The 115,473-nt window shown below is 37.7% G+C and overlaps 2 protein-coding genes across 21 annotated transcripts; one reads left to right on the top strand and one right to left on the bottom strand.

Annotated features, from left to right (window-relative positions):
- Positions 1–23,571: 23,571 nt before the first annotated feature.
- MKKS (MKKS centrosomal shuttling protein) lies at positions 23,572–31,259 on the bottom strand. 7 transcript variants are annotated; one of them, XM_080585552.1, is made up of 6 exons: positions 31,121–31,259; positions 29,943–30,168; positions 27,567–29,020; positions 26,868–27,043; positions 26,052–26,162; positions 23,572–25,611 (listed from the first exon to the last, which is right to left on the bottom strand). In XM_080585552.1, the coding sequence occupies exons 3-6, from the start codon at positions 28,555–28,557 to the stop codon at positions 25,174–25,176; spliced, it is 1,716 nt and encodes a 571-aa protein (XP_080441678.1). In that variant the 5' UTR covers positions 28,558–29,020; positions 29,943–30,168; positions 31,121–31,259; the 3' UTR covers positions 23,572–25,173. The 7 variants fall into 7 exon arrangements, with proteins under 7 accessions (XP_080441678.1, XP_080441682.1, XP_080441680.1 ...); XM_080585556.1 differs by having other exon boundaries at positions 29,943–30,172; positions 31,121–31,257; XM_080585554.1 differs by lacking the exon at positions 31,121–31,259 and adding an exon at positions 30,657–30,791.
- Positions 31,003–110,292, top strand: SLX4IP (SLX4 interacting protein). 14 transcript variants are annotated; one of them, XM_080585557.1, is made up of 10 exons: positions 31,003–31,140; positions 32,059–32,239; positions 36,610–36,667; positions 70,327–70,416; positions 71,064–71,153; positions 73,902–74,025; positions 91,016–91,093; positions 93,717–93,805; positions 106,864–106,973; positions 108,495–110,292. In XM_080585557.1, the coding sequence occupies exons 3-10, from the start codon at positions 36,641–36,643 to the stop codon at positions 109,309–109,311; spliced, it is 1,425 nt and encodes a 474-aa protein (XP_080441683.1). In that variant the 5' UTR covers positions 31,003–31,140; positions 32,059–32,239; positions 36,610–36,640; the 3' UTR covers positions 109,312–110,292. The 14 variants fall into 14 exon arrangements, with proteins under 14 accessions (XP_080441683.1, XP_080441693.1, XP_080441696.1 ...); XM_080585564.1 differs by lacking the exon at positions 31,003–31,140 and adding an exon at positions 31,158–31,296; XM_080585563.1 differs by lacking the exon at positions 31,003–31,140 and adding an exon at positions 31,628–31,969.
- Positions 110,293–115,473: the final 5,181 nt, after the last annotated feature.

Raw genomic sequence — 115,473 nt, 5'->3', positions numbered from 1 at the left:
AGTTTTAAAAGTGAAAATGGCTGCTGAGAATTAACTTTTTTTTTTGATGTATTACTCCTTTAACCATTCCCATGCACTGACTTTGATTTTCACCCCTTATTTGACTGTACAAAACAACTAAGCACATTAGTAGTAATTGTCATTTTGATTTCCAGTCTGACAAAATACTAAGGAGAACTTGTGAAATGATGAGAGGAGTTGCAGCCACCACTGATATCTTTAAGCTTCATCTTTAGCCTTTGTATTTTACATCTTGCCAGACCCTGTTCAGTCCTCCCTGGAAATGCTCAGTTCAATAATTCTTGCTTAATACAAACTTCTGAAGCTCTGAATACCATGAGAGGTAGAAAATACTTTAACAATTTCAAAACAATTTCTGGAAAGCCTTTGAAATGCAGAAAAATCTTTTGAATGGAGAGAAATTGTAAGATGAGGGCGACAGGGCTAGAGATTTTACGGTTTCTATGAAAACCTGACAGATAACTAAGCAGAACATTTGTTCTGCTTTATTTCCCGTCTTCTGACAGCAACTGCTAGCTACATGCTCAGTCCTGAGCCAATGCAGCAAACTGGCCAGTTTCAGTGTTGAGTCTGAAATTGGATTCCTCAATCCTATTTTATTTAAATGGGAACTAATTAGGACACGTGACTTCAGTCAATGAAGTGACACTGGCAACTAAAATTAGCCTGGAAAATAAAAAGGTGCAGGCCCATAACAGCTCTGTAACGCATGCATCATCTCCTCAAACAAAGGTACTCAGAACTATTGTCACTATTCCATGAATACTCTCCAGGATTAAAAATCAATTTTAAGTGTTACACAACGCTATGGTACAATCAGCTTTTTATGAAGTTAGTGATTCACAAACCACTCAAATCAACGAATCATAGAAGTTGGAAGAATTAAATCTGATGGAAATACACAAGTCAATGGCTGCATGATACACGTGGACACTGACTTACTGCCAGTGAGTCACAGGAACAAAAAAAGTTAACAACTGAGGCAATAAAAAAAGCAGAAAGCAAGCTGAGGAAGGGAAGGCTCTCAGCAGCCCTGGCCACCCTTTCACAAAGCTGTCAGAACTTCAGAGAATACAACAGCCCCAAATGCCTTGGGTCTGGTACAGTCCTTGGGTTTTGCCCATCTCTTACAGAATGCCCCTACAGATATTTCCTGCCCCTCATCAGTGGTACTTTCTAACATCTCATGCTATTTACTTAAGTGACCTGCCACATTAAACCTATTTTTACACTAAAGAAATTAAGTTTCTTGAGTATTTTTTCCTCCTAAACAGTGTTTTCCAAGGAATAATTTCCATTTTTCTATTAGAAACCACCATGTTGTTTAGGCAAGTTAAAACAAAGTCTAGCGGTTTTAAAACTTGACCGTACTACCTCTGGTTCTTGTCTTGTCTGAGCTGGGTTTCAGTACTGATGTGGGACATAACACAGTGTTAATGCAATCATGTGTTAATAGGGAGTACTGTCAGACAAAGAGGGTTATCCTGGGAGGAAGTGGGGAGTAAAAAACAAAATTAGAAAGTGCACAAAAGACCTGGACAGCAACTTCCATGGAACAAAATAGCAGAATTTCTGGACCAAGTATTTTTTTTTTCCCCCTTCAAATTTTATCTTTGTTTCTAGGTGATCTGTGAAAAATCTGGTGATTTTTCCCTTTTAAATTAAAATATTTGTATTTTTGGCATAGAACAGTCACTTTTGTCAAAGTGCCCCTACATTTTTCAACCACCTCTGCCCCTTCCAAGAAATGCCTGACACCTGTAAAGGTATATACCATGGCACCTGATTTTCACAGCTGAAAGTAACTTTGGCAGAAAGGTTATTTTGCAGCTCCAAGGGTAAAGAAAATATGCTGTCAAGACAAACTACAGCTGTTTAAATCATTCCTCTGTGAAGCAATGGTTTCCCACAGGGAGAACTCCCAGAAGTGTATTTTTACATCTGCAAATGCCTTAGCTGCTCTTCTGCCCAGCACAGCATGGAGAAAACTGAGAAGATGAAGTCATGCTTCCTCTGCTTGGGGTTTGGTTGTCTGTTGTTGCTGGGTTTTGAGCAAATACTTGAGAAAAGGACAGAGCATTTCCCCTAAATCAGCATGGCTGTACAACTGACAGAGCTTGAAACACAGCACACATACTGTGGCTGTCATAGGATCTCTGATGTTGACATCCACATGCTACAGCACGTCACAACCATGTGAATGCAAAGAGAAAAACTGAGAAAACACTAATATTCCATCTAGTTTTGCTCTGAGGGACTTGGATGCCTAGATAGGGGACACCTTCAGGAGATCACTGGTGCTCTGGGCCAAATATTAGTCAAAAATGCACCAAATTTAACCTGGAGTTACTCCCTAAAGCGGATGGTGTACGGTGATGATTGTCTTTGTTTCAGAAATAGATTTACCTGGGAAAGTTAGGCAGTGGATGTGTTTTCTTGCCAGCAGGCATGCTCTGGAAATGCAGTCTGTATGATGGGTGAATCGCCACCTCGCCATCCCTCCCAGGGTGCACACCCAGAGCTGTGGCACTGCTTTGTACCAGGCTCTCTGGCCTCTGGAGACAAAGTTGTGCCATCATCTCCATCAGAGCAGTCACAGAATAAAATGAGGTCTAAACATCTATATTAGCCAAAATGAGAAAGTCAAAAGCTTATTTTTTTTTCAGATAGGGCCAAGATATACAGAGCCTTTACCAGTAAAGTAGGGCCATATGAATAGGTAGGTAGGAAAAAAAAATCACTGAGAAATGAGTTAAGGTTAAATGAAAAGAAAAACCAGCTTTGAGTCTGCCGTTATTTTCAATGATCCTCAGCTCACTCATGGAAACAAACCAGGTCTCTGGATAGGCGATGGATTTGGTCATGCAGGATGCAAGGACACACCGCAGACCACAACCTGCACTCCCCCAGGGGTGTGCTTGTCAGTATTGCTTTTAAAAGTCACTGATGCAGACTGGAGGCCATGCCAGTCCTGGCACATCAGCTCTTTGTTTTCAGCACTGGCTCTCCCAGACACTGCATCTCCTTGTGTTGCTGTAGCTTCCGAGGACGGAGGGCTGAGGAGCAAGAACAGCAACACAGCCCACGGCTTTGTGCTGCAGCTTTGATGTGGAGGGCTGTGGTCATCGGGGATGATTGGAAACTGGTGGCCTTGCACACCCTGGCTGACCTCCTCTGAGCACCACACGCCATACGAAGGACTGCTAGCCATCAAGGGCTGAGCTGCAAAGGCTGAAGCAAGATTTGTTAATGCAGCTCTTCAGGGAAGTGCTGGATTAGCCCGGATTAGCAGCTGACATCGTAGTTGCACATAATGAATTATGTAAAAATGGTCCTGTTCATGTAAAGCAGATGTACTACCACATGACTACAGCACATGAGCTGCAGGCAGTCAGGAATAAAATAGAGTGGATTCAGCTAGGGGGAGGGGAAAAAGGGATTTTGTATACCTCCCAGCATGCACTGTTTCATATTGCTTATTGCAGTGACGTCTGAAAGCAACACAGTACAGCGATTTCAGCATGGGAGGTAAGACAGTTCATGACTTACGTTCAGGGGAAATCATTTTCCTTTGCCTCTCTGTTCAGAATTACATGACTCAGGAAGCAGCATACAAGCCTCCAGGAACAGCAATCACCTGTAGCCACTCTTGAAAAGATACTGAGGATGCAGTCTCATCATTTCTCATTTAAACAAAAATGCTTCCACCTAATAAGATTAGTCTATACATTTTGATAACATGCTTTCCTTCAGAGTTAGGTCTTCTATTAACTTAAGGGTACTCAACTGCCAATTAAACAACCAGCACAGAGACATTCATTGGCCAGCAAGAATAAATGTGGGACAGTTAACTATTGGGAAGAAGGAAAGACAGGACAGTTAATGTTTTCAAAACAAACATGTATATGTATGAGATTAATTTAGATTGAAATGTGGTCAATAACCCCACATTACACATGGAAACACAACTCCTCGAGTCCAATGATACCAGACATTTCTTACCACAGGCAATCTTCACACAAGCAAGTGCTAACCGATGTAAAAATACACGAGGAATAATTTCTCCACAGTGACTAAGTAAAATAGCAAAGGCAGCTAGAAAGAACTGTCAGTGGAGGTAAAATCACGTGATTGAAGTATTCCCTGAGAGAACAGCCCTTCCCTTCTGTTTTGCTAGGCTGATGAGTCAGAGCTCCCCAGTTACTGACCACTATCAGAGTTTCCTTTTCTGCACAGCCTCACAAGGATTTCTCCAACCCACAGCCATCAGTTTCTCTAAAGCTTATACTGTGGGTCTGCCACTGGATGGGCTTAAGCTGAGATGCAGAACTGAAAATACCTTAGCATCACTGATGTACAATATGATGTCACAGAATCATCTAGGTTGGAAGAGACCCCCAAGATCACCGAGTCCAACCTCTGACCTAACAATAACAAGTCCTCCACTAAACCATATCACTAAGCTCTACATCTAAACGTCTTTTAAAGACCTCCAGGGATGGTGACTGAACTACTTCCCTGAGCAGCCCATTCCAATGCCTAACAACCCTTTCAGTAAAGAAGTTCTTCCTAACATCCAACCTAAACCTCCCCTGGCACAACATTAGCCCATTCCCCCTTGTCCTGTCACCAGGCATGTGGGAGAATAGACCAACCCCCACCTCGCTACAGCCTCCTTTAAGGTACCTGTAGAGAGTGATAAGGTTGCCCCTGACCCTCCTCTTCTCTAGGCTGAACAACCCCAGCTCCCTCAGCCGCTCCTCATAAGACTTGTGCTCCAGACCCCTCACCAGCTTCGTTGCCCTTAAGGGATGAATGTCAAAGGAGAGGAGACAGACACTCGCCTTCTTCTGCACCACTGCTGCACCGACCAGCAGCAGGAAAGGTGTAGTCACAGATGGGGTTGGGTTGAAAGGGACCTTAAAGCCCACCCAATTCCAGCACCCTGCCATGGGCAGGGACCCCTCCCACCAGCCCAGGCTGCCCAAAGCCCTATCCAGCCTGGCCTTGGGCACCCCCAGGGATAGGGCATCTGGGGATGGAGACCCTGCTCTGCATTTCCCAGACGTGAGTGGCAGGGCTTTAGGGGATTGCACTAAATGGTTCTGGCCCTTCAGGAGACAGATGTCCCTGTGAAAAGGGATGCACGCCCTCCACTGGGAAATTAATCTCCTGATCATACAAGAATCATTTATTTCTCTTCCTGCTTCCAGCACTTACACTCAGCCGCTGGGTGAGATATTCAGACTACGACTCCACTGCCAGCCATACACACTCATCGTTCTTCTGCTCCCTCATATACAATTTGCTGCTAATGCTAGCCATTTAGACAAGATCAGTTTGCCAAAACAGCTGAGGCTGGTGGGAGGAATACAAGAATAAAAAGACTTCAGTGCTTGCTTTGTCAGTCTGCTCTTCATGCCAGTGAGATATCAGTGGAGAATCCAAGAGAGGCTTTAGAGATTTCATCCCAGCCCGGCTGACTTAGACTTGATCATGCGTAGTTTGCAATATGTTTGTACACATTATTTAGCACAGTTCTACAACTGCAGCATAACGTGAAAGAAAGGAGCCAATGGCTAAGTGGCATCAACGTGGCAGTATTTTACACGGTCAGGAGCCTGGTTGAACGGCAACAATCCCGTATCACTATGTCATATCTGTGATGGTTTTGGCATGCGTGAAACACTACGAAAAACAGAAATGAATCAAACAGGAAAGAGAACACTCAGCAGTTTGAGCAGGACAAAGCCTTTTTATCTGTCTCTTAGAACAAACTCTTACAATAAACTTCTCTAAGGGTTCTTTCCCCTCCTTCAAAACCACAGGTTTTCGTTGTTTATTTTTGCCTTTTAAATTGACCGTTTTCACAAGAACGTATTTTATCTTTTCAAAGTAACAGTAATCCTCTGCATGTGCATGGAAGAGGAAATAGAGAGTATTATAAACGCTGCTCAATTCAGAATCTAGATATTAGTCTGAAAAAAATAATGGTACTTTGATTGAGAAAAGATTTATGAACAAGCAAATGTAATGGCACGGAAGTTGCCCAGAAGTGTGTGCTGCAGCATTTTATATTGCAGCACTCTGAGCTGCCTGGGAGATCTGTACATTTGGGGGATTTTCATTGAAATTCAGCACAGTACATTGCAGGAAGGGAAGCCTGCCAACGATTTTATTTTTAAGATGCAGCAGCTACATGACCCATTTATGCCTTCAATAACAAGAAACTTCTCCCTCAACAGAAAAAGAGAAAAAGCAGTGCAGGTTTCAGTACCTGCCCTGTGTTTTGATTTCTACCATTGCCACACAGATGATGTGGAAAAGCAGCAACGATTGACAGCAGGCAGCTACAGAGATCTTCCTGTTTTCCTGCTTCATTTTTCAATTTTTAATCTCCTCATGTCCAGAAAAAAAAAGTGAAAGACTGAGTCAACCCACTTCTTAAATTGCCAAATAAATTAGCACGTGGCTATCACTTGATGAGGCCCTGACAAAAATGAAGATCTTGGCCGACAGCATCAGCAAAACGAGAATTTATCATCCTCTCCGAAATGGCAGCATCCTCTGCCACCCCGTACCTCTCAGCTAATGCTTTGGCTGCGCATCAGTCAGCTGGTCCTCTCACTGCCGAGATGGCAGAGGTCTCCGGAGTCCATTATTTATGTAACACTACAGTGGAAGAAAACAGACTGTTCCTTAGGTTTCCTATGGCTCACTCTTCCAGGAAAAGCTGTACTCCCTGCCCACTGGAAAGAATAAAGGTTGCTTGTCCAGTTCCTCAAGATGGGTTGGACGTTGCAAAGTCAGAAAACGAGACCTGTGGAAAGAGAGAGGGGTGGCAAGAAGGAAAAGCACACAGACAGCAGCTATGGAGCTAACAAATGACCAGCTGTGCCATGGGCAAGTATGTCTCACTGTGCACGTCAGTGGGAAAGGAAGTGTGCTCCTTACACATCTCTGGGACAAAATACCTGTATGGAGCAGGCTGACTCATCGTGACACCCCGCTGGAGTCCTCCACCATGTACACTAACCTAACCCACAGTTTTACAGCCAGTGTTAGCCACATCAAACCTTGCAGCCCCCTCCATCCCCACCCACCCTTTATAAGGTAAATCAAAAGACTGTCTTTATAGTTGTGGTCTCTACCTGCTTGGAAACTCTCTGATTCAGATTTTCAAGCCTCTCTGCAGACAGTATAGTTTTCATTTTATTAAAAAAAAAAAAGAAGGGAGACTCCAAGTGCTTGTACTTGCAAGAAGAAGCCAAGCTCACAAGAGTTTCTGCGTAAACTGCAGGCATGCCTACAACTACTGCCTCAATACAGACTCCTCAAGAGTTAAGTTTTGTTCTGCCAACATAAATCACTATAACTGATTATTTAACACTGCAGTAGAGAAGTATTCTGGTATTCCTAGACAGAGTGGACATTTGCACCATGATTTACAAGGAATTAACCAGACAGTAAGGCTCCTACAGCCTTAGGGTGGAACTGTTGTGGCTGTTTATGCATGCTCTAAAACCCCAGGGGACACTCGAGATCAGTAAACGGTCATGAATGCAAGAGTACCATGGCAGAAATTACGGTTACAGATTATCCCAAACTAGCAATTTGGGACAGATTTCTTGTTGTATGCCGCCTGCCTTTGTCTTGTTGCACACACAAGAACCTCACAAGATTTTTATTAGCTGCAGAAACACGTGTGAAGGAAGAGCTGGGCCTTATTTACAGTCCAAATTGTCAAAAATATCACAGTTTTGAGTAAATGAAAGGAGTACTTATTTGATTTTCCCCTGTACTTCTGCAAAGCTGACTTAGACTCATTTGAGATTAACACTTCATGATGGCCTCTCTCTAAAGCTCTAAGCAAAAACCCCACTAATTTACATACATGCATATATACAAAACATTAAAGCAAAAATTAGTCATCCGTTGCAGTGGATGACTTCCCAGGAATGCATCTTACTGACACTGTGAACAACTGACAGAACTGCTGTAAAATGAAATAAGGCTGAAGTGAAGCAGTGACCTGAAATGAAGGGAACCCTTTTTATTACTGAGAGAATCTGAATCAATTCCTGTTATTCCTTTGACATTAATTTGGCTCTTTACCATTAGTTCCTATCATCTAAGCAACCAGTCTTCTTTGACCTCAGAATATGGCAACTACAGTTTTTTTGTTTTGACTCCAAAAAGGAATTTTCTTAAAGAATTTCACTTGGTTTCCCAGCACATGTACAATATCTCAACCAAACTCCCAAATCTCTCAAATTTCCTGATACAGATTTCAGTGACTCAGTGCCCACCCTCTATCCCAGCTCTCAGGACAGTGTGATGTCCAGAGGCCTTCTGGTGGTCCACTGTCTACAGTCACCAGTATGAGAAGTTGTTTACAGCCCAAAATGTCGCTGTGTATAAAATGAAAGCCATCTGCATGCTACTTCCCTTTCTATCGGACCTTCTACTGTGTTTGCTACTGCGACAGTTGATCAGAGACCTTCCCGGGAGCAACAATATACACATACAATGGGCATCTGAGAATCCACGGAGACTGAACATCACTTGAAGCAATTCCCCAAAAAGATCAAGGGACATAAAGATCAGTGCAACAAGGCTGGGACTAATAATAGCCAATCCACTACTGGGATGAAGTGAATCAGATCTTCACAGAGCTCTATTTTTTTTTTAATCTTTCTCTACTGCTGAGCGTCTTTCACAAAGTCAGAACAACTCATGGAGGAAAAAGAGGACACAGTCTTTGGATTTGACATAGGAACTACCAAAGTCACAAAATATAGAAAAAGCAGCTTTGTTGCTTTAGAGAAGTAATTGTAGGATTTAAAAATATGTGCCTAAATTCACAAGGTCACTGACAAAGAGGAGTATTTTGGAAATTTTAATCATGCTTGTGTTTATTGTACTGGTGGAGCAGGCATGATGCCACCAAAGGACTGCAACCCAGACACAGTTAAGAAAATTTTGGGATTGGTCTCTAGCATCTGTTGTGGCTACCAACAAATCTCATACAACCTTTGCGTAAAGGCTCTTTGCTTTTCAGTAAAGATAGCAGTCATCAGTTCTGCATATTATCTGATAATAAACCATGGAGCTATATATAATCTACAGTTCAAAGTTTTTACAATTTTTGAAGTGCTATCTTAAACACTCGCATCCACTGCACAAAAATATTTTCTTAGATACACTGGAAAAAAATATCTTATTATTTGAAAAGCTTAATCTGGATAGAAAGCAGAAGCAGCATAGATAACCAGTTTTAAGAAACAAAGACTCAAGAATACTCAACAGCCATTTCCCCAGTAAATCATCAGTCAGAAATAGTAGAAATTTATTCCATGATTGTCTGCGAGTTTGTATTCCTGGGGATGCAAGCCAAGAAATTTTAGGGTCTCTGTGCACAGCAGTCAGAACAGAGAATCCCTGGACCAAGCACACCAAGAAGTCGCAAAACAAAGACAAATCTATGTCCTGAAATCTCTGGCTATTCCTTTTATTCCTGCACAAATCTGTTTCCCACAAATTTCTTCTTTGACTTTTAAACAGAATTATGCCAGGATTTTTCATTAATTTTGAATGTACCTATGAAACCTTTTTTTTTCCCCCTCAAAAAAACCTTCTAATTTCTGTACGTTAACATAAGGCAGACAATATTCACCCTTACTGAGTAACCTTTAATTTAATGAGGCCCTTTCAAACGTGTCTAAATACTCAAATTACAGAGCACCAGCTCTTTTCCTCCAAAAAACTGCAGTAATCCTTTTTTCATCATATCCTTGGGTGATCAAGACATGTTTCATTGCATTTCAGCCTAAAACACCAACTGAAAAGGGAAGATATCAGAAAGCACTAGTCTCAAATGGATTCAATCAAGTTCCTGCAGTGAAACAAGTTTAGTTAATGATTACTTTACTTGTATCTTTATTTCCCCTCACATTAAACATCAATTTGCGCTATTATAACAGAAAAAAGGGTTTCTGGTATTTTATTTTACTTTGTCTTCTCCATGTGCAAAACCAATATTTTCATGACAAGACCTCTTCAGTAACAAAACTGCATTTCATTACTGAGGATGCTTTCCTTTATCAAGCAGATTATACACCATAGCATCAAATTCTGAAAGCTGGCTGAATAGTTCACCTCTATCAATTCTGCCTTAAAGATTCCCATATTCAATTAACCAAGCAGGTGGAATGAGATATTTAGGTAAAAGGTGAAAACTCCCCCCCCCCCCCCCCCCCCCTTTTTTTTTGGTAAAGAAATCCTGCTGATGCAATACCCTGATACTGACGACACCAAAGTGCTGAATCAGCTACAAAGATGAGACACCTTGGAACCACTGGAAAACTAAAAGTCCACACAGAAAACATGCATGAAAGTGGAGAGTAAGAGTGCTTATTTTTTTTTTTCCAGGGGAAATTATCTGCTGTCTGGGCCAGCCAGCTGTAAGAGAACTGAGAAAAAGCAGACAGGGGAGAGTCTGTCAGCAAGCACAGAGGCTGGGAATGCAGAGGGATTCTTCTGCATGGAGACCAAGTGGTGCAGAAAGCAGAGCCAAATGTAAGCTCCCAAGTCGGCATCAAGATAGCCCCATCTCGCTTGAAGGCTGTGTAAGCGACCCACTTAGCAGCCTCCACCTCCCAGCGTGCGGTCAGCTCAGGCCAAGCCTGTGCAGTGCTTCCCCAGCTCGCCCAACTCAGAGCTCACACCGAGCAGCCAAAATATATGCAGGCCAAGAGGACTGCCTAGCTGTGAATTGACAAAAATACAATGACCAGCGTAGCCCTAGGCCAGCCATAGGAGTGCAGAAACACTCCTGCTGTTGAGTCATGGCAGCACGGAGTAGGTGTGAAGGAGTTCAAGAACTGCAGACCTATCACAGGATGACAATTTTCAGTGATGACTGGTGATTTGCCCCATGAACAGTCTGTACGCAATTAGTGCAAAAACCTGAATGCTGTCTTTTCTTTGTGAAGAAAACGCCTGGCACCCTTTGGGGCTGCAGTCCCTAGGGCACGTCTGGTGACTATGAAGTCACAGGGTCACTCTGCCTACGAAGTGCAGGAGGTGAGGACGACCAACAGATGTTAACAGGGCTCACAGCTCAGGACCAGCTACTGGCCTTGTACTAAGTATGCAAACTTATGTATCGAGCCACAGCAACAAGCACCCACCAAAGTCACCCTGGACATTTTCAAATAGGCAATGAGCCATTTAAGAATAGAGAACAAATCATGGGTTACGTGAGGAGGATTTGCCCGAGCCATGACAATGCCATGTACTAAGATGCTCCTCAATGCATGCTATATGGCAACACCCCAAAACTATATGTTTATCCTTCGTGTGATAGAAGTATTGAACACCCATGTGTCTCGGTCTTCTGAATGTTACGACATTCCTGGCTGTGCAATTAAAATAAGTAACAACAGGCAAGTGTGCAAAAAAAAAGTAGTTTCTCATTTTTTCCAAGTGCACAGGCTGCACCCTTTGCTGCTGGAAATTATTCCCATCAGCCAAAATTAGGACAGACCAACAGGTGAATCCAGCAAATATATTAGATAATGAAGTAACCGGGTCAGGACATTTTCAGACACAATTCACTATCTCTTTGCTTGGATAAAGAAAGGAAAGTTAAAACTTTGTCTTAAAAATAGAAATCCTGAGACACAGCCAGACAGAGGGAAAACTGATGTTTTGGAAGATGCTTCATTCAGATTAGCTCCTAAAATGCTCCTTTTATAGCACAGCATTGCTTTACTGCCAGTCACCACTGATCTGCATTAAGAAGCAGAGGGTTAAATGCTGCAGTGCAGCAACGCAAGCAGATGGGCAGGCCAGACCGCTGCGGGTTTTGACCTCTGTGCTCCTACTGCTCCCGCTCACCAGCTAGAACCAAAACATTTAGGGAATCCAAGTTCAAGTTTTGCCACGGATGCCAGCTATTTCACTTCCCAGTTTTGTGAACCAGCTTAAGCAACGCTGCAGTGTTTCACTGGTGTACAGGAGGTGGAAGAAGAATTCTGCTAAGGCCTGAGCTGCTCTGACAATGCTGTGTCCAACACCAAGACAAGTGTAAACTGTACATTTACAACCCAACTCGATCACCATCCCAAATTTCACATGCATTTAGTGTAAACTAAACCAAAGGATTAGCAATAAGGTTTGTCTGCCTCACCGCAGCAGCTTGAGAGCAGTCCCATGACAGTGCTGCAGCAAGCCAGAGTAACTGATGACTTTGCCTTATCATAGCAACCCATTTATTTTATTTTTTTTGCTAAAATGGTCTTGGAAGGATTGGACACGTGCCATTTTCTGTCCTTCACTTATTGCAGCTGACAAAAGTGTTAAAGTATACAAACAGCAGACGGAAGAAAAGATGCAGAAGCAGAGAAGCAGAGTCTTGCCTTTGATTTGCATAGTTATGCCAAACAAATTCAGCAAAAGACACAGATTTTATCTGTGGTTGTTTCTCTAGTCTAACAATTTGCCAAAAATCTACTAGAAGAACAGACTCTCTAGTCCATGGTATTAAGGGCATCTCAAAGGTTTCAGCCTTTAATGCAACATGAACTTCAGTATTAGCTTGATATGCAGGTGTAGGAGAACTGTGGTATTGAGCAGCAAAATCCCAAATGTCCACATCAAACAATCCCCTACTTTTTAATTTATTAGAATGTAAAACAGAAAACCTCAGGCCCTCTGTAGACAAGACATGAGTTTAGGACTCATGAGACAAAAGATCAAATACCGTCTCTTCCCACCTAAGGAGTGACCTACAGCATCTTAACCTGGGCTTCCTCTTTGCATCTGTAGGAAGCTGCATCTCACTACGCTTGCTCTGTCACACTGCTTGTCTAACAAAGTGCACGTGACTCTGCCCTTATTTTATATACATATATATATATATTTTTTTTTTTAAATAAAAACAGGAAATGCATGTTCCCCCCTCACCCCTCAAAAAAAAGTTTCAGCCTAGTAGATGGAGCACTCTCATGAACCACAGATACTGCCACAGCACGCTGCTTCTAACTGGATTCCCAGGTGAACACCCTAATCAGCAGAATATTGACCACACTCGGATAGGTCTCTCCTAAGCTCCCTCATCTCTATAAAAAAACAAATATGGCTTATTTTACTGTAATTATTATAGCATCAAGGAACAAATCCAAAGCTAAGATCCCAATATGCATTAAAAATGTTAATTTCACCTTGTGGACTCTCACTAATAGCACGTACCTGATGAGTAAGTCAAGGCTGCTCCTACCACGTAGGACAGTACTCCATCTCTGCAGTTGGATTTTTGAATCAGTTTTGCTGGTTTGCATGTTTTTAACCACTTAGCACATTGGTTTACTCAGAGCAACGCAACCACGTAGGCATCAGGAGCCAAAATGGTCCCAACTACTTGCTTTTACAGGACAACTAACCAGTCTAGAGTACATTTATTATGACATAAGTTTCCCAGGCAACTTCGTATGTAAATCTGCATTCAGCATTATGATGACTTATCACTTGAGTCTGAGCTATTGAAGGCACAGCATTCAGCACTGGTGGGAAGAAAAACAGGGACACCACGGGAATTCACCAGTAAGACATGCATGTTTTTTGGATTTGTTTCCCTGCTGTTAAACATTAAGCCTGTTTGGATCTTAAACTGAGCCCGGCAGGTCTGTTGCCAAAGCAGGTAAGTGACCTCCACCATCTTGTGATTCTTTGGACCAAAGCAGAGCCTGAAAATTTCTCTCTAAAGCATTACCCATGGTTTTAGAGACAGTTCATATGGAAACTTCTATATCTCATCCTGCTGTTTAAGTATTTTCACCATGACTTTTAGGTACTGGTGTTAGTCAGAACCAGCACAAACAAGGTCCAGTTCTTTACATCCTCCTCTGAGATGTGAAATCTCAGCTGAGTACCCGCTTTTGTCCTCTTATTTTCTTTTTAGACAGGTCTTTAAAAAGTGATTCTGAATAAGGACATACCTAAAGAAACGCACATTTAGGCATAACTGAGAAACAGTTCTAACAGTGCCTATTAGAAGTGCAATCAATGCAGCCCAGCCCTAAAGTCCTCAAATTGCTGATTGCCGAAAGCTAAGAGAACAGTCCAGGTGACTTCTTGCTACCCCAAGCACCTATAGGCCACCATAAAGAATAAAGATAATTGTCAACATTGGCTTGTATCTCATCTCAGACTGTGCTTACTCTATCTCATCTTCAGTTCCTTTTGAGGACAAGGACCATCTCTCTTTTGTCTGGTCCTTGCTTTCTGCCTTCTTTACTCAAATAGCATCAAGGAACTGACCAAAATCTCAACGTACTGGTGGGGAAGTGATAGACCTTTCCACACTGCCAGGACAACCAACAGACAAAAAGCCTCCTTTACAATCATGAAACGACCCAAATTTTGAATGTTTACCTTTAAAAAGAAAAAGGAATAAAATCAGTTTTACAGATTTTCTTACCATACAAGTCACTCTAATTACCCTCATTAAATAAAAGCAACACCCTTTTTGACTATAAGAACATCAGACAATCAAAAGTAAACATGCCAGTGTTTTTGAGTTCAGAAGGCCTCCTGGATCTCAGCAACTCCAGCTGCTGTAAGCTAGCCTGGCTCCACAGCATGACAACATCCTCCCCAGCATGATGTCTACGGCCAAAAGAAACCAGTAAGAGCACACAAGAGCCCTCGGAACAGTTCCTGCACCTACCTTCAGGCTGAAGCTGACAGTCCCCTTGGAAGAAAACCCCCTCTTCACATAAAATCTCCGAGTTCCCCCATCAAGGTCTACGCACAGAGCACAGCCTGCCCTACTGACAATAGCCAGAACCACGCAGAAATATGACTGTCTTCAAATTCATCACATGAAAAAAATTCCGTTAAGATAATTTCTTAAACTCAATTTATTATCAGCCTGCTCCTGAGGAGTCTGCCGGGAAGAGGCTGAAGCACAGAGTTTTGCCTTCTGAATGACCCCTTATCGCTAAAAGTTCTTATCTAAGTGACTTATCTGCAACAAAGATAAATATCATTTTCAGCTCAGCTTCTACTGACAGATTCCTGGGTAGTTCAAATTCCTTTTTCTTATTACAGCTATAAAAAAAATACGTCTTTGAAAGGAATTTAGACTAATTCTTGATGAAACGTTACTGAGTGCAAGTGACAAGCACAGCGTATGCAGTTTGACGATCTCTACCAAATACAGTTGAAGCTTACTGTATTAGATAAGCAACGTAGTGATTTTCTGTTAAGGTTTTTTCTCCACTAAATGCACAGGGAAAGACCATCACGTACTTGCTATACAAGCTATTTTATGTTTTTATTACCTGGAAATATCAATCCAATTCCCTATTCAGGGAGCCCTTCTACACAATTATGATAAAATTGAGTGCTTTTTCTCCTCCATGTACAGAAATAATCTTTTGGCCTGTGGCTCCAAATCCACTCACTCCTCTGCATTTCTTGGCTGTTTCTAAAATTGTATTTATTACAGCTATGGAATTGATTTTGTGCCTTACAATTACTGCTGGGTTTGCCACTCACCATGCCTAGCCATCACTTACGCAAATATTCTCCATCTGGAGACAGAAATATAAATACAGGGAAGTAAGAAAGACTTGCAGTTCTAGCGACAGTAAGCCAGTGATGAAATGAAGGCAAAACTCAGCAAGCCAGGCAGCCTTGCCACAAGGTCTCACAGCAGAACAAAGAAGTATCTGACTTCCAGAGCAGGTTTGCCCATTATTTTTGAATCCTTTAATACCATCTGCTTGGCATCTTGCAACAACTACATACGACCAAATCATCACAGCAAATAAAGAGGCAAATATTGCTATTTCCTAATAATACAAGCATTCCTTCTAAAGTTGGTAGGCACGTTCAAGAGAGGTTAGTATTAACCTGCTTTAAGAGTTAGCTATCTGCAACATCCTTCCCCATGCAAAGCTTCAGGCAAAATGTCTGTCAGCAAAATGTAAACTCATCTCTGCTTCATCTCAGAGTTGGAACTACTCCTAGCAAAGCCTGATGAAATGTTAAGCCTTGGTTTTTGTTCAGTTCACAGGGGCGCTTCGCTCAGAATATGCAATTCAGAGTCAATTATGTCCCTCAAATTTTCAGGTTCTGCTCACAGCTCTTTAAGGAACAGTAAAGAACCACTCAATGAATTTTCCTCCCAAAAGTGTCAATTGCCCCAAAGTAATTTATTTACAATCACTTTTTTTTTTTAAATGGGAAGTACATCTCTTGAATCACTTAATGTTGCTGGGGATTTAAAAAAGAAAACAGAAAAGGGAAAAGTATAAGTTCTTTCCTCCTCCTCCCTCCCAAAATAATCACAAGATTCAAAAAAATGTGGGTTTATGGGTGGGTAGGAAAAATTAATTATGTAAAATATCAAAAGCCAGTAGCAGAATTCAGATTCTGCATTTACTGAAGCTGAGGACATGCATGCTTGCAAAGCTTTTAAAACAGCAGAATTTTTACTAATATCTAAAAAAATAACAATTGAAAACTGAACTTTTTTTTTTTACAAAAAAGTGTAAAATTTTGTAAATGTAAATAAGTGTAAAAATATAAGATGTGAAAAAATGTGAAAATTGTAAAATGTATTTTTTTTGTGATGCCAAAGCTTTTGCCTCTAACAACATACGATCATTAAGTGCAATTTTCTTAAAACAAAATAATGTGGAGCTATATTGTTATTTTTACTTTTAAAAATCCCACTTATTTTTATAAAAAGTACATTTTAATACTGTAAAACTTATTTTTTTCCCCCCCTCAAATGTAAGAACAACTCAGGAACTATATTCAATAGGTGTAGTCCTGGGTGACTTTTTCCCCAAAAGTGAGAGTTTTAAGCAATGAAAATTCACCTATAAAACAAATATCGTGCTTTCTACTCCAGTGTCTTTATAACCCATAGCAAAGTAGGCTTTAGATCCCTACCAGTGTGCATAACCAAATCAAAACAAAGAAGTCACGCACTGAAAACCATACTCCCAAGATTACATTCAGAACTTGCAGTAACCGCTCTGGAGTTTGTGGATGCTTATGATTCTCTGTGAGGCAGGAATTTAGTTTTGGCCACCTTGCCATGACAATTTTAGCCCATCTTTTATAGCACAAGCTACATATAAAGTCATACAAGATGTGTATGACTTTAAATCAGCACCATTCCAAGAAACGTAAGACTTTGATTCTGGGCTCCCATACAAAGGAATTTATGATAAAGTTAGCTGAACTAAAACCATACAGGAACAGGTGCATAAATAGCTCAAACTATTTGCCATAGTTTGCTTAAAATGTTAACTTCATCATGAACATAAGAAACCTAATGACAGTCCTAAAAAACGGTTTAGAACAATTCAGCCATACAACTGCATGTTTTTCCTCAGTTAATAACACCGTTGTCTTAAAACATAAGCCATACATTAGAGAAAGGTATGTGTTACTACTCAGTGCCCAGATCTCTTTATAAATTGGTTCCACACCATGCCAATATACACAGATCCAAATGGAGACAGTCCAGACACTGTTTCTCTAGTACGTAAAACAGCAATTTATGGTTAACCTCAGAAATTCTGTAATGTATTGTACCTATTTCTTAACATACTCTTTATTAAATGTAAACAGTAATGTTGTGTGTAAGTATTCTTGTGCAGGAGGAAATTCTTCTCTGGCCCACATACAGAAAGACTGGAGTGACATCTGCTGTTTCGCGTGCAGTTTTAGGAATGAGCTTTTTCATTTAGCAGCCATTTTGATTAGGCAGATGCAATGGATCTTCATAATTCCTAAAAACAGGATGTGAATACACTCATTTAGGTTCCTCTCAAAAAGCTGCTAGCCCATTGAATGCTGATATAATGAAGTCCTTGAAGAGATTTTACATTCAAAATGACATCAAATGCGTACAGCTTTTCTTATTTGACCCTATAGAATTTCAACACTCAACGGAAGATTTTACACAGCAATTTTCATTATTAAAAATCTAAACTAATTTCTCCACTGTTTTACTTTGGACGTGAATATGTTATTTGGAGACCCTCGCTGTATCACTAAAGTGCACGGGATTATTCAACATGGGGTTTGGCTATTCCACTTTCACAGCATTTTGTATTACGTACTTCTCATTACTGACACACACAAAATAGTTTATTTTCAAAGAAAGTAGACAGCAGGGACATCTTTCTCTGTCTTAGTTATTGCCTGATTAATCATGTTTCAGCTGAAAGCAACTTTCAATTAGAAATGTTCCCAGCTGGGGAACACGAGCATATGTGACTGCCCAGACCAAACGTTTTCTTCAGTGCCTGTATACAATACGGTAAAAGCATGGTTTACAGTCAAATTCATGCCTACAAGTAAAGCATCATGACGGGACACATCAATACCTGATTTAATGAACACATCTACGCCAAATATAAAGAATGGAAATAACTGCAGCACTGCTCACAGAAATGCGTGATGTTGAAATAACACAACGAGGGACAGTTCCAGGACACTTTCTAGGATCGGGATTTTAAACACCTGAAAAGAACTTAGTTACAATTTAAATATAATTTTCTCATCCCAGCTGAACCCCAACAAGGATGAAAAACAGGAGGCCACGGTTATGGCACAAAAAACAAGTGAATAATTTATCTCACCTTCGTTTGTTACAAAGGCAATCATTGTTTGCTTAAAATGGAAGTAATGAGACAGAAAGCAGAAAGAGAAATAAGGTTGGCATAGACAGACGCCCACACGACACATACCACTAGTTCGTAGGCACTGTGCCAGTGCAAAGAAAATATAAAAAACTCACTTTTCTGAGTCACCTCCTGGATTGCAACACTCACTGCTCTGCTGTGAGTTATCCCTACACTGCAGTAACAGCAGAGCGGTGGATCCTCCTGTTTTATCTTGTATGCTCTTGTATCTATGGACCACACTTAAACAGGCTCTTGTGGGTGGTTTTCCCATGAAAACAATGTCCAGGGATCTCCACACGAAGTGGATCTTGGTCCATTCCCAGCTCACAGGATCCAGTGGGATTCCCCTCCTTGGGGATGTTCCCTGCTTCCAGCAGGCTCCCTGTTCAGGGAGCTCCTCGGTTCCTAAGCACACTTCCAGTCCTCCTTTCTCCACAGGCAGCTCCCAGTGCCCTGTCACGTCTGCCCTAGGCAACGGCCATCAGGAAACATGCCTCTGTGTTCTCCAAACCCAGCGAAAGTTGGGGTTTTCTTTGCCCCTTGCTGTCTTTTTAGGGGTCAGCCCTGTTACCTAGTTCATCTCCAGGACCAGCCCGCATGCCTCATGACACACACACTGCACAATTTGCTAACATTGGCTTTCTTTTCTCCACACAAATTTCTTTAAAGTCAACAATTTTTCCACGTTCTCTAATAACAAATAAGGAAAGGCTCACAGAACAGCAGCTTATGAGGTATTTCAGAAAGGCTGCAGCAGGGGAGCTGTGCGGCCTCCATGAGGGAGCCGGGGCTGCCCCACACTGGTTCCAGAAGGTTCTGGCGGGCCCAGAGCAGGGCCCAGCCCCTCAGAGGGGCTTCTGGGGAGGCAGCTGGAAAAAAGGGCAGCGTGGTGCTGGGCAGCGTAGGGTGAGGGGAAAAGGGTGAAGAACAGCCCTGAGGGGAGAGGAGGAGGAGGCTTGTCTTGCCCCAGGAGCTGTTTCACCTTATTTTCCCACTCTATCCTGTCAGGAGACGAGTGAGAGGGCAGCTGGGTGGGCAGCAGGCCAGGGCCACCCCACAGAGGTTTGCCTTCAAAAGCGCACAAAAATCCAATCAAATGCAGTCTTTAAAGTCCTTTTTTTTTTTTTTTTTTTTTTTTTTTTTTTACCTTACAGGGTATTTAACGTGACCAAACCCTCACATTTCATACATAAGAGGTGGTAGGATGGAGTTTATAGGAGCTAGTCTTTCCCGCCCTCAGATCCTGCTGAACCACCTGCACAAGACTGTCTGCTACTCCTCAGTGCTGGCAGATGATCCTGGAAAACCTGCACCTGTGCTGCACGTGTCCTGCCACCACCTCCCGCCCTATCCCACCTCCGCAGATCCACTTGCACACTAATAACGAGTAATAAATTAGAGTATAATGCTAATTTTGCTCCTGACTCTCAAAGTCATCGAGTCTTTCAAGAGCTGGAATTATGATAGTCCCTACAATTCCCTGAAAATCACTCCGTCATAGCCCTCGAGTACGCTATTTATCAGCAGAGGATCCTACTTAGCCTCACACAGAAGTGATGACTCAGAGTCAAGCTGAGTCATAGCTACGGACTGTGAAACTAATTTCTCCCCAACCATCTATTTTCTTTACCAAATACTAGATGGATGAGACTAACAGTATCATAAGCCTGAAGGGAAAAGATACCACGGATGGCTTTTAAAGATGAAAAGAAGGTGGTCTAGCTTCTCTACTTGTAAAAGAATTAACAGTTTATATAAACAAAGAAAGCTACCAATAAGGAATAGCTGTTGATTTTGCGGGATGCTGCCAAACAAATGCTTGGTGAACACCTATTAGTAATAATAGTAGGAAGCTATTTACTGCGTACCTGAAGAGAACTTATGTTGTCAGATCAGAGAACAAAGCACCAGCAATCTGCAGAAGCCAGAATGTAGACAGTTGTGGCCTTCAAGACGCATGATGAAGCTTGAATAAAACCTTCTCATGAGTGAGTAAATTTGAAAGTTCAACTTTATAAAGATGTCCATAGTAAGGTAAAAATAAAAGGCTGCAGGAGAAATGCCTACAAGACATTTCTATAAATATATTTAATAGAAAACTAGGTCAAAAATAATGGAAGTCAGCACAGTTAATGACAAAATGCACAGCTCAATGCTGGAACCTATTCTGCCATAATTTTATTAGTTTCTTGACTAAAGACATGTGGTTCTACTTACATATACCATGACCACATTTCTGCTTCCAGCATAAAGAATAAATCTGTATATACAGATTTTTTGAGCTTATACTACGTATGGCTAATTTATACAGGACAAAGTACATAGACAAAAAGCAAAGATATTTCTTAACTGAGAATTTAAGAATACAGTCTTACTGGCCAGAAGCTTGTTTATCAAGTACTGTGCAACTTGTCTTTGCTGGTAAGCAAGTGGAAAAAAATCATATTAACATTTACAGGTAAAAAGTACTAAAAACCTTGAAAAAATCATTATAAAATGATTATCAACTGCATTCTCAAAAAGCCTGTCTACACAGATTATGTGTTGGATGCAGTCTCTTTGCAAAAAAACCGACTATTTCTGCATCTTCAGAATGGTAGTAAATGCAAATCCAGTTTTAAAAAAAAAGTTCTTGCTATGACATTGACTTCTCTGAGATTGAACAGTGTAGTACTTACATGACTCACTTCATGTGGCACTGCTGAAAATGTAACAAATACTACATTTTGCTATTCAGCGCAGCAAACTAAGAGCACTAGTAAAATTTAAAAAGTTCAGTTTTGGAGCAAGATAAACTGTTTGCGCATACTCTGCTGTGCTTGTGACATTCCAACCAGTATTTTTCTTACAAACCTGGGCAACAATAGATACTCTTCCTTTAGAGGTAAAGATCAAAAACTGTAATGGCTGATTAGCCTAGAAATGCCAAAACACTTCTGAAATACGCATGTTGTGCTATTGGTGGAGTAAGGTTAAGTTTCCTGAACTCATAAATTTGTTTTTACCCTACCTTGAAGGATCTACACCACTTAGCATCACATGAAGATCTGGTCCAAAACAAACGTAGAGCCTATATTCTTTTAGTAAGGATCTAAATTTGTTTTGAAAAACCTGTTTCTTTGTTCCCCTTAATCAAATAGTTCCTTACTTCAGCATTTGCATCTTACTTAAAACACTTCAACCACTAGTCTCCATGCCTTAAAAAGCATCATCTTCAATTCTGTTTTACAGATAGGAAAATCAACAGAAAAAAAAAGATATGGACCAGTTACTACTCTAAAAATTTGCAAATAGTAGCAGAATCAGTGAAGAACAGGTTTATCATATTACTAGCCAAAGTCAAAATGTCAATGTTTAATGGTGTCTACTTGAAATAGGATGCAGTAATAGAAATACTAAATATCCCTAAATTACTCAGCCTTTCAGGTCTTATTCACTTTGAAATTTTCAATACCAAACAAACTAAAATACCGAATTGAGAAGCAACTACATTAAATTGGTATCTTAAACTTGCTGACCTGAGTGATTATATCATCAGCACTTTTAGCTTGTGCTAGGCTATGAGCACTAGCAGTTGAGAAGGCTGAAGATGAATGTACCTCCTTGCGCTTTATCAGCAGAATTATTAAAATTAAAAACCTCTGAGCACTCTGCAGAAGTCAACAGAAAAAAAAAGGTCACAATCAGAAAACACTAGCCTTTTAATAATACCCGTGTAAATGCTAATTTCTCCCACTGAACAAACTTTAAATTCCAAGGAGAGCAGGAATAAAACCATAGCGTCTTCTCAGAAGACATTAAACTGGTAATATTTCATTTTGCCAACCCAAAAACATGGGGGGAGAGCTAGGGAATGCCATTTTTACATCTGTGTTTCATCAAGAAACATTGGAGTTTAGCAAAGTTAATTTTATGCTGCTCTTGGTTTGAGAATTAGTTTAATTTACTTGAATTTTAAACAATATCTGAAGTTGCATTCCTCGTATATTACCTGTTAAAAGTAGGCTAACTAAACTTCTGAAGGTACAGGAAGAATCTAGCACAACTGAGCATGAACTGAGCATGCACTGCCCATAAAAAGCAGTGCCATGTGCTTATTTATGTTTGTCACATTGGGAGAAAAATTACGTTTTATTAAGACTGTATTAATATATGAAACAATCTTTGGTTCAGGTATAAATGAATTTTTATCTAGTCATCAAAAACCAAATTTAACTTAAGATCTTCACTATGAAGTTTACACTTTCTTATGCTTTTATTAAAGTATTTTAGCCAATGACATACCACATTTTAGGTTTTCCTAGTGCTTCCACAATTTTCTAATGTGCTTTTTAAATTGGTGGGGATTAGAATCACAGCTAACAACTGTATGATAGGGGCTCTGAACTTATCTTCAGATACCAAAGCAAAAGGATACCAGGAACTACTTCTACTTAAATGTTTTAATTTTCAGTTCACAGCTGCAGTCAACTAAACAACATTTTGCACTGCATAACAAGCTGCTATTAAAGTAAAATACTTTAATTCAGTACTGAGTTAGAGACTCAATTGGATGAAGCAACACCAAGATTCTTCTGTGCTTTCAGATATACACCATCATTTAGCTTCATTATTTGTGATTTTTTGGTATTTTTCATAGCATATTTGAGGATTGAGATATGAATATCCCTTGTAACATTCTTCCACAAATTCCCAGGTGCATTCTAAGTGCCTTATAGCACTGAAACAATCCTTTCAGGACATAAAAAGATACAGAAACTTAAATATTTTTTTTTTCCCCAGTGATAAAGGCATTCATGTTCCTAGAAATGAAAAGGACTTCGTACAAGAGGTCTGGAAAGATCTGTATTTAATTACACCTTTCAAAACTGAGTTACACAAAACAATTTCACTGTTTATACTCAGTACATAAATTAAAAACTTAGGAGATGAGCAAATATAAGCAGACTACGTAACTGTTTTCTGGAAAAGCATGTCGTGAATAATTTCCCCCTTGTGATGGAAAACGAGGGAGGAGAAAAGGGATAAAGAAAATTAATTTAAGAAACTATAACACCTCTTTTGATCTTGCATGCATGCTGGAAATAGGAAAGTTTCAATCATTCAGTCTAAGCCTTATTTAAAGAGCAAAACATCTGTGCAGCTTAAAGCCTTAGTTCATTAAAAGAAACTATATGCAAAGAGTTAAGTGAATGGTAACTGGGACATTCTTGCATCTTTACTTATATAATAGAAACATTTATAAATTTTCCTGTATTCCACAGAAAGCAATCAGGGTCCACTGTACAAAAAAAGCTTCCCCCCAAGTCAGTCAGTCTGCCATTTCTTTTTAAATCTTCCATTACCTGCTACCTTAAGATCTTCAGGTTGATTTTTTAACAACTTACTAAATAAATTATATATGAATTGAACGTTTTCCAGCAATTTAGAAACCAAGTACAGGAAAAGGTACTTCAGAGCAGAATTTGACAATAAGCTGCTCAAGGTATTTGCTAAGGAAACCCTTCTCTTTTTACTTAGAAAATTAAAAATACTAGTGATAATGTCTTGCTGCAGTACAAAAATCTATGTAAAGCTTTTGCTGAGACGACATAAATTCTAATCCATAACATATTTTCCTCAGCAAGTAAATCCATTTTCCCCATTCCTTTGAAGAGGCCAGAGTCTACAGAAACATCCAACACTTTGCATAATACAGCAGGACCATCAGACAGCCTCCTTCAATTCAGCATTTTATTTACTGAAGCAGAACATTCAAATCTCCTAGAAGGACACGAGAAATGCAATTTTTGAAGTGTAGTTCGCTCTTTTGAATATACCTATTTGAATACTTGTAAGTCATGTTGCTGTGACTCACTGAATATTTGGCTTATCATTTCACAATTTCTACCATGTTAAACATTTGAAAATGTTATATGTCAGTAGCTTAACAATCAGAAGAGTACTTAATAGCTGACAGACTTAATTTCTGTCTGTTGTCCATACTCTAACTGTTTCTAAGTACCTTAACATGTTATACATTACTCTGCTTTCAAATATAATTACTTTTTAGACCCTTATAGTGACTTTCCAATACCTAACAGGGGCCTACAGGAAAGCAGGAGAGGGACTCTTTGTCAGGGAGTGTAGTGATAGGACAAGGGCAAATGGCTTTAAACTAAAAAAAGGTTATATTTAGATTAGACATGAAGACATTCTTTACTACAAGGGTGGTGAGGCACTGCAACAGGTTGCTGAGAAAGTTGTGGATGCCCCTTCCCTTGCAGTGTTCAAGGCCAGCTTGGACGGGGCTTTGGGCAACCTGCTCCAGTGGGAGGTGTCCCTGCCCATGGCAGGGGGTTGGAATTAGATGGGCTTTAAGTTCCCTTCCAACCCAAACCATTCTGTGATTCTATGATTAAGTATCTCACTGTGCAACACAATTCATATCACAGAGCTAATTTTGATCTTCAATTATGCACGAGAGATCCAAAATCAGATTGGCTGTCTCCACAGCTACTTGTAGGCCACTGTACTTTGCAGCAAAGCAGTCTAGTGTCAGCAAGTCAGCAGCGTCTACTGAAGGCTCTTTTGGGCAGCTCTGTATAGTTGGAGAGCCAAAGTGGGGTTGCAAAAGCCTCCAGTTGAGATTCTGAGTATTACTGTTAATTCCGCAGCCACATTTTGAGAGTAAATCTGACCAATTAGAGACAGAGGGAAAACCTGATGGGACAAGCCAACAGTGTCCATAAACCATGTCTGTGAGAATTTCATCATCATGACTCAGAGAGCAAGCTACAGACTCCAGGGAGCGGCAAAAAGCATCAGCAATCAACTGGTATTGTGTCTGAGAACAATCTGCATCTTTAAAGCTGCTAGTAGACAGACTACAAGTCTAAAAAACAAAAGCAAGAAAAAATTAGAATAGTTTTACAGAAATAGCTTTAGTCAAACATTTGAAGTGCTGTTATTTTTAAAGATGGTTCAGCCTTAACAGAAAAATTGTTAGATTATTCTGACAGAAAAAAATTCTAGACATATCAAAGCTGAGTTCTGCAGATTATCACTCAATAAAAACAACTTAATTTTTACTTTAACACTTAAACACTATTATAGATACCTAAAGAAACATTAACAAGTACAAATACAGTATTAAACTCTGAAAAAGATGCCCCTAGCAGAGTGCTTCAAAAACACCCCTTCGTTTTATGAGATTATAAAGAAGTGCAACATTAACCTACAAATGACAAGTGCAAACCGTAACAGTAATTCTACAAAACGTTTTGCTTCCTAGGTATATTAACCAGCTTTAAAAAAAACTCATCTTAAACATACCTTGTATCTTACATATGAAGCCAAATGACTTTCTGTACAGCCGCCTCCTAACAAAGCCAAGGGTTCCTTAATTGTTAACTGTAACACATGCTCTGCAGTTTCACAGGCACGCTGAAAACCATATGAATTTTTCGTTACACATACCATAATAAATAAGATTTCCCCCCCAGACTTTAAAAAAAAAAAACAAACAACACCTACTGGAATAAAGATTTTTAGTAATTCCTGGGAGAAACTTCATAAATTTGAATGGTGTGAATATAAACTTGCCACGTCACTTACAAAGCCATGTTTAATAACTGAAGAATAGTCTTTATTTGTCCACACTCCATATGGAAGAACAGAAAAAATGCTGTATTTTATTCCTTTTTGCAAAGCTGACTTACAAAGTCAACCAATATCAACACCATTTTTAGAGTAACTATCCAATGGAGAACTATCCTTGACTAGCCTTGCAGGCATTGCTGGTGACCTTTCGATGGGCAATTTTTACTTTGTGCTCCCATTAACCAAGAATGAGAATGAAAACATTTACCTAGCACTGGCTTTAAGAACAGGTGAAAAAATTCTCTCTGAACAACTTCCAGCATTAAAATAGAGGCGTTAAAGGAACACAAGCACTCCAAAGATTTTGAAAGTCTGGAAACAATGGAGTTTCTAAATCACTTTTTTGAAGCTATTTCCTTAAATCTAACTAAGTTTCATTTGGGAACCAAATATTTTTTAAACTCACTGTATTTATACTTTTCTTTTCCCTTTATTTTTTCCACTAAAAACATGACTTTTTCAAGAAATATTTCAAGAAAACGTGCCCACCTTCAGTTCATCCCACGCTGTTTCATTTCTGTTACAGAGTACCAAGCTGCAGACAACTGTGTCATTAGGAATTAGATGGACAAAATGTTTTGAACCAAAACTCTTAGTGCACACATCCTTCAAACTTCCGTAACAACTGGGAGAAAACGAATGTATGGAAGCTATAGGCTTGGAACCTGCCCAATTAAGAAGAGTAGAGAACAGCATGTATTAATGTCCTCAGAACAGATGCCTGTTGCGTTTTATAAAGCATGAACATTTTTCCCCTCTTGGCTTTTTAAATTATGTTCTTCAATATCTAACATTTGTGACCACAGAGGAAATTGCAAGCAGAAACCAGAACATTTTCAAAGTGCAAGATTTAGTTTTAGTTTAAGATAATAGGTAACCTTATTACTCTCAATAGAAAGGAGTTTGAAAATAATCTACATCTGCAGACGGTTGCTAGAATTAGATACTCCTCAAGGAGCAACCAGTGATCATCTGTGTGGTATGTTGCCATTGCAGCTAGCCAGTCACTTGAATTGCTTTCAGACAAGAAAGGATCACTTTCTGGTTTGAAACACTTGCTCTGCTGCTATGACAGGAGAGACAGAAATAAAGAGAATCCCTGCTCTGCAATGACAGCAACCTAGGTAGGTTTTCATTACAAGACTAACATTAAGGGTAACAACTTAGCGCAGAAAGCTTGCTCCTTACCTGTCATTTGACTCAGGGGTTCCATCACAGATAGCCCAGCTCTGTCCACAGCCATGACTTGATTCTCTTTCAGATACTGTTTCAATGACGGATGGATAACTTTCTGGCACACTACAAGGCCCACCTCATCATTAACCAGCTGCTTTCCTACATTAAGCAACTGATTCAGCTCTGACATTTCTAGAGAAATTCTGTGATGGACTGTTATCGTTCCTTCTTCAGGGTTGAAGAGGTCTCCTGACATGGACACACAGAAAAGTGCTATCTTGATAGTGTCAGAAGAAATTCTTTTGACAGAAAGTAGTTTCGCAAATTGAATTTCTGGTGTTTCTATCAGTAGTCCAGGAAGAACTGTAGAATCCAGAACTCTTCTACCTTTCACAGGCACTGTTACACACTTTCCTAAAACAGCTTTAGTTTCAACGTGACACGGAATAGTAAACATGAAAGCCTTTACTATTAGCATGGCGAGATGATCAACTTCTGTTGCATTAAGCATGCAAGCGGGTTTGCTTGTTAATATGCTGCGTGCCAAACAAAGAAGAGTCTTGAGATTGCTAAAATCCACAGATACTCGGCAACCACAGGCCTCAGATTTGAGGTAGTCAGTACACAAACTCAAAAGATGTTTGCTTATTTTAATGACAGTGCAAGATGGAACATGTAGGCTTTTAAAGTTTTCAATCAAGCTACAGCAAAGAATAGCAGTAAATAAGCCACAGTCGCTGAAGCGGGCTATATGGTTCTGTACAGAGGCTGTTAAAACCTTTAACACAGGATGGCTGACAGAAAGACGGCCAAGTATGGCTGAAGATTGTGAAGTTATACACACATAGCCTCCTACACCATTGTGGAGTTGCTTAAGTCTACCAGCAGGACCATAGCAAGATTTTAATATCCTATTTAACAGAGACAGTGACTGGCTAACTGTATCTTTAGTTAAAGGGTCACTAATAAATAATGAAGGCTTTTTGGCTTCAAGACGAGACATTTTCAAATTAACATTTTAATTCTGGCCTCCAAATCAGATTTTGTTTTTACTTGGATCTAGAATTCACAGCACTTTAAATTCAAAATTTAATTCACAGTACATTAAATTCAAATTACTACATTTTATTCTTTGTAGCCAAGGATTACTATTTTCAATGTGAAACAGTATGATAAGTACATTTGATTATCTGCTCAGGATCCATCTCTTAAAATGAGGCTTAAATTGTGAAATTTATATATAATGACAACAATAAGCTATTTCATTCACTACGATCATCTTTTTTAGTTTCCGAATGTGATCGAACAGATTTTTTTGCAACAAAGTTTACAAGCATGGTTCCAAAATGGACACCTATAAATGACAGTCCTGCCACAAGTAGAAGGTTCTTTCTACTCCAGCTAGCTTTCCTCATCTCTTCTTCTGGCAACACTCACAGGTGAAAAATCTTCAAAGCTATTTATATCTACAACAAAAAACAGAAAGGCATTAGCATAATCTTCTGACAATATCACATAGCTTGAACTTCTACTTTTTTCCACACAACACCACGTAAGGACAAATACCAATCTATAATGCTATTTGAGAATACACATTAATATTATACATAAGCATGCAGTACACAAACTACATTTTTGTTATTATCTTCAATTCTGACCTCCAGATTTATACTGTTTTACTTATAGGTCAATAAATAGCAGGCTACTATAAACTGCACTGAAATGTATGAAAGTATCATAGCGTATCACATAGTATCATCTTAGCGTCATAGGGACTTAAGCTGCTTTAACACAAGAACAAAAGAACTGGAATGCTCAGCATTGCTTCCCAAGGAACTACTTCAGAAACAAAAGCTCTTAACGTTCAACCAACTTTTAAGAAGCCTCTGAAAGACATCTTGCATTACCTTTTATTTAAGCTCTTAAACACTTCAGAATTTAAATATGTATTTGTTTACATTTATACATAATCTCTGCAGTATTTAGACTTCTCTCATACTTAACCATTCTTTTGTATTGTAATCAGTATTGCTATTAACAACATGACCTATTACTCTATGTAAAGTCACAATTACTTCTGAGCAGTTTTGAACCTGAAAAAATGCTATTATAGACCAAGTCAGTCACAGGAATTTGACTATTGTCTTGAAAAGCGACGGGGCTGGTTTCTAAAACAAATTTAAGTCCTGTAATAGCGTAACTCAATTCATCTTATTGCACAGGATTTAACACCAGTTTGCAAAGATTCATGATGCAATTTTGGGGTGTATCTAACGACCATGTTAACTCAGCTGCAAAAGAATAAAAAACTCTAGAAGACTGCATCTGTTAGAAAACGCATTTGACTCATCACCTGCCTCAACGCAGACAACTAACTACGGAACTTACCTACAACAAATAGCACTAAAGCTATTTTTCTTTATTTTTGTTATCTTTTTGCATCACATATGCCACAATCGCAGGTTCTGGCACAAAGTTCTCTGTCTTCACTTGGAAGATGGGGCTGGACTTGATGTGAAACCACCCCCAGTGCACCAGCCCAAGGCCAGCTCCCATAACAATCAGGACTTTGTAGCTCTTCCAGAAGCTTTTAAGGCCCATTGTAAAGTGGCATCTACCTAGGTAAAGACAGTTTATTTTAAAGATATTCCACAAATCCTTTCTCTTCTAACAGCACAGAACAGATAAGCCTGAACGTTAATATCTTTAATTACAGTGCAGCCCATGATTAAAACAAAATGATACAAGAAAGCCTTACTTTGTGACCTTCAGGAAATAAAAAGGCTTTAAAAACAACCTCAGTTCAGGCATCTTGAAACGTTAATTGCTACTTCTGCTTTAAGTTTCAGGACGCTAAACCTTAATAAAGCTTCATTACTTTGTTACGTTTACCTAATTACACACGTTACCGCTTCAAACGGCAAATATATGAAGAGGAAGCCAACGGAAAGCAGTTTTAAAACGCGCTATTCCCCCCATCTAAAAATAATAAGAGTATCCGCCCCAAGCCCGGCCGCCCCCCACTCGCCTCAGCGCCCCCCCTCCCCAAGCACCTCAAGCTCCCGGGGCCGCGCGTTCGAGCCCCCACCGGCCGGCAACAACCTGCGCGCGGCGGCGTCCTTCTCCTCGCCTGCCATTGGCCAGCCCCTCTCCACGTGACCAGCCTTCCACCGAGCCCCGTCCGGCCGCTGCCCCCCAGCCGCCATTTTGCGTTCGGGCAACGCTGGGCGGGCAGCGGCTACACCTGGTGGCCATTTTGGATAGGGGAGAAGAAGCTCGCGCTCGGCGGCCATCTTGCTTGGGGGCAGGGGAGCCGTTAGAACCGTTAGGGGCTGGTGGCGTGGTGCCCGCACGGCTCGGCAGCCCTGCTCCGCCGGTCACCGCTTTTCTTAGCTTTTCTCTAGAAACCAAGGTGCCAGGCGGTGGTTCGCGGAGGGGCGGCGGCCGGCTGCCGCCGCGCGTCCCTCAGGCGCCGCCCTGTGAAGCATCACCCAGGCTTTTAAAAAAAAACACCTCAGCTTTGCCCCGCTCCGGCTGCAGTCACTCTGCATCACTCCTTCGCTCACCTGGCTGAGCCTTCGTGCAGGTAGACGGTGGTATCTTCACCGAAACACGTTCACGAAATCGTCCTTGCCTCAGTTCCCTGACTGCTTCTCCAAACGCCCCGGCGGCTTGTCGTATTCTGCACTTTCCTGTATTCACGCTTCTCTGCTTTCCCCGTACTCTTGCTGTCACTATCACTGTATCATGTCACTATCTCCTACCATACTTGTCTTTTTATTATTATTATTTTGTTTGTGCAGAACTGCAGAGTTTATCATTGCAGCCAAAAGGCAGGTTTTTAAAAATTGTTTTTAAATTAAGACAAATTTTAGTTTTAATCTCTACACAGAAAGAAGTGTAACGCTTTATGGAAAAATAAATAAATAAAATCTGGAGTAGCTGGTACTTCACTCAGCTATACAAAAGGATAACAACCAGCACCTGCCTGTAATTGGCCACTCTCACGTTTCTTTCATTTCCCTTAAATCACAACACTTGTTTAGTGAAAGTGTAACGTTATTGCAATGTATTGTTGTGCTCTGAAAGTGCATTGGCAATTTGTGAATGAAAATGTTTAGATAACAATGAGCTAAAATAAACTTTTTGGTAGAGCATTTTCCAATGGTTAAGTGGAAAAAAGGCTATGGTGGGCCTGAAATTCCTGAGACAACAACACGTAAAGATGCTGCTGTGTTCCTCCAGATGTAGAAATGCTTTACTAAATATGTGTATTGCTCAGTGTCACCACTCAGTGACCTGAGGTGTAGGATCAGAGCTCAGAAACTGACTGAAAGAGCCTTGAGTCTGCACTGGACAGCACTCACTGTCTGATATCTAAACTCTGAGTTCAGAAAAAAATATATATCATGAAGGTTAATTTTGATTCTTTTATAAAAAACAGTTATTATTGACTACTCTTAGAGAGGTCCTCAATTAGTGTTTTTGTTTTTGTCTTTTTCAGGTGCCTGCTTCTCCCCACACGTGGTAAAGGCACCCAAAGATGGGCAGAGTGTGAACAGTTTGCAGCTGTTGTGTTAGAAGCTGCTGTATTTTCAAGTGGGCATGTATGGCAGGAATTTTCAGTTCCTTATCTCTACTGAACTCCAAATTGCTTCAGCACTGGCAGTCCCTTCTTTGCTAAGGTAAGATGGTGTTCATCAACTGACTGAAAATACTTTAGCTTGCTTTCTGGGAAGCCCTGTTTCCTCAGTTCTTCTGAATGTCTACCATTCCACTTAGCCTCAAATTTCAGAAAGAAAGATATTCTGCTACATCGTTTTTGAAATATACCTCATTCTTGCTACCAGGAACCTATATGTTTAATTCTAGGGCTTTATTTTTTTTTCACTTTCGAGGCTGTCCATTAAAAATTTAGGTGTTAAAATACTACCAACAACACACGAAAACTTGTTGGCTTTATTTTTAAGACTATAATTTCTGAGAGTAGCTTTTCTATCTTATGGTTGTCTTCATGTTTCCTTATGCATAGTCTCATTTTCAGGCTTGCATTAGTTTGTGAAATATCTGATATTCCATTAAACAGATTTTGTCACCAAATAGCAGCAATCATAGTAGATCTCAATCTCGTGTTTTGCAGCGTGGAAAATGATAACGTATTTTGAGGAGCGTTGGCATCTTTTCTTGTAGAACAGATTTTTTTTTTTACTGATTTCTGAATATTAGTATTTTGGTTTTGTTTCTTCTATTGCTTTGTAAATTAGTTTTGGAAACGGTTTCTTTCTTTTAATGGTCCTTGTCACAGTAGCGTTGTTGATGGGTGGCAAATTTCTACATAAAAGAGGTTGCTGATGCCAGAATAATTTAGATGATAAACACCTATTTCTAATTTGTTTTCAAGCAAGACATGAACATTTGCAGAGGAGATGATACTCTGGCATATTTTGTTTCAACTCTTCTTCATATCATTGCTACTGTAAAGATTAATGATAAAACGTTACCAGTCAAGATATAGTTCTTGAGTTCACAAACCTACAGCACCATTGTGAAATTTGTGCCATATGCAGCTCAGAAATAGTGTACCACCTAGGTAGATTAGGGAATGTACCTTGTGTTCTATCATTGTTAGCCTTTTGGTTACCGTAATGCAAGGTATAGATAATTCCATGTCAATGTTAGGTTTGCTAATATTATCTTTGCTGTTGTAGGAGCTCTTTGTTGATGGCATGCTCCACAGCAAATTGTAATTCTAAATTTAAATAAAGAAACGATCTATAGCAATTATCACTCTTCTTTTTTTGGTAGTTTTTGCCTCCTGTTTTTCTATTTATTTTTATTTTTTTTTCTTTTTGGTTGGGGGGACAAGGTGGAGGGATTGTTAACAAAGCTATAGATACTCACCTTTCACTAAAATAATAAAAAAAAAAAAATATCTGCAATGCTGCTTCAAATTTGGAGACCAGATTTTTTTTGTTTTTTACAGAGAATCTGATAAGCCATAAATGTCCAGGTTTTGTGCTGTTTGGGAAGGGATGTGATGTATCTTATTACCTGCTTTTCATTTTTCTGTGGGGGGGGTAGTCCTTCCTTGGAGTTCTTGAACACCAAGAGTATAATGTTGTGTACCATTAAAAGACATTGAGAAACACAATTGTTTTTTGCTTTGGTGGATGCCATTTCCTTTTAGCTTCAATCTGTCCTAGTTCTAGCAGCTGCTGTTTCAAGAATTACTAGATTTTATCTCCTACTAAGATTCTTACAATAGTTCCGCTACATTTACTTCCAAAGTGAAGTAGCATCTTACTACCAGACTGAATTGAAAAATATGATATTGTAAGTGATCAAGAGCACTGTTCCCTACGCTGTTTCTGAAACTTGCTATCAGTAATGTTGACAGAATTTACGTGATAAGGTAGTAAAGATTTTAGGGCTGTTTTGTGCAGGGGAGGATGGTAGTCTTGCGTTTCATGGCGTGGTATTCCAGGTTCTGTCTGTGTGAGCATTATTTGAAAATTCACTTTGCTCTTTATTACTTGCTATTTAGTATTACTATGGAGCTGATGAGTTGCAGTAGATACAATTCCTCTAACTTTGAGCTTTTTCAGAACATAGTAAAAACGTCTTATTAGCTATATTGAAGTTTATTTTCAGTAGTTACTTGCGGAATGGCTCTCAGTTCAAACTCATTCTTAAACCGGTTGTTACTGTAACTGTGTCATTTCTCACTGTTTACGATGCATTTACTATTTCTGTTTCTTACTGCTTGGATATTGACATGATGTATAAACAAATCATTGAAGTAACTGGAAGCTTTCATTGAGCCAGTATATGGAATTGCACCCTTGCAGCTTTCACTTTTTCATGTAGTTGTTCTGAGGTGTCAGGTCTCAGCATTTGGATGTTTGGAATGAAAGCACTGCAGAGAAATGATTATCTAATTCAAAATAATTGTGGTTGGATCTTAAGATCAAAATTATCTGTGCTATGCTATGTTGTTCTTAAGTTGGTCTTTATCTTGTTTTGCCTTTTTTTTTAAAGCTAAATAAGGATAATGACTGCATTTTTAAATATGTAAGTGTAGTGCCTGACAGAGAAAGATATCACCAGCCTGACTTGCGTCCTGAAGTTTTGACAGCTCTGTCACAATGTTTTACAGTAACTGGAACTATGCAGTGGGAAGTGGGTACATATTCCTGCATTCTTACTCTTTTTCTGTACTATCTCTTAAAAAAAGATCAGATTCCTCTAGCGTGTTAAGAGACTACTCCTTTAGGAAACTTTAGAATGTAGAAGTCAGCTCTGTTCTCAGCGTAATTTCTGTTGCAGTTTGTTTATTGCAGCTGCCAGATACAGACACTTGCTTTTTTTTCTTGATTTTGAAGCTTGAGCTGTCTTACTGGTTCTTATTTTCTGCCAATATAGATATACTTTCGATCACTTGGTTTTCTGTCCAATCCCCATCTCTCCCTTGTCTGATGCCTTTGGTCCTATCCTGTGTGAAAGAAGAATGTATCTTAATTTTTTATTCTCTGGTGTTTGTAGCTATTAATTTGGTACCATTGGGCCTATCCCATGTCTGTTCCGAATTCTAGCATCGTGGGGCTAGCTGGAAAGGCTTTCACTGATTTCACATAATTTGCTGCCTTTTGATAAGTGAATGTTTAGCTCCTGTTTATGTGGAGAGTGATGAACTTCTCCAGTATTTTCAGTGTAGTGATCGTAATTGTTGTCAGGTAGGAAAAAGGCAGTTAAAAAACTGAAATGAATTTGACAGGTGACAAGAGTTGTGGCTTGCATTGCAAGTCTACTTGAAGGCTGTAGTCATTTGAGTGAGTTACAGTGTTCTTCTAAGGAAAAAAAGTCTTAGTGATTAACTAGATCTTTCCTCTTGTACCCAAGGGAGGAGAGTGGGTTTAGCTTCCAGCATGAATTAACTCTTCCTAAGTTATTTGGAATGGCCCTGGTCAGGGTCAGGATCTGTGCAGCTGAATACTTCTCACTGACTATGCCAAATTAAGCTGACTAAATCCTGCTTGGGATAAGCAAAAGGATGTCTGAAATACACTTTACATTTGTGCAACCAGAAAAATGCTCAGGTCACATTGCTTTATGCATGTAATGAAAAGTTTAAAATTTTAAATGAACATACAAACACACATAGTAAATCAGAAGCCATAACTTCTTTAATCCAAAACCCCAAACCAAAATAGAACAACCAACAAAAAAATGTGCTCTGTTCTTCCACTGGTTTAAACTCTGATACGCCTGAGTACCAGAACTGTACATAGCAAATAGGTGTCTGTATTCTGAAATTTGCTTTCTGCAGTTTGGCCTTGCTGAACTCCTGTTAAGAGCACAATGACGTATTATATTTGAGAGAGATGTTATTCCTGTAGGAGCATTGACGTATGCAGCCTGTCATGGGCTCCCTAGCTACACTGGAGTGGAGTATCCACAAGATAGGAGGGGATGAACTTCACTTAGACTTGAGGACTCTGACAAGTGCTGGTATTATTTCATGTATTAAGGTTTTGGTTTTGCTATTTTTCCCCTTTGAAAATAAGGCCTTTTTTCAGTTGTGTGTGTGAGTTTTTTTTCTCTCTTATTCTTCATTCTTTCTTCGAGCTATGCAAATGGATTTTATGTGAAGGCATTGTTTTGGAAGAGAAGTTAGACCGGGGGGGCAGAGGTTGAGACAGTAGTGAAGGAACATTCCAGGTTTAGTTTGCTGCTGTCTGAAAAGTTGTTTAGGATAATTAAGGTCATTTTGTCTCTACCTTGATACTGGTCTGAAAAATAGTTCTAATTTTGTATTTCAGATGTTTGTTGCTTAGTGTCTGAATGGTAATAAAGTTCTTTAAAGAAACTGAGACAAGCAGCTAAGTAATTCTCCTTTAAAGAAGAGTTTTCCTTGGGTTTCTTAAAGCAGAGAATATAGTACGAAGAGCAGCAATAATGGGGAAAAAGAGTAACAGATTTGAAAATATTCCCTCTTTTCTGGTATAGAGATCTGAGTTTTTCCTACTGCTGATCATTTTTAATTGTTATTTTATAGGACCAGTTTACGTTGAACAGTCATAACAGTCATGGCATCCAACAAATTTGTCATTAAGGTAAGTAGAATGTTATAGCTTTCACTTAAAAAAAAAAAAAAAAAGCAAAAAACAAAAACACAACAAGAAAAGGAAAGGATACTTCATGATACTGCTTAGAATGTTTGTATGGTGTTTTAAAAAGCTAATGATGAAGAGGTGCATCCTTCAGGCCTATGGTCGTGGTAGCATATTTTCTATCAACGTTTCTGCCTTTGGAAGCAAACTTCTTGGATTGCTGGCACAGTGTGTCTGAGGTCGGCTGAATATTACAGTCATGTAACTAAAAGTGATTAGTTATGTAGCTAGAAACTGTGTGAATTCTTGATAAAACAGTATTTGCCACCAGACATAAAATTTAGCATTGATTCTTCTTGTACTGTAGTCTTGCAATATTATTTGAGTAATTCCCAGATAATCTAGGAATTCGTGGTTTAAGGGCAGTATTTTTCTTGAACTTTTTTTTTATCACATATGACTCTTCATTTTCATCTTTTCTTGCCTCTCTTCCCATTCTCAGGGATTAGTTATTTTATGTCTGGTAAAATGCTGTTATGGTTTCTTTTGCAAACAATCAAATTTAGTTATACATCTGAAGTGTGACACTTTTCAAAACATTCTTTAATAAATATAGCACTTTGTAATTCTTTTAGAATAACTATATCAGTTTATTAATTAACAGCTAAACTAATTGCTTAGTAAAAATTGTGAAGCCTTCTCTTTTGGACCATCTTTCCTACTTCTGTTTGTTCACGTACATCTGGGGTAGTGCATTTCTGAATGGTTAGAGCAGTTTTCTTAACAGAAGAGACTTTTTTTTTTTTTTGGAGTACAGCTACAAAAATCTTCCTGGCTGATCAGGCTGTGGAAGCTGTTGAATCTTGGTTTTTTTGTGGGTAACTAACCTGTTTAACAAGCAGACCAATTTTAAAATTATTATTATTTTTTGCTATGGAGTACAGTCTGTGTTCTTTTCCGTGGAAAAGTTATCTTATTTAGTGGGATACTTATTTAAATCTTTTTACTGTTTTAACGTAATTGTAAACCTTAAATTGACGTTATCATGTCATTTTTTTCACGTTCTCCTTTATTGACATACTGTTCAGTACTTCTCAATTAAGGTAGGAGTTAGGAGGAATATCTTTGATTTTGAGCTCATTTTATCTGATATGCTGACTTCATATGCTGCTGGTGTATTGACAGGAGAACAACAGGACCTGGGGGTAAAGCTATTGTTTTTCTCAGATGATATCTCTTGATATCATTAATAGTAGTACAAGTGGTATGAGTTGAAGTATCTTTGCTAGATAAAAAGGCCTAAGATGATTGGTTACTGACCTGCGTTATTACAGTTTGCTGATTCAGCATAGGCTCTTCACTGTTACTCAGTATGTACCCTGGTAATCACTAAGTACTTTAACATCACCACCTGAGCAGATGGATCATTTCACATTGAGCTTGAATTTGTAGGTAAGCAATATAATAGGTACAGCTTTTGAGATACAACTTCATTTTCTTCCCACTAACCTTTAAGAAATGAAGATTAACTTCTGCATGCACAGAATGTTGAAAATTAACTCATATTGACTTTACATTGCATATTTGATACGTTTTATTCAAGGCAAATATGTGAAAAGCTAATTGGAATTCATTTTGGGCAGAGAGATGCATATCATTGTATTTTAGACCAGGGATCTTCTGTGTGAATTTTTGCTTCTTTATATTCATTGATTGTATATTTAATGTGAATAATCCCTTTCTGAAAGATTAGCCCAACTTCTACATGATTTTATTTTTTCAAGAAAGATCCCTGTGCAGAAGATACTCCAATAAAGCGCAGAACATATTACCACTCTTCTCCGCAGGGAGAGTATGGAACATAGTATGTTTTTATTTTTAGGTTCCTTGTGTTTGAAATCGATGGGGATATTTTATGAAATCTGAAAATCTGTTTCACGTATGCCTTGTCTTCTCTGTTCTCTATTTTAGATTTTTACATTTTATAAGTATGCATATATTAATCTTTTTGGTAAGAGACTGAAATGTGCAGCTAATTCATCTTTCGAGTCTTGGCTAACTCGAACATAATTTAGGAGGAAAACACCTATCATGTTTTTAATGGGTTTGCTTCTTAAAGTGCACGTTAAATCAGGATCTCAGTACCTCCAGTGTAATGGTCAGATGTTTCCAGTAGAGGGAGGGGTTGGCTTATTTTTGAAAGGTGTTCCTAAGCCTGCTTTTATGGGCAATTAAAAGCAAATGGAATAAAATAATTGATGCAGTAAAATTGCTTTAAACCTTAATACAGAAACTACAGTTAAGTCCTAAACACACATTCTTTGCTTGCCAAGTGGCTGGATGCCATAGTTTTGTGATGTGCAATAGATAATATTTTATACAGGTTAATTTCATCAGCCATTTTCAATTTTAAGTAATATTGATACTTCATAAAGCACTATATGGTAAAATACTCCTAAATATGTAAAATCAGACATATGAATTTAATTAAGTTTTCTGTGTTGCTAAAGTATTTTACTGCTGTTCTGAGAAATAAATCTTAACTTTAATTGGTGAGGCTTAAAGCAAAATCATGAACTCTATACAGACTTGAAAAATAATATCACTAGGGCCTTGTTTAAAACTTTGGACAAACTAGAAAGAATTACTCTTCCAAAATTATGTAAATTGAGTTTATCCATGTGAAACTGCAAATCTAAATACAGAAAATTTTATAGCTGTAATAGAAAAATTTCATTTACTGTTTTCTGCAGTTTGTTCATTTGCCAAACACTGAAGACTTTCAGTTGTTACTACACTTTAATAGCTCAGCTCAAAAGGAAGCTTATTTTACTTTGGCATTTCCTACTTTCAGAAATTAAGAGCCTCTGTTCTATCTCAGAGTTGCAGGCCTTTGCTAGCATATATCTTAGATTTAAGATAATTATAGTTTGTGTTCCCTCTGGTCATCCAGCACACTCTGCAATTGATTTTTCTTTAGTGTTCCTTGTTATCAGTTGAAATTATTGTATGCTGGGAGTGTATATGAAACGCTACTTGGTCTTTCCTACTTAAATCTTTTTGTACTTTGTATTGTGAGCTCCTTTGAGGCAGCAAGCATTTTTCTTTCTTTCTTGGGAGTAAAGCTAGAGGTATTGAATGTGACTGGATAGGAAAATAAAAGTGTGACTGGAATGTAGTCAATCTTCCCCTTTGTTTTGCTTCTTTGTGCATCTGTTACTTAATTATCCATAATATAATGAAATCATTTATATGTTGCTTTATAAGAAAACACATCATAACATCTGTCTTTGGAATATCTTAAAGTGCCCCATGAAAGAAAGTGTGCATACAAATTATGTTGATTGTAGGCCCTAACGGGTAGGTAGAGAGAAATGGAAAGATACATTCAGTTTTTAGGGTCTTTAGCACAGACCTGCTCATGGTACTGTTTTGTTTGGTCTGGAATAAGAAAATGAATGATTTAATTCAGAGGGGTCATTGTGACTTCATTTTTTGGTATTTCCATGCATGTTTAAATCTGTTAATAGATGTCTAACGCTAAAGCTTCTTACTGTATCTCTGGTCTTTCCAGTGTGCTTTAATTTTCTTGCTACCAGCTGAAATATTATACAATGATGGTGTGTTGACAAAGATTTCTGTATCACGTATGTCTTTCATTCTGATTCTTAGATGACATTGAAGTGGTCAAGCAGAATAAAGCTCATATTTCTGTGTAGTGTGTCCATTGAATTAGCTGATTGATATTTTTGTAAATATTGATCAAATCAAATATCTGTAAGTTAAAAATGCCCCCTGTGAGAAGGAGGGGCATATTTGCTTCCTCTTGAAAATTGTTTGGAGAGGGGGAAAAAAAAAGATGAGGATTTTTTAATCTAATTCTATAGTCTGTTTTCCCCTAATGAATAATGGAGGATATTAAAAGTGTTTTACTGCTATATTAAGTCCATAGATACATGAACGGAGTGCTTTCAAGTGGAGAATAAGAATCGAGAATACTGTTTGTGTTTAAGTACATTTTTCATATGTTGTGACTGTTCAAAGTTACTAGACTGGTACTACGGATTTTTTTTTTACATAGTTTTGAAAAATGTAACAATGTTTTCTAGTTCAAGTTGTGTTTTTTCTGAGAGCAGTTGAAATAAGTAACACATGCGGTATCTCTGATGTCCTTTTCCATGTTGCAAAGCTTAGAAATGTGTGTGAAATTGTTGTAGTTGGAATACTTGCAAATGTTTCACTAGAAATATGCTAAGATTCAATTTTCTAAGAATAAATAGAATTTGTAAAAGTATTTTGAATCTTAGAAGTATGGTACCAGAGGTCTCACAACTGATTAAACGTTGTTGAATTTTACATTTGATGTGTATTGTGTGTTCTTATGCTTGCTTTATGGATCTTTAAAATTTCAGGAATAGCTATGTTAACCATTTAGTGGTGGTTTTCTAGGGATGTAGTTCTCCTGAAGTGATATTGCTTAGAACAATTATAAATACAAGTAGGTGGAATTAAGTACCATCATACACTTGGGTGATGTTTGTGTTAATTTCTACATGCATGCATAAAATATGACACTTGTCTTAAAGAAGATACCAAGGAACCTGTGGGAAAATGTGAATTAAATTGGGAATTATGAAGCAACAATAAAGGATGGAGAGACATCTATTTAGTTTTCTTTCTTACTGTGCATTTCAGTCCCAATTTTATGGGACTAGATATGGAATGACCACGGTGATGAGTAAATAAGTTCCAGAAGAAAGAAAAGAGAAAGTTGGGAGGTAGAAGGGGGAGGAAAATTGAGTGCATGTTCTAATTCTAAGCCTCCTGGAGTCAATGGAAGTTTCCTGACTGACCTCAGAGGATTAATTTTCAAGCTTAAGGAAATGATGAGCGGACGGAGAACTGAGACATTAAAGTGTTAGCAGAAAGGGAAAGGAATGGGAAGCCAGGGGAATAAACATCAGTAGGAAATGCTGCTTCCACAGGGATCATTTTGAATGAGGAGTAAAAGGATGGTTCAGCTTCTATTACTCTTTTGGCATTTGAAATAAATTAATCTGATTAGTATAAAAGTACTAGTTGTGCCAGAAAATGAGGATTTTACTAATTGTGAACGCTATGCTACTGTGATGGTAGTATGATTCTAAACATACATCATACCAGGTGATCTGATTTTTTTTTTAGGCTTAATAAATTTGAAGTTATCTCCATGACAATTGACTTAGGCCTTATTTCTGACCACCACCAACATATTTTTCACTTCCACTGTTCTGCTTCTCTGCTTGGTGGTACTGCCAGCATGACCCCTTGGTCCAGGAGTGAAGGAAGAAGGAATGGGGAACTTAGAACCAAACTTAATTTCTCTCAGTCCAGCAAAACTTCAGGACTTAGCAGGAGTTACTGCATGGGGTTGGTGATTGTCTTTAGGTCTTGGGAGAGGCTTCAGCTTGTGTTGTAGGTGAAATTCTTCAGTTTCTTCTAGTGAGTTCAGATGGGGTTAGGCTGGAAGGTAAGGGGATCTCTGTTTCACACAATACCTCTATACAGTAGCGAGTAATGTTACATCCAAACAGTTTAGTTGTAGTGATGCAGTTTTTGCTCTTGGTGTTAGAATCATAAAATTGAAATTGAAAGATTCTTCATGGTTTCACATGGCCTCCCTCCTGGGTAATGTAAATAAATTCTGATTTGTGGATGTTATGTGGGTATTTCGGTTTTGAGAGTGTTCTGACTGGACTATGAAATAAAATGAAGAAGAGAGGCTGACAACACATTTTAATTATTTCCTTATGTTTCATCCATGTAGTTCAGTACTTCCTTAAAAGGAATTTATTTTTAAAAGCAAAATTATCGCTTGGTTTCAATTCCCAGCTAAAAGCTTAGTTTCTGAACATTTTATGTACTGCAACAGTTACCATTGAACTATGACTTTGCAGTATTTTTCTTGACTCAATAGCCAAACTTTTCCTTAAATAATAGTACCACAGGATGTGGCACCCTATTTCAGTATTCTGCTGCAGTCATTGCTAAGCATGAATACTGATGATGCTTGACTATTGTGAAAACCCTTTAAACTGCTGATAAAATGATGACTCATGGTCACCTGATGAAAACAGATTCATTACCATGACTCCAGAAACTTTAGATCCCATATAAGTGTTTCACTTCCCACACTAGTTCTTCTAAAACGGATGATGATGCAGTTATTTTGTTACAGTTGACAGCTGCTCAATTAAGCTGTGACAATGTGGTTGGCAAAAACTATAAATTCCAGACATTTTTTTAATAATTTAAGGAAGTAAAATCTGTATGAGCTGTGAAGAAATCACCAACATTATCAGCAACGTTACTTGGAGTGTTTTCTAATCAAATTATACGTCTTAGATTTCATTTACCACTGCTAAATTAAGTTCATATTATGGTGGATCTGACCCAAGCCTCACCAAAGTCTGTGGGCTCTAGATCAGAGCCTTTAGGAGTATACTGGCAGCACACTGTAGCTTAACTAAGCACATAACTACTTTAACTTATCAACGATCTTCAGTTTAATTTATCCATCTTTTTTAAGCTCAGTCTGTTTGTAATGTTAATGTCAAAAGAAGTAGGCTGGAAAAATAGTGAAAAGTCATAGAGACAAAAAAATAAAATTCAAATCAGTTTTATTTTCATTAGGAAAAGAGTAAAAAGCCAACCAAACAAATCGTGTTGACAATTTGTGATTACTCAAGCATTGTGAAAAGATAAAGTGAAAAAAAGTGAAAAACATGAAATGAAATTTTAGGTGTGTATGATTCTGTTATAAAGTAGAGAAAGGTAAGACTTGATTCTTGGAATTTAGTAGTGCTCAACAAGTAATTGAATGTAGGGTAGCATGGCATGGTTAATTCATTTGTAAATGATCAGGGGTTCCACTAGTGAGTTATCTTAAACTAGTTTTCCTATTTTGACTGGAAACATTTTTAATTTGAAGTGCTATGAGGTACCATACTTAAGGAAATCAAAGTATCAAGTGATTTCAAATTTATGTAATTAAAACTTGTGCTAAAATGGATAATGTCAGTTTGTGTATGGGACCAATACAAAAATGTTTTTTTTTAAACAGATACTAAGTAAAATTCATGATTTAAAAGTTGACATGTAGAATCCCACAGTATTTTAGTTACATCTCCATTTCTGTTCTTTTTTTTTCTCCATTGACTCATTTCAAACTTAGGTGATGGGTATGATCTATTTGTTTGGTGCTAAAACCTGGTACCCATCTAATTTGAAAATAATGATCTGATCAGAACTGAATATTCAGTTCAGATATTAAGGAAAATACTAGAAACAATATAAATTTCTAACATATTGTAATATCAGTCATATAAACTCTGTTAAGAAGTTACATAGGGGAGAGTCATGGCTTGTTTTTTTTTTAATCCCTGAAAACTCTCCTCCATTTTTATTACCACAGATAAAATGGTAATGAAGAACAAACATTTGCAGATTTAATAATGAAAGTTAATAATAATGACAGAAATACATTTGAAAAACTGTGTAATATGGTGTGAAGTGGTATCTTAATAGGCAAGAACTCTTACTGCAGAAGTTCTGCAGAGTTTGTCTGTATTACAGCCCTTGTGCTGTATATTTCTATCCCTAGTTTTGTTAATAGGATAGAATCTGTTGACTTTTGCATTTGTGTGATTTTACTTGGGCAAATTAAGAGAAAGAGTAAATGCCTTTATATAATAAATAAAAACCCCATTAGCTGTATAGATGCATTTAGTCATGCAAATAAATGTTTAATGAAGGTAGCTTTTGGAAGCTTACTCCATACGCTGTACCTTTGCGTATCAAACTAGTCTATGTTTTGTTTCCCCGCTTCCTAGAACACTATTTTTAACAGTGCCTATATGAACACAAACTCTGCTTACTACGAAAGTGTCTGTAGTTGAGAAATTTTCCCCTGCGGAAGTGGGAAGAGAACAGTTTGTAGATCAGATCACGTGCAGACAATTTGGAACCAAAAACTTAACTGTAGTGATTTGAGTGCTTTAAGATCATCTTTTCCTGTTGCTGTGTACACTTTGCTAGGGAAGTACAGTCCTTTTATGAAACCTCAAGACCAAGTGCTGTCTGTCTTGTTTTGTACTTTCTTGTCTTCGTCACATCTTTCTTTGAGGCCTCTGCTATTTCAGCTATCTGTACTTTTTACAGACCGATCCTCTTGCTTGAAATCCTGAATCTACAAGCCTCAGCTTTTACCTAGATTTTTTTCCTTTTACTATGTAACTTGCCGTGTATGTCTGAAAGAGCATTCAAGTGGGGAATCGCTGTTCAGATGCTGCATCAAATATTTTTTGAAGTATAGGTAATTGTTAGTATGAGGGGGAGCGAGGAAGAGATCAGAGGAGAGGAAGATTGACATAACATCACTGATTTCCACACAAGAACCATCCACAGAACATTTTGATGTGTCCACAGAACATTTTCTTGGCATTTTCATATTGCCTCTGACTGGGGTTTGAGTGTATCTGTGAAAGTACTTTCAGAACTCTATCATCACTTTGCTCTGAAAACTTGTGCAATAACAAAACTAAGCTAAACTCGAACCCAAGTGCAAGGTCCTCTTTGAAAGGTCCTGCTTAGTTTCCAGGAAGTAGTGAGGTGTCTGGCATATCTGACACCACTCAGCTGATGAAACAATAGTTTATATAAGATGCAGTTAAATCCTGCCTTTCAAGTTCAAGTCAATATTCTCCTATTTTAAACTAAGAGAATCATCTTTGTTCATTGAATATACCAGTGATTTAATAGCACTCATAATTAACCAAATATACATGATTGTGGTTTATCCTGCTTTGTATCATACAGATTAAAATTGATAGAAGTGTATAGCTCTGAACATAAAATATTTGCCGAACTAAAGAGTTGGGAAAGGGCTAAGTCTTGGGCCATTAAAGATGTTCTGTTCAATGCCAAGATCTGAGGATTTGACAGTTAGTAGGGTCATGCAGTGTATAACTTTTCCTTCTTTATTTTTACATTCCTGTAGTAGTAATAAAATAAGAAGGCGAGTAATATAAGTAGCACTACCATAGTGCATTGCTTTGCAATAATATGGTAATCTCCAGTAATGGAAAGGAAGCTTATAAAGAGATGCGGTACTGGCCATAAGTCTCTGGCTCTTACTTTGCTGGGTATTAAATTGTCATGTAGTTGCAATTTGTATCTCAGATTTTACAAACAATTTAGATGGTAGGAGTAAGTCTGACAAGTCTAAAGTTGAATATGAAGCCCACAATTAAAAAGTTCTTGCCTCCCGTAAGTGTCCAGTAATGACTGTACTGTAATATGAAATAGACTCAACAGCTGTGATTGGTTAAAATATTTCTTCATACTTATAATCAATAAATACATTAATAGATATCCAGAGAGATGGTAGTACTGAGGATGAGAAGGATTTTTTCTCTAATGGACTGCTGCTAATGTAAAGTTCCATTTTTCTTTTACTCCAAAAGCTTTTGAACATTAACGGCAACTAAGCAAGAAGTTCTAGTAGTCTGTTTCTGCCTTATTCAGCACAGTTTGCACTGAGCCCAGTTCTAGCCCTTACAAGTTTTTCCAAGTTGTTTTGGATATTAAATGAAAATTATAATTTGATAGTTATGTTTTTTTATTTTTTTTTTAAGTTGTTTTTGGGCTAGTCTCCAAAATGGTTTTGTAGTGTAGCAGCTGGACTATCCTCTGGCCAGCTCTTAGACTGTGGGCATTGTTAGGAAGCTTAGGAAGGCAGCGAGGCATTTGTGAAGTGTGACTTCCAGATTGGGTGTCCTGACTATTTTCAGGCCAGGACAAAACAGAATAAACTGGGAAGGTTGATACATTACTGTAAATATAATATCTTCACTTTGGAATAATGTGTGTGGGTTTTCTAGTATTTGGATAAATAAAATTTCTAAAAAAAAAAAAAAGTATCAATTTCCCGTTATCGGAGGCAGCTCACAAGAGTGCATCATTTGGCAATAGGTTGGAAACCACCCCCCGCCCCCAAATGTTTTCCTCTGTTTCCCTTGTCACTAAATTTCCTCAGGCGATAGATCTTGTTTTAGAGCTGTGATACTGTAAATGAGGTACATATGGAAGGAGTCTAGAACATAACAACAGAGACACTTTGACTATACCCAAATAGCATTGTAAGTCTATGTAGTTTTCAGGTTGTCATAGCAACAGAAAATTGTATCTCCGTTTGTAGCCAGGGATAAGTCTCTACTACAAAACTGCAGAAAACTTTCTCGATTGAGAGTATGGATTCAGCCAGTTTGCTCATGGAATGGATTGGGGCTGTATTCTGTTGGTTTGACTGTGTAAGGAGAAATAACGTTTGAAATTGCAACATGAACTTTAGCTTTTTATTATAAAGAGCTGAGAAATTGAGAACTTCAGCATCATCGCTAGTCGTGGGCTCTGTTGTATGGAGCTTCCTGTAATTGTGCCTGAACAGTAGTACAGAGTTGTGCCTACTGCTCAGAGTATAGAGGCTCCTGGAATAATTGAAATTTTTATCCTCCTTCTGAGTCTTTCTGTTCTCTGTAAGAACTGTCTGTCCCTTCACACCAGCCTTCTGCTATGTAGATACTAGTGATTTGAAATCAATGTTAAAGATAGTTTTTGAATTGGCGATGTAATGGTATATAAGGTCGTAAGCTGTATGAACATCCATTTTATAGTAATGCCCAAATCAAAATCTTTACTGCTGCTGATGACTGTTGTCATACTGGTACTTCATTTTTGAAATACTTAATTTTTCTTCAGATTCCAACACCGTTCTAGGGGTAAGATCCTGAACAGCAGTGGCATGTTCGTTTCTCTAATCTGACAATCTGAAAAGTAGTTCAGTGATCCTCAAGGTGTTTCTATTTGTTTCCTTCTTTTCAGTAATAGTTTGGACTTCAAAAAGTCAGTATGCTGCAAATTTAAAAGTTAAAATGCTCAGATATTAGGCCAGATTTATTTAAAATGTAGTGTCATTTAAACATAATGCTCTTCATTATCTTACTAGTGTGGTGAAAAACAGCAATTTTTTTCTCTGTTTTTGTTGGGTTTATTTGTTTTATGGCAATTCCATTGTGGACTGTACAACGGAGGCTCCCATTTATTTGAGGTGAGGACTTTTCCATGATGTGTAAAGACCCTCTGAAAAGTCTTTTCTGAGACATCGTTCTCAGCAGCGAATATCTGCCTTGGTTTTACTTTCATGTTCATAACATTGCTGTAGAGAGATGATTATAAGTCTTCCCCTGGTTTTGCTAGAGAGTAAAATGAAAAGGGTCAGGGCTGTGGAACAGCATGCGGAAGGTCAGTATCCAGTGGGGAGAGCAACTCTGAGATAAGCTTTCACTTGCTTAGCTGTTTTTGAAGAGCAGGCGGGTATGTTTAACTTCTTGAATAGTAGATAATCTGCAGGTTATAAGCATGAAAATGCAATACGGTATCATTAGTATTAAAAGGAACAGATTGCATATGAACAAGTAATGGGATTGTGACAGTTATGCTGCTAGCTAAATGGAAAGACAATCTGTCACCAAGTACTTGGGTATGCTGGAGTTTCCCTCTGTGATTTCCACAGGAAGCATCTGCAGTCTGATTTTATACAGAATAAATTCCCAGTTAGGTCTGTCTTTGTTGCTTGCAGCTGTCTTGAGCCAATCCATTAATGTTTCTGGACTAGAGCAGAAGCTGAATATTTACAAATTATTCCATGATGAAGAAATGCATACCATGAAGCTTTATTTAGCTCACGAAATTGTTGAAGAGCCCAGTCATGGTGAGATACAATTCTTGCATTCCTTCTTTGATGCAAGATAAAGTTTATAGTGAGGGAAAAAGTGTGTAAACTGTTTTCATTCACCCCTTTACAGTGCCTTTAAGGCTTTGCTTTTTTTTATTTTCCTCTTTACTTTGGACATTCTGAGTGCATAAGAAATACTTCTATATTGAAATAACGACGGGTAACAGCACGATGAACCTGGGAGAGAGAATTTGCAGGCTTTTGATGCCTCATTGCCGGCGGGAAGAAAACACCCATGGCAAGCCGGTGCCGTGCAGCGACGGGGTCCAGAGGCAGGCGAGCAGCCGCCGCCGGGGGCTCAGCGCTTCAGCACCACGCGGCCGCGGACAGCACCTGCGGCGGGCCCGGGCAGGCGGAGGTAGCGCGGCAGGGGCTGGGAAGGGGGCACCTGGGAAGAGGAGGCCTCCTTCGGGCACCTCGAAGAGAACCCTTTCAAGGATTGTTCGCTGCTTGCCGAGTGGATTAGTCTTCGTAGGTGTGGTGGTGTTTTTGTTTTTGTTTTTTTCCTACTAACTTCATTTCTCGCATTTAGGAGCCATGCTGTTAAAGTCCTTGCGTGAGGTGTTTCATAAATGCTTCCGGAGCACAAGCACAACCTCACTGAGTCATGAGTGTCCAAAATGAAATTTGATCGAATTAGAATGGTCCCACAGTGTTAATTCTGTTCATCATTATATTTATGATTTTTTTCTCATCAAATTTTAACCCAATAATTTTAGAGAAGAAACTGTTTTGAAGAAAATACCTTTTTCAGTACACATTAAAAATATCAATGGGGTATAAACAAATGGAAACCTTAATAGACAAATTTTCCTTCCCTATTTACTTTTTCGTATACACAAATGAACATTTAATAAAAAATAAAGGCAGATAGAGACAGGTTTCTGGTTCCTTATCCTTCTAACCTTTTTATACCCACATTCTTGATGCATCCTTGTATGTTCAATCTGTCTTTTTTTTTTTTTTTTTTTTCCCCAATGAGTTTTTGAGAAATTTCAGCTGTGCAGTGGGGTTCACAAATACATGCTGGAAAGATTATGATCTCTGCTTTTTATTGTTGATTGTGGCAGGAGAAAACTTCAACTAGTTTGGAAACTGTTGATAATCCCTGTATTGAATGATTGAAGAAATATTCATGTTGTGTACCTGCTTTTCAAAATTGTAGGCATCTTATGCTTCATTGCAAGATGTAGGATTGGAAGATGGGACAGTTTCATACACATGACCTATGCCATTTTTTAAATGTTTATATGAGTGCGTGACTGGTAAACCTACTAATTCGTCTCCATGTGTTGCACATAGCTTGCATCTTCTATACCCGGATGGACTCACAGTGCTCTCCTTAGTAAACTGAGAGCAGAAAATCTCTGTTTTATTTAAAGAGAATAATAATAATAAAAATACCAGTTGTAGCAGAAGACTTTTTAGTGGTTTCCAAGTAAGGCAACAGCAAGTTAGATACTTAAGACTTTCTTGTATTATAGCTGTGATATAATATTTAAACCTGTAGTGAAAAAATATGTCCTGCATGGTAAGAGGATACAAGCAAAGTTACCCTAGTTTCAGAATGTGTTGTTTTTTAATGACTGTATTTGTTATTTTTAATTTCCTGATTTCTTTTCCACAATTCTTTTCCTTTCTAAACAATGTAAAGGGAAGAAAAATTAACTTCCTTTTGTGAAATATAAGTACTCTGTTTACTTTTGGAAAAGCTTTGTTTAAATTTATTATTTTTTTTTTAAAAGGGGGGGTAAACATGTGGATGTGTGTATGTTTTAACGCTCATTTTGAGAAACTTTAATCTCAACACTTCTAATATTGGCAGTCTGGTATTCATTGTAACTATAATAGGTTATTTCATGCTGCTTCTCTTTATATTCATGGTTATGATACTGAAATGTTAAGACCACACACAGACAGCAAAGTCTCTAGCCACTTACGCATGTAAACAGTCTGGCTTTTTACAAAGTGGAAAAATATTTCTTGTGCACTATTTTAACATGATCAGCATGTTAAGGCTCAAGCTGCAACTGTGTCAACATTTCTTTGGCTGTAACCATTAATTCTGTAGCCTCTTGATAATATGTAAAATGTGAAACTGGTTTGTTTACTACTGGGACTTGTCAGCAATTACTGTCTGCATTTAGCTTAGTACTTTCAAATAGATAATAGATCAAAGAATTATTTTTGCATCATCGTTCTGGTTTTAGAAAAACAAAGGTTTTCTTGGTTTTATTTTTCAGCTGCCTTTGGGCACTTTAAAGAGATGTTTGAGCCATAAATTTCATAAATACTTTTCTTATGTATGTTGGTAGGCAAAGGCACAATGTATTGAACAAGATTCTGTAACCACTATTTTATATGAATTTGTCTGTAGAGACGGGAACATAGATCTCTTTCAGGCCGCGATTATCTGAAGATCCGACATGACTTCACCCCAGCTAGGATTTTTTCTTTTATTTATTTTTGTATTTGATGCATGTTTTCAGCATTCTTACCGTTATGAACTGCAAGTGTAGTGGTCACATTTAATATCAATGCACCATATCATCTTCATCACAAAGAATTGTGAAGACTGCAAGAACTAATAGACTGTTCTTCATTTCTTTATAGTATGAGCCTGATAAGGTTAAGGATATCTGTAAAAGTTGTTATATATGTGTGTATATATATAATTTTTAGACATAGCATCTAGTCTAATAAATTTTGTCATTTCTTTCATGCCTATTCTCATCGTATTTATTAATAAATATTAATTTCAGCATATCAGTGAGTGTTTACAGTTAATGAAAAGGTGGATGACAGTTTAAGTGGTCATTGCGTTAGTTGAACAAAGCTTAAGTGCTGCATTATACAAAAATAATAATCTTAAAGTATAGGATTTTGTTTCTCTTCCAGCTACTTTGAGAATTTGTCCAAACAATGAACTTAACCTTTATAGCAAAAAAAAAAAAAAGACTGTGAGGAATTTTGTAAGCATTTTTGTAAATACGCGTACCATACATGAAATTAAGTTGATTTATCTGAGGATCGCTTTCTATTTTCAGCATAGCTGTAGACTGACAATTTCAATGAATCCCCCTTCTTCATCTTTAACTTACGCAGGCACTCTACAAAGAGAAATGCAAGGAGCATTTGAGCTGTCCTTTTTTCCATTCATGATGAATAAGAAAGCCACTCTCTTATTTTAATTCCATTACTTTGGAGTCAAATGGAATATTAAACTGTATCCTAGTCTTCTCTGCAATTTTTAGTACATCACTATTCTGTAGATGATTTGTCTTGAAAATATGGCATTACTAGACATATCTACAGAACTTCAGTAAGAGGGAGCCTTTTTACTTAGAAGTAGGCTGTATAACAACTAAATAAAATTTTCCACTACTTCTGAGAAGGCTGCTATTAATTAATTCCATGATCTCTGAGGCACTTGGTTAAAATATTTCACCTGAGCTTTTCTTATATGCTTATGAAAATCTAAAGTACTTGTTTTCCTGTAAGTGCTTTATTGAAATGAGATTGAACTGACAGCACAGTACGGACTACACACCAATCCATTACAGAATAAGACTGCCACGTTAAAATCTCAAAATCAGACAGAATAGCAATATGGATGAACTAAATTATTAGGTGGAAAATCAAATTTAGGGGTATTCTGCTGATAGAATAAGGAATGATAAGGATCTCTTAAAAGGCGAATCCATTATTTTGGAGTCACTATTATAAAATATTTCATAAATGTATCACTATTATTATATGATTTTATGAAGCTTTTTGTTTGTAGATCACTATCTTTTCTTTTTTAAGACTTATATGCTCTTTGCTGGTTAAATTTTGCTACCATTACTGAATATCATTCAGACCAGATGATTTGTAACTTCTAAAATTAGAATGAACCTTTTTCCAGTAAAAACTAAAAAGATACCATTTTCCCAAACAGCATATCGAAAAAGATGATCATTGTGTTTCGTTGTTCTTGTTCAGCTGTCTGGCCCAGATGAATTTCCTTTGATGGGAAAATGATAAAAATAAATTAAAGTGAGACAGCAAATTATTTTTATTTGTTGGTTAGAACTGTATTCCTAATAGTTTTATTTTCTAGTGTTTAAGCATCCAAATAGATTTGCAAATGTTGTGCAAAGTATCTGTTTAGTACAGCAATGGGAACGCAAACTTTTTTTCCAGACTCAATAGATCTTCTAGCTGTATGTTATGGCATAGTAAAGGGACTTTGAAAAACTGCTCTTAACTGTTTTTTTCCACCCAATTTTAACTGATAACATGCTTGGCCTCATCAACAGATGCCCATAATGCATTCAGTTTATATGTATTATATATACTAATACCTATATTTTTTCAGAAGTTAATTTCTTACTTATTGTTCCCTGCAAATGGTTTGGGGAAGAAAAAAAAACCTACCAGCTATGTATTATTGTATTTTTTATGATACCAAATCACAAGCTTTAGGAAGTGACAAATTGCAGGTTGAGTTTTGTGATGAACCCTTTGCCACTACTTTGAGAAACATGCTCTCTAAGTTTTACACATCTGGGAAAAATCAGTTTACATTTGTTGGTGGAAAAGCCTTCAATACCTAGTTAAGAAATCCCTCTGAGAAAAAAAATCTCAGTAGAGGACCTTGAATCTCAGTATTGCCCCCCGTTTGACTGCAGACAATCCTGAATAAAGATGGAATCTGTTTTGAAAGCCAAGAGGAGAAACTCTAGGGCACTAAGGGATGTGGCTTAGCGGTGAGACTTGCTAGGTCACGTTGATGGTTGGACTTGACAATCTTGAAGGTCTTTTCCAACCTAAATGATTCTGTGATTCTACATGGTGGGATGGCTTATTTAAGGGAGCAGGAACAAGGAGGAGAATGATGTACATGATCAGTGGAGCAGAGATGTGTAGGTAGAGTCAAACTGAAAGCTGAATAATAAAAGGTGTAACGGCAGAGTAACAGATCTCCTGATCTCCCTTTCTTTTTCCAAAGTATGGAGTAGGGGGAGTAAAACGGGAATTAGTATAGTAGTTTGATCATGAGATAAGGATTAGGAGTAATAAGCGAGATCCAAACTGATGGAAAGTCTTGAGTGACAAGATTTTTTGGGGGTGGGGGGTGAGGGGGGCATGAGATTGCTTTTGCCAACTGGGAACAGGGATGAGATTAGGAAAGTCTAGATGTTAGTGTCATTTTGGGGAGATGATGGTGGCAGTCATCTGCTTTATAGTCTGTGCTCTACTTTGCACCATAGAAGGAAAACCTGAGGTCCCTGGAGTCAGTCAAAAAATGTTTTATCCTTCTCTAGTACTAATCTAAAGTACGGATAATGTTTTAAGGTAGGTTAATTGTATTGGTTCAGTTGGCAGAGACTTCTGTGGTGCTTCCCATTCTGCTAATTTCCCTGTGGGAGTCAACATGTCACCATATGGTAGGTTTTACTTAATCAGTTCTCAGCCTGTCCTTACCAAGGTTGTAGAGAGAAACTGTTAAATGTAACTCATTTACCTGCAGTTACTGGTCTTTTTGGACGTTTCTCTGTAGTATATTGTGGTTGTGTTTTTAATACATCACTGGCTCACTGTAAGCGCTTTTTTTTTTTTACAAAGAGATGAATAATAATTGTGTAAGGCAGTTTGAGCTGGAAAAGGTAAAGTTCACTTCACTGTGGTGTTCTTAGAGGAGTAAGTCTTTAAAGGTGTACTTAACTAGAATATAGGTAAATTATCCTAGCAGTCCATTTTCCAAGACTTTATTAGAAAGGCCAGGCCTGTTCTCGAAAGTTTTCTCCTAGATATTGCTATTCTTAATCAGTTAATGGGGGATGAAATAAATCCTCACCCCCACAAAAAAAAAAAAAGTCAAAACCTCTTATAACACAGGAAATCTGTAAGAATAGATTTTTTTAAAAAATTCTCATCTACATTTCTATCAGGCCTAACATTTTATCTCATTTTATCTAAAAGTGTGTACATCTCTCTTGATCTCTTTTAAATACTTGTGTGTTTGCCCAAATGTTTCAAAAGATGTTCAGCTGATGAAATTGCAGGGATATTTGAAGGCTATAGTTTTTCATTTAATTTTTCTGAAGCATTTTATATGTAATTATGTTTTATGAGAAGCTATTTACCAAATGCTAGCAATGACTATTTTTTTTTGCTAGTCATGCATATTCAGCCATTCATCATTAGTGTATGGGTTCAAAAAGATGTAACTTTTGCTAAGCTCAGGATGACTGTTATCTGCTAATTTTTAGATCAATTACTTCCGAACATCTTCAGCCTAATGAAGCAAGGTTGAAGGCTGTATTGAAAAACTTTAAAGCCTGCAAGATTTGGAGCATCTACCACTTTTATCATGTGGTAATCGTTAATATTAATGAATGTAAATGTTTCCACACCCTGGTCTTTAGTGTTCTCTTTGATGTTAATTACTTTGCAGTAGATCGCATAAATCCAGTCTTTGTGTCTGACAAGTAAGGGAATATGTCCTCTTATAAATTAACTATGTCCCTTAGCAACATAGTAGGCCTTATTAGTTGATTAGTAACACACATTTTTTTGCTGTGTCTGCTACATACAAATATTTGTCCTTCTATGTTTTTCTTAAAACTCTGAATAGATATTTGTTAATAAATTCAAGCAAAAAAAAAAAAAGATATACATGGGTATATTTTCAGACACGTTAAAGCGGTATTTTTTTCTTCTTCTTAGTAATGTGACACAGATAAAATGGACAGTATGTTCACTTGTTCCTGTCTCTGTTGTTCTCCGTGATCCTGACATCCAGGAACTGTAATCTATCCTGAGCTGTCATCTGTTTTTTCATTCCTTTTAACAAAGACAGACTAGCACACTATCCCCTTTTTAATTAAAAAAAAAAAAAAAGCTATTGCTTTCTAAAGAGTAATTCCCCTTAAATGTGTTTTTTTTTTTCTGTTGAAATCCAAGGAAAAACACACACACACACATATATATATATGTGTATATATATATTTTTTTTTACTTTGCAAAAGTGTCCTCTTTCCTTTGTTGGCTCATTAAACAGATGCAGACATGTAGGAACTGAAAACTCAGCTGTAACAGTCTAGCTTTGCAGATATTGTTGAAGACCCTTAGTTGTCATGGTGTTACCCGCTGTTATTTTCCATAGGTGATATTTGGACCAAATACAAAGGTTCATCTTTTCCTTTACCTCCTGTGATTTTCATTCTTGGAATTGTGCAATGGCTGTAGCTCTTTTAACGTTGAAGGTGTATTATATTAGTTGCATCAATCTTCATGTATTTCAGTATATTTCTAACTACTGAGGCATTACCTAAGCACTATCAGAAATATTTTGCAGTATATTAAAAGGACTTTCCATCTTGCCAACCTGTCTTTTTGAACTTTGTGGGCTTCTAATAAGATGGGTGCAGGTGAATATTGTTAAGGAAGAAAAGAAACTTTCAGACCTGTAACATGATCTATCTGTTGGAAGAATGTTTCATGGATCTCTTTATCTCTGCCCACAGAGGGCAAAACCTTTACAAAGGAAGCTACTGTTGCACTGCTTTTCTTCCAAAGGGGAAGTGTGTTCCCCCCAAAATGACCCTGAAATTCATGGCTGAATGTCTTGAGGAAAACACAAGTGGATTTATTCCGTTGAAGCTGATTGCAAACCTTTCAAATGTTGGAGCTGCTTATTTTTTTTTGAGACTTTTGTTCATCTATTCAGAAATGTGAAACCTGTAAAGGATCTACTTGTTTTTACAGATCAACAAGTTTAAGATCCTAAAGGATGGATTTTGTTCTCGAGTACAGCATGTCATCTCTAAGTCTCTGTAAGCCTTTTATACACGTATGCATAAATGTTATGATGGCAGAATTTGATGCTGTTTTTTTTTTTCTTAAAAGTCTATTCATTTTCATCGTTGGTGCTGTTGGTATGATCTGCTTCTGTAGCTGAGATCAATTTTGCATGACAGTCATTTAAAAAAAACAAAACAAATACATATAGGAAACTCTGTTTGTTAAAAGTAATTGTGAAAACAAGTTGATTAAACATAACACACCGCTGTAAAAACTGTAGTCTTTAAAGAAAACAACTTAATAAAAATAATGGCTTCTGTTTATGCCATATTGATCTGTGGTCCTGCTGTTTATGTAGGACTAAAAGCACTATTGGCAGATATGGTTTAAGTATGTAGATTCTTGGCAGATTTTATTCTAAAACCTCCAATGCTTTCTTGTAATATTAAGCTGTAAAGAATAGCTGCTTTAAATATCCTTCATTTCCCATGCATACTGAGTGCAAGTGCTTTTTAAAAATCCCTGCAAAATAATAAAAATAAAAAAAATCTTGCAGTGTTAAAGCTTCAATAGAAAAAAATCTGAAAGGTTACATTTCTTATATACTTTTGTGCTTCCTCTGAAATAAAAACTTTCCCAAATGGTCAATGCAGTGTACTGAATGTGACCAGTAATTTCATGTAAGCATTTAAGTTCACAGCCCCCATCAGAATTCCTTGCTTGGGTATCGGATTCTTTGCAAAGATATTTTCATTTTTTGCCACTATCTTTATGCTATTAAATGAATGTAAGTTGAGGGTAAGTTTATCTGCAAGGTCATAGTGAAACTTAAAACTTGATGTAGAAAGTATACTTACCAAGGTTGGAACTAGAAATAAACCGACAAAGAAAAGTATATGGCCATACTGCTAGTTATAAATTAAGTGTCAAGGTTTCAAATCTGGGAAAGTATCATCAGAATTTATAAAGTTCTAGTTAAATAGTCCATTCTCCTCACTTCAGACATCTGTTACTGGTTATTGTTTGAGTGACCACCGTGTACATTATACAAAAAGGAATGTGTTTTTTGTAAGATCTCTGCTAATGTGGTAGATAAAATCCTAGCGTTTGATAGCAGTGCCAAAGGGCAAAGAGGTGCTGAACAATATTCCTCATCTTTACCATAACTTTCCTTCCTGGAAAAACAGGCTTTGACAGTGGGAAAATGAAGACAGAGATAAGGAGAGGTGGAAAGAAGCTTGGGAACTGAGAATGATATAGACCAGAACTGTACTTCAGCAAGCAGGGGAAAAAAGTCTTTTCTTACACTGATGGCACCAATATATTTTTTGTTGTTGTTGTTGATTACAAATCTGAGTTATATGTCCTTGATATGGTAATAAATTAAAAGGACTTGCAAGTTAAGAAACAGTTGTCTTTCTTGGCATGTAATGTAGGCTGGGTCTGGTTTTCACTTCTCTGGCAACTGATCATTGTTTAAAGAAAAATGCACTGTTCTTATTAAATCAGAATGCTATGTTGCTCTCAATTTTTAAGATCTTTAAGGTTTGAGAACATTTTTCAGAGGGGCAAAATTGGAACTGATGAAAGCAATACCTCTTGCAGGATATGAAGCAGCTGGCAGTGGTGGTTATCTTGTTTTTACTGTTTGTGGGCATTAAATTGCAATGCAGTAGGTAGCAATGCTTGTTGCTTGTAAATCATATTTCTTTTCCCCTTACAGAGCTAAGCAGGTAGGTGCAGAGTATGGGCAATTAGTTGCACTGAGGATATAAGTAAGTCAGTTTTATTTTACAGTTTTAATAAGTTGCTGGATTGACATAGCCATGGCAGTTAACCAAGATTTAGTTCAGATGACATCTTAGATGCTCTTTATTAGCATATCTTATTTTACTGAGCTGCTTTCTTCTGTAAGTTTTTCTACAGCCTCCACCCATTTAGAAGATACATTAAGGAGGGAGGTATTGTGGCCTTGGTTAGTCATGAAGAAAGTCTTAAATGAAGAATTTAAAGTAGTGAGAAATACTGTGAAGCGTTAGAAGACCTATGGCACTTTTTTATAATGTACATAATAATAGAGCAAAGAGTGAAATAATCTGTTAAATGTAGAAATACGTATCTTTAGCTAGAATGTGATTAAAATAAAAAATTTTATGTGAGAATATTCTCTTATATACAGGAGAATGTTGTGTGTTTTTTTTTTCCAGTTTGGTTTAACTGTAGGGGGAATCTGGGAGCTGAGTGAAGCAGAATCAGTATGAGAGAGGAGAAGGAGAGAGGGAATCATGCTCAGCCAGTGCTATGTGCACAGCAGGAGAGAGTACTAAGACATTTGTAGAGTTTTGCTATTTACTGAGATGTCATTAAAAGCTGAAATTTTTGAAGCAGACACATTTACTTTGAAAATTCAGCTGTAAAAGAGTCCATGGGTTTTAATATAGTTTAGCAGATCTTGTTCTTTTTAAACTTCCTCAGTCCAATGTTTTAGACAGTGCCACATATGATAGGACTAGTACCTCTGTTAGATCAATGTCTAACCCTTATAGTACACAGATTAGCATAAGCCCCATTAAGGTAGAATTATTGAATATGTATTTTTGTGTAGTACGTTGGGGGAAAAAATCAAAACACAGTTTGTAAAGCAAAGTCATGCATCACAGCCTACTGGCTTCTTTATAGGATCCAGTGAGTGTAATGAACAGGGAAATGCGGTTGCTGTAACCCACTTATTTTCCCTGAATATGGTTGGCAAGGTGCTTCACTGAAGTTGCTTTAAACGAGCTAAAAAAGAAGGTCCTTAAATAGATTACCTGGCTAGTGGATAAAGGGAGAAGGAGTCAAACAGGGAACTCTGGGGCAGATGCTGTTTGTCAATGATCTGAAAAGGGAGCTGAATAGCAAAGACTTGCAATGAAGTGTTTGAAAAAAATCTCAGTATTTAGTGGCTGTACTATAAAATGACAGGTGAATAAGTAAAGGTGATGTCTTGGAGTGAGGGAGAACAACTTGTGCACATGGATGCTGGGTCCTGAACAACTTATCACCACACAGGAGTGAGTTCTTAAAGTTTATAATTTCTGAAATCATCAGCTTAATTCACTGCAGTGTTTTAAAACAAAGTAAGTTTTGGGAATTATTAGGAACAGAATGAAGGAAACATAAGTTATACCATCACTGAGCCATGGTGCAAACTGAGGGCATGTCTACTTTTTATACCCTGTGTATGTTTATAGCTCTCCTTAGTGAAACTAAGAATTACTAAGAGGTGTGGAACTTCTTCAATATAAGGAACAATTTATTACACTTCAGCCTGGAAGAGAGACAGCTGGAGGTGAGAATAATAGTGGTCTGTTAAATTATGATGGCACCATGCATGGCGTTGTGTTCTAATTTAACAACCGAGGGCATTAAATGAAACCATGGTAATTTTGAAATGAGCTAGGAGATATAGTTCCTCATGCATGTGAGATTGGTTTGTGGGACTATGTGCCCAAGAATGTTGTGGATGCAAAAAATTGAGTTTTACAAACTAGTTTGACAAATTCTGGGAGAAAACAATCACCGAGGACTTCTAAATACAAACACAGGCTGAAGAACCCTGCAACCTCATATTACTGAGCATCTAATACATCTACTGAGGAAAGTATTATTATTTGCTTATTTCTTTTAAATCTGTAGGCATATGCTAGCCACTGTCAGACACAGGATATGATTCACTGTGGACCTCTGGGTTGAACCAATGTAACTTTTTATATATTTAAAGTGTATGTTTTGTTACATAAAATCAACGCTATTTATCATTTTAAGTGATTTTAGTGTTTTCCTTGTGTGTTAGGATTGCTGCTAATTAACACTGGAACTCGACTTTTATAAACAGAATTGTGGGAAATATTTCCCACATATTTCCAATTAGTAACATAATCCATGGGACATTTGGGAAAAAAAATGCTTTGAAATTTAAAACTTCAACTTTTTAAAAATGCATTTCCAAATACCCTTTTTAAAAATGCATTTCCAAATACCAGTTGATATCCTAGGTACTGATAGCATTTTTAATATTACTAAGTTCTGTCCTTTTTCTTTTTTGAAGCTACATCTTTTTTAAGCTCAACAAAATAGAGAAGTCTTTAGACTAAATCAGTGTCGTTCCCCCCCCCCCCCCCCCCCCCAAAAAAAAATAGGACTTCTCTGAAATCCTGGAAGCATGTTGTTTCTATTATACTTTATAATAGGTGAAAATGAGCAATGTGTTACCCAGATTCTCTGTACATTGTATTAAAATCAGTGTTTTCTCTTGGGTGTTTATTACTTAATTGACCACATGTGAATGAAATACCTATCAGTGTGTTTAGTGTGAAAAAGAATTACAGAAACGGACAAAAACAGTTATAGATTAGGCTATGCTCCTGGAAAGTACTGAGTTTCTTTATTTCTGTGTTTATTCAGTGTTTTTCTTATTAAAAACATTCACACAGAGTTTAGATAATCTTTCCTCTAGTGGAGGAGACTTAAGTAGATTAACAAGTTTTTACAGACCTGTCAAGGAGAAGTGGTAGGTGCTCCTCCCAGCCCCAGTCAGAGAAACTGAGTTGTAGAAAGATAATTTTCAGGAGTCTTTTTTTATTTTTGTTTCAAATTCTTGATGTGCCTGTTGGGTGCATGTAAATACTCATGAATATGTGTACTATTAATGCGGTGCACACCTGCCTTCATTATAGGTAGGTGATGTGTTACTGAGCCCCTCCTGAAGGCCTAATGGCAGAACACAGGTGTACTTTGTCAGCTGCATCTGATTTAAGCTAAGATATGGTCACCTGCCACCTGCTTTTCATTGCTCTGCTCTCCTACCCGAGGTTGACACTTGGGTGTGCTAGGATCGATATGTGAATAGACATTCCCTATTTGTTTCTATCAAAAGGTTCTGATTTAACTCAGTAGCTTTTAGTATGCCCTTTAAAACAGGCATTGTATCAGAAGCAGTTTAGTTAGGGGTCAGCTGTGCCCATTCTGTCCTGGAAGCAGTAACTTAGGGCAGAAGCAAGGTGGAAGAAGCATGGGCGAGGAGGGATAAATGGGGAAATGAGCAGCCTGTCTGGTGACAGCATGTCTGCCAGGAACCTGGGGACCTTCCACCACTCATTCTTACTCATCAGTAACTCCTCAGTGTTCAATTATGGTAACATTTTAGAAGTTTTTATAAATCAGGCGTTGCTACTTTTCTTTTTTCTTCATTTTTGTTTTTATTTATGCATAAAGTCTATTTATTATACGGTCTATTCAATGGCAGATGAAAGCCTTTTTTACTGGAACACTCAGGAAAGAAAAATACATATTCCTTTGCTTTGTAGCTGGTAATTTCTTGCAGTTTTTGTTGATCTGTTTTCATTTGGAGATACTGTGTATCCTCCATCCATTTGATTCTGCTTTTTCAGGGTAAGATTTAGTGTCCCTTGTTTACTCTATTGTATGTTTGCAGATACTGTTGATTATTTTGTTGACCTTTCCTATATTTTATGGTGACTAAATATGCTACCACTTGATTTAAGGGTTTTGTCCAAAGGAGGTGTCTTCAGTAATGCGCCATTTTCAGAAGTGAATCACTTCTTATTTGTTACGTTATTTCTGGAAAAGCTTTCATGCAGTTCTGAAACTTTCCTGGCTTAGTTTTATTTGAAAGACAAATTAGTTTAAAATGCAGTTTAAAAAAAAATTGTTTTTTATGCGCTTGGAAAATGTAACATTTCAACTACTTAAGCAAATTTAACAACATTAAGAAATCCTTTTAATTTGGATTGCTAGTCCTTTTTGCAAATAAAAAATTCTTTGGCTTTATGTATTTGTCTTAAAGCCGGAGCATGTGTAATCAATGTATCTTTAATCTGGTAAGTTATTTTGGCATCAGGATTTAACATCTGCAAATATTTTATATTGAAACATGGACTGCAGATGTTCGTTTTTCTGTTGCCTCCTGCTTCCCCCTCAAGTAGTTGCCTGCTGCGGTAGGTAACATCTTCATAAGAGGGAGGGAAGGAAGTAAATTTTAGTGCAGGTGAGACCTTGTCTCTTAGTATAAAAAGGAATCAGAGGCTTTGTGAAATAGTTGCAAAGTTAGGGAACGTGGAATGATTTCCTGCTTGGGTCCTGCCCTCGCTTCCTTGTTCTGTTTTTATGAGAGGGAAGTCAGCCCATCCCTGCAGCTGTTGTACAATGAGCTCGAGAAATATCTTATGGGATGCATCATGTGCTTGGGAGCTGCTGCTCCCTTCATCTTAGTAACGTGTGCGCTACCTTCCCAAACAAACACTGGACTTTTGCTCTTTTATCTCCTGTTCACTTTACAAGAACTATGTAAGTAGTGTTCTACATGGTACCCAGTGTCTGGATTGATCTCACGCAGTTTACATCAAAAGATATTTGAGATGGTGTCTTTTTACTTTAATTTTTATTGTACTTAATTTTCTTGTCATGACTAGAATATGCAGAAACATGAAATCAGGTGGCAGATTACTAAGCTCCTTAGCCATCCTGCATGGTGTTTTATTCCATATACTTAATAAATGCATCAGTAGCTTGCCAATATGTATGTGAAAATCTTTTCTTATACTTCAAAGCTTGGCTTGTTAATATTAAAATACAGTATGTAAAGTGTATATTTAGAAAAGCTGTGAAAAATATTTAACAAGTTAAATGTCTGAAACGGGCACTTAGGTATTTTTAATTGCTGGCTGTAATTTCTCTAGAAAATTATATGGTCACTTTACAATTTCTAGGTTAGTCACCCTGCTGTTTCTTAGCAGGCCTCTAATAAGCAAACCCTTTAATATGTTGTGAAACTCCAATCATTCTAGTTATTTTAACCAATCACTAGACCTGTGTTGGTTAGAAATAGCTAATTTAAAATTCAATTTAGTTACTATCATGAAGTGTGTTAGAAGTTGATAATGAACTACATGTGTTTATGATCTACAGTGCTGAAAACAATGATCGTTGTGTTACGTCAATGCTTAATATGACGATACCTTCTACTGTTTTATCTGATCATCAATACAAAATGAATGAATTCAGCTATGCAGAGCTCTTCGTGTAGGGTACTCGCTAGATTCTTTATCTTTTCCCGAGTAAGAAACTAAATCCCGGCATTGACTTTGTAGGACCACAAAGGTTGTGTCAAATTCCAGTTCGGTACTGCAGTGACACAGCCATTCTCATCGTGAGTTGCTTTCATAACACCAAACTTATATTGTCAATAATACCTTAGGGTGAGAGCTGGTAAGGTAGCTCTCACCTTATCTGCACCCACTTACCAAAGATCAACTGATACACAGTAATGTGCTATCCTGTGTCACCCTATTGATTTGTCCAAGCCCTAAAAAATGTCCTTAATATTTACAGATAAAAAATAATTTCATGTAGATTAAAAGTGAACTTGTTTAGCTATCCAGTTACCATGGGCTCCCATGCCCCCCTCCCAGTAAACCAAAGTGTCAGAAATGCAGGTTGCTGCAGAGACGAGTACTTTGTCATGGCCTGCTAGCTATGATTCTAAAGATGCCAGAGTATTTATAATACTATTTCACGACAAAAGGGTGAAAGCAGCTTGTTGGAATCTCGAATTATCTTTCTATTATCTTGAACAAATACTGTGCTGCTATTTCTGTTTTTCTGGATCAGTTCTGCCACAGGCAGGGACATGGTATATATTCTTTCAAAACAACATTGAGATTGCACTGTTACTTGGAGACTTTGCCCTGAGGAAAAACTCGCTTTTTGCAATTGTTTGAGCTCCGGCTACATGACTCCTTTCAATATGTAGGCTACAAAACCTCCTACGGAATTGGGACCAGACCAGCATAGATTGACAACCTAAATTAACCTTAATTCTCTCATGCAATTTAGGCCTCTTTTTCAACATTGTACCTGATAGAGCAGTTCTCCAAGACCAGTTCAGATGTTTAGATTAAGTAATGACTGCTTAGCCTGACTTCGGATAATGAACTGAAGGGCTCTGTTTGCACTGAAATGTTCTTGCATTGCTTTAAAAAAAAAAAAAAAAAAAAAAAAAACCAAAGAAAAAAACCCATGCAAATGCTGTTGTTTTACCATGGCAAATACTTAGGGTGTTCTTGAAGGAGTTGTGCTGATTTAATCTTCTGATTTGGGTTGATCTCATAATTATGTGCTTTAACAACAGCACGTTAGTCCTTAATTTGAGAGTCACCATTATAACATACAACTCCATTATAATACACAGCTCCATCAGATTTGAAACTGCTTAGATTTCTTTTTGCTTTTCTAGCAGACCACTGCTCCCAAAAGCTTGTTTTAAAGGCTTGTTCTCTGCTTGCACCTCCATGGTGGCATGGGAACCCCTGCACATGGTCTCAGTACTCCTATAGCTCATTGAATTTTCAGGTGCTTGTTTTTCCTTCACTAAAACACCAGCAGATTGAATCTTTGAGGATAGACCTTCAAGTTAGAAGAATGCACTGAAACGCACAGTCATTGCTGTTGATCTGTTTTTTCCCTTTTTATTGTTGGAGAGTGATCCCACAGATTTTGAAAGCGAGGGATGAAGGAGATGTATGTGTTAGCTGGTCACCAGAATCCATCTTTAATCCATCTTTGTCAAAACTTTTTAAAACTCTCGTAAATAGGGTCCCATTTGAGATTTCCAAAGAGCAGTCTGGTTGTTTGCTGGACAGTCAGGAGACCAGTCAGCACACAGCCCAAGTGCCATAAAGTCTTCTGATTCACAGCAGAGCATGCTCTGTGGGCATAGGTTTCTAGTTGCTCTTTTAGTTGTGCAGATCTTCCATCTCTTCCCCTTTTTGTGATTCAGGATCCTGTAATCCAGTTTTGCAAGTAGTACAAGCAGCTGTGGATCCCCCTATAATATAGCGAATGGCTCAGCTTTGAGCACATTTTGGGTTAGAACTCATCTCCTCAGAAGCATGCAATATTTACTAAAAACAACCTCACAAGCTTTGCAAAATTTCCAGAACCAATGGATCATTATTTAGAAAAGATCAAAAGCAGATGAGTATTTTCTTCCTGGTTTCATTTATTAAATCTCTACCATTCCAAAGAATGGCCTTGAAATTTCTGATGTCAGGTGTCCCCAGATCTCCTCTGCTCCCATACAGGTGTCAGCAGCAGTGATGGCATACACAGCTATCCTGAGCCATGTGTTTGTGCAGGTTGAGGCATTTGCTTGGAAAGTATATCCTATGCTTTGGGAAACTCTTTATATTGGTTTGAATCATAGTACCCCATTGATACACTTAAAAATGAAAGATGAATTAACTTTGTATAATGACAAATACAAAAACACTCCTGTGCTGTACGCTCACTTACTTAAATGATTTTTGCCTGTTGCTCTTGTTCCAGAAGAGAAAAAGTGTCACAATACTGAAAATTATTTTTGTTGATGTGTAAGCAAAAGTAAAACTTGTCACTTTGTTTGGAGTCAGAAAAGTAAAGGAGAACAAACTTTTTCTTCTAAGAAAAAATGGAAAAAGTGAAAATAGCATCCATGTATTGCCGTGATATATTTGGCAGAGACCAATACAATGCTTAATTATACTTAATGCAGTAGATTTTTGAACTGGCGTAATTGAACTTGGAACATTCGATTTTAGAAAGAATTTGGAAAGAATGGAATACATTAGGAATATTTTTCTGGTTATTATAAGAGAAGATTATAATCTCAAGCTTCTTACCATTTATTTTCACAATATCTCTTAGCCATGCTTTTGCCACATGGAGACTGTTGATACCCTCTGTCTGTGATGTCCTTGGTAGCCCTTTCCAGCATTGCGATGTTTTTTGGTGGTCATCAGGGTCTAGTCTAATTATTTTTTAAACTATTGACATAATCTGAATATGAAATAAAATTATCTCTAACTAGATACCTCAATTTTCTGGGAAGTTAAAAAGATGAGGAAGAAAGACTCCCCGTATGCTTAGCCTAGAGAATTGGAAGTTTTACAGCGTATGGCATGCTTCTCTACAAGTGGAACTGAGAAATGCGCTTCAAAATTGCTTTTAATCAATATTGATTATAAACAAAGCAAGGCTTATAGGGAATGATATTGTCTTGCTCTAGACCAATTAATGTAACAAATTCCTTGAGCTTCTGGGACTACAAAAACCACTCTGATGTGAAGCAAAGGCACAAAGCACAGGCTAACTGCTACCCTTAGGCTGATGGTGTCACCTGTGTTTGCAGCTGTCCTGGAAAGGGGAAGCATGTGTGACAGTTGCAGCCAGGCTCCCTCCTGCCCGCCCGCCCCCAAAGGCTAGCCAAAGACTGTGTGTTTCCTTTTTAACCAGGCGTCAATTAATCCTGACCTCCAGCCCGCATTTGTAAAATAATTACAGAAATGGGAAATGCTAATGTGTCTTGGGAGGCTGGCTCTCCGTTCCTGTCTGGACTAATGATAGAGTACATTTGGAATGATGTAGCTGAGTATAAAATCAGCATGCATCCCAAATATTTTGTTTATAATGACTGTTTTTAGGTTATTAAAAGCAATCCAATTTCAAGAAATGAGAGTCCCGATGTAGGGAGCAGTCTTACTGTAAAGATGAGCATGGCAATAAGTATCTGTTTGGGTTTATCTACTTGTAATCCATCTAATATCTGATTATCCCAGGCCAAGGTTTTAACAGGTTAGAAGAAGATGGCTTTCCTTGACAGAGTTACCACTTTGCATTGGTATTCATTCAGTTTACATTACGTGCCTGGTTATCTTTTCCATTTGCAGAATCTATGAAGTGTTTGATGTATTTGTATAAACAGTTTGATTCCAGAAAATATGTTCTGAATTGAATACCATTACTGTAGAACAGTGCACCGACAACATTCTGAGACAATTTAAAACCCTATGTTTAATAACAGTGAATGATATTAGGCTGTTATGGTGAGTACATTAACATCAGGAAAATCAGCTTGTGAAAATGAAGAGTTTTGAATTCCAGAATTATGGAGGATATCGAATTGGCAAATCTGTTTCTGTCTTTAATTTTACAGTAAAATGTTATTCTAGTGATTCTTGACAAAAGTGTTTCTCGTCAAATCAGGTGTGTTCAGGTCTCAGTTTTGAGAACTGCATCTCAAAATCATTTCCAGTACAAATTTTGAGATAAGTTGAAAATAAAATTAAATAATAATTAAAAAAAAAAAAAACAAAACCTGTTTTAGTTTGCCTTTCAGTTTACATCACTTAAGAGTGGTGAGTTGCTTCTTGCAGCCACAATGACTGGAAATGCTGCATTTTTCTCCAAAATAAAAGCTAGTATTTTCAGGGAATTATGTCTTCAGAGTAAAAATAAAAGTTATTTAGAAACCTTTATACGAACACCAGATCTATTAACATAAGCACTGTACACCTTTCTTCCCATTTCCTCCATTCTCCAGTTATTTTGTATTGAAATTTAGTCTGTACAGGGAACTCTTCGTTTGTGCTGGAGCAGCCAAAACTGTATTGAGCTGCTTAGTGTAAATATCACCTGTAAAGCTGTATCGTGTGGAGAAACATAGAGTATAAATAAAGGTGTAGGGTATAAAGTGCTTTGTATAATGTCAGCGTGCAAAGGCGTCTGCATAGGAGCTTTGTTTGTATCATGTTCAGGGCTTAGGAGAAATAGCAGTTCACAAGACCCAGCAAGATCTGCTTGTACTATTACTCCCCTTACTCCTTTTTGTCTGGGGCAGTTATGATTCCTTGTGTCTAAAGCTCCTCTACCTGAGTGGGAAAACGGTTGGGTTTTTGATGTTGACATAGTTCCAGATACGGTGTCCACAAGAAGAGTGCTCCAAAACTCCAAGGGATAGAAGTCTTCCATTAAGAAAACTCATCTATTACAAAATTTACGCACTATTCATGCATATTTGGTTTTCTTTGAAGTATTACAAATGTTTGGTTGGTTTCTAATGTTTTAAGATAACTTGGAACTGTTTCAGCATATTATTTGAAATATGATTATTTTCTGTTTTCAAGTAGTTTCAGGATTGGTAAATGAAACAAATACTGCTATTCAAAGGAAAATAATGACAAACATTCTCACTGAAAACATGTCTATGCTGGCATGTGTATGCGTATATATCTACATACATCAGCATCTCTATCTATATAGGTAAATAAAGTTTCTGCAGTCAATACCAAATCATGTAAGTTAACATCTAGCATTAGATAACTGGAATTTTCTTGATGTATCAAGTACTTGTTTGTTGTAGTAAGTGCCAAACCATGAATAATGTACTGCCCTTCTCTTCCTATAATATGCAGTGGCTGTTAACTTTGATGTTCAGTAGTCAACTCAAAAATTTGCTGGAGCTGACTAATGATTCACCAGAGATTTTTGAGAGAGATTTTGCCATCAATTTAAAGCTGGGAGAGGTTTGCTATTGCAGCCATCTGGTAATTCTTGGGTCTCTGGGGAAAAGAGAAGCCTTTTGATAAAACAGATCAAAGCATTCTGGTCTTTCAGTGCCTGATACCTATAAGTAACTTAGAACTGATTTCACAATGCCAGTCTTATGTGCTAAACTCTTGCATTCTAGTTATGATACAATACTGATCGTGCATTATATTTTTAAAATATTTGAATAATTACATGATTCTGTTCATAGATAATTAAGTGAATTTAGTTACCTAAGTGTTTTGTAATCTCAGAAATATCTAATTTACTGGCTGTGCTGTCATGATTAGTAAGGATCATGCTTCAATCCTGTTGCTTTTTGTCTATACTAACTGCACAGGTAAGGAGACTCCCAAGGCTGTTCTTTTGCTATACCACAAGCCCAAGATGTAGATGTACCTTTTGGATTGTAGGTCATGTTCAACTGTACTGTAAGAATAAGTACCACACTATTTCTAGAAATAGTTGTGTTAGCAATTGGAGTTCTGGCATGGGCTATGCAGATGTTTGGCAGTGCAGAGCAAATACAGAAACTTAGGACAGGAATGAATGCCGCGACCTCCCCTTGAAATGAGACCAGTCTCACTCTGGATTGTACATACACATTTGAGACTTGTCTGGTATCTGGATGCTGTTTCTATTCCATGAGACATTCCAGATGTGCAATTGCCATGACCACATATGTCCAGTCTTCTCAAAGACAGTTTATTGCAGCACAACAGAGGCACAAGCAGCCAAAAGAGAATGGTGATGTTGGCTCTTACCTTGCAAGTTGTTTACTTCAAGGACGAATGAGATTTGGTGCTGTAGTACAGTAGAAGAAAGGGAATGCTTTGGCTTACAACGTACTGTACTTCTGCACGTGAAATGAGGCATTATTCTTTCGCTAGGGTGTGGTACGTATAAGGAGATGTGTTTGCACCTGATATACTGACAACCGGAAATAATTAAGTCTTATATATTGCTGTCCTCAATTAAGGCCTATTAAGGAATTTTAGAAATAGTTAACATGACTTGGGATATAGCCTGCATCATCCTAGCAATTTCATATTACAGTAATTGATAATTTAGTCTTGTTATTGTTTAACCATTCAAAGTATTGGCTAAATGACAGATGCCAATGAATATTCTTCAAACTTGCTGTTCCTTTTATTAGGTAATTTGGAAAGAAGAAAAGACTTTTAAAGAGGGTGAGGTTTTAAAGAATTACTAATTTTAGGATAGCTAATACAGTACTAAATTATCAGAAAATATAATGATGGGAATTTGGTGAGGAAATCGTTTATTTTTTATGTGGTAAATTTTGCCTGAACTCAGATTTTGAAGTGGCCTGTAGGTTAAAGTTCAGTGTGCTTGTGCTTGCTGTTATTGTTTAAATGTTTTAGTTAGCTACCCACGATGTGTCTGGCACCCTAATTTCTCATTAAATCCACAGACAATGGTGGTAAATTTGTAATTCTGTACTTTATAACCTTCCACAAGCTTTTATATGATGCCTGCTGTATTGCTGAATCAGATGCATATGCTTACCTGATTGTTTACTTCCTTCTCTGCTTGACATTTGCTTCCTAGCAGCTACAGTTGAACCTTTTTTTCTTTTTTTTTTCTCCTCCAGTGTGGGAACTTTGCTGTTTTGGTGGATGTTCATATTTTGCCTCAAGGCTCCAGTAAAGACACCAGCTGGTTTTCAGATCACGAGAAAGAGGTACAATAAATATCAATTCTACTTCAAAGGCATGTGGTTGCAGGGAAAAACTTGGATCACATAGAACTGTTCAGACTTTTTCAGTGTTATGTTGAGAATATTGCTAGTTATGCCTAACTGAACGGTTGCTGTGGGACCCCTAAGTGTGCTTTTTGGGTCACTAATGACCGCTTTCTATTTACCTTTTAATTTTTAAACTCCGTGTGTGTGTGCGCATGTGGTTTTGATTTTTCTGTCTTAAATAACTTCATTTTTAAAAACATGCCTCTCATGGTATGTTTCTCTTTTGTAAACTATCCTGAGTGATGAAAAATGGATTGTGACAGGTATCATTTCCGCAGAGGTTGTTAGTGAAATATCTGTTAATTGCTTTGCCTCATTTTGAGAAGTTTTTTATTTAGAGAGCAAGTGCAAGAAAATACAATGAATATGCATGATAAAGTGTTGTAGAACCACTGTATCTTATTAAAAGAGATTGCCAATCTTTATTTTTAAATGAATCGTTTAAAAGTTCTGAAAGTGGATGAAATCTTGGAAAATCAGAGCATCAGTGACCAGCAAAATTAGGAATGTAACTTTCATCTGACTCTGTGATTTCTGTTAGAATCTTGTGATGAGTTCCTGGCTGGAGTTTTCCCCTATTTTAGGCTGTGTGGGAACTTGAGAAGTTCCCTATTGAAAACGAATGCAAGACATGTTTCAAATGCCTGTGGACTTTCCCGCAAGTCTCTGTTACGGTAATTTTCAGCAGATAGATTTCCTAATAATGGCATAATTAACTTGTCACTACAGAACATCCCTGTATGTCTTAAAGTAATGTGTTCAAATAAAAATAAAAGAAACAATAAATTAGTATCCCGAGGGAGTGAAAGCAGAATACTTAACAGTATGTGGTCCGTCTGATTTGTGCTTTAATAACAAGAAAAAGAAGAAAATAGGGGAAATCTTTTATATTTCTTTCTTCTGACTAAATGAATGCTCATTACTGCTTCTATTTATAACCAGTTTTACTATCTTGGTTATGACTTCTATGTGTTTTCAAAACGTATTCTGTATGACTGCCAAAACAAAAGATACGAATTTCAGGAAATTAGGTCATGATTGATTTAATAAAGAGGCATGACAGGGCAGCATTCATTACATTTCTGTGACTGCATATTTTGAGCAAAGTACGAAGGTTGCATATTTTCAGCAACCAAGAAGTGTGATTCCAATAGCTTCACAGTTTGCTTACTGAAAGTCTTACACAGAGTCTTTGTTAGACTGGGGAGGAAAAGGTCAGATTATGTCTACATATACATATTTTTTTGAGAGCTTTCAAACTTTCACGTCAACATTTTTTATTTTTATTTAAATTTCCAGAATTTGGAAACAACAGAGCCCACTAATGGTGGTACAGCCTGGTTTGGCTGCCTGTATGATGAACTGTAGGGAAAATGAGGCAAACCGTGCCTCTTAGGACCCCTGTAACACAAACACGATGACTTCTGACGGCTGCCCTTTACAGGATACGGGGCTGTGTGGAAGGACGTAATGTGGGTGCGTGGCAGCGCCCCGCTGCAGAAGAGGGCTGGGCATGCCTCTGCCAGCCCTGTGATTCGGGCTGGAGGGAGGGAGTGGTGCTGGCCTCTCATGCCAGCTCCTGCTGGAGTGGGACTTGCGTAGAGCAGCCTGGGAACTGCGGGAGGGCCTGTATGCACGAGGATGGTGTAAGACGACGCGGTGCACGCTGTCTGGCTGGGCGTTCCACAGACCACAGCCTGCACGCTGCTGTCACTTGTGGTGGTTGTGGAGTCACTTTGGGACTGCCAAGTGCAAACACTGCTGGGTGCAAATCGATAATCTGAGGCGTTTGGGGAGCTTTTCTCTCTTTCTGTCCTTCTGCCCTTTCTAATTTCCCTGCCCTTTATGTCCTCCTTCTTTTCCCCTGGAATGACAAAGTCAAAGTTTTAGCTTTGTACTTCAAGAAACGTTTCTTTTTTAGACAGATTTCCCTTCACATCATTGCTGTGATCTCTCCATATGCATGCAGAAGGTCTAAGTCACGAGTTCTTTTTAGCGGTGGAAAATAACCAAGAGAGGATTGTCTTGAAAACTGCTCCTGTTTATACTTTTTAAAATATGAGTCTATGTAGTTCCTTGTGGAGAGCCATTTAAATAATATTTCCATAAGCATAACTAAAATAAATGTTTTTCATGTAAATTAAGGAAGCGCATGCTAATCTTTTTGTTGCAGAAGGAACCAAATACAAACTGTTTCTGCTGCTTTCTAGACTTTGTCATTCTGACCTGAATGCATAGTCCTGCTTAAGGAATGTGTAATGAGATCGCTTTAATGAGTTAAACAGAAGAATAAGTAGATACTGTATTTTATAATTGTATTTTTCAAGCGGAAAGGAAAAAGTATTTCAAACTGTAAGGAGAAAATACTGTTTGTGGTTGACCAATATATGAATGTTGCTTTCATTTAGAGCAGTATGTTAAAAATGCTGTTGCTCTGCATTCTTTCTAGATTAATCAAAAATAAATTTCAAGCCAACATATTTTATTTTAGATGGTACTAATATAATTTTGTCTGTTTTCCAAACACTATAAAAAGGTAAAATGTCTTTGTATGCCACAAAGTACAGTTTCTTTGAGCATATAGCTGCACACAAATAAAAATGAAAATACTGAAGAAAAAGGCTCGACTGTGTGTATGTCTAAATCTGATTTTTTTTTTCTAGTATTTGAGAGAGTAATTTTTTGCTTTTATTTCAAGGTGTGTTTTTTTTTCTATGGTTATTCTGGGTGAAGAATAACCTGGGTGAAAGATTTCTTCTTTCTGAGTTATATATGTTTTTTGTTTTCACTTGTTGAAGGAAGCATGAAAGATACAAATGGGTTGTGGTTAGAAAGAGAAAAATCAAAATGAATTGGAGAAATTACATTACTGTGACCAAGTTAGCTCTAGGTCTTTCCTTCCAAAATTACACCAAATTGAATTGAAATATCTGTTGTGGTTTATAAGGATTCTCACAGTCTGTGCTAACAATTCGTGGCAGTATTTTTACTAATATTTTGCTTAAATTTCTAATGTTATCATACACTTATGTATTTTTCCTACTTCACATGCAAATGAATTTAATTTGCTGTTCAAAAATGAATATTATCTTATTGTCATAATGTATTTCATCTGCCTAGTAAGAACATTAACAGCTTTCTATAAATAATTGACATTGTATCATGCACTGTCTTATCTGAATCATAATGTATTTCCTCTCTTATTCTTCAGAATGTGTAGCAAAATTGTTTGATTTTTTTTTCTTTCATTCCAATGCATTTCCTTAATTATGTGCTTCTCAACTCTAATACCTCAGTATCTGACTGTAGATAATGTTTTTAGGTTTTGTGTTAGAGAGAGTGATTTCATACTGATTTCTGTTGTGTGTCTGTGGACATTCGTGAAAGCTTAGATGTGAATAGGCAAATGGTTGCTCTTTCAGGAGGTCTGCATGCTCCTGGAAGAGGTTGTTGCTTCGAGGGTCAAGCACTACTTGGAAGCGCCTAAACAACGTGGTCAGTGGAAATCGATGGAACATGCATCATCTGCTCCTTTGTTTATTACAGGTAAAATCAATGATAGATTTTATAGTAAAATAAGGTAAAATATGGTGGAAACTGTTGTTCTTTATTTTTTTTTCATGAAAAAGTTGCAATCAGGAAATTTAGTAAAGCCAAAATATCTTTTTTTTGGGGGGTGTGAAATAACTTCGGCCGTGTTATTGAAAAAATTCAGTAGGTTTTAATTTTCTATACATCGTTGGAAAAAAAGAACATACCACTTATACTATTAGTATGAAGGGCTGTCATTAAGCAGAATAAACGGTATAATCCTGGGTCCTCTAAAGCTGATGGAAATCTGTTTTGGGAAGCTGGGCATTTACTTGAACACTTTTTATTTTAGAAATATAGAAATTTAGAAATAATATTTTCCCTTCTCCTTCCTCTTGCAATATATTAGTTCATAAAAAGTTGCTATGATGTGATAAATGGCATTTGTCAATTCATCTGTGTTCCTGCAGATTTCTGTGACCTTGGAATGCTTTGGAGGGAATGATTACTGTGCAGAAAAAAAAGCAGTTGTAAGAACATTTACCCAACTGCAACAATGTTGTTGGATTTGTGTGTGTGTGTAAGGGTGGTGAGACTAAAAGATGCAATTTCAGTACATACATTTTAAATCTAAAAATAGTGATTACTGTAACTTGTGTTCTTACGTTAAGACCTTAAGGCCTTGCCGGTGTTTGTTTAATGTTATTTCGCTAGCCGTTTTTGTCATCATGGTAGGTTTTACAGATGATAGGCTTATCTAGTGTTACACCTCAAAATCAATCTTTTTTTAAATACTTCTTAGAAAATAATGACTTTTGTTTATTACCAGCCTGGAGCATATTATAAACTTGTGACAGTAAAGAGCCCCTGTGTGTTTCTAGTTCTGAGTGAACAAATAGAATTTTCTTATAGTGAAGGCAGGCCATTACAAAGGGTGAGATCGGAAGTTCTGAGATTTTTTGAGGTTTTTCTGTATTTTCTTTTATGAGTGATTTTTCATTGTTTATTTTTTAAGTTTCCTGTCTCAGTAAAAAGTATGTTTTCAAAAACAATGATTTTGGAAGATAAAACTCCCAGACAGGCTGATTGTTTTTATATATGCAAACATATACGGTAATTTCTTGAGTTAAGGTTCTGTATTTTCCTGTATAGCATGAACTTTTAAGTCAAAATACTTGTATGTTGCCCCACAGTTGCGAACTGATCTTCTGCTTGATTCTTTCCCTTATTTCCTGAAAATGAAGAGCTTAAGGTCATCAGTTATATCTGTGACAGTTTTAGATTAAAGAATATTTACTTTGGATGAGGCAGAATTACTGTTCCCTGAGTTTTCTGCAGTTAATCTTGCCATCATTAATTAACACTTAAAAAAAAAAAAAAAAAAAAAAAAGAAAAAAGAAAAAAAGAAAGAAAACAGTCTGTGATAACGAACATTCATGTTGAACTTAATTTCCAAATCTCTTTCCTCTTCCCTCAGCCTGCTTTGCTCAGGGCTGTAATTTGTAAGAAAGGTGTGCTTTGTTCACGTCCAAGAATCAAGTTTATTCATGTTACATTCAAGTCTATTCTTACCTGAGAAGGAAATAACAAAATAGTAGGTGGGTGTTCACCAGAGCAACGGGGACCTACCTCTGAGGGTCTGACCCTTTTAGGTGAGCCACGTCTAACTCTGTCAGTTATCATCACGCAAATGTGGCTTCAGAAACTCTGGTCTGTTACCTTCCTCTCTAGGTTCACAGTTTCTGTTGGTGGAGTACACAGATACATTTTTGTTTTTTTTTTCCCCAAACAGAGGAAGTGCAAGATAGCTGGCCAGTGTTTGTCTGACAATGTTTTGTAGTATACAAAGAAATGTTCAAGCTTGATATGTGGCTAACTACGTACGTGTTCTGTAGCTGCTGGTGGTGAAATAAATGTTGAAGCTTGCAGTTAATGTTGTATTTGGAGGTTTTAAAAAGTGTTTGAGTTCTTCAAACGGAATGGTTTTCTTTTGCTCAAAGTCATGCAAGCCTGTGTCTAGAGATGCGCTGCTGTAAAATCACTGCTGTGGCAAGGAAGAGTGGATGTGTGGCGAACACTAAGATGTGTATTAGTTGGTGATTTACTGCTTCAAGTATCACAGCTGAGCACCCCACCCTTGTTTGAACTTGCATTGTTTCAGATCAATTTTAAGTAGCGTGTTCTCCACATTGCAGGATGTATTCGGAAGTTATTAGAACCAGAATTATTAGACCAATATTAAGCCTGAAAGCTTGCTATCAAAGCATGTTATATTATGATTTTCCTCAGAAATAGAAGCCAAGCTACCTTACTTGGATTAGTAGATCTGGTTCTGCTTTCTAGATCTGTAGAGAAGACTGTTGTTAAATTGGCTACCATTAATGTTTTGAAGAGAATTTTTTTCAGCTACCACAATTTCTTTTAAATATTAATATTTTATTATGTTTAATGTTAATCTTATTTAATACCACCTTTCAGTTTTGTGGCACAGAATGTAAATATCTGTGCGTGTTACTTGTTAATTTACATTTCTTTTTCATTTAAGTTACACCCACACAGCAGTATGTGGTGGGTCGCATACCATCCCATTAGGAAATCTGTGGGTGTTACACATAGGAGAAGAAAGAAAGAAAGAAAGAATGGAAAAATGAGAGAAAGTAGCCAAGACAAGCAAGTTCTTCCTATTCTTTCTTCTGTCTGAACAATTTCCCCACCCCTCCCAAATGGCCAGTATGAACAATTTGCCAAAGTAAGCTTTAATTTAGTCTTTGGACATAGATTTTGGTATAAACTCTGTTTCCTCTGCTTAATTGATGTCCAAACGTGTTTGATTTTGATTTGTTTTATTTTTTAAGAGAAACTTTAGATGAGGTAGGTTTACGAAGATTTAACTTTGCCTGCATGCAATCTGCATGGCCAAAATTGTGCAAGAAGGGCATTGACCACATGTGGTTTGCTTGCACTATTTTCAATGAATTTAAGTCAACCAATAATAATAATAATAATATCAATAGGCCATGTATTGGTGAATTTTGCTTTTTTTCTTTTTTAAAAAAAAACCACACATCTACTTCACTTTACAATTGTATAAGCTTTAAAATTAGAACTGTTGTTTATGTGTGTATATGTATGCCATACGTTTTCAGTTCACAGCAATCGTGCTGCTCAGTAACTCATGGTTGTTTCTAGTGATGATGCCAAGCATCTTAGTGTGTCATGATGCTTACTTAGATACAGAAAGGCTGTAGTTCTGAACAGCCTGGAAGCAAAGCCTGGTTTTTCATGTTCCGCAGAAGGTGGTTGTTTCTGAGTAAGAACAATAAGAATTAAATAACTACAGACTGCTCATAAAGAAATCCAAGTAGAGATGCTAAATATAGGAGCATGACAAAGGGCGGACTGTGAAAATTAAGGAAGAAGGCAAAGTTTACATGTGCACAGAGGAAATATAAAGGAAGATGTGTAAAGCAAATATGGCTGGTAGAAATCTCCACCTTAGAAATGGAAGGAAGGAGGTATCTTGTACAGACCTCCTTCTTCCCCCTATTCAAGGAGAAGGCTCACTATGTTTACCCTACAAGTCGTTTTCAGATCTTTTCTCATTCCTTCCCTAGCATCCTTCTTGTTTTTCTTGGCTTGATTGTGGAACATTTTTGCTCTGATTTCAGATGTTTTTATTGTAGTCTATTCTGCAGTGAAAATAATTAGAGAGCATGCTGTCACATGGCACAGAGAGCTCGTAGATTGATTTTATCTGCATTTTCTTTTTCTTTTTTTTGGTATTATTTTATTTTTATAAGAAAATGGGGCTAATTGTGATCATGTTTTCTGTCTGTGTCTGTTTGCCTGTCCATCTTTTTCCTTCAATTACTTTTCCTAAATGTGATTGAACTTTACGAACCGGTAGAAATCTTAGACGTTACATTTGTCAGCCATTAATGTCCGATAAGCTTACTGAAATGACAAACTGGAAGAAGTGATAGTGCTGTTATGAATAGTTCAGCCTTACAAAGATCCAGAGTCAAAGTTCACATCTTATTGAATATTAAAAAATGCATAAGGCTCCATTTCATAAGAAAATACGTTTCATTTGTCCTGTTGCTCATGAAACTGTTTGTTTGGCTCCTGTAAACTAACAAAAATATACAATAAATCATGATGGTTCCAAACTGTTCTGACCTCGCATTTGCCTTACGAGTGTTCACTGTCACTATACAATATGAAATGTAGACGTTCATAGGGTATGTTCCCTGTTACAGTCTTGTAGCAGCACAAATGATTTAAAGTATTCCCACCCTCCTAGCTGTTAACTCTTATTCCTCTGTTGTGAAATAATGTTTCATTTGTTTTTAACAAGACTTATTTCGTCTGTCTTCCTTAAAGAGCAACTACACAAAACCTTGATGGGTGTAACTGCAGGGAGAATAAGCTTTGTCAGAAAAGCTACCACAGGGACTGTGGAGGACAGAAGTCTTTTGAATGAACTTTGATGTTTGCAGTTGCACATTTTGATTTCTCTCTCTCAAAAGAATTATACTGCAGCTTCTTTACAATGGAGTAATTTATGATTTGTGGCCCAGTCCTGCAGATCTTTGTGAACTTTAAACTTACATTCATCCCTCTGCGACAACAGAGGCTCATAGCTCCCTGAAGTATGCAGCAACTTATGCAATAACTTATGCAAAATGTTTTGATTAGTATTTTGTACTTAATATTTCCTGTGTTTGCTTTAGATGTCTTTTTTCTTTTTTCTTTTTTTTTTTCTTTTACAGCCAGCTAATGGGGGTGTAAAGGCATCTGTTTTTTTACTGGAATATGTTTTCTTCTAGAAGATAAAATTATATATCTGAATTTTTTGTTGTCACAGGGAGGAGAGGATATGTAGTGAGAACACAAAAATATACTGATGTCCTGTTTAGGTGTTTTCTCTTTAGTGATTTTTCTCTTATCTTAGATTTCAATGCAAAAGAATTGGGAAGAGCTCCAAGAAAGGCAACGAAGATGATTCCAGATAAGGAAATGCAGTACAGGGAACATGCGAAAGAACAGCTTGGTGTGCTAGGACTCCATCCAGCCCAGAAAGATAATAACTGGGGAGGACACAACAGGCCTACAGAATCACTTGTAGTCTCCTCCTCTTCCAGTTTGGGAAAAAGTGGGCATCAAATGAAGTTAGTTGAAATCAAAGTAGTTAGCAGAACTGTGAAACTCTTCACCGAAGGATAATGGGGATGATAAAAGCTTGTGTTGAGCCCATGGGCTTTGGCAAGAACATGGGAGAGGAATCCAGGAAGCGTACAGAGTTCACAGAAATTTCCTTTGGCTCAGTGAAGGTCTGAGCTGAGAGTACTTGGAGGCCAGGAGAGTATTGGGGGAAATATTACGTGCAGTTTGCTCTTGTGTTTGGTTTCCCATTGTATGCACTTCTAGTGATGTTTAAATGCAAGGCGTTAAGCTATATGGACTTTTGATCTTATCCAGTATGGCCTTTCTCATCAAACATCTCTGGAAAAAGCCTGCACTGTAAACTGAAAACTCATTAGTACGTTGGAGGGGGGTTGGTGTGCTTCAAAGACTGTCAGAGGAAGTTCTGGTCTTTCTAGATTGAAGGATCTACATTTGTTTTTTTCCTGATACTGAACTGATTATTTGCAGACTTTAGCAATTACTTTAGCAATTGCTATCACTGTCTTACGTGGGACATTTGCAAGGGCAGCACTAGATAGGTTGAATTCTTTCTGCTTATTTTACTTATTCCCTGGGAGCATCTCCCTTGTGAAGTTATGGTCATAGATAGGAAATAAAATAGCATTTTATTTATTTTTAAAGATATAATAAAGTGTTTTACATGGTTAATATCGAAAACAAATACGTCATTTTCTTAAAACGATAGGAGAGTTGTTTAACTTGGTGTATTTTTGTGAAAATTTGGCTTTAGTTTTGAAAACAGCTTTTACCTCAGACCTTTAATTTATACCTGCTTAATTCATTGTTTTCCTCTTGCTTGCATCATGATTCTTTTTTCTTGTTTCCATATTTTTTTATTCCTATTACAAAAATTACTGCTCTCTATGCATGTGCACAAAGTCTGTGGTTGCATGCACAAACATGACAGCTACTATCTTTCTATCCATATCAAACATAAAGGTCTTTCTGTAGCATCCAACTAGATCTGCGTGGTAATTTTGCTGTTAGAACCTCAGTTTATGCAAACACATATATATTTATACACACCTAAATTTCATTTTTTGGTGTTTTAGTTGTATAGCTAGGCATAGAGTCAGTACCCATTAATTGTGTATTTACAAAGTAGAATTATGTCTTCCCTTTAGTTTATCAGCACTGGCTAGAAGCTAATAGTCAATTTGCCTATCCAAAACATGCAGCATAGAATTAATTGTATCTAACTTTGTACAAATATACTGTAAACACCTACATCTGGTCTAGCGGTTTAAACTCTCTTCACAACTAATGGAAGTAGGTGGGCACTTGTTGAGCACAATTCATCAGATACATATATTTAAAATAGATTGTCAGGTGATGTGAATCATGTTCCAGAAGAGTTTGTTTCTATCAGTTAAAAATGGAGTGCAGAATGCTAGTCTGTAGATGTTGCAAGTTAGGCAAGATGAACCTTACTTATAATTTCTGCTTTACTTGGTTGCTACTCACTTGAGAATATCAAAGTGATTCTCAACTAGGCCAGGGAATTATATAGCTACCTTTGAAAGATAACTTGGCATCCAGTGTTTTTGGAATCCACATGGGGGGATTTTGAAAATTGGTCTCTAAACACTTGCCATTTCTTTGCTGCCTGATTCTTCTTTGCAACATCTGTTCCTTTTCAAAGTATTTTATTCTTTGCTTTGTGTAGTTTTTAAAGCTTCTATTGTCACCTGGAAGCAGGAATTCAGAGGATAGGATGTCAGTGTTCAGCTCCTTTAGACCCGTTTAAACGCTAGGCACAGTAGGAATAGATTTTAAAGTGCTCAGTGTAGAATTTTCTGAGGAATAAATTTGACTTTCTTTTCTATCCTTTATGAACATGGCAAATTGGATTTCTCCTAGCAGCATTTTGTAGATCCTGTGGTCTGCATTTAATGGATGCTCAGATTCCATGTGTTAGAATGTTTAAAATATTGGAGAATACATTATTTGGTCAGTACAAGCAATCTGATTTTCCTTTGCTGTCTGAACTTTAAAATCTATCTGTGAGATTGCTAGGAGCCTGTGCTTCATGGAATATTGCACAGATGAAGCTCAAATGTCATCTTCTAGTGAGGGCAGAGTGGCAATAATAAGTTCATTCTCCTGAAGTAAAGTGGTTGCAAATATCTGAATCTGGTCATATTTTTGTGTTTGGCTAAGTTTTATTGTAGTATGAGTACGTCCTTAGGATTTCCATTTCCCATTCCCCACTCCCCACCCCCCCACACACATTTGGGTACGTAAGAGTGCATCTGTGTGTAGTGGGTACTGTTGTTTAGATGTATACCAGGCCTACCTATTATGCATTTTCAAAAACATATATGCTGCATATCTTTACCTTCCTGTTGTGCTTGTTTTCTGTGCACAGATGCGGTGACCATGTGTTTTGGATGTCTGTTAAAAAGTGAAAATCTGTGCTACTGGGGCATAGATTCAGTTTTGTAGACATAAGTGGTCTTGTTGAGCAGTAATAGGAGTTGCTGAGATTTGCAGAGCTGTTTTAGCAGGCATGTGTTTGCAGCATCAGGACCTTTTACAGCATCTTAGGTTTGAAGGTTTCTCTCATAACTAACTGCATGGGAAGGAAGAATACCTTGATTTTTTATTTAAAAATAATAAAATACAATTATGAAATTGTAAATAATGAAAGTGGATGAAAAGAGAAATATTCCTAAGGGCAGAAGAAAGACTCTTTTTTAAAATGACCTAGGTGTGATAGTCTCTTCTGCTTTTTTAAAATTAGTTCAACTGTATGTTAAATGAGATGAAAAAATAACTATTTGATTTTTATATTGAGATGACATCAGGTTCCTTTAATTTAAGAAAGGGAAGAAAAAAAAGAAAAAGTAGGTACTTTCTATTGACTCTTTCTAAAGAGAGCAATACTATTTTGCTTGCAATGTAAGCAAGAAAGAGTAGGGATTTGAATTAAAACCTAAAAGAAATATGATTTCCCTAGAAATGTTTGGAGGAATTTACTTAATTGCAACCAGAAGTTTGACCTGGAAGTGTAACGTTTTGACCTTTTCGCTGTCTGGTTTCCTAAATGTGTTGTTTTGCTCTCTTTAAACTGTGAGAAAATCTGTTTTACACATCTTTAACCCTTGCACTCCGTAAAAGTCTGAGTTCCCAAACAATAACCAGCAGTCCAACAAAAACAGAAATGGACACCGCATCTTAAGAAAAAAAAATCATTATAGATACGTGTTGAACTTTGTCCTTTGTAGTTTCGTTATAGCTGGAAGTAATTGTGGGTGTAATTTGATGGTTAAATATGAACATGAGCTTCTCTTCAACTTTCCTTATTACCATATTACACAATAATACTCTCCTTTATGTCCTTTTGTTCTTAAGTTTCATTATCATATAACAAAGAGAGAAAATACAGCTTCTTAAATTGCAAACATTCTTGTGGGTTTATTTGTATTTGGAAAATTTTTAGAAGGCTTCTCAGAAATCCATCCAGGTAGAGGTAGAAGTCCAATTTCTGAGAAAAAAAAGTCATGCACACTCTTCTTATGTAAATAGTTCAATGAGAGCAGTTGTGTGTATTTGATTCTATAGGTTTAGCCATCATCAGTCAAGGTGCTAGGTAAATTGTTTATTATACACGCTGAATTATTTCCATTGACTACAAAGGCACAAGTGACAGAACATTAACAAAACCACACTGGCCAAGCTTTGCAGGGCCTGGGCCTTAATTTAGTAAAAAAACATATGGAAGTAAATTAAAATTTAGTAGTGCAGCAATTAGTAACGATTCTTAATTGAGAAGGGGAAAAAAATTGAGTGCAATCTTGAATGTGCATTGTGGATGTGGTAAGAGGATTTGAGACATTCTAATGCACAGTAAAGAATGGTTATCCAGGGAGGAAAATTCTACATTGCAATATTCTGTATATGTATTTGTGGAAAACAAAGTTGTTTAAGTGACAAAGCTTGCTTTAGAGAAAAAATAGAAGGCAACAGTCCTGTATTTGTTTGCAGAGCATCTTTCTGATACTCTTTTAATTAAAATATTTGGTTTTCTTTTGTGTGTGTGTATGTGTCATAGGGTATGGGCAATGGTTGTCTGTTCTTTTTTTGTTGTATTTCCGTGGCACCTGATAGGCTCATGTTCTTTGGTCATTTTGCATTTGCTATTGAATACTGAGAAAGAGGATGTCCTATGCACCTTTGGGCACTTAGTATCTGGTGCGCTGATGCCAGTGACTACAAGAGATTGAGCTGCACAATTCAGGTGGTCCCTTATAATGCTGTCCTTTCGAGTAGGCTTAACTGAGCAGCTTGCTACAAAGCCTTTTGAGGTCAGGTGCCAGCTCCTTGCACGACAACTGGCACCTGCTTCACTGCCAGAGCTGAGTGGCACTGATCAGATGATCACAATCTTTGGTCAGGCTTGGTCCTTTTGGTGGTATCCTCTTTGCATTGGAGTGGATTTTGAGGATTATTTTGAAGTAGAGCCTTTCAGCAGCTGGCTTAATTACGGTCCACTTTCTAGCATTAAAAAAAAAAAAAATACAGAAGGCTTCATTGTGTTGGCTTTCCAACTATTTGCCGTGCTACAGAATTTCCTTCTATTCCGAGATGTTAAAAACCTAAAGAATCAGTTGTGTGAACAGAGAAGAACCTGTGAACCCCTGGCACAACCTGCTTTGTTCAGACAACTCTGTGAAATGTATGCTGGTTCAAGTTCACAGGCATTTCTTCCAACTCACTTGCTTTTGGAGTGTGCTTGAGATGATAGGGCAGAAGAAGAGAGGGTTCATGACCATCAATCAACATCTACCTCTTAGATCCACTGGGCTGTCCTAATAGGAGTCTGGAGAGAAAAAATAATAATAGCAAAAAAAAAGACAATGTTGATTGCTGCTGTGTATCAGGATCAGCTTTGCAGAAACCACCTTTCCACATTTCATGCCATCTTTTTAAAGTTCTGCAGAAGATACCTGCTACTGGCTTTTCTTTCCCCTCATGCCCTCCCACCATGCCTCCAGAGGCCAACTCTGTCTTTTTTTCACCAGACCCATAGGTTTTGTAGCAGTGTGGTACAACATACATTTCTCCACATGTTCAAAACTTGTTCCTGACATTTTAGTGACCCTTGCCTAAAGACCTTGTTATTGGTAGAAGATGAAAGTCTTTGTCAGCTGTGGGAGCTATAGGGTTAAAACCTTTTCTTCTTGGGGAAGAATGTTTTGCAGAAGTTATTTCCTATTACCGGGGGAGGAAAGGGGAAAGAGCCTGGAAACTTGTGAAAGGTTTGCTTGCCTGTATTTGAGAGTCTTTTAACATCATAGCATTGGCACCTACAATAATGTTGTTCTAATGAACAATAAGGGGAACCAGTCATGTTTGATAAATTCCGAAAGTCTCATATTCACATTTTAGTTGTTTTTTTGTTGTTTTTGTTTTTTTTTTTCTAGACGTGATTTTGTTTCGTAGAGATTCATGGCATTCAGAAAGCAAAATCCTCCCTTTCAAGTATTTCATAGCATCAAAAATTTTCATGAAGCTCATGGATATCTTCAAGGACAGAGACAGGCTTAAAGGTCATATTTTTAAAAAGTGACTCATGCTTTAAAGGCCACCCTGTGCATTCCCTTGCACCCTGTAAGTCAGACTTGTCACCATCACCGAGGCTGTTTCATTTTAGCTAGAAGCTACCTTCTACAGGCAGGCTTACTTTTATCGCTACTAGGAATTCAGTGATGTAAGTATGTGACACTGCTTGATTCGGATACAGCTGTGTCTAGCTAGTCTGGGGGAGATGCTCAGCATGGTGCTGAATGGACAGTATGTGCAAATGTGGCATCAGTTTTTGACTAAGCTGCTCCTTCAAGGCAATATAGCTGCTTTGAAAAGACTTGAGATTCTCCTCTGCTGCTGACTTGTGTCACAGCATTTACCAGAGGGCTTACTTTTCAGTTCTCCCTGCCTTTTGGCTGGCACTGACAGATGCCTTACTCCTCCTCAGTTATCAGGCTTGTTCCAGTGGTTAAAGAGCTCCAGGCACGTGGATTCCCCTGGAATACTGTTTATATGCTCAGAACATTGAGGATTCACAAGCAGCTTTCGGTTCATGTGTGGAAGTCTGTCATGTGCAATAAATAACATGGTCATTAAATTTGAGATCAACAAAAGGGTGAAATCAAATCTTGTCTCCTATTAGAAAACAATTGTCTGTGGTAATGGTACACTGACCTTCAAATATATGGCTCTACTTTATCTGCTTGAATGCATTGGCAGGTGGTGCTAGCTATTATTGCTGTTACATTATGAATGGGTTGTGAGAAAGCTGCTCTCTGGGACTGGATCAGTCTGCCTCTCCACCTCAAGTTTTAGTGAGAGGAAGGTATGTTTTTCACCTTCAGAGCTGGCATGTTCTGAGGGTCTCCATCAGATGCGTTTCTCACCTTGCAGCCGGATGGTCTGACACTTGTTTTCTTTTCAGTTCTTCTCTCCAGAATACCCATGACAAGCAGGCCAAAAAATGCCTTATACTGGATCCAGTTTGCTCAGCATAGCTCCGAAGTTAGAGTGAATTCCTCCCCTTCCCAGCTAGAGGAGAGCCTTACAATCCTGCTCTTGGGTTTCATCAGTCCAGTTTTGCTGCTAATGGCTCGTGGACTGAAGGTTTCAGATACTGTGCCATGTCCAAAAATCTGTGTTCCAATAGCAAAAAGGATTCTGCTAGGCATATCTCTTCCTGTCATGATCAGATTAATTCAAAGCTTTCTTTACTCCATCCAGCAGGGGCCCTGTTTCCTGATAGGAGCCAAATCTTGCTCCCAAATCCTTGATGAGATAGATCTTCTACCTATATGTGTTAACAAATAGCCTGTTTTCAGAAGACTTAGTGACTAGAAGAATAGTGCTAATACTGACAAAATTGTGAAAGGGAAAATAAGGAGAAAAAAAAATCAATAATCAATTTTTGCCTGTACTTGGTTAAAACTGGCTGTAAGGCACCCTGGAAAATACAGAACAAAACTGCATCATTGAATTTATTTGCAGATATATGAGTTATCAAGATCAGACCCTGCATATTTGCAGCGCAAGGGAGCAATTGGTAGAACCATAAGGGAGGAGTGCTTTGTTTTTGTGCATGGAGAATAGCGCCTGCAGTGCTGCATTAATGCCTCTTAGCTTATATGCCCTAGTTCTTCCTGACATGCACGTATTCACACACACATACGTGTATATATAGTCAGTACTGTACTCAGGCTTTTCTTTTAGGCCACGTTTATTGTGTATAAATCTAAAGGCCAAAATGTATTTTTTCTTAAGTATTAAAAATGGGAAAAAAGGTTTTTTTGATGTTTTTTATTACATGTTTTCCTGTGTACTTCATATAATTATCACTTGAAATAATGAAAATTTAAAAAATAATTAAAAATCTTTTAGACTGAAGGGAGAATGTATGGAAAGACTGGCTGACATCCTCAGCTGTATAAGTTGGTCTGAACCCATTGGTTATCTGCTGTATAAAAATTTACATTAGATGAAGATCAGTTATGCTTGTAGTTGTTACACATGAAGCTCATACTTTTTGTGTGTGTGATCTGAGATAATGCCCTGGAAATCCCGTACCCTTTCAGAACACCAGAAAAGGCTCAGGAAGTCTTGGTGGCTTCTTGTGTTGTTCCCTGCCATTCTGCTGCCCCTAGCTTACCCTAGACTTAGACTTAAATTTACATGCAACAATTGGTTTTGAATCTCATCTAAATTAGAAATAGTGACCTGGAGCAGATGGTGTGAAGAACTGAATTTCTTCTGGGAGAGAAAACATGCAGAATCAACATTAGGTTTAGAATAAAAGTGTTCTTTTCTAAGTTTACAAATGATGAGGAATTTGGATTTGGTGGTGAATAATTTTAAGAGGAGAAATATGACCGCTAAAAAACGGTGTAATAATATGTCTGTAGAGCACTTTGAAGATGAAAAGCTCTATATACTGTAAACATTATTACTCGAATAGCTTGATTTGCATGGAATAATTAATCTAGCATAAGCAAAATGTAGATTTTTAAATGTACAATACAGTATTTCAGAAAGCCTAATGCACCTATATATTTATTTTCAAGTTGTAACCAAAGAAATTCATCTTTAACATATGTTGACAGTATCTGTGATCTTACTTTATGAACAGAGGCAGTCCTAGACAAGGATAACCTGTTAGAAACATGAAATGCCTAGGCTAGGAGAAAAAAATGTTTTATTTATTGTTATTTGTGTTTAAATCTGGTGTAAAACCCCTGTGCAATGAGAAATCGGTGCCTCTCAGATATGGAAGCTTTCGGGGGGCAATCATCCTCCTCAGGCCCGAGCTGTGGCTTTGGCAAAGACTTGCCCCAAGTTGGTTGCGGAGCCGTGCAGGTGCCCGATTCCGCTGGGAGGTGAACACCTGCCAGGCTACTCCAGATAACTCAGTGGCTCAGAGGCATTTTCCCAGGCTCCAGATGAGCGGGCTCGAATAGCCGTGGGAGAGGGCTTCCCGCTGCTGGACGCTGTACCACAGCCGCCTCTTGGCAGCCCGCTGGAAGCTCAAGGCAGCTTGGCTCTAACTCCTTCGGCAAACAAGTGGTGCTGGATAGTTTTACAGCACAGAGTCAGTGTCTGATACTTCCTCTCAGTGTCTTGGGACTATGAAATATAACAGGCAGGGCAAATTACCGTTCCCCTAAAAGGCAGCACTCACTGGTGCATGTTACAGCCGAGAAAGCTGTGGCTTTTCTAGAATTACTTTTATTCAGTCACATCTGGGGGCTCCAGAGTTTTGGTTTGGTTTAGCTTGTTTGTTTGTTTTTTGGAACTGGGATCTGATGTTTTAGGTGCACAGTTGAGAAGAAAAAAAGACTCCAGACCACTAACAAAATTTATATTTCTGCTTCTCTGTTGGTAATCTACAAAATGGAGCTGTCTCTGCATTGTATGATGAAGAGGAACCTGAAGGTTAGGCTGAGTAGATTTGCTGATCCCAGGATCTGTGAAATTTCTCTCTTACCGGCTGCAAAAGTCCTTTGCAGCTTGAGGGTAAACCTCCTACAGTGTGCTTAAAAGGAGTTAATGCTGGATTATTTGGTACATCTCACTTGGTCCCTCCTTACAGACAGCATGACGAGCAGCTTTTGGTGCTCGCAGAGTATACACTGGCTTTCTTTTCTGGAGCATAATGCATAGCTTGCCCTAAATCAACATCAGCATATGCTAGTATATAAACAGCGTTGATGGTGGACAGGTCTGAATCTTAGAGCAGATTGAGACTCATGCGGAGTAACTGTGTAGAAAGTTTAAAAAAAAAAAAACACCTGCAAGGTGCATGAGGTTGTGAGATAAGGTGCCCTTGTGGGGCTTACTTTTTAGCTGCTTCTTCCTTGAAGCAGAGTGGTTAATTGGATAATATATTTCTCTTGCAGGAAGCAGAAAGACGATAGCACAGTTTTTATAGTTCTGCAATAATCCTGACAATTTTAATACTGGGAAGTTTATGAACTCGAGCTGACTTTATGGGTTGGATTAGATGTTGCATACAAGAGGGTTTCAAAACATTTGATAAGCGTAGCTGTGGGATAGTTTCAAAATATAGGTTTTTTAAATGCAATGCGTCTTAAACTTTTTTTTCTACTGCTAGCAATAAGTAACAGCAAATAATCTTTTGGCTTTTTCAGCAAAGTCAAGCAGCAAATAGTCATGGAAAGAAAAATTCTTCTCTAGTGTTAGTCCCTCCAGGCAGAGCATATTGCCAGTTCCCCATGAGGGCTCTATAATACTGTCAGACCTGAGCTGACACTGCAAAAATAGTGTGAAACTCTCTGCATCTCTTATGCATATATTTTGATAGATTGGAGGTAGGTGTTCTGCTCCAGGGAACAGTAACTGGCTGAATCAAGGGCCTTGAAGAAGAATTTGAAACTTTGTTAGGCCATTAGTCAATCAAATACGATTAAATGCATAACCTCTTAGAGAATACCAGGATAGCAAGACAAATAAACAGATGTATGTGTCACCTGATTCTTAAAAGAATTTCATGAATGAATTATTGTGCTCTTCTCTGTGTAAAAGCAAAAGATTCACACTTTTTTCATTTCTATTGCTTCTCAAGAAAAATAAAATTTTTCAGATACACGGAGGTGGAAAGACTCCTATTTCTGGTTTTGGAAATTTGTTTGGAGAGTTGTACTTCTGTGAATGTTACTTTTTTTTGGCGTTATAGAGATCACAGTGGAAATGCTATCATCACACTTATTTATGTGAAGGGCAAATTCCTTGATTTGGCTAATCCTACCAATAATGTTAAAGAATTATGGATGCCAAACTGGAAATTGCTAAAAGTAATTTTCTTTAATTGTGTTCATAAATATTCAGTTAATAAAGGTGGTGGATTACATCCAATTTTTTCTCTAGCGCTCATCATTTTCAAAGGATGGCTTAACTTGTCGAATCTTGACTTGATCTTTAACGGGAAGTCAAATTTTCAGTATCTTCCTGAGGGGAAGGAAAAAAGATGGCTGATAAATTTCAAAGGGATTGATTATGATCAATACCTATAGTTCTTAATGAGGGGCGATGCTGAGCAGCAATTCATGGTGAGCTCTAGGAGATCTGGAGTACAAGTAGGAGAGCTACAGACTGCAGGAGAGGACGTGCATTTTTTGTTCTATATTTACGAATACGATATGCTTTAGCACTCACTCCAGGGATTGGGACAGGAGCGTATGGGCTTCCCTTACATCCTGTTAAATGTTTGGAGAGAAGAACAGCAGTAGCACTTGATTTTTGAACTCCTGTGGTAATTGCACCTAGGGTAGCTGACTGTCTTGGAAAGAGCACTATTATAAGTATTGCAGAACCCATCAGAGTCAGGGGAAATGTCATTAATTGCCTTTTGCAAATTCATTTTACTGAGGTGTAAGGAGAGACTATAGAGGAGACGGAGTAGGAGGAGTCACAGGTTCTAACTTCTTTCAATTTCAGTGGGAGTTAAGTTGCTAAATACCTTTATGAATCAAGTTCTGATTTACCCAGGGTCGTTTGGGAATTAAAGTAGAACAAAAGTAAAAGCTGACTTCCTTAGCTCTAGTCTTGGAGTCTCTTTGCTGTAATATAATCCTTTCTGTCCTTTTCTTATGCTCCTGGTGCACAAGGATTTCTGTCATTCTCAGGAATGGAAACTGAAGAAACCTCTATGTACATTACAGGTATTGCTGGGGCAGCCAGGCTAGCTCTGTGTGCTTGTAGATACTGAGGAGTCTAAATGTATGCATTTCTCACTTAATTCAATGCAAGTGGAGGTAATTAGGCCTCTTGTGGATTTTTATAGCTGGCATTTTTTTTTATAGCTGGCATTTTTTTGTATCAGCTTTGAGCATGTTGTCTTTCTCCAGAAAGTAGTTAAATGCAGTTAAATAAAGGGTTACCCGTAGTTTTCGTGCAGAATATGAATGAAAACATAGCAGTAACTAGGAGTCTAGCCTTGTGGACTAATGACTGGGACAGTAGCTTATTACGTGGATAGCAACTGTGATCAATTAATTGACTTAACTATATTTCTGTGGTTGTGTACCAGAACTTGAAGTTTAGTAGGTTTAGATTTTTTTTCTCCTGTTCCAGGTAGTAATTTCTTGAGATTTCAATATGAGCAGTTTCTTTTTAAAATATTTCTTTAAAGTTATGTTTTCTTGAGCCGCAGCTTCTTTCAACCAATCTTATCTTTGTAGATGTGCAACGCTTTGAGACCAAAATGCCTGATATACCTTTACACTTATTATTATCATCTCTTTGTTTTATGTTGCAGCCAACAGTTTTCACATTACTGCCTATTTTATGAAGAGATGGGTTAATCTCCGTTGTGCTGTAGGGGAACATTATCGTGGTAAGAAATCATTTTCTAATAATATTACTTAGAATTTTGTTAAAAATGGAGGAAAAAAAATGATGCAAACTAATAGTTGTTAAATTTTGGTCTGCTTAATCAAGATCTGTTTGAGAGCTTGACTTTTTTTCTCAAGAGGATGCTTGTTGAAAAATGAGAGGTGTTTCTTACCATATGATGGATCTTTTTAACTTAATTTTAAATTTTTGTATACCTTGCCCCCAGGATAATCAGCTAAGCCACACCAAATTCTGTAAGTTGATGAGACTCAGCATTTTACTGAGTCTCTGCAGGGTGAATCAACCAGAGGTTGCAGTATGAATCACTTCATTATTGCTTGAGTGTCTTGTGACATCAACCGTGTAGTACAAGTGTATGCAAGAAAAAGCTTTCATTCAGCTCAGTGCTATAAAACCTTAACTTAGGTGATGTCATTGGACCAGATCTTTTTTCATGTCTTCTCAAGCCAAGATGCTCTGTAAGGAAGTGATATCAATCCTGTCCTGCCAACAGCAATAAAGAGGAGCTGTAATGATCACTGCCCTTTGTGTTGAGCTTTTCATATTAAATAAAATAAAAGTAAAATACATTTTTCAGGTTCCTTTAAAAATATTGACTAATTGAATGGATATTTTAAGGTATTTCATATTTGTATAGGAATTCATTGGATTCGTCAGTGTTTAAATCTCTTCAAATAGCAACTATTTTTAATCCATTGCAGTGTTGATTTTAAATGTTTCATCAAACTTGTTTCCCCTGTCTCCTGGACCAATAGATTGTGCATTAGTGTCTCAGCACTGCATTGTTTTCTGTAGATTAAATTCGGGCCTTTTTAAAGTGTCAATCAAATATCATTGTTCCTAAAGATACTTTCATTTTGTTAACCAGCAAGTGAGATTGTCATAAAATATAACAATAAAAGTTGCTAACTGGAATGTACTTGCTGTACTAGGGCTGCTAAAAAGAAAGGCTTTGATTCTGTAGTCAAACGTTTCTTCTGCACAAAGTTTCTAGCAAGAGAGGAGCTTCATTCTGCTGGGTTTCACTGCCAATAACTACCAGAATAATACACAGCCTCACAAAATAATTTGATACCAATGTCTCTTTTCTGTAAGATATATCTATAGTTTCACAAACAAAAAATGGACGTTGGGCCTAACAGAAAAAGAATGTTGCATACTGTAAATGGTGTCTCAGTATCCAAAGTAAACTTTACAAAGTGATGATTATTGGAACCACACACAACAAATTCAGTCCTTGCAATGGCTGTCCACTTCTTCTTTTGCATCTCATTTGGAAGTGGTCTGGGTCAGTTTGAAAGCCATTGTACAAGAACTTTTGGGGTGGCTTCTCACGTCGTGAGGATACAAGCAGAGAAACAGCAGTCTGGTCATAAAGCACAGCATGAATATTTCCTTGGAAACAGTTTTGCCTCCAGAGCTGGTATTTCTGAAAGGTTCATCGTACTCTTTATCCAGTTACAGTAGCTTAACAAGTAGTTTTGCCAACAAAGATGCGTCTGAGGTCTTTGTGTACACTTTTTCAACCAAAGGCAAGTACAAGGTAATCAGTTTTAACACCCCCATCTTTCATAGTAATTACTCTAGCAAAGCCAATGCTGGTAAGCACTTGGAATGGTTTGTCAGATACTATTGGACACGTGCTGGTGTGGTGAAGGAGCACTGCCTTCTAGAGAAGGAGTTGCCCACATGAATGACCCGCACTGGTGAATTATGTACATCATGAGTATACTCAGTTCATTATGTGGAGATATTCTACCAAAATCTCTGAAGTCAACCTCCTGGGTATCTTTCTGCATGCTGTGTCTTCCTGTCCCAGAAAATAGGGTGCTGTGACTTGTTTCTGAAGTACAGCAAACTTTAAAATCTAGTAATTCTCTTAAGAAAGAAAGGGAGAAAAAATTCAGGTGAAAATATGAAGGTGTTAATCTGGAAATTACCAGATATGTCAAATAAAGTATCCAGCTTTCCTCTTTGCATAGCATTTCTAGGGGCTGAATAAAGCTATGCTTGGTCTGTTCTAATCTGAGAACCCTCCCATTTTCAATCCTCTGTAACTAGCAACTTGGGCGTATTCACAACAAACCATGTGATCTTGAGTAAAATACGTCATTCATTAATGGTTAACTAATTTATTTAGTGACTTCAAAATCACTGTAGTCAGTGTTGGAAAGACTTGGTCTTATGCTGAGTTTTTATATCAAGTACTGATTGAATATGTTGTGCTGTATTACAAACACAATTTGTAGCTTTTGCTATGAAAAGACTAATCACCAGAATAGCACAAAAGAAATCATTGTGAAGTGTTTTTTCTCTTGGTTCTGTCTAGTATAGTTGTTCAGAGGTGTGGTTGGACTAATTTGCAGCTGTGACTGTCCTCTTGGGAACTAAACTGACTTATTGATTTTATTTTATTTTTAATGATATAAAAAGCAGAAAAAAAAATCAGTGATGTGATCCTGAAAAGAAGTAAGCAAGCAGTGTTGTGCATGAATTGAGTTAGTGCGCCATTTACACCATCTTTTCTTTACAAAAATAAAATGCATACATGTCAGAATATGAGTTTAATTTTTACAATCTTCTTTTCAATTCTTTTTGCACAGAGCTACGTGTGTTTCCAGACAAATTTGTAGTTTGTGTCAGTAAACTTGAATTTAATCCAAGTGCTTGGACATGTGAAGAGGGTGCATTGGTATGTACAAAACTGTTCTATAATTTTTCTGGTTTGTTTTACAGTGGTAAGATGAATGTTTATATGTAGTTGTAATTATTTGCGTATTTGTGAATGTTATCTTGGAACCAAAATCTCCCATTAACAATTGGTCCAGAGTATTCAAAAGGACATTCTGAAGTAACTGTCTGAAGCAGACGAGAATGGGGATTTCTGGAAGCTCAGCATTTTCTGAGTCGCATAAGGCACCTTGTTTTACGGATCTCTTTTTTCCTTTGTATTTTGTCCTTGTAATACTTTACTTTCCAAGATTATAATGGGTCAGTTTCTAATGTCAGTGGCTGTCTTGTATGTTTTCTTAGCACTTGTTCTGCAAAACAACTCAAATGGATCAGTGCTAGCCCTGTTGGGAAAAAAAAAAAATCCCCAAGCATTTATGGAGAAAAAGGCACTGGTGTGTAGTTAAATACCATAAACAATTCTGCTTAAATATTTCATCTTGAAGGCTTTGTCAGGGTCAAAGGCTTATGAATTTTATGCTGCAGTTAACTGCTGATTGTCTCAGGAGTGTTCACATTGACCCAGATGGCCTGCTATATGGCAGGCAGTTTCTTCTGTGCTCACAATAAGTCAGCATTACATGCTGAGCTCTATGTATGTTTTATTAGTTGCTGTTAGATATGTTAAAATATACTTGACATCTTGAAAAACAAACAAACAAAAAACCTCTAAACATTGTACTTAGTATTTTTTTCATATCAAGCAGATTTGTATTTGTTATACTAAATGCATATTATCTTGTAAATAATCTTGTACATAACTGGTAAATATCATTAAAAGATGAAGGATCAAGGAAATGTTTTTCTCTTTCACAGAAAAAAATATAACTTTAGAAGTATTTTGCTGTTTTGGAAAGTTATTACTTTCTCGGTATCATCTTGAAAAACTATTTAGATGCTTTAAGTAGAAAATCCTGTCTTAGCATTTTGAGTAAGAAATCATTATTTCTTTCTTGTTTAAGTAGCTCTGACAAGATATCAAGTTCTCTCCCTTAGTATGTGTATTTTGTTTTGTTTTTCTTTCCATAAAATAACAGATTAAAGTTTTTTTTTTTTTAGTTTATTTCACATGACTGTGTAGTAAGAAGGTAAATGAAAAATAAAACAATATGGACTTCAGCTTGACTATTTGAAGATTCCATCTGATCTATGGAAACTCCTAGTTGTTTAAAAAGGGATTTTAAACATTTTTGTGTTTAAAAACAACAATGAAAGAACAAACAAAAATCTCTGTGGGATCGTACCCTAAACAATAATAAAGCCTTGGGAGTTTGCTTTACTTACAGATACAAGAGGTGCACACAGAGCTGGCTGGCACGGTCAGTGTGGTGGGTTGGTAGGAGAGAATAAGATAAAGCTATCCCTAAGCCATTATCGCTGATTTGAAGAACTAACAAAAAGGGAACACACCCCCAGCAAATGTTTTTGAGAATCGTCTTAACTCTTGCCATACTAACTTAAAGGACCCACTGCAGACTTTTTTGTTGACCCAATACTTCTACAGCATGTTAATACCAGGTTTGTCCTAGACTATAGTTCAGTGCTTTGCCAAACTGGGAGGGTGTTTGGTTGCCACTGAGGGATAATTTCAGGTTATTGTTACTCCAGAAGCAAAGACTAAGGATCTGCACTGTGTGTGTGCTTTTCCCTATGCAATTTAGCCCTGAGTGTGCTTGAACTCCAAAGCAGACTGCAAAAGACCACCCAGAAGACCTTTCTGTTGATAGACTCCAGTGTATTCTGTCATGGGCTAAAAATGAGGCATATGTTTTGTTTTCCTCTGTATGTTGTTTGGGTTTGAATCATTTCATAATGTTGTATTCGAGTTTTTTTAATTGTTTAATCAGCTTACACCCTTGGTTTGAGGGTCTATCTGTGTTTTATAAAAGCAGTTGACTCTGTGTTAATGGAGACTTTGTCACATTTCAGTGTTGCTTATTGTCATTGCGATTGACTTAGTCAAGGCTTAACAATTTTCGTTTTTGTTTTACAACTACTTTTATGCAGTTTTATGGTTTGGGTCAAACATTCTTTCCTGAGCTCTGTCAAGACAATTCAGGCTCAATGCCTTCCTTTCCAATTACTTTGAACCAATTTTATGTCAGCCTGATATGTATTTCTTTCACTTATTGCAACTCTTTTTTCATCTATCTTCAGCTTTTCACCGTCTTTTAAGCTATTTTGTTTCTCCTGGAATAGAGAGTGATTAAATCAAGAGTGCCAGGAGTTGTAGCCAGATAAAAAATTAAATTCTTATATCCTACGTCTTGGGAAAGTTCATAATTAGATTGCTTTTGAGATATTTGCAAGCACAAACCTTAGCATCAATTGCTGAGAAAAGCAATTTGAAGCCTTCTGCGATGCATCCTGTAAGACCAAGGAAAAGGTGGCTTAGGCAGTCTCTGTCAAATTAGCTAAAGCAGTTTAAATTAATTGAAGATATGAGAGCACTTCTAAGGAGTACAGTTGAAATAAAATGAAGAAAATCTATTGATATTTAATTTTCTATTTTATAAAATCTGTTTAGAAATGGGTGTGCCTGGGGTCATATCTAAGAAACAGGCTGCAGGCAGTAGTTACCATTTTGGAAGAAGGGATATCTTGTTTAAAGAAACAGAGCAAGTTATTGAAAATACATAAGCAAATTGGAGGTCTTAAGGAAAAGATGGAAGAATAGCCTGGCTGATTAATGCGAAGTATAAACATAAAGCCATTGTTTCCTGTTTTGCAAAACTCTGTTTGTAATCTTGAATAGTTTTATCTTGAAAAAGAAGACAGCTTTGGGAACATGGCAAAAGAGGAAACCCAGGGAAATAAAAGAGCTCTAGAGAGATTAGTCATCTCTGTAAAAATGACGACATTTTCATGATTATTATGTAGAGAGCTAAAATGGAAAATTGGAAATAGGTTATCTGAAGAAACAGTGGAAATGGAAATGTGTGGAAGACTTATTGGAGGCTTGTGAGCATTTAAAAATGTGCTAACAATGGAGTATTCATTGATAACCACCACATCAGCTTTATACTGGAATCTATGAGAGGAAGCAGTTGTAGGGAAGGCATGAAGGAGGTTAAGCTAATGACGGAAATTTGAAATTATTATACGTATGAAATCAGAAAATAAAGTGGATAGTAGGAGATCCTGGTTTGATTAAAAAGATCTCAAGGTTTCCACTGAGCCTTGTTAAGTTGCAGAGAAAAGTATAGAAAAATTAAAACTGTTTTCCAGAATATTCCTCTTAAAAACAAAACAAAATAAAACCAAAAAATAGGTACAGTAGGAAAAGAAAAATGCTAAAGGTATGCCCTGTGCTTTTTAAATCTTCAAGAGTGAAATAAAAACAACCCATTTCATCATCTTCATGCATGTCTGATTATATGAATTGTCATTGTGACATACTTTATGCACATTACAGAATTTTCTTTTATTAAAACTAGTATTATGAGACTGCAGGTGACATAATTTGCGTGGATTTTGATTATGCTGGGAAGAGGCTTCTGGTCCTCGCATGAAAACATGTACTGTTAGCTGTAATTAACATGAAACTTACTATCAGAGTATGCACTGCTGCAACAGTGTGACTGTTGGAACATAGAATGAAAAGGAAACACATTTTTTCAGGCAGGAGCAATCTGCAATCTCTAGTAGAAGATTTTATGTGGAATCTATCTTAAATACTTTAAAGATACTTTTATTGTTAAGTGATATCAGATTAAGTAGGGGAAGAAGGAAATGCTGTGAAATACAGTTGTGCAAATTGCGGTGTATAAAGTGCTAACCTTGGCATGAAACTGTGTGTGTATCTGTAATATCAGAGTTAAACTGCTGTAACGATGGGTTACGACTAACAAGTCAGTCCATATTCCCTCCAGTTCCAGCTACATATCCCTTTCCTTTCTGGTTAAAGTGGACCAACCAAATGATTCTTTAGTAGAGGATGAATTAGTTCCTTGAGTTAATCTAGCAGAATACATATTTGCAAAGTCTGTGTTTTTTTTCTTTTAATTGGAGGATTAGTTTTCCATCACATCAGTTTACTGAACCAATTCGTCCTATAACCACAGAGTTGCTGATGGCAACACAAAAAGTGAGACAAAGAAGAGAGCAGGATCACCCCTTTAGGTAGCAGCTGATAGCTACCTTTGTTTGCAAGTAACATCCAAAATGCATGTAATATTAACCTTTGTTGTAATACTTGCTGTGTTCTTCAGTTTCATTATCCTGTTTTAAATTTCATAAAATCTAGTTTTCATTTGTTTTCATATAACATAACTTTTATTTAGTTATTAGAGGAAATGTATATAGAGGAAAATAACATTACACTGTAGTTTGTTAGTTGTATGAAGGGCATTTGCTTCTTTTAAATGGCAGAGAAGGGAAAATGCAAACTAACAAACAATATCTGCATACCACATAGTGGAACAGCTAAAGATTTGCTTTTCTCTGATTTTCCACTTTTGACACTTCCAGATTTTGTTACTTTTTTTATTCTCATCCTTCATATTCAGCTTGAGCTGATGCTGAAACACGCAGTCCCTCCTGCTTTCTCTTCCTTTCGCTGAGCCCTGCGTTCTTGTCTTTAGCATCTGTCAGTATTGGCATGTGTGGGGAGCTGTAGTAGTTCACTGATTCCTCTGGAAACAAGTTTTTTTTTTGTTTTTTTTTTTCATTGTTAGCTTTCAACTGGATAGCTTTGGTGGCCAGGCTCTCACCATGTGGCTGCACAAATGCTGCTGTTGATGCAGGGGCTTGGTGGGACCATGTGTTGGACAAGGATGAGACTTCCCTTTCAATGTCAGTGTAGCTTTAAATCATCTTGAATCTTAAGACTGTTCTCTCAGAGAATTTACATCACAAAGTAATGATACTAACATTTTTTACTCGGTCATAAAGAAGAAAGCTACGGCAGTTTGAAAATATTCCCTTTTCCCCGTCTGTCTGCCTTTTCTCCTTGGAGATTACCACTCCTATAACAGAGTTTGCCAAAAGGTCTGTGTGCTTGCACCTCATCTTGCCACGTATCAGTCCTAGGGATTCATGCAAACCAAACTTTGCTGGGTTTTAAGCTAACGCTGTGAACTGGGAGCAGGAGCAGCTGGGTGTGCGTGTGCGCGCTCCCTTCTGCCAGCCCTGCTGTGGGGGCAGGAAGCTCCTGCAAAAGGGAAGGGAGGATACCTGAGGGTGGCAGTGCTGGAGGTTGCCTCAGTGAGATTTGTCTGAGCTTGTCTTGGTTTCTTCGTGTAGCTTACAAACTGACTGATTTATTTTCTGCATGGCGAAAATATAATAGCTGTCAGCTGTTTAATATTCCAGAAAAGTGGACAAATGATGAAATGAAATATGACACAGTTGTTTCAATTAGTTAAGAGTAGAGAAGACTTTGGAGAATTTCAGAAAACCCTCACAGAGATGAGTAAAGGGCGTTGGGACTGTAAATGAAAATCATCTGTCGATAAATGCAAAGTACTTTTGCTGAAAAGAGCAATTACAGTGTTCATGCGTGCTGCTGAGTTGAATAAGATCTCTGGAAAAAGGCCAAGATACTGCTACAAGGAACTGACTTAAAAATCTTTGTTCAGGAGCATTATTTATCTGAAAAGGAGGCAGAATTTGAATGTATATAAGAAATTAAATAAAAAATAATACTTGAATTGTCTTAAAGCCAGTAAGCAAATTTAATACCTCTTCATTAGAACATTATGTACCTCAGTGCAAAATACAGATGAAGGATAGTAGTAGTACAGAGGGTCCTATAACTTGAGCATAAATGATTAAGCATATAAAATGATTTCCATATGAAGCAATCTTCAAAAAGGAGGAACAAATTGAGTAATCTTTTACTGATTTTAGTAGTTGCTTCTTATAAGAGTAATCTAGTTGATTTAAATGTAACTACTTAACAGTGTTCACAAGAGCTCATTTGTCAAAGCCTTGTGGTTATTTAAGATATTATCATCTGTCATCATCCTTTCACCTCCCTCATTCTGCTCTCCCCTCGTGCTCTTGCTGTCCCAGTTTATCCTGGTGGTTAATGCGGGTTTGAGCTGAGATTCTAGACTTTTCACTGAATTATGTTCTTTGCTCCTGGCAAACTTTGAGAGGATGGGCGCCTCCAACAAAGGTGCAGGGTGGAAAGCTGATAATGTTTAAAGCTACAGTGAGCTAAAGGTTTTATTTGGTCGCTGTGCATCTATGAGATTTTGATGACTAGTACTGAATAAAATCTAACTGACTTTAGCTTTAGATAATAATTCTCTGTATTCCTGCTGTGCAAAGAATATGTCTGATTGTTCTTGTTGTTTTAAAGAGCAATTTGTTCCTCAACTTCTGACAGAAAACTATTAGAGCTAATAGGAATTTTATAGCTTGGCTGAAACGTAAGCTGAAACATATGATGGTAAGGCTCATGGAATTGTACAGATCAGTTGGGTCATTCACACCCAAGCATCACGCAGGCATTTCTGATGTGCGTTTTTGCACATATTTTGCATATATTGTGTACAAGTTTCTGTTTTGTTGCAGTAGTGGCTATAACCTGACTGAGTTTGGAAATGGATGTCTTGATACAGAATGCATTTTATGTTTTTATTTCCTCATATTGCAGCATTAATCCCTACCAGAAATCTTAACAGGTTGTTCTGTCATTGCAGGAACTTGACAAAGTAGCTTTATTTGGTATTTATTCTCAGTCAGCTTTTGCCTTCTGCCAGTCATCAGCTTTTACTGTCATACCACTGATTTCCTGGCATATTTCCTATGCCCCATCCACCAGAATGACCCCAGTCCCTGGTCTGCTGCAACAACCGAACTTCCCTCTGTGGAGACATTTATAAGGGTTTAAAACATTAAAAAAGGAAAGTTGTTTCCTGGTTTTCACTTTTCTTTAAACATGTAACAGCTGACTGGCTTTGAGGCCTTGGTAAGTCTGTCGTATTTGCATGAGATTGACCTGTAGGTTTAGAAATTATTTGGAAGGACCAAACCACGGTGTGAGCTCAGAAATCTTGGGGGCTTGGGCGGACTGAGTGTTTTGGTCTGGAAACCATGCTAAAACATCGGCTAAATTGTTAAACAGTAATTCTTCCCTAGGCTGTGTGGTTCTGCATATGTTACATATTTTGCTTGTATATAGCCAACAAGATCAAGAATATGTGATTCTTTCCAAGATCTCCTACAGTTCTTAAATGCTATTTTAATTGTATAAAGAGAACAGTTGTTTGAAAAAAGGTGTATTCTCTGTAGATTTTTTTTGTAAAGAGCCTTACTTTTCTAAATACTCATGTGATGATTACCAGTAGATTCCTTCTCTCATAGTTTTGTATGTTGAGGGATGGGTTTGAGCTCCATATAAAATTGCTGTTGTCTTATTTTATTAAAAAGGTCTTTAAAGTATAAAACATGTTATGCATGTGTTCTTTTTCATAACTAGTAGAGGCAGAAACCTTAAAATTGATTGCAAAGGTTGGCTTAAGATGCATGTTTTTAAAACATTGTTTTTCTTAAAAAAAAAAAAAAGCTTTAAATTTTTCTTTAGTGTCCTTACAAGAGGTTATTTTCTTTGAAAAGCTATTGTCTTTTCCTCCTTCTTATCAGTGGACATTCTCTCTGAAGATAGAATCTGAGTCTTCTACCATCAGTGTATAAAATCAGAATGATTAATAGCTCAATTACTTAACATTAATTTTAACACTTTTTGCCTTCAAGCAAATACACACAGAGTGTATCACGTGCTTCTGAGTATGTAAATAAATCATTTGTTTCGGGAGCACCTTCCATGCCTTTAGAAAAAGCATTATGAATGTTCTTGCTACCTGTATTACACGTGTCAAGTTTTAAACAGCCGCCCCTGTAACTTTGATTTTTTTAATATAGTATCACAGGTTTTTTATGCCATTTGCAGCTTATTTTTATTTATTTTTTTTTTATTGCAGGAATTTTTCTATTATTTTCTGTTATCCAGCAAATGTTCAAATGAAAACCTAGATAACTCTGAATTTCCTAAATTCAGAACAGTTTGGGATTTCTGCTATACCTAAAATATCATTTACCCTCCGCCCCGCCCCCCCCCCCCCCCCCCCCCCCAAAAAAAAAGACTACTTGAATAGCAAGAAGGAATTTTCCTCATAGATGACACTTGCTCTAAACCACACCTTTGGAGTGTGGGGAATTGCCAGGAGTGATGTATCAAGTGAGAAAGTCGGGTTCATACCTTGTCCTTTGGAAATTGGGCCAAATCTTGGACTAAACATTGCAGACCATAGGGACTCCTGATGAGCAAAAGCTTTGTAGTTGAGAACCCGCAGACTGGAATCAAAATGAATGTTGGCAGTAGGTAATACAGACGGCTGATCTGGGCATTAGATTTTGCTTTCTGTGCTATGCTACTAGTAGGTTACACACTGGAGAGATACCATTTTCTCTAGTTTCAACTTTTTCAAAAGAATGTATTTCAAAGCCATCAGCATTCCTTAAAAGTACCTGCTTCAGATGGGGAATAAGTACTCCCATGTACAGTGTGGAAAGTTATCCTTGCTGTTTTTTCCTGCACCTTTCTGACATATAGAACAGGACAGCCCGTTTTAAAATGTAGAGCAATATTCTGCAAGTCCAGTCAAGGAACAGTATTTCAAGTTGAGAACGCTATCCCTGTCTGTACTTGGGAAATGACTGAATATTTTACAGTGGGGTAGGAGTTCATAAGTAGCATCTGTAGGACAGATCAGTTGCTACGTTGGAAACACTGAAAAATCTGTCATGCAGGAGTCATGAAATGAGATGTAATGGGAAGATTTTTCTTCATGCAGGATAGGGCACAAGACTAGACCCAAAGTCCTGCCCTCATCTGTTTTCTATCGGATTATAGTACCTGTTCATTCTTCACTGACAAGCCTCCCCACCTGCTTAAGTAGCCCCTTTCTATTTACCAGAGTGCAGGGAGTCCTGTATGACCTCTCTGATCTGATGGTCATCTGTTATAACCATTTAGCAACCTAAAGGTTAGCCTATATGATTGAGCTCATGATGCTACTCAAGTGACATTAAGAAATATCATGCAAATGCAAGCTCACATAAAGCTCCCAAGAATAAGCATTTCTGTTTGATTTCTTTTACTGATTTTAATTTTATTCAATTGTGTGTGACTGGATAATATTTTATACCCTTGCTTCATTAGCATTATTATATTCAGCCTGACATTAGGTCCTGTCTCACTGCATGTGCTGTATGAGGCCTCAGTGGGGATGGCTATATGGCGCTTTGATACTAAATATGATTTATTTGACCCGTTGATGTTTTCTATTAAGTTTGTTTGATGAGCAAGTTGAGCCACATTGATAAGTGCAGCTCGGGAACAATGTGGTTTGCTTCTTTTAACCAGACATGAAATGTAATTATCCCATAGTGTTACTTGATTGGTACACAAGCATGTGCCACTGTTACCTTTAGTGTAGTAGGAGATAACTGGAAAATATGAATCCCAACCAGAGGAGGGAAAGGGGGTGGCATTGTTCAATTTGAAAATTTTTCTTTCAGCCCAACATCCTAAACCCTTGACTGAAAAAATATTTGTATGAGCAGTATTGCCAGGCTGACTTGTGAAAAGGCCAAACCTTTTATTCTTCTTCAGGATAGTGAGTTGTGAGGATTCTTGACAAGTGCACATCCATAAATAGTTATTTTGCAGGTGTTTACTGCTAGACTGGACTGTCCTGGAGAGAGCTGCAGATGGTAGTCACCCCACTTTTTGATGTTTCTGAGGGTTTCTTTTTGATTTTGAGTTACAGCGTAGATAGTAAAAGAATGGATTTTCAATTTGATAAGCTTTAAAGTGAGTATATCCTGTGCCTAGCAGTCATATTTCTGTGCAGGTCTTAGTAGAGAGGTCTTAGTAGAGAATTCTTTTTTCCAGGCATCCCTTTGGATAAGGATCTTCAGAGCAGGTTTTGTGAGGTCAATATTATGAACAGGTAGGATAGGAAGTCTTTGTAAGCTTCATTTCTGCAGGCCCTTCTTTGCTGAGTTTTAGTGACAAAAAAGAGCGAGCTTACCCTAGGATTTTAAGAGCACAGATTTCTAATAGAACTTGGCAGTTCAAGGGCTAAAGAAGCATTTTAATCTTTTGTGCCCACCCAGTCTCTATACAAATGTAAATATGTCTGTCTTTAACAATTTGCCAAGAAATGTGGTTTTAATTTGTTCGCAGCAATCCCACTCCCTGCAGCCCTTTCAGAGTCAAGTCACAAGTCTGGCGGCGCTTTGACGTTTTTCTCTGTCATGGTGTCATTGTTTATATGATGTCTGCTTCTGCTGTCCTCCTTTTTATGCCTGGAATATTTTTCTTTAATTATTTCACTGCCTAAAAGGAATTTGGGATTACTAGACAGGATGAGAGCAGATTAGCTTTTTTTTCTTTCTTTAACAAGTTCTGGAGTTCCCATAGGAAATAAATCGTATTCCCAAAACAGACAGCGTTTTTTATTTTTTTTTAATTAACTAAAATTATTAAGTCTAATAAAGAAAATAAAGGAAGTATCACCAGTAATGGCTGAGTGTCTTAGTAGTATATGGAGTGCCCATTGTTGTTATTTATGACTCTCTTTGCCTTCTATTGTGGACTTACTCCAGCCTTAGGGAGTTTACATCACTCCTAATAGCAAAAGGCTCTCTGGTTCCCACAGAGTCTTTCAAAGACTGACTCATATGCCTTATGTTAATTGTTCAGCTCTCAAAATACAGCACTTACAGGGTGTGGTTCCAAGGGGAAAATCTACTGTACTTAGAGGGCATGTTCAGAAGTGTTTCACATGTAAATCATTTTGATTTTTTATTTTTTAATGCCTTAACCCTTTTCTGTCACTACATTATGCGATAAATTATTGGAAAACAAAATAAAAGCTTGATGATAGTGTAGTAAGGGAATGTGTTCGCCCTTCAACTCTGGCCCATTAACTTCCACTCTGACTCAGCTCAGAAGCGAATTGGCTTGGTTGTCTTTGCCCCTCTCCGGGGTCTGCTCATCACACACCGCAATGACTGCACATTCCAGGCAATGACCGTTCCCTGCTCATATGGGGATCCAAGTTAGAACTGAGTTACTGCCTACCTGCAGTAGTAAGGATGTGTGGACGGGAACTGTCCACAACCCTCCTCTCTGCGTCAGCAGATGGGATTTTGTACAAAGTGCTGCTTTCCACCCATTGTTTACCACATCTAGAAGAATCATCTCCGTGGACTGGTGATCCTATCACAGCCTGCCTCCCTGAGGTTTTCAGCTGAGGACTGAAGCAGATGTAATGTAATTAGCTTTCCCAGTTATCATAAATCACAACGAGGGAAGTTCAAATGCTTCTGCATGTACTTCTCCGGCTAAGTAAGAGTGCTCTCCGACTGCTGTGGTACAGAATTATTGTGCAAGATCCTTCAGCCTGAGCAGTAATGTTACTGGAAATCAGAATAGTTTCTACAGACTTTAGAGTCTGTGCCTTCTAAAATTAACAAAGCTCATTAGTATCTCAATATTCCCTTTCTTAATAGTTTACAAAATACAAAGGTGTTTTAAGTGAAATGAGGGGCATCCATGTCTCTAGCAAGAATAGAAGCAGCAATTTATCCTTCAGATTAAACTAGTTAGGCTTCGCTTTTGAGGTTGAAATCACAGTGCAAGTATGTCCCATATGTTTTGTGCCTACTGTAAACACACGTGTTGCAGCATTAGTGCACAGAACTTCATGCGTCTGTTAATACACACAAAAAGATTTGCACAATTTGCCTCTGAAATGAAGGCTCAAAATAGCTGTAGTTTTTTAAACAGTCAAAATGGCCCTTTTTCTTTGCCTGATTACCCTCTTTCTGCTTACAAAACAGGAAGCTGATTGCACTGACTTACTCTTCTGGAGTAGAGGTGGGATTTACCCCTTTCTTCTATAAAACTTAAATAAAATAAAATGGGCAGGGCTTAATCCTGTGTAAGTGACAGGTTCCTGAGCGGTGTTCCAGGCAGCAGTCATGTGCATGCTTTGGCCTCGTGCCTCTGCTGTCCCTCTGTGCTTCAGTTCTTTCATACCGCCTGGCTCCACTGCGCTAGGTTCACAGTGTGGATTGGGATGGCATAAATAAGCACTCCCTATGTTTGATGAGCCCCAGTCAGAAGTTGCATTATTCAGGCTGATGAAGAAATGTTATCAAAGAAAAGGAGATATACAAAGCCTCTTCTCTTCTTGACTTTGCCACGTTTCTTTTCCTCCTCTCCCTAGCCTTAGAGATGATACTTTTTTGAAGTATGCGGTTGTTAATAGTGAAGTCAGCAAATGGCCCTTCCCTCATTGAGATTGTTTCATTGTGAAAGGAAATGCTCACAGCTTGAAGAGAGAGCATTTTCCTTCCCTCCCTCTCGCCTCAATCTCATATTATATAAAACTATGGTACTGCTGTTAGCTGAGACCAGAAAGAATTCCCCTGTTGTCCTGTAGTAGCCAACCACTACAAGCTGTGAGCGTTTGAATGTTAGTATTAAAAGTTTTAACCCTTGCCTTCTTAAATGAGCAAGTAATACTCTGTATATTTTCTGTAAGTATGGAAAATTATGGGAATTCTTCTGAGAATAAGAGTATAGACCACTGCGCCAGTCAGTCTCTTCAGAAAAAAAACTGACAAACATGCTCCTGTCTGCAACAGAGATTCCTGGCATTTGTCACAGTTTGAGCCACAAAGATGTCAAATATTTGCCAACAGTTTCCTCAGATGGTTTGGAAAGCTACATCCTTTACATTGCAGTCTTGTTTGTTTGCGGTATATTTTAGCATATGAAATATGTTCGCTGGGAGTCTGAAAAGGGAGTGAACTGACTAGACTCCCAAATATTAAAAGATTAAAAATAATTCTGTACTTAGCCATTTCTCTTAGACTGCTTGGATCAAAATAATAAAGAACATCTGTAAGTCTTAGTATTAGAAATGGAGCTTAATGTTGAATAATCATAGCTTGATGTGTCATGTTTTAAACCTGTGTTTTCTTTTGGAGCAGAAAGAAGAAGTTTCCAGTGGGATATCTGAATATTTTACTGAATCTGCGGAGAACAGAAAGCTTAAGATTAGCCTGAACGAGCAGATAAAGCAAGACATCTTGAAAGAAATGTATGTCACTGTTGTTTCTAAGCTGTTACGTTTATAATCTGATAAAATTTGGGTAAAGAGAGTCTAGCCTATGGAATAAAATGTCAAATAGTATGAACTCCTCTGTAAAATATTATTTGAGATTATTAAGAGACTACTCCTCTAGTCTGAATAAGCACATAAAATTATCTTTGTTATTTTGTACAGCATGAAAAAAGCTATTACAACCCACGTAGATATCTCACATAGCATGCGGCAGAACCAAAACAGGGTGTTTTTTTTCTTGAAAGCAGCTCTGAGCCAAAATAAATAAGTGATGTTTGAATCTGGTGAAAAACACTTGCAAATATATTTTTTGTTCGTTTTGAGAGTCTGCAGCATGCCACAATATTAGTCTGGATCTTTGGACACAGCTGAAGAGTGCCATGTACATGTGGTGTAGTGGATGGGGAGGGCGTGTGGGTCAGCTGAATGTTTTGCTGGTCCTCTGCTGTACCAGGATGCCATTGGTACTTGTACAAACTGCCAGTAGTTCCAAATGTTCACTACATCAACTGTGGAATCAAGGAATCGCTGTGACCCCTGTCAACTTTTATTTTAACCTGTGTTGTCTCATCTGTGATGTCTTTAGAAGGGAGATTAGATTTGGAGGTATGCCAGCTCTACCTATTTTGTAAGAGCTCCCTTTCCATAAAGTTAAATATGTCAAGTGGGGAACTGCTTGGTGTCAGCAGACCAGCAGAAAGCAGCCCCAGCATCGGAGGATCTATAGCAATATCTTTAGACTTGAAATCTTACAAAGGCAGCTTCAGTACTTGTGCATAAAGTTCATCTCACAGCCTAAGTGAAGTGTAGATTTGGAAGTAACACTGCTGAGGAGTGTTTACATACTGACACTCCATCGTGTCCCTTGTGATTCACTTTTCATGTATAATTCCTTTCAGAATATCATCTGTGTGCGTTACCTAAGTCCTTCCCAGATGAGCAGGCTTGATATTAGATGAGTAGTGGTTAACTTTAAAGCAATGCTTTGAAATGTCCTGGGAAAAATTCCAGAGGAGCGTTTCTAAACTAGAGATTAGAAACTCACACAGATGCACACACTGCCTCTCCCCCTTGCCCCCCTCTATTCTTTAGATATACATTACGCATACGAATATATGGGAATGGTTTGAAATCATTTGGGCACTTATGAAATACTATTTTATCTAGCCAGTTTGGGAAGGAATTCAATATACTTATGCAGAGTTGACCTTTAACATTTGTAATGAATCCAGTTCTGCCTCTTGGAATAGAATGTGAACTCCTTCGTGGCTTAGTCATTAATAAGTAGGGTTCCCCTAGTGCAGTGGAAAATCAGATGGATAACTCTTGATATTATCCACACTAGACAAACATTGCTGCTTGTCAAGATGATATAGAGGGATTTTTTCCATGTTCAGAAAGAGGGTTGCCCTAGTGGTCTTTCAGAGTTTGTAAGAAGGGCAAATTGAGGCAGTAGAGATTCCTTTTTATTAAAAACAAAATCCCTTTATATTGCAGTGTGAAAAGGACAAAGAAAAGGAAAAGTAGCATGAGCAAACCCCAAACCAGCAAGGACTCCAAGAAAGTGGATCTTGGCTCAGTGGACTTACAGACAGAGAACAGAAAGAATGACTGTCAAACTTCCACCAGTCCTCAACCTGAAGTGAAATGTAGGAGTACAGGACAACTAAAGGATTGCATAAATACAGCTGAGAGCAACTTGGAGCTTCCTATTTTAGAGATGGAAAATAATGTTAAGCAGAGACAGCCAGAGGATACTAGCAGCCAGCGAAAACCTCACTCTGTGGAGCAGTTGAAGTCAAGGCTTCTAAGCAAGAACCCTCCTTGCAGCTATGAGTCAGCACTGCTAGATCCAAAACAAAATCAAAAAGTGACCAAAACACAGGCTCAACAAGGGAGTTGTGGTTCAGGAGAAAAGTTAGACCATTTCAAAAAAGCATCCTCTGAAGAGGCTACTTTAATTCCTAGCAATACCGAAATGAGTAAGTGCAATGATGGTTGTTTAGGTCTGTTGGAGGAGAAGACCCCACTTAATTCCAGGGTGTTTTCTAAACAAGACTTAACAAAGACTGTGTCTGATGAAGAGTCACTTACTTTGGGAAAAAACCTCTCCCAGCCTCCTTCTGTGGGGCACAACGTAGTGCAGACAAACCAAAATGAGCAAGGCACAACCACCAAAGAATTACCTGCCATGCCTTCGTCATCTTGTTTAGAACTGCAGCGTGTGCCTTTGGAGAAGCCTACCCAAAAAAGGAAAAAAGAGGGTGAAGATGGTCTCAGGAAGTTAAAACTACGAAGGCTTAAGAAGTCATAAAGCCTGAAATATTACCTCGATGGCATGGATGGACAGCCAGATTTGTGTTTGGAAAGCGTATATAAAAAGTAGGAAGCAATTCAAAATAATGAAAAATAATCTTTAAATCCAAATTAGATAAACTTTTAAAGAAAAATTAGTTAACTAAACATCATAGCTATTTGGCACTGTAATTAGATAATTCTGTTATGTCTTTTGACCCATAAATACTGTACAAATCAGATGTAATATTTATAAAAGGAAAAATCTCCTATAAAATATTTACTAAGCAGAATTTCAGATCTCTGCATGTTTTGGTACTATTAAAAAGTCGTGACAGCTGATGACAGAAAAAGTTAAAATCACTTTTGTAATCTGTTAACAGCTGCAGTTATCCATTTTTTTGATGTTTCTAAACACATGGTTTATTTTAGTAAAAATTAATCCTTTTTCTGCATTAGGAAGTTTGTGGTTTATTCATGTGATCTTTACAACAGTAAGGCAAATTGAGGTTATTTCAAATAAATCTTTAACCAGATTTTAATATTTCTGATAATTTAAGGGCCACTTTTCATTGGGCTTTCCAAATAACTATAGTTTGTGCTTGGGCAGTTTTGACAGGAATGTATATTTCTAAGGTGAGCTGTGGATACGAGTGATCATGCATTCACTATTTGGAAAAGTGAAGATTATTTTTATGTGTATAGTCACCTGGATTTGCAAACATTGCTGTTGGGGAAAGTTCATACATAAACATGCATACACTTCTTTATGCACTCAGATTTCACAAACAAGCCTTCTTTGTGTGCAAGGACAACAGTCTGTGCTTTTCAGGTGTTAGCGATCTGAGTTATTTTTTATTTTAAGATACAGGTAATTTTTAATCGTACTGTGTTTTTTAATAATGCTTTTGTAAGTTGTATGCTAATGTGCTAAGGAACTGTAACTTCTTCTTTCATGTTTGTATTTTTAAATGGTTAAAATAAAATTACAAGCAATTTCCTTTTGATCATTCTCTCAAAATCAATGTGAGCACAGACGTTTTATATGAAGCAAATTTTGCAGATTTCTTACAGACATACACTTACTGTTGTGAGTAGCTTTATTTAGTTTAATAGGAAGATTCACATCTGTAAGCGTTAGAGTTGGTATGTAGTACACGTTAGAGAGTTAGCAACTCAGCAGTTGACAGCAAAACTGTCAGTTGAACAGCATCTTTTCTGCTATAAAAAGAAAATCTGCTTTTGCTGTAAACGAAAAAGATTCTGCATGTCTGCTAGAAGACATTTTCTCTTTTGTCTTTCAGCCTGTTTGCATGATGTTTCTCTTAATGCTTTGCAGTAAGGTTGCTAATGCTTACCAATCTTCACGCTCTGCAAAAAGGTCTTCCTAGTGACAAGTGCAGTGAAGTCTCCAAATGAACCTGGGTTTGGAAGAAGAATAGCCTGAGGTATGTTTACTCTTGTCTTTTCTACGGGCTCAAGATACTTTGCTAGTAAGGGAGTAAAAAGCACTTTTTTAAAGGATGTAAAAAAGGTGTAAGGAAATTTAATTAATTTTAAAAAAAATAAAATAAGTGAAACAGTCATTTGATACTTTATATTAAAGTGTATGTTTTCTGTACGGTTTCTTTAAGTCCTTACAGTGCATAATTAATAAAAATAATACAAGCATATATTATAGTTATTCATACGCAATTCCGTTATTTCTACCTTGCTTTTCACCTGGATCCCTTTGAATTTTCCATGATGTTCTTGGTTGTAACAGAAACCTACAGGAGAGGTTTAGATGATTATGTGAGAACAGACACATGTTGAGCTCACGAAATTACTTCAGTTACTCCTTTTCATTTTATTCTGCTTAGCAAAAAGATTAATGCTTGCTTTTCCAAATTGGCAAACACACTGATTGTTCCTGTGACAATTGCTGACAGACTTGAGCAAGTATGCCCCAAATTAGTACTCCTAACAGTTTTGGATTTTGAAGCTTCTATTCCTCTTACCCCTCTGCTCTCCAAAAGAATTTAATTCCAGTCTTAGAAAAGAGAGCTCTACCACATATAGTTTGTATTATAGAATACCATTGCTATTATTATTAGTTCAGCCTTATAATTACAAATTAGTTTTAATTGTAACTGAGCAGCATATGCAGCCTTACAAATGGATGTCATCATATGTTTATAGGGAGCTTGGGTAGACAAAATCATTATCTTTTATGTAGCTGAGAGCATTTGATTTTGCATTTAGGATATTTTGTTATGGTACTTACAATGCTGTTTTACGTAACCTTACTGATAGCACGAAAACATTTTCCTTTTCAAACAGTGATATTGTAACAATAAGAAATGTAGGGCTGGATTGTTTAGAGGGTTAGAGCCTACAGATTGTACAAGTGGACTTTTCAAAAGTGCATGGTTGCATCAATTGTAATTACTGGCTTGTTAGGATCCTAGGCTCTTTTGAAAGACCCACTGCTTTCTATATGTGTATTTTGAGCTTAATTACTTTGAAAAGTTGTCTCTTGGATCCTTTCAGAAATGCAGTTATTTAGGGAAAAAGCTTTGAACTCGTTGTTTCTGGACTATAGATGGTGTCGCTGGTCAAAATTATTCTTTCTTTTTCTCCATATGGCAGCACTACTATAAAACTTTCCTGTTTGTAAGCCTTATGGGTATTTTATGTGACTCTGTGATAATTGAACTGTGTTGTCACCATATGCCTCTGTTATCTTTCTGCTTTAACCCCAAGGTTCTTCTCCTGTCTTTTTTTTTTTTTTTTCTTTATCTACAATCCACCTGCATCCAGATCACTGACAGGTGTGTGGTCTGACATCCTCTGGAATTGCAAACCTGATTTCCAAGTCAGGCTTAGGAACAAAAGGAAAAAAAAAAGCTGGAAAGTGAGACCGAGCAATGTAAAATTAGCAGTTTGCAAGTCTTGGCCCAGGCTTGCTATTACAAATTTGCTTCAGAGCAGCATTAGCATACCCTTCTATTAAAAGTTTTAAATATTTAAGGCTGTATTACATTCTGAAACTTCCACTGAAGCGCAGAAACAATTTTTTTTTTTTTTGGGGGGGGGGGGAGGTTGTTGTGCGTTACGTTTGTTTTCTCATTTTCGGAGCTTCTTTGAACTCCTCTGAAATATGTGTAGATCTGAGGAACTGACTGGCTAAAGCTCTCAATGGAAGTTTCACACTGAAAGATACAAATTTATCTATTTGTCTTTAAAAAGAGATAAATGTATTTTCCAAAACAGCCAGTGGTGGTTTTTGGTTTTTTTTGACTCATCTGGTTAGTTTGGTCTGTGCTAGTTGCTGATAGTGAAACAATCCTTTCCTAGCCAAGCACTTTCTAATGTGTGCAGACTATCATTTGCATTATTTGTTACATTGAGATAGTTAAAATATTTGTTTAGTGAACTTTTTGATTTAAACACACATCAAAAGCTACACCAGCCTTTTATTTATTTATTAAAAGGAAGCAGCTGATGTAAAATCTCCCTTGCCCAGTGCTGATCTGTAGGAAAATGGTAACTATCACTAGAGTTATTCCGAGTAATAAACTTTGTGCTGGTTCTGATACTGTCAAATTGTAGTTCTGCATGCTAAGGTCTGCAACATACGCTAGCATGTTGTTACCGCTGCATAGCTGCACTTCGATGTTACACTTAACTCGAATAATGCCAACAACACCTGTTTCTAACAAAAAAGGAAAATTTTAAGAACCCAAACTTTTCATTGCTACAAAAACTTTTGTCCAAGTGAGGTGTTAGTTATTCTCCCTGAGGCATTTATTTTGGCAGTGTGAACTTCCTTCCCTCTCACAACTCCGCATGTGTGTCACATTCTTTGAGTTTTAATTGATATTTTTGTATCATTATCTCATTGGTTTTTGAATGGATAATTATTTTTTTAAGGAAAAAAATGGAGGATATTTTTTGTTTGCATTGAAAACTAGTTGAAATAAGAATAAAGTAAAATGTAATTAGAATATCCCAGGTTGTTCGTGATATAAATAGTTATCTCCTTGCTTATATCAGTACCTCATAAAACATTTCCTATTGTATTAAAACACTCCAATGCAAGCTTGAGCAAACAGAGTTAATAGTATCAAGAGTCTTTGAGCCAGCAGTGGGAAGTGTGGGTTGGCCTCAGAAATTAGCTGTAATAAAAGGCACTCCTCACTTTGCTTTCTGCTTTTTTTCTTCTCTAATAAGCATCAACTAGCATCCAAAAATCTGTGTGAATGAGAAGATGGGGATGGGGAAGAGCAGCACATCGAGCCTTTCATCAAAGGGATATCAAAGCATTCTGCAGCTGAACCTGGGAGGGATATGAATATGCTTATTTTGACAGTTGGGGCAGCACTGAGAGTAAGCAATTTCTACAAGGTAAAGCACGTTGGGTAAGGAACTCGTGCTGCAAATTCTTTCATCAACTTGTTCAACTGTCTTTGAACAGGTCTCCCTCCTTGTTCACTCTTTTATTCCAGATACTTTGGATCCTGGTAGCACGTGACCTTATCCCTTCCGCAGTGGCAATAAGGTGACGTTTTTAGATTGGGACTTTCTGTTTGTTTGTTTTGATAGTGGCTTATGCTAAGAAATTGTAAAATAGTTGTTAAAATGATGTAGTGTCCCAGGGCATTCCAGCTATAACCCAGAAATTGTCCAGGCAATTAACCTCCACCATCCTGCCTCCTTTACTATACATTGCAATTATTCTAGAGCTGGGAATTGGCTCCTGTGGGAGCTGACAGTGCACTGTTTGTGAATGAGAATTTTCACTGATTTTTTTCCATTTTGTCAGTTAGATCCTGTAGTATAGCTGAGACAGCCACTTTGGTTGCTACCTCAGTAGTAGGAATTGGTAATCTAGCTCCATAACTGCTTTATTTGCTGCCAGAATAATTGTCTTTTTGATTATGCATCAGATCTTTAAAGAAAAGCATCTAGAGCTATAATTCTAGAGATGGGCATGCCCCTTTTTAATATTAATATGATCTCATAGTGCTAGAATGAAAAGAATAGAAGTTTATTTCTCCACCCTGTAGAGAAACTGGTTGAGACAATTTGCACATCACAGAGAAGGCGCTCACTGGGAGATCTGGGCTGGAACTCCGGTCTGACGCCCTGTCTGATACCACAGCACTCCACTGCTGCCCCACTGCTAGGTAAGCCATCTGCTGAACCTCGGTGGCCAACAGACCTCTCAGAACCTCTTTCCTCCTCCACCCCCAAAAGTTGGAGTTAATCCTTGCACAGCTATTGCACTGTTTTTTGTTTATTTTTCCTCCCGTTTTGGGAACAATAGCTGATCTTTAAAAACAAACTGTGTCGGCACTGGTAAACAGTAATTGTGATGACCACTAGTGCCAATACTGTTAAAGAGGAAGTTGAAAAATTCTTAAATATCAAGCAACTGTTAGTATCTTGCTTCTTTTAGAAGGGGAGGGGGAGCTTATGCAATCACTTCCATCTTCTGGGGAGGAAAAGGCTGGATTTGGTACTTCCCTTGTCACAACTTCTCATCTTCTTTGCAAACACTAATAGAAGAATTGTCTGTGCCTTGTGACTTGTTCCGGGGGACTTAGCGTTCCACGGCCTCTGAACAGAGGAGGAGGCGAGGCTGCTTTAAGCAGGATGACTGGAGCAGCCACACCGGGGATAGCCGATGAGACGCTGAATCATGCAGTCTTCAAGGAGCAACAGAGAGCACAACCTTGTACATTTTCTAGCTCGACAGAGAGCTGAGTAACAATATTAACTCTTGCTGTGCAGGTGTCTCGGTGCAAGAACAAGTGGTGTTACTGTGGAGAGAGAAATAGTTTCCTTGTGAAACAGTTTGAGGATTGCTAGTCTCATATTTAGGCCCTGAGCCAGGCTTCACTTGCTAGGCTTTAAATGTACAAGAGCTGTCTCGCTGTCATTTGCTTGTATTAACAATGCAGAAATAGCTGTTCCCAAGGCTATCTTTCCCCCAGTGACATGAATATGTTGGAGTTGAGGCTGACGTAGCATGCATGGTCAGCACCTTTTCGCTAGTCACCTCTATGTAAGATGGGCCCTTTCCGTGCGGAGGTGCAGCGACTTTGATGTGGCTGCATTCAGCTCATGTTGAACCAAACCCAGATTTGACAGGTTCAATTAGCTCTAGCTACAGCAAAGCTGAGGGTGCAAAGAG

Source organism: Anser brachyrhynchus (assembly GCF_964034855.1).
Source record: "Anser brachyrhynchus genome assembly, chromosome: 3".
Lineage (NCBI taxonomy): Eukaryota > Metazoa > Chordata > Aves > Anseriformes > Anatidae > Anser > Anser brachyrhynchus.
This window is presented reverse-complemented; position numbering and strand designations above follow the sequence as displayed.

Coding starts and splice junctions, on each gene's coding strand:
- MKKS (XM_080585552.1), bottom strand. CDS start 28,557: ATGTCTCGTCTTGAAGCCAAAAAGCCTTCATTATTTATTAGTGACCCT. Junction 27,044..27,566: donor ACCCCTGAGTCAAATGACAG/GTAAGGAGCAAG, acceptor TTAATTGGGCAG/GTTCCAAGCCTATAGCTTCC. Junction 25,612..26,051: donor CTTCATATGTAAGATACAAG/GTATGTTTAAGA, acceptor TTTGTTTTTTAG/ACTTGTAGTCTGTCTACTAG.
- SLX4IP (XM_080585557.1), top strand. CDS start 36,641: ATGGCATCCAACAAATTTGTCATTAAG. Junction 74,026..91,015: donor TGCTCCTTTGTTTATTACAG/GTAAAATCAATG, acceptor TTTATGTTGCAG/CCAACAGTTTTCACATTACT. Junction 106,974..108,494: donor CAAGACATCTTGAAAGAAAT/GTATGTCACTGT, acceptor TTTATATTGCAG/TGTGAAAAGGACAAAGAAAA.